General features: G+C 42.0%; 3 protein-coding genes across 7 annotated transcripts; 1 reads left to right on the forward strand and 2 right to left on the reverse strand.

The window, feature by feature from the left end:
• Nucleotides 1-14,956: 14,956 nt before the first annotated feature.
• Nucleotides 14,957-63,636, reverse strand: WDR37 (WD repeat domain 37). 3 transcript variants are annotated; one of them, XR_014228324.1, is made up of 15 exons: nucleotides 63,579-63,636; nucleotides 54,111-54,288; nucleotides 50,068-50,164; nucleotides 47,409-47,504; nucleotides 47,175-47,239; nucleotides 41,811-41,946; nucleotides 40,320-40,391; nucleotides 38,103-38,147; nucleotides 34,776-34,852; nucleotides 33,178-33,415; nucleotides 32,496-32,637; nucleotides 20,230-20,364; nucleotides 19,466-19,580; nucleotides 16,762-18,048; nucleotides 14,958-15,970 (listed from the first exon to the last, which is right to left on the reverse strand). XR_014228324.1 is itself a non-coding variant. In XM_082313425.1 (14 exons), the coding sequence occupies exons 2-14, from the start codon at nucleotides 54,246-54,248 to the stop codon at nucleotides 17,917-17,919; spliced, it is 1,488 nt and encodes a 495-aa protein (XP_082169551.1). In that variant the 5' UTR covers nucleotides 54,249-54,288; nucleotides 63,579-63,636; the 3' UTR covers nucleotides 14,957-17,916. The 3 variants fall into 3 exon arrangements, 2 of the variants coding, with proteins under 2 accessions (XP_082169551.1, XP_082169552.1); XM_082313425.1 differs by having other exon boundaries at nucleotides 14,957-18,048; XM_082313426.1 differs by lacking the exon at nucleotides 63,579-63,636 and adding an exon at nucleotides 62,833-62,880 and having other exon boundaries at nucleotides 14,957-18,048.
• Nucleotides 63,637-70,256: 6,620 nt separating this feature from the next.
• Nucleotides 70,257-76,193, forward strand: IDI1 (isopentenyl-diphosphate delta isomerase 1). Of its 3 annotated transcripts, XR_014229168.1 has the most exons (6): nucleotides 70,257-70,443; nucleotides 71,098-71,261; nucleotides 71,866-71,958; nucleotides 73,310-73,440; nucleotides 74,389-74,760; nucleotides 74,886-76,193. XR_014229168.1 is itself a non-coding variant. In XM_082321435.1 (5 exons), exons 1-5 carry the CDS (start codon nucleotides 70,292-70,294, stop codon nucleotides 74,704-74,706), a joined length of 858 nt encoding a protein of 285 aa, XP_082177561.1. In that variant the 5' UTR covers nucleotides 70,257-70,291; the 3' UTR covers nucleotides 74,707-76,193. The 3 variants fall into 3 exon arrangements, 2 of the variants coding, with proteins under 2 accessions (XP_082177561.1, XP_082177562.1); XM_082321435.1 differs by having other exon boundaries at nucleotides 74,389-76,193; XM_082321436.1 differs by having other exon boundaries at nucleotides 71,101-71,261; nucleotides 74,389-76,193.
• Nucleotides 76,194-78,023: 1,830 nt separating this feature from the next.
• On the reverse strand, nucleotides 78,024-89,662 carry GTPBP4 (GTP binding protein 4). Its single transcript, XM_082316609.1, has 17 exons — nucleotides 89,532-89,662; nucleotides 88,624-88,794; nucleotides 87,616-87,719; nucleotides 87,402-87,538; nucleotides 86,690-86,790; nucleotides 86,240-86,332; nucleotides 85,547-85,738; nucleotides 85,397-85,462; nucleotides 84,601-84,690; nucleotides 83,295-83,405; nucleotides 82,946-83,023; nucleotides 82,787-82,838; nucleotides 82,121-82,221; nucleotides 81,017-81,214; nucleotides 80,052-80,117; nucleotides 78,765-78,899; nucleotides 78,024-78,224 (listed from the first exon to the last, which is right to left on the reverse strand). Exons 1-17 carry the CDS (start codon nucleotides 89,577-89,579, stop codon nucleotides 78,072-78,074), a joined length of 1,896 nt encoding a protein of 631 aa, XP_082172735.1. The 5' UTR covers nucleotides 89,580-89,662; the 3' UTR covers nucleotides 78,024-78,071.
• Nucleotides 89,663-123,531: the final 33,869 nt, after the last annotated feature.

The following is a 123,531-nucleotide window of genomic DNA, read 5'->3' on the forward strand; positions in this document are numbered from 1 at the left end:
GCCCCAATTCAGAAAGTCAGCCCTGCTTAACATGTAGTTAAATTGATGCTTGAATGCTGGTCAATGAAATGGAATAGTTTATGGACTCCTAGTGGGAAAATCATGGAATTTAGATAAAACTAAGAAATAAAACTCTTGGGGAGCAATGAGGGCCAGCTACACCACAAGGGAAGGTGACCCCTGAGCCAGGGCTGAAGGTGAGGATGGCAGGCAGCAATCCCACTGATAAGGGCATCGTCCCACCAACCCTGAGCAAGGAGAGTCAAGCAGCTCTAGTGATGGAAACCAGGGACAGCCACGGCACAGAAATTGCTGGGCAAGTCCATGGTGATAAGACAGGTCCATGGTCAAATCAGGAAGACAAGTCTTTGGCTTGGGTGAAGTAAGGATCAAGGGTAAGGGACTCAGCTTAATGCAACTCCTGACCCAACAGGTGCATCACTTATGGATCAGCTTCTCATAGCTCTTTCTCACACAGCTCTTTCTCACAACCTAGCCATTTTCAGAGACACCCCATCTAATGTTACCTCGGCACCATACCCAAGCCGTCCCTGAGCAGCCAGTCCCCGGGGGTGCAGGAAGAAGCTGCCCACCTATTACACAGCCACCAGACTGGGCTCCAGTGGTCGTGATCACTGTATCTGTAAGCACAGCTGGGCAGGGTGGAAGAGCTACACTCACTCTTTTTTATAATAGACTAATATACAGAAATGAGCATTTAGAGATGGACATGCAATGGAGGACATGTACCATGTGCCTCTGGCCACCCTCCCCAAGCCCTGCCAGCACACTCTGATTCCTACCTCCCCGCACCCAGCTGCAAAGTTAGGTGGTTTCAAACAGCATCATCCTTACAAAACAAAAGGTCAAAATATTGCTCACCCTCAGCGCGATGTGTTACCCATCCTCTCTTCTCTGCCTGAAACCAGGAGGGGGAACGTCTCGGTCCTGCCCAGCACAGGCATTTCTAGCACAGACAAGCTGTGTCACCATTTAAACCCTCATCCACTCAGTGTCCAGGACAGACAGGAACGAAGGATTCATCCTGGAAGGCAACAGAGGTTCATAGACCCCCCAGGAACCAGCCATGGCCCCATCTATTGGACTTTAAAAGTGTGACTTTCTGAGGGCTGAAAAGCTATTTACAAGTGACTGCTTATGATCTACTAGCTTACATTTTTCTCTTTCTAGGAGCTTTGCATGATTTGCCAGTTAGAGGAGCACAAAATAGGCCTAATGACTGTTTTCCAAGTTTTCTAAGGCATTTCTAAGGTCTGTAATCTATAAAGAATATACGATAGCTTAGGTTAATGGCGTAGAGTGGCTGACGCTTGGCCTGGAACTAAGTTGTGATAAACAGAGACCCAGCTCACAGAGAAGAAAATAAGTACATGAAGGGTGGAAAAAGGGAAATAATTATAGGCAGATATTTTGCTTTTTTAACCACGTCCCTTATGCTAGGAAAACCATGATACCTTCCTATACTTCAGAACTGCCATTTTGCTGAATATATATGTTTTGCTATAATGGAAAAAGGTGTAAAAATACAAGAGGCTTTTGATTTAACTTTGTGATTTTGCAAATGTTTCATAAAGCCCTCCCAGTTACTCCTCACTCGCTGGGAACAACATGCCAACTTAAAACTTTGCATATATACCTACAGAGTGTATGTGGGAATTTATCTCCCATGACATTTGCTTTCCACAAGCCACACACTCGGTGTAAGCTGTGTGTAGGTACCTATTGCCATTGTGACTCCTCCTTTTTGGAGGGTGGGAGCTGAGATGAACTCTCTCTGTTAACACAGCACTGGCACAACCCCTCGCCAGCACGTGCTGTCAGCCCAGGTAAGGTCCCAGGTACCCAGTACCAGACCACAAGCATCCTGATGCTGGGGATGCTCTGGGGCACGCAGCAACCACCCAGCAGAAAGGCACAGACAGCAACGCAGGCTATTTCCCTGATTATTCCATTGATTATAATGATTGTTTAAAGCAGGGATCGAAGCGAGCTGCAGGCATGGCAGCGAGCGAGGCAGTGGGACTGCTGGTTATGCTCAGCTGCTGCTCCTCTTGCTGCTGGCTGAATGTTTAGGAGTTTATCCTGTTTAGGGAATTACAGAGCAAGAGCTTGGCAGAGTAGACAGCATGAGACAAAATTGGTCCATAAGTTTACAGGGCAAGGTTTAATGAACTCTTTGGAGTCCACGGAGGGTACCAGTGCCTTAGGTGCTAAACATGTTTGTTTATTGCTCCACCAGTTCTCTGTTAGTTAGAGTTTATACATGTTTTGGCCAACCAAAACAAGTTTTTTGAGGATTTTTTGTTGTTGTTGTAATTCAGGAGAAGGTTTTTTTATTGGGAGATTGATTGGGTACCAAAGGCAGTATTGGAAATATTACTGTATCTGTATTAAAGAAATCTTCTCATGAAGTGCATGATGCTTTCCACCTACACACTGCTTTTACAAGTGCAGTTTGGACTATCCACTAGATACTAGAATGTATCTAAGTGTCAGGTTATTTCCTTTCTGAAGGGAAAAATAAAAAAATTTTAGTTGGATTGAAAAAGACGTTTTGGTTGACTTCAAACTCCTTTCATTTGGGGATCTTGTCGCTGCTTAGCTAAAAGAATCAAGGACCGCTTACTTACTTCAAAGCAACTCGACTTTTCAGGGGTAGAAATTACTTGATAAATTTGCAGACTATGTCTGTCAGCCATAATCGCAACGTGTAGTTTTGGGTGGCAAAGTATTTCTCAAAGAAATATTACCTAAAAAGACAGCAAAGACAAAGACTTCCTGCCATCCTTGAAATAAATCCTAAATTAGTAACAACAAACGCCTTGGAGCTGCTTTCATGCATGGGCTTGTGCCAGTAAGCTCCCACCTGACAATTAAAAAAAAAAAACTGAAAAAAACCTAAAAGTCAGGTGCTGCTGTGTGTTTTGTATAACCGTCATGCCTAGGTAGAGACTACGTGCAGGCTTTTTCACCTGTTTGCACATTTATAATTCTAATGGTTCCTGTGGTGAAGTGCTCAATTCAAGCCCGTACCAGCCATAAAGTCATCAGAAGTGTTGGAGCTACCACCTCCTGAATGAGCTTTAGGGTTGTCCCAGCTCTCTCCAGCTGACCCCAAGTGTCCATCTGAGCAAGGCTTTCCTGGTGGAGGGATCTCACCTCACTCCATTATGAACACATACAGATACTATTTCTTTGATTGAGGCTCTTTCCACGTAAGTCAGGATGGTTTTAGCCAACTGCCTTTTGCCTAGAGCCCAAAAGACAGGGGTACAGAGCAGGGGGAGAGCCACTGCACATTTCTGTACAGTAAGGAGTCTTCTCTGTACTGGGAGCTTGTAGAAAACATGTCTCTTGAGGGAATTTTAATTTTTAACATGATCCGTTCTCCCTGGACAGAGGATTGCCCTTAGGAAAACCCTGTGCTAAACAGGACCCCTCTTAGCGAGCCCCACCCAGCCAGGTGGGGGGAGCCGGTGGGGGGGCCAGCACTGCCCCTGGCCATCGCCTGCAGGTTAAGGCTCCCTGCATCTTGGCATCTCAGCATCTCAGCCTAGCTGCAGGCACTACCTGTGCGCTTCCAGAGGGAACGAGGAGCTCTCCAGCAGGTATTACAGGCCATTTTGTCAGGTAGAATTGGCACTGCCGCCATCACCCAGCATCAGTGAGCAGTGACTGAGCTGGGAGTTCTGAGTCTGACCCTCCCCCAGATTGGCAGTGTGGCCCCACACAATGCAGTGCCTGCTCCAGACCAACGTTAGCTTGATGCAAGTAAGGACCAAGCCCCCTGTATCCACCTGCCAAAATAAAACCACATTCTAGTGACTCTGAGGAGAGAGTTGTGTTCCTGACCTATGAGAAACTAAATGGCGTGGGAGAGTTGGGTTAAACACTTTACCTGATTAGCTAAAACACTTTACTATGTTTAAATATTTACAATTTTAAGCTTAGATTTTTCTTTTCTACATGCTACAGGTTTTCCATTCTGCTCTCTGCCTGCAGTAAGCATCAGCTCACTTGCACCTGGGTTGATCTGGGCCAGGGAGTCACCTTAGCACCTCATTTCACCAGCCCCAGTCCCATCACCACCTCATTCCACCAGCAGCAGTGGAGGTGCAGCACAAGGCAAGCACCAGCCTGAAGCCCCCGTCCCATGGACACATAGAGCAGGGGACACCCTGGGCTTGATGGTTTTCCATGGGATTTTTGGGCAGAGCCATCTGCATGGTGTAAAACCACAGCCAGTTAATTGATAGATGTCAATATTTCCGCTAGGGGGCAGTTGTATATTGGCACTAGCTAGCTGCTTGACCTACTGTCAGCCAGACATCTAGGGGATATTTTATTCTCCAGGAAGATTCACATTTGTGCATTCAGTGTGCACAATGCCATCCAGACTAGCACATTAAGCTGGAAAACATCTCATGCACAAACCTACATAGTATAAATCTACATCTGAAGAGCAACAGAAGCTAGTGCATAATTAATTAAAATTATATAAAAATAAGAGATGCAATTATTAAAAAGCAAAAAGCTTCTGTGGCTTTAAAACAGCAAAACTCTGCTTATACTATTACCTTTTTCTAACTGTTGTGGAGGAAAGGTTAATGGAAGAGGACCAGGTGAGCCAGGGGAAGGGAAGCTCTTTTCTTTCCATCAGCACATCTAAAACCATTCTACATTTGTAGTTGTTTTAAGATATTTTGTTGATAGCATTTTTCAAAGCAAATTACCACCACTGCCCTGACAGACCAATTATATTCCCTCACAATGTCCTACAGGCACATGAATTATGAACCAAGAGAGTTTTGCCTAACTCCTCAGACAAACTGAACATACGTAATTTTATTTTTTCCCATATGCATATCTTGGCGTGCCCTCTGCTGGCATTGAATCCTAACGACACATCACCGTGTGCTCAAACCTCCCTCGCTGGGAAATACCTGGGGCCAGCAGCTCTGCTCACCCAGGGAGAGTTTTTGATAAATGCGCGTGATACGAAATTTGTGGAAAAAGAAGAAAAATAAGGCAGGTGCATTAGCAACAGAGCAGAACTTCAGTAGAGCTGTGAGATGAGGGCACGTCTTGTGTGGATGCTGAAATTGCTCTCCCCAGCCCTAAGGTGGAGGCTCCAGGAAGGGCCGATGGGGTGGCTGGAGGTGGTGGTCCCAAACGTGCCCACCCAATGGCTCGTCAACAAGTCTTTGACATGGGTAGGAGAGATGGCTTGGTGGCCACCAGGCACTGACAAACACCATGTTCTGGCACAGATCAATCGTATATCTGTTGTCCTGCCACAGCCAGAAGTTTCTTTCATTCTTCCCTGAAGTTTTTATGTAGCTTGGTGCTGATTTACCCTTTGAAAATTAGTTACATTGAAAAAATGGAAAGATAAATATCAAAAATTAAGAATTCAGCCTTGTGTATTATTTGTTAAATTATGCAGCTCTAGGGGCAGTGTCAGAGATTTTCTCATTTAACGTCTTTTAAGTGTATGTAGGTTCTTGAAGAATTGCTCATTTTTAAAACAATGAGATCTTTCCATTGAAAGGGCCAGGGAGCATATGGGCTGGAAACTGCAATCTTTTCCCTGCAGAGCCATTCCTAATGAAGAAGAAAAAACTTGTTTTCTTCCCAAATAAGAAAAAGGATCTGTCCTTGCCCTCAGATACCCTGTGTAAAGCTGATTTTGCTAATGGAGCTACATCAATATAAAATCAGTGTCACAGAGAAGACATGGGCTCTCTTATTGGGAAAAATGGTGTGGTCCTATAGGTGCGCTCTTGGCACGCAGCACATTTTCTCTGTAAAGCCCTTGGACAAGAGTTACTCTCAACACATCTGCAAAGGGCCGATCACTCAGCGAGCACATGACACTGTCCCGGAGCCTACAGCTTCCTGATGGCTGGAGCTCACCTGCAAGTCTGGCAATTCACTGGTATCTCATGGACCCAAGAAACAAAGGACAAGCCCCATCAATTCAAATTCACCCAGCCCAGGTAGTCAGATCCCCTGGGGCAAGGAGCTTCCTTCCACAGCTCTTGGGTGATAAAAAACCCATGCTCTCATTCGTCTTCTAACTGCCCCTCCACAGGTCCCCAGAGAAGGATCCCAACCAGGTCTTCACGCCCTATTGCCACCAGTCCCACCTCCCCAAACCAGGGCTGACCCACATTTGCACCAGCTGGTGGAGGTCAGCCCCCAGACCGATCCCTTTCTTTGCTGTGCCATGGGAAGCACGGATACCCACAGCCCTGCTCCCCAGAGATGTAGAGCCTGCATTGGAGGCTCCAGCTCACCAGCCACCATCCAAACACACAATAAGGGGTTGTCACTGCCCAAGAGCTTATGATGTAAAAGAAGAAAACTAAAAGCACGAGGGAATAGAGGCAAGAGGCAAGCACAGTCAGCAGCAGTACCTTTGCTATCCTTGGGCTCAGTGCTAGGCTATGCTGCCTTTAACCCCAGCTGGGGGAACAACCTACCCACTGTACTTGCAGAGAAACGCCTCCATGATACTCACCAAATATTTTGTCTAAATTACCTAGTTTATTGGCAGTTTCTTCAAGTCAAAAATTGCACATTTGATGGAAATACAGGACTGAAAATCTATGCCTTGATAGGGCTCCACCGAGCCCAGTTGAACTTGCACGATGGTTTGACTCGCAGGACCAAGGTCTGCATCTGCATTTTGACATTGTTTATTTCCAGCAAGAGCTCTGTAACTTGTTGGCAAGACTGCCAGCGTTTAGAGGTCATTTGTTCTGTTGCATCTGGAGAAGAGGAGATAACTTTAAATACTTGTAATCAGCTTATTAACAAAGTGGATCGGAAGCTAGATACCATTTCTCCTATGATTTTATACTTGTAAACTTCAGGAAAACAGGTTAGAGGAAAAATCAAAAGGATATTAACTAAAGATCAAGATCAAATTAAGCCGGATTAAAATAGCTCTACATGTTACCGAGTATAACACAAGGCTTTGTTGCAAGGTGGAGTGGACGTCCAGATAAATTAATCTTTGGCCTTCAGTATGGAAAAATAAATATAAAGGCTATTGACAGAGCAGCTTGGTTGCGGCACCACAGAAGCTGCTTAGGAAAAAGCCCAACATGGACTTGTTCACGTGTTTGGCTTTACCTTTCTCTGCCCCCTCAAGTCACTTTGAGACAGGAAGACACTGAAGGGGGAAAAAAGATCCCATTTTTGGCAAGGGGGAGAGGAGAGAGGAAGAGGACATCTCAGTGGTTGTGGCTTTCTAGTGGGAGAGACAAAATATGTTATATTTCAAAGACAGTTCTAGGTGGTTCAAGGTAAAAACTCAAACGAGCAGATGAGACTCTTGCAAACACTTGGTTGCTGCAGGCTTGTTGAGGCCAACAGCACTGCATGGAGGGATGGGGTTTGGAAGACCCAGAGCATGCTTGGATACTTAAGACCCCAACAAATAAGATATTATAGATATATAACATTAAACATAGCATTTCTAGAGCACTTGGGGCAATACACAGCAGTACTGTAAACACAGTTAACATCCTTTTGGGGCAGGCCTCATCCCCAGCGAGATTACTAGAATGGATGCTCAGCCTTTTGGCAAAGCCTCCTGTAATCAATAATAGGACACATGGTCTCTTTGGTAAGGAGAATATTATCCCAATCTTTCTTAAATTTCAGTTATAAAAAAACTTTTGGGAGTTTGGGAAAGTGGGTCTTTTTTTTAAGACTTAACCTGATTTCTCAACCTGTGAAAACACCAGTCAGGATCTGCCTGAACTGAGACTCACGCCCACAGCCTCAGCTGAGTCCTCCTCAAGTACTTGGGTGCTCCTGCCCCCGGGTATCACTGCACTGAATCACACCAGCTCCTGCAAAAGAAAACTGGAAAAAATATGATGTCACCCTCCCTGTCCCACAGCCTGTTCCTCTCCTCTCTCACAGATGCTGACTTTATTCCGTTTTTTCATCTTCTAACTCCTTCGCTCACCTTAGTGACTCGAGCCCATCGCCTTCACACCCTCTCCTGTGCTTTTTGTGCCAGAGCCGACATGCCCTTCCTTGGGGTCCTCGTCCCAGTCCCCTGCGCAGCCACCCGCTGCCACCAGCCCCGGCCCTGCTGCTCCTGCAGAGCTCCTGGGGGACACGGGACACGGTCCTCCTGAAGCACCGCAGGGCCACATCATCCGTCTCCTGCTCGGCAACCTCGTTTGCAAACACCAGCTGAGCTCGTATACTGATGGCTCACAAACCCGTCTCTCTCCAGACCTTTTCCTTCTGCCCACATTCTGGTTGCCCTAATCTCTCCCCACAGATAAACACTCAGCTGATGCTGAAGTGGAGCAGAGCTGCTTCTCTCCAAGCTCTGCCTTGTTCCTAGTCCTTACCTTTAGTTCAGAGCCCTCTCTGGGCTCTCCTGTTCAGGCCTAAAATTTCTGGGGTTTTTTGTTTGGCTTTTTTTGGTTTGGGTTTGTTTGGTTTGTTGGTTGGTTTTTTTACACCATCCATGAAGGCTGAACCTTTTCCTGTTCAGGCAAACTAAAATGCCCGGCCTGACCAGTCCTTGGCAATTACAGATGCCCGTTACATTTCCAGACAAGCCCTTTTGTAGGGTGCCTCGTGCTGCCAATACCCTTTGCAAATCCCTCATTATTTTCCTCCACCTTCTCCTGTCCCCGCAGGTCCCGCACAGGCTGGCGCAGTGCAAAGAGCTGGTGTGAAGAGGTGGAAGGGGAAAGAGGGAACTTGCTAAGTTTTGAGGAGCCTGAAAAACATGAAGGAGCAGCCTCTGACATCCACGTGCATCTGTGAGCACCCACTCACTGTCTAATGGCTTCAGCTGTGGAGCAGGAGCAGCCCTTATCCTGCCATGCTTGCGGGATGTTTCAGCCAGTACTCCCTTAGTGGCTTTATGCGTGGTTAAGGCTTCTATATATTATGATAACAATGATGATATTGGGCTAAATAACCCGAATTTTGTGTACATCGTTCTCCAGAATTACTGCTACCTACTTGCCTCTATTCCCAGCAGAGCAAAACTTAAGCGCTTTGGATGGTCTTGCCTGGTGATATTCATATTTTTCTCGTGAGTGCTGGCTTTATGTGGACCATGGCTAATCTCTGGAGAGATATGGCTCTAACTAGCTCTTGGTCTTAAATTTGCCTTTAATGCACTGTTCATAGTTGATCTGTTTATAGCTGCTTCTTTTAAGACCTTGCCAGTATGTTTTTCAAAAGAAAATACTTGTTTGACAAAATAAATCAAATCATTAAACATACTACTGCAAACACACACCTGCATGAACATAAGGGAGACACTGCAGTTGAGCAAGAAAAGCAGAAGAAAAAATTCAGGGTTTAAAAGGTAGATACAGGGGCCCCTTCCAGCCTAGTTATTCTCTAACTGCAAAACCAGACTCTGGTACAAGGGCTGCTGTGAAGCCCTAAGCACTGGGCACGCAGCACCAAGGTTTTCATGTGGGCAAATAATGTCCAAGTATTGAGAGCTGGACTCAATAATCCTTATGGGCCCCTTCCAACTCGAGATATTCTGTCATTCTATGATTGAATAGGAAAGAGACTGTGTAAATCCTTGAAGGCATTCCTAAAAATGCCTCTCCCCAAAAAGAGGGACTCCTGGACAACAGAAGCCCTGGGGAGGGATGGTGCGCCACCAGCTCTGCAGACAGCTTCCCAGAGCCCCATTTCTTCCACCAGCCCAGTGCAAAACCAGGATCTTTCCTTCTGATTTCTGCCACCTGTTTGGCCTGAGCAACTGTCGAAGGCAAAGCCCTTCACTTTATCTCTGTGTGGCTCCATCTCTTGCTGGCACAAGCGACCAAGTTTCACTTTATGCCATTTCAGATACAACAAATGACATTCAAGGTCAAAACCCTGTGCCTGCACCAAGGTAAATAAATGCTGTGCACTTGCTCACTTCAAGGAAATTGTATTTTCTGGTCAAAAACCATTTGGAGACAGAAGTCTGTACCTCCTCTCTATCACTGCCTGCTTTTACACTTGTTTTTAGACATAGAAGATCCCCCTTGGTAGCTCATCTGCAGATGGGCATCCAGTAGTGTCCTCAGGTAAAGCACAGGAGAGATCTAACTGTACCATCGCGGTTTCACAGAAATACAGCATCAGTTTGAATGGTCCGAGCCATATAAACACATACATTCAGGTTTGATTTCCTCAGTTTTGCTCATAACGGCAGAACTGTGGGGGATTTTATTTTATATATATATATATATATATATATAAAAATGTATCTTCAGCTAAACCTTCAGTTTCCTTTGCTGTGGAAAACTTATTCTATGACTTTGCAAGGGTAAAAAGGTTTTTGCAAGAGGAGCAATGAGCATCTGAAAGAAAGTGTTTATTCACTGATCAGTAAGTAGTTATATCTGGAACTGACGCAATGTAGCTTCAGTTTTCCGACAGTAACTCCAAGTAGCCTTATACAATTTGGGAGGGAAAATCATCTCTGTGGTTTTCTTGTATTTCAGTAAACCATGCATCTGTGTCCAAGAACTTTTCAGTACATTAGTTCAGCAACAACATAAAATATATACAAAATTAGGGTATAGTTTTCAAAAACAGGCACCTAAAATGAAGTTTCTAGATCCATATTTAGGCCCATGAATCTGATTTTCCAAGCTACTAACCACCCGCCAGTCTGCACAGAACGCTGACGGGAGCTCAGCACTTCTGAAGGTTGCACGACTCAACGACAGCATCCAACTTTTTGACAGCCTTCTGGCAGAGACAGTTTTCGCAAGCTTCATAAAACACAAAAGGCCAAAACAACATGTCCTGCAATTATCCACATTGAAAAACAGTCTTAATTAATAATGATATCATCACTACTCCCTCTACCCTTAAAGTGCTGCTGAAAAGTTTTGCTTTTCCTTGATTTCTCTCCCTTTTCCCTAATACTTTAATCCTGTACTTCAAGTTTTTATCATACTATCAACCTGATTTCAGTGGTGTTTGTTGTGTACTGTGTCAGATTTTACTCTTCCTTATCGTTAGGATGACTCACCTTACTACGTGCTCAGCAATTACAGCCTCAGAGGACACACGTTGTTCCACCAAAATACTCGGGTTCAGTTTTGCGTCTGTACCAGGCTGATCTCGGTGACATAGCAAAGATTTAGATAAGGTTTAAAAAACTAACAAGAAAATTAAAATCCGATTTCTGCTTTTGTCCAAATTAAGCACTTAGAGGAAAAAATATTCATTAAAAGTATTGAATACTAAACCCACATAAGTTTTGAACATTACCTTGATGAAGCTAGCCAGTTATTTGTTCTCCTTTCCATCAGGTAATGGTTTGGATGAAGGCACAAAACGCCACCTTTGTGTAAGACTGACACTGTCTGTATTCTTAGGTGTACATTTTGACCAGCTGGAGTCAGAAGTTTGATCACTGAAGCCAAAAAATAATCTTTTTACTTACTTGGATTCGTGAGGGTGTCAAATTTTGACATCTCAACAAAGTGAAAATTTGAAGGAAAGGCCAGTTTCACCTTTCCCAGACCTAAGACCCTACGGAAAATACAGCAGTATCTCCCTGATGTCATCTATACATTCAGATGCCTCTGTTTTGGCTTAGCTAAAAAGAGATTCCCTAGTCAATTCAGACTAAATTGAATTAAACAGAATTAAGGCAAGTGTTCAGAGCATTTTGCTCTGAAGTCATGCTCAAGCTTAAAATGCTGAACCTTTCTTTCTAGACTGGCTACATATTCTCGAAGGGATTGTGTAAAACAGCATCTCCTTCTTCCAAAGCAATTGTTCACTCAAGAGCTTTCCAGTCCAGGAGCGACTCCTGATAAGCCAGCTGCCCTGCTGTCATACCTGGAGTTTGTAGGATGGAGCTTGTTTGTACGTAACGTTTGTAATCCTCTACTAAGATTACAAATCCTAGGAGTGAATGCATCAGCTACGTGAGTGATCTCCACACCATTATAACATTTGAAATAGAGAATTGAATATATACAATAAAAATTGTGTCTATATGAGCAAGCAAGTTTTTCCCAAACCAAGAGAATTGAAACCAACAGCTTATTCTTTAAAAAAAGGCAAAGGAGATGTTGAACATCCAGCAGTTTCCATACCAGGCTCTGGATGTAAGCACATCCTGGTATCCGCGTTTCCCAGCAAGCTCAGTCCCTGCCCAGTTCCCATCTCTCCTTTCCCTTCTCCTCATTAAGCCAGGAGCATCCACGAGGCTCCAGCTTCCCAGCACAGTTTATCTCCAACTGACCAATAAGTTTCATCTTTTGGACATGCACCTCCTCCTAACCACTCCGCTCTCTTGTTCTGCCTGGCTCCCTAAGCTGTCCCATTTTTATTCCAGTTTTTTGTTCCCCTTCATTTTTCTTCCTTTGTGTTCCTCCTCTGCAGTCCCAACACTTTCATCACAAATTTGCCTCTCTAGGTTTCTCATACAATCTTATTTCTTCTAAATCAGGTCTCCAATGCTGGGTCACCATTCCTGCTTACAGCACAGACTCCTTACCCTTAGTTTGGACGCCTTCTCCATAACCCTTCTAGCATTTGAAATCTTTGCCTACTCCTTTCTGACGTCTCAAGTCGCCTACAGCATCATTGCAAATCTAGTTTCTCTCGTCAGTTAAGGTGCACAGACTTGATTCTGCCTTCAGTAACCCCAGACCATTAATGCACAAAGCCTTCAGGAAACTTTATTAAAAATTTGCATCTGACCAACTTAAAACAAAAAAATCATGAAGATGACAAAATGCACATTCCCATCAAAGCCTGCTCCAAACATCAAGCCTCCGCTCCCAGCACAGGACTGCTAGATGGCCTCATTTCACAGGGCTGTACACAAGGGCTTCTTTTCGTTGGCACTGAGCTCTGAAATAAACACATCATAACTAACTTGGTTCTACCCTGGGGAGAGGAGAAAGATGATGAACACAAGTGGGCGAGGGGAACCACACAAAATTAGCATTAAACTCCCAAGCAAATACCAAGTACGGCAAGTTTCGGTGGAAGCAGGTGGAACCCTGCAGTGAGCAGCAGTGGGAAACGGGGCCGCAGGTAGCGGCAGGCAAGGAGATTAACTGGCAGGGCTGGCATTCCCGTGCGCAGCAGGCGGCAGCCAGACTAACAAACAGTTTCCATTTTCAAAATAGTTCAAGCCAGGACTTTTTTTTCTACTTTTTAGCTCCCTTCTATTGTACATGCCATCACGGACACTCTGCACCGTTTCCATTTAGCGGAAAGTCTGAATGATTAAATTCTACACTGAGCACTGAACCACCCTTCAGAAACTCCCCAAAATTATCCAAGGAGCTTAAGCTGCTAATGCAAGCACTTGGGTTAAAAGCTGCAAACGCTCGCCAGCCTCACCTCGGCACTGCTGAGAAACGGCACGTCCTGGTACTAATGAATATTCTCACCCGGGGACGCTGACGAGCAGCATCCACAGCCCATCTGCAAAAACCACACTTCCCCAGTGCGATGCCTCTCCAGTCACTGGGACGTTTTGACCAGGATTTACAGTCTGAATTAAATGGGATTTCCTCAGTAAGCTCCTGCAAATTACTTATGTTCTGAAAACTATGACCTGTGGGAATTAGAAAAGGTAACAACACTACTTAAAAATAAAATATCACAAGGCTGAATAATTTTTCAGTGACATACTTTGGTCTCAATGGAGCATTAAATAAAACTTCTACACCAGTCTAAAGAGCACACCATGATGCATGACAGTGGTTCTCCTGCAGCTCTTCTTCAGGTTAGAACACAGACAACCTACTGAAACCACCTACTTGTGCACGCTATTTACTTACAGGTTTAAAAAAAAAAAATAATCATCTAGGTTTCAGCACATACTTATCTTCACATCCCCTCCCCCAAAAATATGAACAGAAACGGCCTTTGTAAAGGGTATGTAACTTAGGTCATTAGAAGATTTAAGGAGGTTACAAGCATCACAAGTTTAAATCAGTTGCAATAAGCACTGGCTTGATTTAAATCCCTCAGTTAAAATCAACTAAAAACCAGGGTTTGGCGTTCCATCTCAATCCAGTCCTCACGTCAGTTGTGCCACCTTATAACTTTGGTCTTTTATTTCTGGTCCACACCACTATCACTGATTAATAATAGTTTTCCACAGCACTAGCTCATGAAGATTCGAAATGTGGCGACAGGGGATCCTAAAGCACTGAAGGAAAACATGGCATGCCTAAAGCAACGTTCTGCACTCAGGTGCTGGCTAGGCAGCACTCTGATGATCTGACGGCATGGCTTACTATGACGGCAAGCTTTTGGGGATTTATTTCAACATTGCAAAGCTTTATGTTTTGAATAATATGGGTGCAACAAGCAAACAACCTTTACTTCAACCTACAGAAAAATTGATGGTGGAGTTCCCCCACCAGAGAAGTTCTGCAATACTTTCACTGTATTCTAAACACATAAAATCTGTTCTAGACTTCATTCAAAATATCAATTTATAGAGCACTGTGAAAAGTCACATGGAGACTTTTGCATAATCTGCCTAACAAAATGTAATTACAAAATTTGTCATGCAAAACTGGAGAAGACAGTACAAATGCAGGTCTGAGCACCTTTTCAGTCTGCATACTTCACTGGCAGCATGACTGATTGCACTGCAGAAGTCCTACTTTCAGGGACAGAGCTGGTCTTCTTCCAGAAGAACTGTGCCCATCACTGCCTTGGAAACAAACTTTTTGAGTAGAAAAGAGTGGAAAGTGGATAGGAAGATCCTTTGACTACTAACAAAGTGAAATACTAAGATTTGCAATACAGAAGAACAGCAACTTGAAAAAAAAAATTGTTGAATGTTTTAATGCATTTTGAATCATAATGAAGAAAAACAATTTACATCTAAAAACAAATTAGAAGAATAATAAAAAGTGGTTCCACATAACTTATAAATTCTTTTTCCAAAAAGGTGGTTTTCACAGATTTAGGCAACAAATAAGATGTTTCATTCCAGATCTTTCTGATTGTAAAGTATACACAAACTTTGTGAAAACTGATGTGCATTTCTTGAGAGAAAGACATAAAAGCTTGATTTTGCCCAGTGATGAGGCCTCTGTGAAATTCTGCACAATACTGGAACTGCAACTCTCCTCCATTTTATGAAATGCTGGACATTGTTCCGTGCTGAAAAACACTCTTTAGAACATTCAAAGCCTTGAAATGTTTTCCACGTATGTAGTCACTGTAGTATTATTCACGACCACTGCTCATGTGTGATTTGCTTCAAGGGGAATGGCAGCCTCGGCTTAACCTTCGGTACAGTATATAAAATTAAGCTAAGTGATAGTTAAGTGTTTAGCTGATTAAGTATTAGCCTGCTCATAAGAACGTGGCTCTAGCACCTTGTTTAGTTGACTTTTTTTCAAAGTGAAAGCGTTTAATCATCCCATTCCTGGTGCCAGAGGATGGTCCCTCTGGTGATATAAATAGTTTGCAGCAACGATGATTAAACTGCAGTCTAGTGGTCCTGTATTACATATGTATTAGTGAAGCTTAAACAATTTAGTTGAGCAGGACCAAAACCAGTGACGCTCTCCCCCACCTCAGGTAACAACAGGATAGTCATTGCTCAAGATACTACATGCAGGCCACGCTGGAGAAACTGCTTCTACTGTCTGGAGAGACATTTTTCTCTTTTTTTAAGCAGCATCAACCTGTGTCAAGTTCTCTCCATTGCCAACTAAAAGAAAAGGTGAGTCTTTTTTTCTTAAAGAATAAAATCTGCAACCCAACATCAAATAGCTTTACCCAAGAGTTAAAAACCCAGGAAAAAAAATAAGTGAAAAAAACTTTTAAACCATCTTTTAATCCTTGTTATCAAAAGACTTAAAACTCTGCAGCTGCTTTCTCCAACCTCGCTAGTTCTGGTATTTTAAAATTACTTCAGTACAATTCTGTATGTATCTTCTATCTAAAAAGAAAAAAAAAAAATTAAAAAACAACCAAACAAAACAAAAAAACACAACCAGAAAAAAAAACAAGGTATCAAGCTGCTACAATGACCTGTACTCTGAAGACACTACATACATTCTCCATTAAATACCTTAAGCTTCCTCAATGTTATGCTCCAAAACCACTTCTAGGACCCCCGTTTCCCTATAATTACTCAATGATGCGTTCACCATCCCATCCCATTGCACTCCAATGCCATTATATGCTAGTTAACAGGAGAACCAGTTAACACATCTGCCTTAATGTCATCATGAACAGTGCTGTAGAGTACATGAGCACAGCTATAGCTTCACAAAATCATGAGATAAAAAGTTCCTAATACTTATCTTATGCCAACCCACCATAAACTCCATGATTCCCACTGTAAGAGCGCACCCTTGGCTTACCCTCACCCTTCATCTTACACCGTGATATGTCAGACAGTTAGGGGCAGTATCTCCCTTTACCTAAAAAGAAGTGTCCGTCTGAAGCAGCCTTTTTGTTTGTTTGAAGATGTCAGCTGCTACCTGCATTTACTTCTATAATCAGCAGCTGTGGTATAACACCCCGCTGCCAGTGCAAAAAAGGCTAAGCACAGTGAGGAGCAAAACCAGAGTGAGATCATTTGGGAGAAGGGAGGGAGACCTACGTTAATTACCCCCTTTTGGAACAGAATAGGGACTGCAGCAGCCCTTGCCACGGCTGAGAACAGAAAGGTGACAGATGATGTTTACTTATCGTATTGCTCCATTAGCTTTAAGTGTTCATTACCTTAAGGATCACATTTAGTATGATTGTCTTTCCTCTCATGTCAGAGATAGTACTTCAGCCAGAGACCAAAAGTGCTTTTTTCTAGGCTACAGAGAGATTCAACGCATCTTGACCAACATTCATTTTTGAGGTAGTACTCATTTACTTTGTATTGCTGGCTCAAAATAAAAATATGGGAAGTGAACACAATTAAAAGTATGCTCACTGTAGGTATATTTAAAAAAAAAAAACAACAAAAACAAACAAACAAAAAAAACCCCTATTTCCTTTCTGGGCAGATCACCAAAAAGAAGCAATCCTTCTTACAAAGGTCAGCTCACATTCACTGGTAAAGTCAAACTTTCATAAATGGTTTATAACAATAGCTATAAACTAAAGTGCTTCAAAATTTGCTTGACTAGATTTCAGTGATTAGAATCATAATATTCTGGATTTTTGCTACTATGAAATTCCATGAGATTTTAGAATCACTTTATATAAGAAGGGCAGAATGAATATTTTTCTTTTTCAGAAGAAAAAGTACAAAAAGCATTCCAAATAAACCTGGCAGTCTATACTCACTACAAGTTGCTTTCCTTTTCATTCTCAATTTCTCCAATAACTGGAATAAAAATGGAGTTGAAGTTGCACTATACCGCAGCACTAAAAAAAAGTATTCCAAATCAGATGCAAACAGGAAAATGTTTACAATCATACGACTAGTGAAATTCACACTTCATTTCAAAGTTTTAGCCCTGCAGATTCTTTCAACACAAGGCAGATATGTAGAGTCATGGAAAACCGTAACAGACTGCTATACACTCTCTACATTAATTACATAAGTTTCACATTTATGTCACAAATGTAATGCCCTACTGTTTATCTATTAAATGCTAAATAACTTATGAACATTTATGTGCTCTATGCAACAGTGAACATATTGACCAGTGGATGCCAAAATATAAAAGTTCATACACAAGACAAACTAATTTTAAAAAAATCACATTTTCTGTACAATTCATGCAAACTGTGCACAATGTGGTAACACGAACAACTTTTTGCTAAAGTCTCCACTTAAGGAAGAGCTTTTACAGCGACAGCAGACCAGTGTTCAGAAAAGTCTGCGAAAGTGTAGAAGTCCATGGCAACATAAAATGCAAAAATTCTTCCAGCATTTCATTTTTCTTGTAACAAAGCAGGGATGTTGATGTTCCATCCAATAGCCTGACGATCAAATCCGCATGTGAAGAGGTTACATATTGGGTGGTCCTCGCTCCATGCTGAGCAGCATACCATTCTTCTGTGGCCCTGCAGCAGTTTGGGAGACAGCAGTATTACTTACAATATATTTTGAAAGCTTCTATGTTGACATGTTAGTGTGACTCAAAATGCAAACTTGCTACCGCTCACACTAGTTTTTACAAAAAGTACTTGAGAATCCTAAAGTCATTGTTACTTTCATCTGCAAGGTAAAAATCTTTATAACAATGAGACTCCTTAATACCAGCACTGGATCCATAATGACAGAAGCATATAAACAGGTGTATCAAGACTTTTGAGTTTTCCAAGGTACGTTTGCTATCTAGTTACATTTTATTTACAAAAGCAAATCAAATTTTGATTTTAGCATTTTTATTTATAAAAGCAATCTTAAAAGACGGAAGTACTTGCTGGCAAATGCTACGTTATAAACCTGCAAGATGAAGCGTCCACCACGTTCCTAATTCAGAAAGGATAATACCACAGCAGGAGGAATGTCATACTGAGGAAAAGCAATGCCTTTTCTATTGTTCCAAGTCCAACAGTAACAAAAATGCCCCAAGGAGGACTCTGACCAAGATTTAAGTTCAGAAAAAAAAAAAAAAATTTGCCATGATTTCAGTAGCATCAGCCTGAATGGAAATATTAAGAAAAAAAAAAAAAAAAAAAAGAAAAACCAACACTAAACAATAGACTAAAAAAACCCTAACTAGAAAAAGGCTAAGAAAGACTAAATAAGTCTTAAAACCCCTTCCTAAATTCTGTCAAGAGCTGCTGAATCCACCCAAAAAAAGCTAATTGAAGTGGCATAATGCAATTAATTTCACTTAGTCTAATTTGCTCCATTAGCAATGCTTGCCATGCCAAATAGCACCACAAATGCACAAAACTTGATGGCTGCAGCAAGGATGGTTTGGTCCTTGGTACCAAATATCAAGAATTTATGTGCATAAGCACAGAAGGAAAAAAAAATAAAATTTATCACCAAATCATACAAGGTGAGCTCACAAAACTGACGCCCACTTTTTTCCTTTTACGTTTCTTATATAGTAAATTAAACACTGTGTAATTGAAAAAAAACAAAACCAAAACCCAAACCAAAAAGCATTAAACCTCATAGTGAGTCACTTTTCTGACACAATTCACATCAAGACATTAGAACACATCTGAAATGCTCTTACACATTTTTTCCATTTCATAGAGAAGGCAGACATTAGTTTCACTTTAGTAAGGAGAAAAATTATGATAAAATTCAGTTGAAACATCATTTCCAATTCCAATAAAAAACTCAAAATATGTTACTTATTTGCATGTTGGTTATTTTCAATAACTAACAGCAGCATATTTCTATAGACAAGTGTCTTTCAGCATTTGTTCAGCTTTTAAGCTAGAGAGACCAAATCCTACTTTAAACTTTGTATGAAAGAAGAACAGACATACTTTAAGGCTATAAATATTCAGTTACCTGTCTATTACTGCGAGGGAGGCGTGCTAATCGCACTCCTGACATGTCAAATAATCTAACCTGTCGGTTGTCATGTGGAAGGGCGATGATTCTTTGGCCAACACATACATTAATCCTGCACAGCAGAGACAAAAGTAGGTTATGTACAAAACAGTGAGCCTGGCAAATAGAACTTGACAGTACAAGTTCAAGCTCATGAGAAGTGATAGAGCTGAATTTTTCCTGGTTAGAATTCACAAGTGAAAAAAGAAAAAGTATTAAACCATTAAGGTGTTTTCTATTGTACAAGATGGTTAAACAGCTTTAACATCTGCATCCCCTCTAAAAAAATCTCAGAAAAGCAATATGATGTATTTACTGAAAATTAATGTTGACTACACCTGGATAAAACCATATAAAACCACTTCAGACCTTTTTCAAAATCTCAACTTTAATTTTAGTGACTAAAATTAAATGTATATTCAGTGAATTAATAGAATAGACTATTTCAATTGGAAGGGACCTACAATGATCATCTAGTCCAACTGCCTGACCAATTCAGGGCTGATCAAGTTAAAGCATCTTGGACACTGACAGGCTCGGGGCATCAACCACCTCTCCAGGAAGCCTGTTCCAAGTGTTTGACCACCCTCTCGCTAAAGAAATGCTTCCTAATGTCCAGTCTAAACCTCCCCTGGCACAGCTTTGAACCATTTCCCCGTGTGAAAGAAGTTAAGAATTAAGAAAACATGAATTAAGAAAAATAGTAACTCAGATCTGCTTACCTGTTGACTGCAGAATCTGTACGGATCGTTGCAATAGGAGACCTCATGTTTTTCAAATCCCAAACTTTTACAGTACGGTCATCACTACCAGAAACAACATTGTCTCCCACAGTGAAAACTGCAGATGTCACAGTGCTAAACAATCAGGAGTAAAAAGAAAGGTGTCAAGCTGTAAAGTCCTTTATTAAAGTAGCATCTGATTAAAGTTCTATTTTCTGTTCCTGTGCTTCCTTTAAAATATGTAACTTTTTTTTTTTTTTAAACCAAAGTAACCTGAAATATTAAAACTCTAAGTGGGTTTTTTAGAATAAAAATATATTCTTATAAGAAGCTGTGTCACTTAAAGTATACAGGGCTTGACTGGCCTAAGTGCTAAGAGTGCTCTTACAGTGGAGAGTCACTCTGGAGGCATCTCTCATATTCCACTGATCCTAATACGAGCTAAACAGGTCCAGTCAATCCACTTTTGAAGTTCTGTATTAATGTCCAGTAGGCTTATCAGACAACCAAAACCGAACCAGTAGCATACAGTACAATTCTTCCTCTCAAGCATTTTGAAACTAGTAGCCAAGTTCTTTCACTTTCCATCTGGAGACTTCCGTACAACTCTCTCAGGCATTTGTCATTCACAGCACAGACACTGAGGAGATCCAAAACACCTCCCTGAGATATAGCTAAAGCTATTGTGTACACACACCTAAACATGCTGTAATACATTCACAGAGCTTCCAGAGCTATTGCTCCACTAGCAATAGCTACAGCAATCTAATAATTTCTAATTGTGATTTCTATTCCTATTTTACAAGGAGCTAAAGTCTGAGAGCCAGATAAAAAAAATGGCAAGTAGTAGAGTAAGAAGCATGATCAGACAGTTCTTCAAATTTTACCCATTATGTCTATAAATGCACAAGGGCAGCCAGAGAAAGACTCCCAAGACTATTTCTAGCAATCAGAAGTGCAACATACTACTTTCAGAAGAGATTCTATAAAGAATTTTATTTTAAAATTTTATTATCTTTGCATTTTATACTTTCAGAGAACAGTATACTGCTGAGCTCAAATGAATAGTTCTCATGATGATGAGCTGTTTTTTTTTTAAATCTTTTACCTATTATTTCATATTAACCAATTAAAGTTTTTGTACTACTATTTTCCTTTTAGTACTGTCTGAATTCCCAACTCAAAACCAGTTATTTTCTGCCCACACAACATACTAACAAAGCATTTTTGTCTCTCCCTAAAATCATTAGGGAAGGCTTCTCAACTCTGTTTCTACAGATTTGATTTAATGACCTATCTTGTAACTTGGGTCATGCACATCAATTTCTTAGAATTTAGTAATTTTAATTTAAGTTGTCAGTTGTTACCGTCACTTTGGTTGTTCTGCAGAAATTTGAATTCGTGTCCTACCCAAGCTGCTGATTGAGATTAGCACTAGCCAGGTCACAGTGGACCAGTTTATGCAAGCCTCTTAATTTAAATTGACACCAAATTAAGTTTTAATTAGGATGAAGGCCCACTTTATTCATGATACCAAGTTTCCTAATGCATTATTAGAGTGCAGCTAAGCTACCAGGGAGATGATTACAATAAGAACCAAAAGGTCTTTGCCTAATCTTCTGGACTTTATGAACCAAAAGTCAAAAAGTTAAAACATACATTAAGGCCACAACTGAGGAGTCTCTTTCATCAGGCACCTTCACATTTGGGAAGAAAACTCCTTCACGTAGTCAAGTTGCTAAGATCATACCAACCCTGTTCTGCAGTACCAAACTTGTCTTCCACCACCCTGACCTCCATTAAACTTACCAACATCTGCATTTTCAGACTTTCACTGAACTCTACACTGCTGTAGCACATTTGAAACAATGTCTGTAAGTTTAAAATTCACTATTAAATCTCCATACTTGGCATTGGGAGACTTGCTTGTACACAACAGTCTAAGGAATTCAAGTCATAGAAAAGCTCCAGGTGAGTGAATATACAGTGTTTTAGCATTCTGCTGCCAACACACAAATCTGCTCTGTTTTCCCATCATACATTTTATTCCAATTACAGTTGGAACGTGTTGTGAAACTGTCTTAAAATAACCCTCCAATTTTGGATGCCTTTTTCCACAACTTTAAACAGCTTTCCAGCTTCTTTGATCTCATATTGATTCTCCTTTATCACTTATCACTGTCAAACATAGTTAAGTTTCTTTGACCACATGAAGTTCTCTCATTCTTAGATTTATCATTTTTCAAATGAAAACATTCAAAACTATTGCCATGCAAACAGAATGCCAACTCTAGGTTAGTTCGACCCTTACTGCTCCTGTAAAAACAAGACGACTCTCAAAGGAAAACAAAATCCTTTTCTGTACTGTTTTCAGTTTAATTATTCATGCAGATATTACTGGGTACACTAAGAAAAAGTTTGTAAAATAAAAATGCAGTGAAGTTCTGCTGTAGCTCTCTCTGGCAACTGGGCAAGTGATAGAAAGGCAAAGGGAAGGCTGCTGGGCCGTTTTCAGTGACATCTTTAAAGGTGTTTAGTGGTCTTAGTCTCTCTCTACCCTCCCAACAGTTCATCACTGTAAGGCACTGCAGACTGGGATATGAACTATTTGCAAGCACAGATGACTGCGAAAACAGCCTTCTTCATAAGGAGCTCTGAATTCAAAGGCTAGAGGGAGAAGCACTTTTTACTGAACCCACTATTTATGACCAAGAATTTTGGTCACAGTTTCAAAGCAGTGTATAGATATGGACTGCGCAACAGCCCTAGATATTATGCTTTAAAAAAAATGAAACACTGATCTTCCAGGGGAACCTATAGATACACTTGATCCAATTTCCAAAGATATCCCATTTTCAAAATAAGATTGCAAATCTAGAAGTTTTAAGTAACTTAATACCAAGTCCAGAAAGGCCAAAAGCAGTATCATTCTCCCAAACTTGACAGCTCTGGGGAGGGTTATCAGCACTTGGCTGTTATCTGAGTAAAGACCAGGTGGTTTTTTTGGTTCTGTTTTTTTGAAGTGAAACATATTGAGTTAGTATTTAAAAAACCACATACATTTAAAGTCAAGAACATGTACAACACTACTGACTTAAGAAAACATGAGCAAGTGCTGTGCTCATGGGTTTTCTTATGCACTACAGATCATGCTTTGTATCCTCTGCTATTCCAAACTGGGGCATCTCTTAAAGTGAGATGGATGCATCTCATGTCATTTTTGTTTGTTTTTGGTTTTTTTTGTTATGGTTTGTTTTTTTTTTAAATTAAGACAAAATAGCAACAAGAAGAAAGGCCACTTCCTACTTACAAACTAAAACAGGATTTCATCCCAACTAAAGAGGGAAGATGAGAAGAAAGGGAAGCAAAATCTCTGTGGGAAGAAAGAAGTTGGCAGAGCAGCCAATATACAAATAAACTTTCAAAAGTATTGCCTCCCTAACCCCACCCATATCACAAAAATTAAAATACTTTTTCCTGTATTTTCATGTGGCTAGTTTTACTTTCTGTTTATACTAGTCTTCAGTTTGTTCTTACACAGCTGAAACTATGGTTAACATCCCCTTGGCTAAATTAATAAAAAGTGTCAACAAAAGACCATCAGACCCCATGTTAATGGAATGCTAGAAGACATTAGGTTTTTAATAACTCAAAAAGATGACAGGTATTGTAGGACATTAAAAAAAAAAACTGGCAAAGAGGAAGCAGTCTTATGACACTTCAAACCGTGGGTCCCATAGGGAGTTTGGTGTGCTACAACTATTCTCCAGAAAAGCTTCAGCCTCCGCCAAACCCCAGCAAAACTCATTTATCTTGTCATAGGGAGCAGCCGAGCGTGTACTTCCAGCTGACAGCGTGGCACTTCCTCACCACACACCGCTGCCCGGCCTCGAACATCCTGCTCCCTCCGTGGGTCTCAATCAACAGAAATGCTGTAGTGCTAGCACTCCTCATTAGGCCGAACAGCTGTCTCCCCAGTCACACTGAGACACAAAACTGTTTTGCATAACAATCTGCTGAAATTTCACACATAGGGGAAGGGAGGAAAAAAAAAAGAAAAGACGTTGAAAATGTTGGACCATGAAATGCTGATGCAGAACCCTTACTGGCAATGCACCAAACAAAAAGTTAACGCTGCTCTTTCCATTTTGATTTGCAACCTATACTGGGATTTACCGTTGAACACTGGGAGACAACATGTTTTCATGCCTGTGGAAAGACGTCTACTCATAAGCATTAATCTGTGAGGGAGATGAAGTTCTGGAGAAAATGGACAAAAACAGAGCTTTCAGATAAATTTATTCAATGTACACCCAATTGCAGTTAAACAGCAAAATTTGAGTGCTCAAATATGCCTCTGTCATTTTAAGTAGTAAAACAAAACCTAAAGGAAGCTCTGTTTGGGACAGCATTTCCTGCACAAGAGTATCCTTTTTTTCACGGGAACAAAGCGTATCCCCACACAGAGCAGTCTGCAGCCTGGGGGGAAGCCATGACTTGGGTTTAAAACCTCCAGATACGGACAACAGTTTGCCCATCTTAAAGGGTAATGGCATTGGCCACAAGAGTCCCAGGTAAGGAGCACACCAGTACCTCCACGCTCGATTGTGCATTCAGGTTTCAGAAGTGCTAAAGGCACTTGATTCCAGGAAGAGCTACACATACAATTCCCAAAGCTTGTTTGTGGATTTATCTCCAAGTATCAGCAGAGCTCTTTCCTCCAACTTGAGAAACGGTAAGAACAAACCATGAAGGAATTAACACAGAAGGGGGAGGGGGAGAATTCAGAGACGACTGTTAGCACTGCAAAGTCATTTTTTAGCGTTTAAATCAACAATGTCTATTCCAGAGATGTTTTGTAACATTTAGAGAAAATTGCCAGTATCTCCTTTTCTCACTATCTGTCTTAAAATAATAAAATTATACAGGACTGAAAACAATAACTAGCTTTTATGAGAATTACTCAATGGCAAGTTAGTAAATTAGTTAAGGTGCAGATATTTTAAAAATCAATTTCGTTACATTTATGATGGGATAAAAAAGGTCCATTTATCCCTGCAGTACTGCTGCATATGTTATGTAAGCTTTAGAACGACAACACACCATAAAACATTATGCTCCACTCAATAGGATACAAAGAAAAGGCCTTTGGCTATGCTCTTTTGTGGGTCATTTGAAAAAAAATCATAGCGCTTCTTAGTGCACGCATTCAAGAATGGAATTAAGATTCTCTCCATGTATTGTCGTAAAGCTTAAAGCACTCATAAGCAACTGGATACAGATTTATTGCCTACATCTTTTTTAAAGTGGTTGACAAAACTCTAATGGCTAACATGGAGTACAGTCAAACTCTGTGTGTTACATGCCCCATGCCCCAAGATAAAACACCTAAAGGATTGTTTTTCTTTTAGCTACAGGGCTTTTAATTTTAAGCATTTACTCTTATAGCTTAAGGAGTAGTTTATTCAATTTTTTTATAGTTTTTATTAATTAGGAAGCAATTTTTACCATGAGGAAGTTTGCCAATGACAACAGAAAAGGTTCAAGAACATAAAGGAAACAAAACTATCAAAGAATACTGTATTTCATATTGCTTCTTCAGCACTTCAACAACTCCGTGACAGTATTGGGTTGGGGAAAGGTTAGAACAGAAAACGGGGTATTCAAGCTGCGCAAGAGAGCAAAGACAAGTACCTTGGAAGAGCTGAAGGCGCGTGAAACATGCTGGCCCTGGTCTGCCCTGAAGCATTCACAAAGCAGCTAACAACATGGGAAGTTAGACAAATTCAAAGTGAATTTGATAGATAGATAATAGATAATAAGATAATAGATAATTAGATAATAGATAATTAGATAATAGATAATTAGATAATAAGGCTGCTAACAACTCTAAGAAAACTGTTGAAACCTTTATGTGTTCTGTTACATGTACGTAATAAATGCACACCAGAAGTTTTTTATATGTACGTGTTTAGAAGCACAAAATTTAAAAAAAACTAACCCCAGAGCCTAGTCCAGGCCATAATCTTCATTTAAAGAATATGCAACATGCAAATGTGGGATCAGAACAGTGTTTGAAAGGAAGTTTGGGGCCTTTTTCAATGAAATGCAAGAGAAAATAAAAAACCACAGCAGACAGAACAAGGTAGGAATACCAACAGTAATATCAGAATCATTTAGTTAATCAGTGAGGCTTGGGAAGAAAACCGAACGTTTCATCAGAAAAATTTTGCATTTCTTACAGAAGCTGGATTGAGAGATCCACACATGGTGAATGCCTAAGGCATTCTTTGACTAGAAACAACAGAAAAAATGGTAGACAAAGCATCACGATGGCATTAATACTGAAGCAAGAGCAGGGCTATCTTGAAAAGAACAGATGCTTTAAACTGGTCGAACTCCACTGACAGCATCCAACTTGTGCCATTTTGTTTGGCAGAAAAGACTCCCTTTCCTAGCACAGCTTTTAGTCAAAGGTGCAAAACTTACATTTTTAGAACTACTTCTAGATATGCTTTAGCTTCACCAAGAAAAGTGGCTGAATAAGAATACGTAACAGAGACATTGTAATATTGGGGATATGTAGAATAAAGCTACTTTCCAACAGGGATGTCTAATGACGTTGCCTGAAGAGAAGCCATTTCCTCCCTGCCATGACTTGGTCTTTCAAGAACAAGACAGACACATATCAGGGTACAAGAATTAAATCTTCCAGAATAAAGAATCCAGGAAAGACAACTGACCTTGGCAAACTTGAGTGTCCACGAAACTAAAGCAATTATTAGTCTCTTGATACAGAATGCCATTTTGACATTAATTCCCAATTCACTAAATGTCAAAATTCAGCCCAGCATGCTAATCTGCTGCTGCTTAAGTATTTTTACATTTTTTAATTCAGATTTTCGAGCAAGTGTGGGAGTTTGAAGAGGAAAAGTTAAAGAAGACTTATTTGCAATTCTCTAGTTTCAAAGTTCTCAGGATGAAGCACAACTCGCCATACTCAGCTGCATATTCAGAGACATACAGACAGCAAATGAACAGGAACTCTTCCTTCTGATCTCCTACAGCCACACAAGCAGAGTGAATATGCTGTAGCCTGAAAGTGCTGTAAGCCACTTTGTTCAGCTCTTTCTCAGAAATAACGTAAGGTCCACTTTCAGCAATTTTTTCTCGGAGTTTGCCCAGAAAGTAGCACAAAGATATAGATTTAACAGCTAACGCATATTCATGTTTTATGCACTGGCTCAATCTAGCTACAAAGATCGGTAAGTTTGAGAAGTCATAAACAAACATTGTATTTTTTTCTGGCTAGGTCAAAAGTACCTGCTCAATTTTATTTTTTTTAAACCAAAAAGGCGTCTAATCGCCATGACAGGTTGGTGCATAACTATATACTGAACAATCAAGAAGCATTAACAAAGGATATTCACTTAAGGATAGCAACCCAAAGCTGCTTCTGAAGACGTTTTACTCTTTGAAGGATGGTATTTGCAAGTCCAGACTTGGAAGTCCTGCACATTTTTATTCAAGCATTTCACGAGATATGTGCGCAACCACTGTGTACCTTTGATGGTCACTAAACAAAAGAAAACACTTTAATATTTACCAAGTAACTCCTCAGTTGCATATAAGCACCAACATACTACAAATATATAGCAAAAGTAATGTATGATTTAAAAGATGTATATGAATCCACTAGCTAATAAGTGTTCTGTTGCCAATAGGGTATTAACTTATTTCCAGTGTTACTAAACTGTCAGAACAAAGGTATAAAATCTGTAAAGTAATTGACTGGACCTGTACAGACTAAGATTTTTTTTTTAAGCTACAAATGGTAAAGATTTCCAACATGAACATTTTAGAAGGCGCCGCACACCAAGACAGACCTCAGCACATGCAGAGTTCTTGAAGAGACAGAAAAACTCTTCAAGCACATATGCAAGAGCATCTCAATGCCAGACTTGTTCAACTAGGTCATCATGCTGGAAAGAGAATGGCCTTCAGAGCCCCGAAAAGACACGGCTGTGCAGGGGTCGGCAAACAAAAGCAGAAGTGAAGCTGGAATGAAAATTGCCACATAGATGCCAGAAGCATTTTGCTCTTCAGAGCACGACCTTAACTCAACTTGAAGAGTTCTAATCAATAATCACTAAATTCAATAATTTCTCAATAGGAGAACAGCTGGTGCTATATATTATCAAACATATCTTTTAAAGCAGTATCTGCCGGGAAAAAGATGTTGGAATTTGAGTCCCCAATGTAATTTTTGGAGGCTTTAACTCAGGAAGTCAATTTAACTAACATGCAACAAATAAGTATCCAGATGATAATACAAATGTAACCTTTTTCCAGGGCTCTGTTAAACATCTCATAGAGGGATGTGACTGGGGATTAACAGCACTGGTAAAATAAATTCCTATTGGTGTGCACGCAAAATCAGACAATAACAAAGATTTATATTTAAGCAAAAATCAGTCTTATTTCCACACCATTTCACTGTTTTTCAATCAGTAGAGAGCAAGTAAGTGAGACGAACAGGGGGCATGGCAAACCTAAAAGAAAATTTGACAAGATATTTTTATCACTATGTGAGCAGGGCACAGGCAGATAAGTCATGTACTGAACTGAACAGTCATATATAAGAAAAAAGTAAACAACCAATGTTTACAGATTTGGAAACTTCCCTAGGGAAGATGCAACTTCGAAAACGACCTGAATGTAGTTTGAAGACTCAGCCGAATGCAGGCTTGAAGTGCAAAAGTACTACCAATGTACTAAACTTGGTCTGTGGATATATAAATGTCAAAATATACAAGAAAACACACTTCGAGCTAAAATAGGTAACTTGTAAAAAAGAACTGGTAATTTATAGAGAAGAAAATACAGGAAACTTTTATCATCACCTAAGTATCTATTAATATAGGAAACAAAGCTCTTCAAGACAAAATCCAGCAGCTAGAAACTGAAGCTAGACAAACTCAGACTAGGGAGGCACAAAAAATTTTAACAGGGAGGTTAACTAAACACTGGGATGAGCAACTTACAGAATTTACCAAGGGGTAAGTGGAAATCTTTATCATTGGAACAACCTAACATACAGTTGGCAATTCTACTAAAATTACCTCTAATTCAAAACGGGCATCAATGCAAGAAGCTCGAGACAGATATCCTGACCAGTACAGATTCCTTTTGGCCTTACTGGAGAAGAATTTATTTTCTTGGACTGGCACAGTAGTAGACTATAAGAAATATTCTGCTTTTAATAAAGCAAACAGTTATATGCTCAGAACACCAAAATAACAGGTGATTTCTTAGTCCACTTACGTAAAATACAAATAACGTCTCACAGCTGGTATATATACATCTATTTTGAGAGAGCATCACTTCATAGTCCAAGGCAATGCTCAGCAACTGCTCGCGGATGTTAATTAACTTTATAAAATCATACCCCGCATATAGCAGGATTCTTTAGTCTCTCAGCACATCAGCATCATTCTGTTACCTTTTTTACAAGATAATGTGCCGGTTTGACTAAATCTTAAATCTAGCTCACTAAGGCTGCTGAAAAGGAAGCTGAATTACCCTATCCACGGGTCTTTCACACGCAAACGGAGACAAAGCGTAACGCTGCGGGGAACGAGAAGCCCGCGCTCCCGAGCAGGTTTAAAGCCCCGATCCCCTCCCTCGCGTTTCCAAAACTAAAACCCGCCACCGGGGATCCCATGCGGGATGCAAAGCTCCAAGCGGCAGAAGCCGCCCGCCCCCCCCCGATTTCAGGGCCGAGCCCCGGGGAGCCCCCGCCCTCCGCTTCTGCGGGTGCCGGCGGGGCGGGGCGGGCCGCGCGCGGCCGGCGGAGCGCTGGCGCCACCTGCTGGCGCGGCTGTCCCGCCCGCGCCGCCGGTCCGGTCCGCGGCGGGGCCCCGGCCGGCAGCGCCCGCTCAGCGCCGCCCTCGCTCTGCCGCCTCCGGTTTGGATCGCTCCCGAGAGGGGTTTTACGCCGTTCGTGGGAGAAGGGAGTGCCAGGCAGCGTCACACAGGGCGCGAGGGAAGGAAACGTAAACTCCGAGCCAGGCGCTGGGAGGGTTCGGTGGCAGTTTGCATCCCTCGTGAGGAGGGGTATCCGGGTGGAGTAAGATTTTGGGGGCTATAACAGACCAAACACTGTAATGTTGCCCTCGTGACTGAGATGTCTGGCATCTGATTATAGTGGTTTAACACGTTAGGAGTTGATCTGGTGAAAGAGCACAGGGAAAAAAAAAAATCGCTGCCCTGTGAGCTCTAGACGGCCATTCACCAGGTAGTACTTACAAGAGGCTGTTAAAGGTTCAGGACTTTAAATCGTCAGCATTAATGACTGCAACATCCAATTCACAGAGCTGATCCCAAGAGCTTATTAAAATATCAAAAACTTGCCAAATTATTCAAATAGACATTCAGGAAAGCCAAAAAAATGTCTTGTGTGTTACATATTTTCCAGTCAACAGACAGAAGTTTCTTCTATGCTGCTTAGTGTGAGAAGGCTGTTCCAGTGTTGATTAGAGAGTAATTTAAAAATATTTTGCTGATAGGCAGTACAATAATGGACCGAAAATAAAATCCCTCAAAGTATGTCTCGACTGCAAAATACCGAACTCCCATCTCCGCTCTGACTGCATTCCTCAGTGAAATACTCGTCTTCCGTAACAGGATCACCTCTCCAACAAAACAGAGCTGAACAACCCCAGCCATGAAAGTCAGTTTTGAGACTCTTAAAAGTTAGAGTGTATTTGTTAAAAAACCCTATGTCAATTCTAAAAACTCATACATTCAAAGAACAAAATGGAAGCAGGCAATACAACAGACAAACACAAATACGAAGACAATTAAAAGCTGGAATAAGCGTGACCGAAGAGGTTGCTCAAGGTCCATTCCATTCATAAAAAATAAATTCCCTGATAGTTTATAGGTCTCAGCGATAGCGGCTACAATACCAGCTAATACCTTTTACAGTATGCACCATCACCCCAGATCAACATCAGCTGGTCTCAGCATACATATGGTAAAACACTAATATTAGGTTCCTTTCTCTGAAACAAATGTCCTGGGACAAAGCCATTAATTAGCTCAGAAAAAAATGGAGGCGCCAATGGACACAAAAACTTCCAACTTCTGCAAGTCATTCTAGAAAAAGAGATAGAAGAGTACAAAAACGATGGCATGAAACAATTCCAGGATGCAGACCACAAAATTAAGTTTACTCTTCTATCAGGAGATAACTACTTCTATGGGATGATTGTCATGCACTGAATAATTTATCAAGCTGACGAGTCCAGAGCAGGGGGGCTTAAAGAGGTTTTACTTTATATATAGGTTAGCCAACAGCTAGGAAAATGAGAAAGTGGATACTGACACCCAGTCATAATGCAAACTAGACATTTGAATTACCAAAAAATAGAAACATGAAGAAATATTTGTGGTTTTTGTTTTGAGCTAGGACTAACAATCATCTTTTATTCTGAAGAAAGGAAGTGAAATTTGTTTCTGAAACAGTCAAGTTCAAATGTTCCAAAATTTTAAAAAAAGATTCGTTTCCTTGGTTAAAGTATTTCAAAGTTACTCCTGCGTTTTCCATGTATCAAAGCTCTGATTAACAGAATGGTAAGTCAACACCATAATACAGATTCTCATGACTATATCTGCCCATATTGAACAGTAGCCAGTATAAAAACTTAGAGCCTAAATTGGCAACTAAAAATACTACACCAAACCCACTGTTCTGACAGAACATGGTAATCAGTGCCCTTAATTTAATTTCTTATTTTATGTACAAATTAGAAGCATTAGCTTAAAGAGTAAAAATTAATCCTGCCTTTTTTTTGTCCACTGGTTCCAAAGAAGTAACCTTTATTTCACACCGAGTATCATGACAAGCAGAGGTAACCTGCTTGATCAACTGCATTACAGCAACTGCCCTAAACTACAGGCATAACCAATGCCAAAAACAACCCTCGTATCTTAAATTACCTTTAACTGTAAGGAGTTTCATCTAGACTTACCATATAAGCAATATCACACCAAGAGCCCTGGCTGCTGTTTTGGAAATTAAGTACTGCTGTGTTACATTTGAAGGAGGATAGTTAGGAGTTTCTGTGAAAACCAGTCTCCTAAAACAGGGGAATGAACTTAGTACCTCAAAAAGAGCACAGGAACGGTTTTGTTCACATTAGCAAGTGAATACATTTATACGTTTGGAACTTGTAAAAACCTGTGAAGGAACTGTCACTTACTCTGTGTGGCCCTGAAAGACATTCACAGAATGGATAGAAGGATCTCTGAAATCCCACAGACGGAAGGTTGTATCGCGTGATGATGTCACCACAAGACGTTGGGTGGGATGCGTACAACAATGTGTTAGCTCTTGGTCATGCCCTACAATCACAGATGAGAACATGTAAGGTAATGAAAATAAGACTTTTCATTTCCACATACACTTGGAATGAAATGCTAATGATTTTTTCCTTTTTTTCCCAAATAGTAAGAGAATAATAATAATCATTCTGAACTCTAATGTTACTACTGCTGTAAAAGTTAAGAATTATATTTAAAAGCAAAAAAACCCACTATTCACTTCATATGATTAGTAAGTAGCGATAGGTTATTGCTACTTAATATATGCCATGAACACAGCAAAAGCATTTTGCAAGAACTAAAATTTGGCTACATTCAGTTTAAAAACAACTACTTCATAGGATATATCACAAGCTTAAAAGAACACAAATTCATGCTCAGAGGATTAACAAGGTTGGAATTTTAGAAACAATTACAATATTGAGCAGCAGCTCAAGCCTTGTACACACTCAAATTGTACCCCAGAGAAACAACTTCCTTTTCCCAATATTTCAATATTTATAAATAACCCCATACATAAAAATAAACCACTGATCTATCTTCTTGTGAGTGAACAAATACCTGTAAGAGAATGGACAAGTTCGGAAGTCTCTACATCATACAGATTTGCTGTCCTATCCCATGACGCCGTCACAGCTTGCTTTCCCCCAACGAGCCAGTCGGCCGCTATGACCACTCCTTGATGGCTTTTGAGTGAAGTTAATGGGGCTCTGACAGTGGGACAATCACTAGAACCATCTCCATCTCCATCAGGTTCATCTTTATCTGAGAACTCAACTTCATCTTCTCCAGACATTTGCTATACAATGCAAGAGAAAAAAAGATTTATAATAAATGGGAAGGAATGTCTCCAAGTTACATTTTACAGTGTAAATGCTTCCCCATCCCTTTAATGTGAATGTGGGCAACTTCAGTCTGTAGAGTCTAGCCTATTCAGGTATTCACTACCAAAAACTTAGTTGAAAGAATAATACCAGTGAGTTAAATGCAGTTTTAATAACTACTTCATTTTAAAATCTCTTCTGAACTGTTTAGCTTTTTGTCCCCTTTACTATGCGGTAAGTCTTTCATATTCCCCTCACCATATTACCCTCGAGTTTCACTGCAGCACATGTATCAAGGGACTTTTTTTCCTTTAAATTTTTAAAAGTAGGAAGCATCTAACAGGACACTGACCATTTAAATCTTTGGGAAGACAATAATTTACAGCTGTATTTTTATCCCTTAGAATCAAAATCATGACATCAATATTTGTCTGTCGGTCAATACACTGTCATCATGCAGTGCTGATGTAAACTGGATGCAAAATATATTCTTTTGCTAACCAGGAAGCATCAATCTCTGAACCCTATTTAATTTATGCAAGACAAATACGCTTTTCTTTCTTGATATTTCGATGTGAACAAGATAACATTTGTACTGCTCTTTCAAAATGGAAATGTCAAATCAAATAAACTGAATCAAACATTTTCCATTCAGAAGTCTATCTCATATTATACAACCACCTCTTGCCACTACTCAGTTTCCTAAGAAGCTCATGCTATAAACTATGTTTGTCTTCACAATTTAGTAAGGGAGCTTTTAAGTCAAATACAGCATTTGACAGCCTGTCTACAGTAAATACTGACTAAATAAAAGCCTAGGGATGACAATGTCAGATAGTGTGATAAGTGCTGGTAAGGGTCAGTTAGAGATCAAATTTAAAGATACAATTAAATAAATGCCAAAAATACAAGTCTTTACCATCAGTTTTCAATTCATAGCAACTACAGCCAATACAGATGCCTCAGTAAGTTAAGCTACAAGAATTTAACTAGCTTAAAAAGAATATTATTATTTATGATTTGAATTACTAAAAAAAAAATGTACTCAACAGTTCATTTACTTAAACGTTTTCTACCTTGAACAAAAGTCAATCAATGTACTTGCAGCTGCATATTCTATTCTGCACCATAGATCTTTGAAAACATGAAGTCTTTTTTGAAAGAAAGGCTGAAATGTATCTGTTAAACTAAAACCTTAAAATCCCACCTTTTGCAATCCTGAAATAATGTAATTTTTTAAATTATGTATAATTTTAACATTCAGTCTTATCATAAAACCTGTATCTGATGAAATTGCTGTGCAATTATTTCGGTTGCAGTAAGTTGATTGCTTACATTGCAGTCTGCAGTTGGCTGAGGTGTAGGCAACTGTACTATGTACCTCCAGATGTGAGCTGTCTGGTCTCCAGATGCTGCAGAGCGGGAAGGGAGGGAGGGGGGAGAGAGAGAGAGACAGACAGACGGACTAAATAAAGGCATTTCCATGGCCGATAAAAACAAGCTTTAACATTACATTGGGCAACGCTGTCCGAGTTGCATCTTTTTCTAACAGATACCATTAGGACCTTTTTGGTAAGCAGGTCTCAACATCAGCAGTTACTTTCCTGGCTTCAATATTGATAAGAACATAACTCATTATACAAAATATAAGTGGCTACCAAATTAATCATTCCTATAGTGAAAACATCTACTTAAATACCACACATCAGAACATGAACGTCACTGCTGTTCTAATATGTAACATTGGAAGAAGGCATTGAATACATCAACAGGTGCTATCCTTCATTTGCTATTTCTCAAAATACTAGGGTTCCTCTTCGTTCAGTGATTTCTTCCATTAAATGTTTTCAGTGTGGTTTTAATGAAAAACCTAAAAGAGCTAGTGTGAAGCTATTCTGCTTCTGCCTTAAGCAACTCAGGTTTACTAGCACCAGCTCAGCAGGTACCATTTAATTTTAGACTTAATTTGTTTTTGAAATAGACTTATCCATTATTAACTAAGGAGAAGCTCAAGATTATCCTTGTTATAGACACAACAAACATGCTCTAATACCTAGGGGTACAGTGTTGAGTGTTCTAGACTGAGAAGAAAAACAGCTTGTTATGAGTATGCATAGATTTGGCAAGTGCAATGTACATAAAAGCACTAGGAAAAATATCTCATCTCATAGACCAAGAAGGCTAGAAGAAAGGTCAACCTTGTATTATTTCTGGTGTCAGTATTCTGGATCAGGGAGGAAGATTTTTTTATTTTAATCAGTTGTAAATCAATCAAGTGACACTGAAGAACAGGTCACCTGAAAACTTTCAATGGAAATAATTTGCAGAACCACCTCTCAAAAATAATAGAACAAAAATCTAGCTATGGGCAGCTTTTGTTTCTTTGGTTTCTTTTGTTCTTTATAAGTCAGTTTATATAGCAACATTGTTTACAGTACTGAAACAATGACTACAGTTACCATATGAAAACAGAAAATTCCAAATAGCCAAACTTAAATCATTGTTAGCCTAGATAGAAGGCATTCTACTCCCTACCTTCCTCTAAAGTGGTCACTGTAGGTGGAGAAAGCAGCAGTGTTTTAATTTCTAACCTCAGTAATAATTATCCTCATTTTACAATGACTTACCTAATAGCAGCAAATTGAATCCAGATCTCTTTAATCCCAAAGCTAGTGCCCTAATTGCTGGACCATATGAACCAGAGTACTAACCACATTAGACAGTTTTCAAACCTGAAGCTGCACTGATGATATTCTCAGTCCTGAAAACACCTTTACACTAACAGCCATATTTCCGAGCTGTTTTTTCTGCACACTCAGTATCACAATATTCTTTTCCTTTACTTCTGGAAACATCATGTATTTCCAAAGGGTTAAGATAGAATAGACTAGACTATCTCAGTTGGAAGGGACCTACAATGATCATCTAGTCCAACTGCCTGACCAATTCAGGGCTGACCAAGTTAAAGCATGTTATTAAGGGCATTGCCCAAATGTCTCTTAAACACTGACAGGCTTGGGGCATCGGCCACCTCTCCAGGAAGCCTGTTCCAGTGTTTGACCACCCTCTTAGTAAAGAAATGCTTCCTAATGTCCAGTGTAAACCTCCCCTGGCACAGCTCTGAACCACTCCCACATGTCCTATCACTGGATCCCAGGGAGAAGAGATCAGCACCTCCCTCTCCACGTCCCCTCCTCAGGAAGCTGCAGAGAGCAACGAGGCCACCCCTCAGCCTCCTTTCCTCCAAACTAGACAAGCCCAAAGTCCTTAGCCACTCCTCATATGACATTCCTTCCAGCCCTTTCACGAGCCTTGTTGCCCTCCTCCGGACACATTCAAGGACCTTCACATCCTTCCTAAATGGTGGGGCCCAGAACTGCACACAGTGTTCAAGGTGGGGCCGCACCAACACTGAATACAGTGGGATCATCACCTCCTCTGACCGGCTGGTGATGCTGTTTGATGCACCCCAGGATGCGGTTTGCCCTCTTGGCTGCCAGGGCACCCTGCTGGCTCCTATTGAGCCTGCTGTCAACCGGCACCCCCAGATCCCTTTCTGCAGGGCTGCTCTCCAGCCACTCCTCTCCCAATTTATACTTGTGCCCAGCATTACTCCGTCCTAGGTGCAGAATCCGGCATTTGGACTTGTTAAATTTCATCCCATTAATCACTGCCCAATGCTCCAATCTATCTAGATCCCTCTGTAAGGCCTCCTGTCCCTCAAGAGAGCCAACAGCATCTCCCAGTTTGGTATCACCAGCAAACTTGCTAATGGTGCATTCAACACCTGCATCCAGATCGTTGATAAATGTGTTGAACAGGACTGGCCCTAGCATTGAACCCTGATGAACACCGCTGGTGATGGGTCGCCAGCCAGATGTAGCCCCATTCACCACAACCCTGTGAGCTCTGCCCTTCAGCCAGTTCCTCACCCAACACACCGTGAACCCCCTCAGCCCACAGCTGGACAACTTGTCCAGAAGGATGCTGTGAGGGACAGTATCAAAAGTCTTACTAATATCCAGAAAAACTACAACCACCACCTTCCCTTCATCCACCAGGTGGGGGACCTTATCGCAGGAGGATATCAAATTAGTTAAACAGGACCCTCCCTTTGTGAACCCATGCTGACTGTGCCTGATGATTGCATTATTCTTTAAATGCCTTTCAAGAGTACCCAGTATAATGTTCATAATTTTTCCAGGAACCGAGGTTAGACTAACAGGTCTGTAGTTCCCCGGGTCTCCCCTCACACCCTTGTAGATTGGAATGACATTGGCTCGCTTCCAGTCAGCAGGGACCTCCCCAGACTCCCAAGACCTTTGGTAGGCGATCGAGAAGGGTCCTGCCGCAACATCCACTAGCCTCTTGAGTACTCTGGGATGAATCCCATGAGGCCCCATGGACGTGTGAACATTCAGCTGATGTATGATTTTAAGTGTCTGGTTTGGAGCAGGTAAGCACAAATGACAATGATATGACAAACACAGATGGAAAGATCTATCTCACATTTGTTATGCCATAAAATATAAAAATAATTCAGTCAACAAGGATACTGACAAAGCAGTAGGGAGAGGGGCTACAACCAAAAAGATGCTAGCAAATGACACTTATTTTTCCATCATGACTAACATACTCAGCATATGAGAAAACTTTACATACCTGTAAGAGCCACTTGCTCAGTTGGATGAAACTTTATGGAATTTACTGTGCAAAACAAAGTAAAGTTTTAAGTTAGTATACTAAAATAATTATTTCACAATGTTTTGTCATTAAAAGCATTGAAAAAAATCAAGAAGTCTTCAGTTTTAAGTAATTTTTTGTATTATAGCAATCTCTTAGGTGAGACAAAGCACAAAGGTATTTTATTGGAGTACATAAACCTACGTAGCATCAAGGAAAGCAGCTATAGTTGATTACACAACAATACATATTTTCTAGCAAGTTACTTACTGAATTCAGTCCAAGTGTTTCATGTTATAGAGCATAAACAAACCACATTCAAATAATCATGTGAAAGCTGACAGGAGATCATGCTCTGGACTTCCATAATGAGAATTTAAGTATTCATAACTATTTCTAACTCACTATATATGACCATCAACTTTCTGATTATTGCTTAAGACTGCAAGAACAAATGCCTAAAAACCTAATGCAAATAAAACAAATTAGATTTCAGTCTGGCAACCATATGTAATCAAAACATGATTGTTTTAAAATAGTCCTGCAAGAATTCTATCAGCCTACAAAGCTCTTCTTCATTTTTAATTTCAGTGCATAAGATTCAATTACTTTTTATTACTAAGGACTTTGATTTGCAAAATCCATAAGCTTCTCTTCAACAGTTCTTCAAGAAAGAACTTAGAAATCATTTTCATCCATCATACAAGTAAAATAGATGCTTATGTTGTCAGGAGAGAGTGGTGTAATGAGTCTAAAAAGATACTCCTTAAATTGTTCACACTGAACAAACTCGACAGTGCACCAGCTGCTGACACCCAACACCTTTGCTCCATTTCAAATCAACTGTCAAACGTAAACAAGTAAAGAAAAGTTTTATTAAATTAAAACAACATTATTTTTCTATAATTTATATAAATTCATATCATTTTTATAAATTATGGGGTATATAAGTTTTACATAATTTTTAACTTAGTTTACATACAACTGTTTAAATACAGGTGAGAGCTTTTATTATTTTCATGGTTATCCAAATGGCAATTCAAAAAAAAAAAAAAAAAAAAAAACACAAACAACTACTGGCATGAAAAATGCAAGTGATTGGAGTCTATGAATGTGACTCTCTGGAGGCTAAAGGTAGCCTCTCCACACAGCAAGCAACCTGAGATATCTGAACAAATTAAAGCTTGTTACTTTAATTAACAAATTACCTGTTGTTTCTATGCATCTCTCTATTAGTATCTTTGTGCTGTAAGAATCAGAAGTCATATAGCAGGAAAAAAAAAAAAGCAGAACTTATGGTTGAAGCAGGTGACCACTCTCTGGAGAACTTAATTCTATTTGTATCTTTGCCACAAAGTTCATGTGATGGGCTACCTGAGTTACTTAACCAAACATACGAGATCAATAACTGCATTCCTCATTTTCTGGGTGCACGACTCTACACTCCAGGGTACGATCACTCACAGTGCTCAACTCTCAACAGCAAGGTACAGCTACGGAAAATCTCTCTACTTTGGTCTATAAAACCCTATAGTGTAACCCGTTATGAGATAGAAGGGGGCTAATCAGGTGCTTGTCAAATGTGACACCAAAAATTAAGATTAACATCAAAAACACTTACTACGCTGCACCTCTCCACCCAAGGAGGGGTTTAAAAACACTGTTTCTGAAATATTCATATTGGCATAGAGGAAGGCAAATGCTTACATTGAATTAACTGTCTTCAAAACAAGATTTTAATACTATGCAACAAATTATATATGGGATCATGTATTAAACAAAGCAGTGCAAATAGATGGTCACCCAGCACCTGCATCTTGTATCCCAAATATAACACACATCCTGCAAAACAGCTCATTTCTGATTATATATGCTTCTCTTGTTCTGCATATGCATGAGACCTCAATGAGTTCTGACATTTAACTTCTGAGTGTTGTAACTGTGCCTGTAAATTTCTTTATATGGACTTGTTTATTCATGTACCATTTACAGAACTGTAAATATGCTTCTCTAAGAAAGAATTATAGTATAAAACATTCTCTCTATGAGGATTAATCAACTTCACAATTGACTTGTTAATGGTGTTGGCAAACCTGCAAGTGAAACCACAATAAACATTTCTGTAGATGTCCAAAACACATTTCCCCCTCCCAAACACACTCTGTTTCCAGTTTTCACAACATGCCCTTATCTTACCTGATCCGACATGCCCTACATACTTGACAAGGCACTTCCCTGTTTCTATGCTCCACAGCAAAGCAGTGTGATCTACAAAGATTAAAAAGTAGCTGTAAATATTGTTACAAATGTATGTTTTTCATTTTTAACCAATTCAACAAACAAGTTATCTTCAAATGCAGAGCATACCATATGAAAGACTTCAAATGTAGAAGAAATCATCTCCTCTTGATTATTACCTTACGTATAAAATATAAAAGCTTCCTATCGTTATAATTTAATATGTGTCTCAAAAAAGTGAAGGTGCTGTCCCAATCGGATTAATTTGCAGTAAGTATTGAAAGGCCAATTCTACTTTTGATATTTTTTTCTAACTTCGTTATATACTTATGCATAATGCTCCAACCGTGTGTCATGAGATTCAGAAACAACACAGAAAGCATTCAGTGGTGAAAAAGTGAGGCAGTCACTACAAACAAGAGTTCTATGCACAAACTATTTATTTCCTGCATAGAAGTCCTGAATGCATATAGGTCACTGCAGAGCCCTACAAAAACTTACTTAAAATTGGTCCCAATGCCACTCCTTTACCCTGCCACACCTCAAAATAAAAATTAGTATAAGTATTTGTAAGTGGGGACAACTTTAATGCTGAATGGGAGAATGGCTGTTTCCAAGTTAAATCAGGACAAAGACAAGACGTCCCCCACAACGACAAAACGTCCCCCTCAGTAGACACACAAAAATGGTAACAGTTCAGTTCATGAAGCAGAGGTTTCTGGTCCATAATATTTACATCCAGTAAGTGTCTTCAGATTCTGTTCCAGTTTCAAAAGACTGTCACTTCAAACTGACCAATTCTGACTGGTTATGGTTTATTTCCCTAATCATTTTCCAAATCCACACAAGACGCTAGATTGATTTTTGGATCACGGTAGATTTAGTGACTTACTCATTAGTACCTGTTCCCTCTCTTAAGTAGAGAGGAAGGAATCTAGCAAGTTACATAAGATTTGAAAATTAAGATTTTTAGTTGCCCCTAGATCCTTAGGCAAAAGCCGGATGAACATAAGAATACAAGAATATGCAAACTATGACTAAGTCTATGGCTTCTATAAAACAAAGGCTAAACAATACCACAGTAGGAAGTCTGTGGGGATCTCTGTATACAACAGTGTAGTGTTCTGTGCAAGAGACCTCTCCAAGCAAGCAGCTCCCCAACCCACCCATTTACACCATCAGACAGGCTAGAGCTGACCCTAAGAGCAGGACCTGCATGGAAGTTATCTGGCACATGCTTTAGAAAGATCAACAAGGACTCCTGAACCTTCTAAAGGCTAAATGCATTTCAAGGAAAGTGCAATTTAAGAATTTTTCAGCTACTGAACTTCTTTAAATCAGCTCTTTCAGTGTGGAGCTAAGTATTCCAGTATGCTTTTGATCTACATTTGCTATAGCTTAGGGTCTAAACCAGAATTTTCTAAAGATTCAAGCAACACAAAACTTTACCAGCAGATGCAGTTCCCAACACCACTGGTTGAGTTTTCGCGACACTGACATCCCAAATACCATCCCTGTGGCCAACATATTCCTTTACCAGTTGACAGATTGCCCTTGATGTTGTAGTTTTAAAACTGGATACAATCTGAAATAGCAGAGAGACCAACGTTTTTTTTCCACATTGACCCAAGATTAAGGAATTATCTCACAAATACAAATAGATACTAACTTTTTCATAATAATTCTTCAGTGTTCTGACAGTTCACTATTGTAAAAAATTTGACATTTGATGGTAGGAAAGTGAGTTTGGATGCAAACATACCTCTTAATTTCTTTTTTCTTTTTTAATAACACCCCCCTTTTTACAGAACACAAGATAAACTATTCTGTACTACAATAATGCAATCTCATTGGAGCCATGAGTTATACAAATGCAGTATGCCCTTCCCATTCAGTTTGGGTAAAGGATTATAATTAATAAAAAAAAAAACCAAAAACCCACACCACACCTCAAAACTTCCCTTGCCTATTCCCACACAAGCACATCTGATAACTTAAAGACAGTCCATGTTATCCATGGTAATGTCTTTGAAAAAAATGCACTTATTACATAATTCTAGTAAAATACAGAAACATTCCCATTTAAAACTCACTGCTCTTTTTCTTCAAAACTGCACAAAGCTAATCAAATCAAACCAAACATTAACCTGAGAGCATATGCCAGTTTATTTGTGTAACAAAGCCTTTTTTTTAACGATATGTCAAACTCATCTAAACATTTGATAAGCACATTCCCTTAAAGTCAATGCTATTAGGGGAAGATAGAGAAGACTCATTAAATCCAAATTAGTATGTGCATAAGTAATACAAAATGAAAGGAAGAAAAAGCCTACCAAAAATGGTAAAACTACAAGGCATTATAGTACAGGAAGGCTGAAAACACTCAAATATCTAGAGAAAGGAACCGAACTGCAGAAATTCTGCATTTTCAGATGAAAGGGGAATGCAACATTTAAAAAAAAAAAAAAGTTTCTCTTGCTGGAACACTTCCAGAGACAACTGAAATCAAGAGTGGTGAAAGATGACTTCAAAAAGAAAAACCACTGTTAAAAACACCCTATTTTTACCCCACAAGTCTTGAAGCTTATAACTGTTCTTTAAGAAAGACTATCTGGAAAGCTTTGTTAAAACTAAAACAAAAAGAAGACTTCAATTTATCCATGTTTTCCTCTGCATGCAATTATGGGCAGGTATTTATCTGACCAGTTAAGTCAAAATCTTTAAATGCTTCAACACAAATCACGTTAAGACTTATCTACAGCTTAGTAAAAGTTAGAAAATTAATTAAGTCTACATTTCAGATACAATGAACTAATGTCAAAATCCCATTCATTTTTGGTATCAAAAAAGAAGGTCTTAAGTATGTCCTTAAAGCAAATTACTTCCACAAAGGTTTTTTAAAGTTAACGAATATCTGCAAGAGCGTTCCAAATTCTGAGCATGTCAACTTTCCAATGATGACACGATAATGCCCGATTTGAATTCCAAATGAACAGCTAATACGCATTTCGGTTTCACAGCAGAAGGAACAATCATTAAGAATGCATCGAAAAGAAAATGGGTTAATGGTAAAGATCATTAGTTCAACCATACTGCAGAGTTTCATAGGCCTTGAATACAATCCTACAGATGCAACTTTCACATTAAATATAGTTCTTAAACTAAGTAAGAGCCATGTATAAGAAGTGGAGCAGCAGAATTAAGTAAACAGTTAAGGACTAATACAGCACTCAACTCAAATTCCAAACTTGAAGTTTTTCAACTCACAACCCCACATTCGAACTATGCTTGCATTCTGCCTTTCTAACATTGAGTCAAATCCTCATGCAAAAGTTTTCTAGGAGAAACTATCTCCTACTCATCAACAAGCACACATTTTCCAAAACTGCTGGACAGTGGTTTCACTGATCATTTAACGGCACGGCTATAAAACTCCTTTTGGAGTATCAGCAGTCTTGAATGAACACACAGAAGACAAAAGTTCAAGAACACTATCTAACACTAAATATCCAGATATAGATATCTATTCAACGCACACTTTTTCTACACATTTTTTTTTCTTCTTTCTTTCTTTCTTTTTTGCTGTCCCTCGCTTCGCTTACCAGTAATCTCATAAACTAGATAGTGCCTGGATTACTTCTTGGTTCCTTAACCGTACATAAACAATTTGCCAAGAAAGGAAAGAAAATAGTTAGATAACATGCAGCTTGCTAAAAAGAGGCCTCTGCACTGCAGAAAGTTCTTAAAATAACTTCAGCAGATCTCAGGTTATCATATACAAATGCAAACAACTGGGCAATCATATCTTGAGTGTGTTTCAGCTTTGTCTGTCCTCTTTCTTAAATCCATACAGTTTCATGTACTTCCTTCTATACAGAGATTTGTTAATAAGGAAACAATTGTTTAACATGTAAACAATTGAAAACTGAATACAAATTGAAACAATTGCATGGCAAACAAATTGAAATACTCTGTAAAAATGCCTCTTAAGCAGATGGGACACATTAGAAATAAGAATGAAAACTTGGTCAACTCAGGACCAGTCCAGCAGCGTTACATTGTGACCGATGAACGGAATTTCCTCTGGAGTAACATTGAGCAGTGAGGTCAAAAACCACATCTTCCAAAAAGTTTTATTCCCTTCAACTGCTGAGTGAAGAAATACCTTCCTTTAAGAGTCCTTTTCCTGATCCAAAAGAATCAGAGATCCTGGACGTTAGTTTATGATGGAGCGAGTTATATCATTTCAGTTTATTTTAGGATTCTGCATAAACTGTTAATGTTTTCCTGATGTATTAACAACTGTCACAGCCAGAGATTGCTAATATCAGCAAGAACACCTTGTTAACATCAAAACATGAATTTCACCTAGCATTTCCTGCATCTACAAACAACTGCAGTTAAATTACAGGACCTTGTCCATTAACATATACAGAAAATTATTTTTAGAGTACCAAGCACTAAATCTATTCTGTCTCTTCAGGATTTGGGCACTGGTGGATAACTCATGCTGCTAAAAGCATCCTTTTCTGATATGAGTTCTGCCAACTTAATACTCAGACTCCTAACTCAGCTAAGGGACCAAAAGTATCCAGGTATGGGAATTTTCTATGAAGGACTTGAATTAAGCATGTTTACCTCAGCATTTTCCCCAAGAAAATGAACAAACTGCTTTAGTCTTAGCATGTTTTACCAATATTAAAGCAGTCAAAGGTCAGCTTTCTCATTAGAACACGCAAATAATGAAAGTTCTTTTCAGAACAAACCTAAACTCTTCATAGGTTGGCAATCAGAAAAATGTAATTGTGTGCAATTACACAAAACAATCAGTTTGTAAAACTTAAGTCTCTTCTAATTACCCACAGGGAAAAAAGAAAAAAAAATAAAAAATAAAAAACCAGACTTCTGACAAGTTTTAAATTAGGCATACAGTAACAGTATAAAGGATGGGCTGAAGAGAAAAGTTGCAATCCACCACCCCACTGTGTTTGGAACACAACCCATTTTTGGTTAACAGCATTGTTCATTCAGTGCTCCTAAATACAGACATACAGAATTTCAAAGCTGCTGAACTCTTAAAACTCTGAATTCAAATGTCATTTTCTCAGACAGTGTATTAGGGAACTCTAACTGCATCCAGTGAGGATACAGACAGAAAATCATCATTTGTTAGAAACTTATAGTCTTTCCTGACTTTTGGCTATAGTATCTTTGTGGGTCAAGAGACAAAATGTTGCAGCTTTGACTCTTCAGCATAGGAAGGAAGAAGCAGTGGAAATAAAGCCACTCCTATGAAGTACAGAAAGGTTTCAAAGAACACACTGGAGAGAGATGCTCTCAACTTTATCATTCCCCTCAGCTCTCCTCTCTATCCCCCAGTAAACTCAAAGTTGTGGAAAGAAATATATCAGCACATTCACACATCTGTTGGTTATTGATTGATATAACAGAAATGTACAATGTCTATAATAAAGTATTAAATTCTTCATGTTCCACTACTCATGACTGCTTTGCTGTGCATGCATATCAGAACACTGGGAAGCAAAGCAGTTACCCACAAGTCTCCACCCCATACTTCCCAGCTTCCCATGCTGAAGTTGTGAGGTCTGCCTGCCCTGCCTGGGAAAGAATATGAGCACTACATTGCAAGCAAGTAAAAGAAGACAAGCATTTAACACCAGCCTTAAAAAAAATCAAACCAAACCAAACCCCACAAAAACACCCACCAACAAAAACCCCAATGCTACACTAGAGAAAGTTCTAATTCATAACTATATAGTAGGTGTGCTAATACTATATTATCCCTATTAATATCATGTTGTCCCTATTTAAGTGGCCTCACTAAAGAATTCGTAAGTCATTAACTCTTAAGAAAAAGGAAGAGGCACCTCTATGCATCAGATGGGCAAGAATAAACAAGAAAGTTTGAGAAGCGATAAAATAAAAAGGAGACCAAATAAAACACAGTAACTTAGATCTATTTCACCATACTACTCTTACTCTCAAACTTTCAGACTATTTCCAAGACAGCTATAGTCATTCCATAACCACACATTAGCCTGCAATACAGGTCAGCACAGAGCTGCTTATATAGCTGGCTCCCGTACCAGATCCCACTGTGGTTTCCTCACATTTCATTTACCCGTACAAATGTATCATGAAATGAACCTGAGACAGAGCAAAAAGAGCAGCAAGTAAACTCTTTATGAAAATTGTAAAAGGGTAGAGAAAGCAGAAAACAAAAATACCAGACAGATGCAGATGTGCAAAATGAAAAACATCAGAAAGTGTAACTGCGCTAAGAGAACAGGCAAAAAAAGATCGCTAGCTACAAATTTGCAAGGCTTGCAACATAAGGGAAACAAACCGCTCCAGTGTCATAGCTAAAAAATAATTTAAAAAACCCACAAAAAACTATAATAGTACATATATAGATGCCTACTTAAATCCCCATTTCAACTGCAATACCCACATCTTTATTCAGAAATTCACTACCTACTAAGTTATCTATTTCCCTCATGAAATTGAAGGTTTTTTTATTCTCTTTACAAGAGTAATCCCACATACACACGTGCACACACTCTCTCCCCTCCAACATTCATTCTTTAAAAAAGGTGAGCAATTATTGTACAAATGTCATATAGTGTGGTTGAAGTAATGAGTAATTGATGAGCCCAAGATAAAGATACTGTTCCTCATGAGACAGGTTTACTTAAAGAACAGCACTACTCTGCTTAAAGAAACCACAATTTACAACTTAAAGACAGCCGTATTAGTACACATTGATGAGTAGAGGTTTAATTTGTCTCATACCTTGCTAGTAGATGCCTTGTAAGTTGTCTTTAATTTCTGAGAAAGCTGACTGGTACTATGACTGGCTGTTGAGACAAATAAATTGAAAGGAAGATATTTCAAATACAGCATTAGCTCATTTGTATAAGTAACTGGTATTAATTCCCTTCAATAAGATTCTAAGTTTTGGCCAGCAAAGTACACAAAAAATAAATTAAAAAAATACTAGTTGAAGATTCTTTGTGGTTCTCTTACCTTTTGTTTTCAGTTGTCCTTTGCTCAGTTCAGCTCCATCAATTGTCTGTCCTTCAGCTGCTAAACGCTCATTCAGCGTATCAATTTCTCTACGTACTAACAATAACAAAAATTCACATTAATACAAAAAATTGAGTAACATTAACAACATCATTAACATACTATTTAAGAATTGTTATGGTTAGTAAGTAATCTATTTTATGCTAAGGACAGGAAAAGAGATCAACTGTGATTCTATAAAAGCAGGTCTCACCAAGACATAAAACAAGACTCATGCTAAATTTGCCAGAGATCAACCTTGACCCAGATTCCAAGGAAAGTATTAGTGGCTTCTAATTACTGTTACTTTTACTAGTAAATGTGGCTAAGGATTAACAAAACAGCTTCTGTGAAATACATGGCACACCCACACTGAATTAAATCCAACAGAAGACAGAAAACTTGCAGTATCACAAATATTTTAGCCACAGAACTAGTATGTCATTTCTTGACAAAGACTTTATTAAACATGAAATAGCGTTCTCCCCTGAATGCCTGTCTACTGTTAGAGTTTCAGTAAGGTAGTGCAGCAAATGTATATTTTTATACTTTGAAATACATTAAAAAACATAGAATGACATATACATTTTACATTCAAGTGTTTTAGAAACACTAAATACAATCGAAATATTCTCATTGTACATCAGACAAAGCATGTATTTGTAACAAGAATAAGCTTTTCTAACAATTATTTATAACTCTTACCAGTGCCGTTTCAACACAAGACAGAGTGATGGCATAGCTAAAACAAATCAGGTACTTGTAAATGATTTCCAGTGGCTGAGCTGGTTTAAAGTTGCTCAACTTCACTTTATAAAGAACATTTTCAGTGGCTTGCTTACAGTTTTTTTCTCAAAATCTGGGCTGATATTCTTTGAGTGTTCTGCTCAGGTGAAATCTTATTGAGAGGCTTTAACCAAGAAGTTTTTCACTGTTCTTAAGTCTAGGTCTGTCTTTCCACAAATTCTTAGGACTTCTTTAAAAAAAGTCATTCACTTCCAGGCTTTGAAATGTGGGAGAATGTGACCCATCAGGAGTATGACCTTTGCCATTTCTGAGAAATTCACTGAAGTCTCAGTTCTAAGCACTAGAAAAGTCAGTTTACACTCCATACCACATCCAAGTGCTTGAAATGAGCAAAGCAAGATTCTCTCTCCTGTGTTCCCAGTCACATAAACCTAAACTTTTATAAAACACAGACAATATGAAAGAGAAGTAAATAAAGAGACAGGCTTGTAGGAACAGATGACTGAAACAAACCAGCCAAGCAGATAGAAGAATTGCCTGAAAGGATTAAGACTGAAGCCTTGAAGGGATAAGAAAAGGAAGAAACTAGAAATAAGTTCTAATAAGGGAAAGGGAGCGTATGAAAAGCCAGGGAGGAAAAAAAACGAGATTCTCTACGTACAGTAACCACAACACTAATGTAGGAATTAGACCAAGAACAAAAAATAACAGACTGAGCATCAGAAGAGAAAAACTTAGAAATTGTCAGAGGGGTGGAAAGAGATCACAAAGGCCAGGAATGAACTAGAACTGCAAGGTGAAGAAGAAAGATGCAGAAGAAACAGAAATGGAATGGAAGGAAAATAATCATACTCTGGAGGGTACAGACAAATTCACCACTTGCTTTCTGACAAACATTTTTGAAGTTTGGGGTAGGGGATCCCTACTTTTCTTGCTACCAGCCCAACTTCTCAGCAGGAGGCTGAGAACTCAGTTGTGCAAATTGTCACTGAAAAATGTGTAGTGTTGATGATAGCCTTTAACCAACACAATCTCAGGTTTTAAGAGAATAAAAAGCCAGCACATTTTCAAAAAGCACACAAGAACTTTTTTTTTTAACGAGTGTTTGGTTTAACTGTGGGAACAGATTAGGTGTGAAAAAAAATTCGATGTGGAGCCAAACCAGATGGATTCTACAATTCAGAAGCCAAGCCACGCAACACAGCTTCCAAAATCCAGCAAGGAAAATTGAGCAGAGGCTTTACTGCATGACCGCCTGTGTTACTTCGGATCCTCTTACATCACCTTCGACCACTTACGTTACCACATGACCGCACTGTCATTAAACAAATAACATTTTTTGTAGATACACCTGGAATTTTTATCCAAGTGCTCAACTTCAAAATTCATTAACAGTTGCAGGTGCTGGTTATGCAATGTACTAAGTAGCATGATCCAAAACCACCATATTTTACACTTTTTCAAGTAAGACACTTTTCGAACTCTATTTACTAATATTACATCATTAAAATTAAGCCTGTAAATATACAACAAAGCCACAAACTTCAATGGCTGAACAGAGTTACTGCCAGAATAACATGGCACGTATCAGAGCCTACAACGACAAGGAGACAGCCACGTCACTTTCTTTGCCTAAGAGTCAAGGAGGATGACGCACATCAGTTCTCACTACTTGTGCCAAAGAGCTAAGAAAATGATTTTTCTGAAAAGGTACAAACCCCATCTTTGGCTACCAGTTCAAAATAATTCCTAAACTCCTCACAGAAAAGCTACAGTAATTACACTACAGTATCCAAGGTAAGTGCCTTAATTAGCACTACTTTATCCTAAATCCAAACAATTCATAAGTTGCTGGAAAAAAATAGATACTCACATTCCAAATTTTCAATATACAGGTTTTCAAACTCCCGCTCTATTTGTCCAAAAAGTTCAAGCAGCGTATTCCGGACAGAAGATGGTAGTTTAGAATCCTAGAAGGCAAAATATTGTGGTGTATATTTTTCTTCACCTATATTTTCTGTAGTTACCCTTCAATCTTAAACTGATTTTAGCAGTTTTCTCTATCTCCCAGCAAGGAGAGAAATTAAAACTACTACTAGTGTAGAACACAAAACAAAAAGCAAAAAGCTCTGTTCATCATAAAATTATTCATTTTACATACTCTTTCTTATGTCTTACATACATACAGACAGAATTCAAATCATGTTTTTTTTGTCATTACTAGAGATAAATTATAAAACCAAGGTACATGTACAACTCATTAAAGAAAAAAGGTTGAAAAAAAAATTTATAGTATAATGTGAAGGTGCTTCCAGTTCAAGAAGAAAGAATACCTTTGGTTGACAAAGTAATTCAGAAGTTGACTATGCATTAGGCTAGGAAGTTGCCATCACAAAGCACCTTATTACTAAAGCTTGAGACAAACTAACCTTTTACACATATTTTTAACATCTACCTACTTTTGTCACTAACCACAACAAAGTGTGAAGGAAACTGCAATTTCTAATCTTTCCCTCCCCAGATATTATTCAAGCATCTCCTCTTCAAAGAAAACATTTTGAAGCAAATTCACAGAGGAGGGCTGATTTTTTTTTTTCTTCAGCATAATCAACATAGCAATTCCAAGGCACAAAAACAAGTATGTAATAAAACCACTAACATAGGATTTATATGATCTGAGCTCAATACACAGCTTGACCACAAGTTTCTGTTGGCAAGTTATTTAAATTTTATTCATCTGCCTATAAAACAGAGATCAGCACTATATTTTCCCTGAACAAATGCATACCACCTCCAAAACAAGTAAGTATTGATTTCTGTTGGGAGTCAAGGTTCTCACTATATCAATGATTCTGTTATCAAACACTGTTGAGCAGACAGTGAGTAAAGCAGAAGACAACTGACTGCAGTACACTGAGAACCTAGTACTAAAACATCTTAAAATTTTAAGCACAGCATCCTACTAAAAAATGGCAAATTAGAAAGGAGAAAATATGGTCATAGTCTAATAACTATAATCAATTAATCCACTACAAGTATGGATCAAAGGACGAACCGTCCTTGCTCACTACAAAAATAAATTCTACTAAACTTGTCCTATTCTTCAGTTGCTGGTGGACCACAATATGTAAGTTGGCTTACTGCACTTATTATTTATCTAGATAGCCAGCTATAAACTTTTTTTTTTAAAAGAAGTTTCCACTTAACTGAGCCTTACCCTAACAATGAAAAAGCTCAACTACTCCTTTGTAGCACATCTAACCAGTCATCTCGGAATTCAGTAAGACAACATCCTATTAATAGACAAGCCTGTAAATAATGCAGCTGTATTCAAAAACTGAGAAACATCTATGCAAGGAAACAAGCTACCAAATTTCAAAGTGAAATTAATATGGTATCATGTATACCATATTATTAATATATCAATGTTCATCTATCAAATATACAGGGAATGTGCCTATCAGCAACTTCTACTTTGTTTAAACAAAGTAAAAGTCTGTAATTTCAAAATCTTGAAATCACCAGCTATGAGCAAAAAAAGAAATTGAGTCAGCTTCTGCCACAGCATAAACCACTATTTCGGTTCTAGAAGTACAGAAGCAGCATTACTAGAATGGGAGTACAAATGTTAGCACAGGACGCCACCCAAATTCCAGCAAACTTAATTACTCAATGCAAGTTTAAGGATGATTATAGCTTGTTTTATTCTTAAGTGTTCCAGCAAGCCCAAACCAAAAGAAATTTGTTCCATTCCTATAAACTGACTGAATTAGGAAGAAGCATGTGCATACTAGCCATCAGAGGGCAGTATGCGCCTTCCACCAAGTCAGTAAACAACCAGAATTTAATCTCGCTCACATTTTGGTTCGCACAGTCAAGATGACTGTCTTCAGAAACAGTGAGAAAAGCCTACCATGATCCCGATTTTATATGTTATTTCTGAACATCAATTTTAAAGAGAAGAGCAAGAGAAACCACTAATAGCCATGACACAGAGCACATCTGCTTTGTGCATAATTCGGTTTTACACCAGTTTCACAGCTCCTTTAAGCTATGGCACTGTGCTGAAAGAAGTGGTACTATGCTCCTTATGTCCCCCTAGGACATTCCTTTCTGCATCTTCATCTGCATCTCCCTTGAGACAGTACTTTTGCTCATGCATTCACAGTCAACCAGAATGTGAAACAGATCTCAGTTAACACCAACTTGAAACAAAATTGATTAAACAAGAAAACTATACAAATGAAACACTATTAAGAGAAACACCGAAATTAGAAGAATTATTTCTGATTCAATTACCCAATAATTCCATACAGCAAGGTTATGGAAGAAACTAACTTATCCTACAACTTTTGAAACAGAAAAGGAGACATAGGAAAGGTTTTCAATCCACTTCTCAGAGCCTGAAAGCATAAGCAAATCTAAACGTGTCCTAAAGTAACCAGCATAGTAAAATGCATCCACTTCCTTTACTCTCTTTAAAGTTGGCATTATTTAAATTAGCTTATTAAAATACCATGTAATAATGTTATCTGTCTATCCGCAAAAGTACTTATCTAGATCTCCTGCGGTTTACAGCTCCACTGTGAAGGGGCATTAATACTCCCTACTCGTTAGAATCTGCCACTGGCTGTTTAAGGTTAAAGGTCAAAATAATTAAATAAAATGAAAGATAAAACATCTAAAACATTTGCATATTACAGCATAATACACTTACAGAATTTGATAAGAAATACTAAAACAGCTGAAAATTTTGGTTTACTACACAGAAGTGACAGCATTCCTTGACCTCTCAGCTGCCCTTCACTCCTTTCCTGAAGCAAGGCTGCCGGTAGTCCAAATGCGTGAATGGTTTGCTATCTAAGTACTTACATTCTTCAACTTCTAGACAACTAGAAGCAACAACTTGGGCTCTGTTAGTTCCCAGAAAGCTAACACTGCAATTTACTGAATAATAGATTCAATCAAGAAAAATTTTAAAAATATGTCACAACACCGAGAAAACACAAGGTTTTTGCTTCAGAGTATCTGTAGAGTCCAGAAAGTGAGGTTTCTCATAGCCAAAGACTGTTAGTATTTCAAACCACCTCTCTGATAAAAATCAAGTTTTGCATCATCCTTGCCAGGCCCACATTAACATTGTGTAGTCAATTTGACAATAGAGAGTTTTCAAATTGATATTTGCTTATCTTTGGCAGCACTACTTCAAACACTTCGTATAGGAGCCTTGCCTACAGTTAACCTCAATATTATTAGGTGAAATACTCCAAGTGGCTCCAGATTGCGTCCACTACACAGACTGACAAGATTAAGAAAATTACAAAAGTTTGTGGGGGTTGTTCTTTCCCTTACGTTTAATACAAGAAGATCACACCTTCATCTGAGCCAAATTAAAAAAAAAAAAATTACAAACAAAAATTTAAGTTAGCTCATGCCTCTGTCAAGCAGGAAAGATTTGTTTACTTTGTGGAAAGGAATGCACAACAGCGTTCCCACTAACACCTCCCCTATCAGAATCACAATAACAAATATTTTGGTTTATTCATATTCGTGGGTTACTACTATTCCAAATTCAAACGTACGAAATCAAGAATCAATCTTCAACTTCAAGCAGGAGGGGAGGTGCAGCAAAATAAATAGGTTGTTTCTTCGTATTTCTTTATGGTTTTATCATTCATGGAAGAATATACAAAAGCTGATAAAAAGCTCCACAGGTCTGAAAACAACCTGAAACACAGTCAACATCCACATCAATAGTCTCCAAAGACAGTCAGCACTTACAAGCAAGAAAGTCTGCTGTTCCTGCAACTTTACTGGACATACTTCATTACTTACGTTCATTTAATTTCTTCACATAGAAAACACTCCACATAAAAAAGTTACGGAAGTTATCCAAGCAGCAGTGTATTATCTTACCTGCCCTTCCAACATGTCTCTCTGCAGTCCTGCCCGTTCTTGCTCGGAACTGTTGGTTCTTCGGATTGAAAGACTGTGTGATTTACGTTTCTGCTTTGCTTGGCGAGCAGATGCACAACTTCCACTTTCTATTGGCATTACTTCAAAAAAACAGCTTCACAGAGGCTCCTATGATAAACTAAGGACAAGCATTACACATTACAAATTGCTTTGCCAAACTAACCAGAGTTTAAAATTTTTTTCTCAAAATAGAAATACTTAGTTCTACTAAATCTCGGAGTTGTTTGGGGTGTCATTAAAAAGAAGGGATCCCTATTACTTATAGCTATTCTTCAAAAAACATTAAGTTCAAAAACACATATGCATATACATAAATAAAGTGGAATCACTTCTGCATTACTTATTCATTAGCTAACAAACCTCCACAAAAGGAAAATTAATTCCACTACCTTGCTCATTTTGGAGAACGCTAGCAGAGACAGCCCCAAAATGCTTCCAGGAAACAACTATTATGCATACTATATTTCACTGAAATGCATGCAAAATTAAAACCCAGCTGGAAAATGAAAGCAAACAGACATGATAATTTAGGGACACTGTCAGGTTAAAAATGTATTATGCAACATTAAGTGTTAGTATTCAAAATTTAATACATGTGCTTGTTTACACATAAGCAGAAATGAATTTTAATGACAGAAAACTACTTTCCACCATTTTTGACAGCTCATGGTTTCACTTTCTTAAGATAGTAAAAGTACCCATGAACTTATGAGAAGAGTGGAAGTGCAACCAGGTGGTTCCTGTTGTTAATTTTTGTCAGCTTCTTAAAGCCAAATATGCATTTTAATATCCTTAAAAACACCTGACAGTATCACCAATTAATATTACCATGCATGATCTACTGCTTTCCCCTGTTTAAGAAAAATCAAATTATGTTTGATTTCTTGCATAGACGTGGAGAATATGTTCTGGAGAATATATTGTTTACTGTCAAAATCTTATTTTTTCCAAACATTTAATTACTGGATTTTTTTAAAATTAAACCTGATATTCAACAGAAATTATTTTTAGTTTCATGGGGTACCAGTTGTTAAACATATCAAATGTTTTAAGATTGATTACTCAAAATTTTTCGATCATGAACACTGAGAACAAAACAAAAATTCATTCTCCAGCATAAATGACTTCTGAAACAACAATTAGAACTTAAAATAGGTGCAATAGTCTGCAGAGAAATAGGAGAGCAGAGTTGGCAAAGCTAACAAGGCAACTGAGCTTCCTTTGAAATAAGCTGATCAGAGAAAATTTAAACCAAACCCAGGGCCACTTCCAATTTAAGATCCGCCAACACACTAGATCTCAAGCTAGGAATGAGCACCATCACTATTAACAAGACTAGGCATTAACCAGTTCGGTGGTTCTCACATGGTATTTTCAGTTTTTTAACATATCATAAAGCCAAGGAAAAGCATAGCTTACTAAAAACACAGTAGGCGCCATGAATAAAAACAGCTTTAAATTTGCTTTGGTTTTTATATCACAAAATGAAAATATATAAGGATATTTAAATTTATATCAAAATGAGACTAAATTTATTTAAGGTTTTGATGCCCATCCATCCTCAAAATCTCTCATTAAAAAAATTGGTATTTTAATTAGCTTTTGGAACACCCAAGTTCCAGTAACCTGACACCAATTCCATAGTGAGTCTAAAATAAAATTCAGGTTGCACCAGTATCTTGTACTGCGCTGAAATGATTTTGTTCATTTCCTCTGGACTCTGCACATTCCTCCCCTGCACCTAATCCCATCAGAGCTTTTTATGTGTGATTAATCAGTAGTAACTAATTAGCTATGTTCACAAATTAAAGAAGAAAGAAGAGAAAGAACTACTATTGGGTAGCTTCTTATTTAACTAGATTTCTTTTTTCACTGTGGCTAGGTTCCTCTGCCATAGAAAGACAGGACTGAAATTTAAAAAAGCCCATCCCATAAACAAGTTATTGCCAATTTTCTGGGCTTCACTAAGTATCTCTCTGTTCCTGGACAGATGGTCAACAATTAGGAACAGGTTTTCAGTGCTCATCACATTTCTGTTTCTTTTCAAAATATGATCAGATCCCAAATACATGTATATTCTCCTCTCTTCCACCCTCCTTCCTATCTCCCTTGGGAACCACTCTTTCAAAGGCTTTCAGTTTACTGCTTTCTGCCATGTTCGGATTACTTTTTAAGGCCCAAAGCACCAAACTCTGTGTGCACACACACAGATGTGTTAGAGTTTTATATCTATACATACACAGTTACATATAATCACACAAATCAGTTAACACCATTTCACTTAAGATCTATGGAAAAAAAATCTAATTTCTAATTCCTGCCAGCTATAGCTCCTGAGCTGTAGTTATACACAGAGATGTTAATATGGTTTATGCCTTACCAGGCTTTGTTTTAACTATGTTAACTTCTATTTGCCCTCTGCCCCTTCATTTTAGAGGACGTTACCAAGAAATACCCTGTTCTGGATTACTTCATAGAATCATAGAATGGTTTGGGTTGGAAGGGACCTTTACAGGCCATCTAGTCCATCCCCCCTCCAATGAGCAGGGACGTCCTCAACCAGATCAGGTTGCTCAGAGCCCTGGCCCAGCCTGGCCTTGAATGTTTCCAGGGATGGGGCATCTACCACCTCCCTGGGCAACCTGTTCCAGTGATTCATCACTGTTACTGTAAACAAATTCTTCCTTATAGCTAATGTAAATCTACCCTCTTTCAGTTTAAAACCATTACCCTTTGTCCTGTCACTACAGGCCCTGGCAGAAACCCTCTCTCTGTCTTTCTCATAAGCCCCCTTTAAGTATAAAAAGGCCACAATAATGTCTCCCAAGAGACTCCTCTTTCCCAGGCTAAACAACACCAACTCTCTCAGTCTTTCTTCACAGGAAAGGTGTTCCAGCCCTGTGATCATTTCCATGGCCCTCCTCTGGACCCGCTCCAACAGGTCTATGTCTTTCTTGTACCATTGACTCCGACTGGCTTTCTGGGCTGCAAGTGCACATTGCTGCCTCATGTCCGATTTTTCATCCCCCAGTATCCCCAAGTCCTTCTCTGCAGGGCTGCTCCCACTCCATTCATCCTCCAGTCTGTATTGATGTTGGGGGTTGCCCCAGCCCAAGGTGCAGAACCTTGCACTCGGCCTCGTTGGACTCACGAGGTTCGCATGGGCCCACACCTCAAACCTGTCAAGGTCCCTCTGGATGGCTTCCCTTCCCTCAAGCGAATCAACTGCACCACTCAGTATCAGCACGTACAGATTTGGCAGCTACACATTCTAGCATGTAGAATTTAAAGGGACACAGTCAAACGCATGAGATTGCATTTTTACATAGTGAAATTCTCACATTAACTACACAAAAGTTTCTACTTTCACAGCTCATAAGCAAACAGAAAAGATTAGGTAAGAAACACCTCCGTTATTGTATCTATTTGGTAGCAGCACTTCACCTGCAGCCAGTGTCACTGACAGTAACTGCACTCTCCTCATGCACCAGCATGACCACATCACTCATGCACTGTTCTGGCGAGAGCAAGCATGCACGCTCTTCCCCAGGCTCTGCAAGAGGGTGCACACAGCCATAGCAAAGCTGCAACCAAAGAGGCAACAAGCAGGCATGTGCATACAGAGGACAGGAAGGAGAAGCCGAAGGGGACTAGCTTCACTGCCTTTAATAATATTCTGAAGTCCACCAAATAGCCTTATAAACTTTCAGTAAGGGAGCGATAATTAAAGCGTTTTTAGAACCAGGATGTAAATTCAGTTTAAAAAAGTGACAGTGTCCCTTTAAATATTAACTTCACTCTGACAATTTCAGAACTATTTTGATGCTAATTGCAATAGTAAGAAGCTATAGGTTTTTCAAGAGTAGATTTCACAAAACAGATCCTTGGCAATATGATGCTAAAAAAATAAATAAATAAGGTGCTCATTTCTAGCAGTTACCTGATTCCCCTTATTACATAAGGTTTTCAAACAATGAAAATTACCTGTCCAGAATATCAGTGTCATGTTACATATCCTATGAAAACCATATTAAATATTGATTAGTGAAACAGTCAGTAGTATACAAACCAGTCAAAGTCTTTCACATTTTTGAAACTTTTGTAGTTAGAACACACCAGATGACAGGAAAGGGGGTAAGGGAAAACATCAACACAAGTCAAGGCTGAGCACCAAATCCCAGTCAAACGAAGCAAGAAAAAAAGGCTTCAAAATGACCCATTATATATTGTTAGTCAGATGTAGTTAATCACAACTTTTGTGTGTTACAAATGGATTCTGAAAAGACAAGTTCACTAAATTCACTTTCCTTTTCCTTAGTAATTCTACAAGTAGGATGAAAAATCATCAAGAGGTATAGGACTCTTGTTTCCTGAACCACATTAAGCTGCATTCAGAAAAGCTAAAAATTAGCTATCAAGAGCAAAAAAAGCTGAACAAAAGTACTTTCCGAGAAAAAAAGAAAAAAACAGAAAAGGGGGAAGAGTGTTGTATTACTAAACTATATTTAATAAGGGTGGCAGTTCACAAGTACTTTATTATTACAAAGCGAGCTTATAAGACATATTGAGCTTTCTGCTCAATCGTTTTGGAAAATGCTACGTTTGCATAGTGTTCTTCACACGATGATGTGTCCAAACCTCAAGAGAACGGTACCAAATGAATTTCTGACAAAGTCAATCAGCAGAAGCAGGGGAGAAAAACGTGTCCTAGAAAACATCTAGACCATAGGTGATTACTACTTTCTGAATGCAAAGATACTTCGGTATTTCAGTTATGCTGTTTAATTAAACTCACAGCATATTTTACAGGGTGTTAAATTAAAGTTCTGCCACCTACCTTTCTGTAACAGATGTTACCATGTATTCAGTCACAGGAAATATTCATCAGAGTAACAGTAACGAGCAGATGTGCAACCAATTACTGTTTTATTCAGCTGCAACAGAGAAATGGCACCAAAAGTGCACACACTGGTCTTACTAGACTTAAAAATTCACTGCAGCAATCAACTAATTCTACTTGCCTACTTCTTCTACTCTTGAACATGGAACAAGCAGACTGCTGAAAGGAAAGAATTCCTGGGGCATGCATGCTGCTGAAGCCAGGGAGAAAATCTGTTTTAAGAAGTGTCAGAGCACAGACAGAACGGCTACAGTATTGCATTTCCTTTTTTGTTCGTTCAAGACAACACACAAGTCTGGAAAGGGAAAGCATCAGGAAGTTTCAGCAACATGTCTTACCCAAGATCTCCCTGCTCCATTTTGTTTAGAGTTTAGCAATAGTGATACTCACTATATAAAGGACTGTTTAAAGAAAAAGCAACAACAACAAAAAACAGAAAACAAAACTGAAACAGTTCTACTGTATTTGTGTGTGCTCTTAAATCTCTTAGTCTCAGGTCTCTCATTTTCAAACATGGTTTAGGACAAAATTTCAGTGTATACTACATAAGAAACAAAGGCTTTTTACAATAGTAATTATTGTCCTGTGCAACATTAGAACCTTAAGATACAACGGTGACAATTAACATGTTGGTTTTTTTTTTTACAAAGTGGGGAGGGAAAGGGGAAAGAGAGGAGAATGATTACAGTCATTGAGTTCTTAATGTCATGTAACTTGGTTTGACAACATTACTCATGAGTTAAGGAAATTTAAGTATCAAAGTATGCCACTACATTCTTTACTAATGTAAAGAAATCAAATTTAATGGAATAAAACTTCCATTTTGAGGTCTTCAGTGAACAACTTGTTTCAAGGATGCTGTACATTCAAGTGCCATTAATTCAATGCAAGCTCCAAGAATACAGCACACCTGAGAAAGATCAGGCTAAACAGACTTCTTTGTAAGACTAGTTGTGTTTTCTAAAGATAAATATTTAAGAAACAAAACCATTCCAGATCATCACAGATGATGCTAGAGCCACTGATAAGTGTGCTCAAACCTTCTGAAATCCACTTGAGCATTACAACATTTTTTTTTCTAAATTTAGTGCAGCATACTTTCAAATAAAACTGGATGTTCCTAGAAATGTAAAAAGGGAAAGCATCCACCACTGAAAAGGCGACAACCTCCCTTCAACAGAAAGCATAGTAAAGAAGCTGCGTCAATGAATTTTAAGTATGTTATACAGCTGGAAATCAACGATAAAAGCTTTAACACATTAGTAACTATCTACTCTGAGCAAGCTTCTAACACCAACATCGAAGCGTAAGCCAGCCCAGTTTTGCTGCTAGCAAGCTTCGATCTTGCTAATTCAACTGTGTCAGCAAATGCTGCAGTCACACCAAAATGCAGTGCAGACCTAGCCTGACAGTCTACTAAAGCAAGAAATGATACTCTCAATCATAGAGACTTATTTTAACTAATATTAAACAACAACAATTGTCAAACTTGGATGATTTTTTTTAATTTAGAATATAGAAGAAACCTGCCTGGGTCCACTAATAATCATCAGACCAAGACCTGTTAAGTGAAATTGCTGATGTCCTGAAAGCATATAACTTTCCTTTGTGATCCGTGCCACCTATGCTCGTGAGTGTGCTCACCGTTTCAACTAGCTTGAATGGTACAAGGTACAACAGAATCTTACATTTAACACTAGGTAGTTACCTATGAGTATATATCGTACCTTGTTTTATTAATAGGTATTGATTAACTTACTTTATTGAAGAGTTCAACAGACAGTATCAGGTCCTGCTGAATTACTTACTGCTGGTTAAATCCTAAAATATGTTTGAAGGCTACTCTTTCCTTAGCTGTTTCACAGACATTTTCACTCCCATTCCCATATTAGCAAATCCCTAACAGCTTAGAAGTAGTCTACATGCATGCACACGTATGCAAATACAAGACCTGAGGGTGAGGAATCCTAAGGAAGTTCAAGAGTAAAGGCAGTTTAACCAGGTATTTGTTTAAGGAAGCACTGCACCACATTCAGAGGCCAGAAGCCTACTGTGCTAGTCTCTAAACAAACAATATTTAGGTACTTATTACTGGTGTACTAGATAAATTGCTATTATGCTTTTATGCAAGCAGACTGACCACTAATGTCATTGCTCTTCATTTGGGAATATAAATAAATTCTAATAAATTAGAATCTTTCACTGCGTAAGACATCAACAAAAGCAAGTAACTTTGACACTAACTATAATACATTTAGCAAGCTTTTCTGAAGCACCAATAAATATCCTTTGTACAGCACATTCTTGAAGCATTTCCTCATTTGGCCTACCACAGAGAACTACCAAATCTTCCAACAGTACACGTAACAGCACTGCAAGTACCCAGTCCTTCCATCTTGAAACACTAAGACATTCTCAAAATAGTCAGTGGGTATTACTCAAGGATGAGAAAACGACAAATCACTCTGGTTTGTAAGGACACCATCCCGATGCCTGTCCGGTCCTCAGCAGTCAGGCGCAGGGTACTAACAAACTGTCCTCGCAGAGGTTTGAAGCAGTGGCCTCTGGAACAAGGCCCTCACCCTGGCCTTCAACTCACAAGACAAGCTATTAGTCTTCGCTCCAAGACTTAAAAATTCCATGACATAAAACAATCCCAATCTCACCTCAAACATATGAAATGCAATACCAGTTAACTTCTCCTTACTTGACACATACTAATTCTGGCTTGCAATTTCTGGATTTTGTAAGCTTTTCTTTTAAGACACTACCACCACACTCACAATATTTCTCCCGTGACTGTACCAGCAGCCTCAAGCATTTCAGTCCATACAAGAGACTGCATCCTTTAAACAAGTCCTAAATTTAAAAGAAAGATGGTGGAAGGGCATGTCTACATTAGAGAGACGGTGTCATCTTAGAAAGAGTTACCTTTAGATTTAACGTGATAAACCTAGTTCAGGGACAAATGTACACATAAACAACTGGCATTAAAAACAAAAAGAAACAAACCACATTACCGTAGCCTCTGCCTTAAAGTCTAATGTTTGGGGCAGGCACCTTTTCTTAAAATAATTGCCCAAGTCCACAACACACAAAGCTACATTTAAAGTTATTACAACAAGACACACTAGGGCTGACACACACACAAGATCGTATCTAATTTAAACTGCTCATTAGGAAACATACTTGAGGATTCTTGAGGTTACCAGCTCACTTTCAAAAATATCACATAGAAAATGCCAACAGCAGCCTTCCTTAGAAAACAGTTTCAGAAATTTGCTTAAGGAGAAAGATACTGCTGTGATGTTGCAAAATGGGTGCCTGAACAATAGGCATTTGTATCATTTCAAGGTGTACTCAATGACACTGAATCACTTCAAAGAAGCTGTTCCACCAGTTCTTTACATAAATCTTCCAGGAATTACTGTTACAGAAAGCATACTTTAAAACGCTATAACGAAACAATCTTTGACAAGCTGGAAGATGCAACAAGAGGGATAAAAACATACACAGAAGTTTCTCTTTTCTCGCAAACACCAAGATGTCCTTGAACAGTGGTTGAAACTTGAAAAAGTTTTCCTTGCCTTTGTATGAGCACAATCTTTTTATTTAATTTCCTTCTACAACTGGAACCTAACATCTACTCAACCTCTGACCACATTAAGCATATTGATTCTTCCCTCAATTTTGGTTTCACCATTTTTAGCTCAGGAAAAGAGAGAAATACTGCAAATGGCTCTTTACAGACATAACTCCTACCCTTCTTGGATGGTTCCAAGTCATCCTCCCGCTGCCAAAGGCCAGATCTACCCCATCCCACCACAAACAGTGCTTCCCTTCCTCATGCAGTTGCACCCCACTTCAGGGAACGTGGGTGTTTCGTTTTGGCTCCATTTGCACATGTGTCAGAGGATCTGCACTCAATCTGTAAAGTAATGAGGTTCAGCACTTGGCTTGTCCTTAGGATATGCAGCAGCACATAAACAAAGTTAGCAAGCAGAGTCTCCTCAGCGGGCACCCTCGGTTTTACTGTCTGCAAACCTGGAACCATCCCTACAGCCTCGGGCTGGAAGTGTTAAAAAAAAAAAAAAAAAATCTTTAAAAAAACCCCAACACGTAGGAGAAGAGAAGAAGAAGGGCTTATTTTCGGGTTTTTCGGTTTTTAAGAAAGAATGTGCAAGTCATTTCACGCGGAAATAAACCGGAACCGGAGGGCGGGGAGGGGGTGCCGAGGCGGGAGCCCCGCGCTGCGCCCCGGGCCTGGCGAGGCGGCGGCACCGCGCAGGGAGCGCCCGCTGCCCGCGCCGCCGCGCTCCCCCGAGACCCCGGCCCCGGCCCTTCCTCCCCTGCCCTTCCCCCGCGGCTCCCCCCGCGCCGGGCCGCGCCCGCAGCCCCTCGGCGGAGCCGCCGCTGCCGCCGGCGGCGGGGGTCTCGCCGGGCGGGAAGATGGCGGAGGGTCTGTGCCCCGCTGTGGGGAGCGGGGCGCCGCGGCCCCCCGCACTCACCTGTCAGCCACAGCCGGGGCGGCGGGCGGGAAGGGGCAGGGCCGCAGGCGGCGGGGGGGGCGAGGAGGAGGAGGAAGAGGCGGAGGAGGAGGAGGAGGCGGAGGAGGAGGAGGAGGCGGAGGGCGGGAGGGGCAAGGGCGGCAGCGAGGAGCCCGGCGCCGCGCTCCGGCAGCGACGCGCCTCTCCGCTGAGGAGCCCTCGCGGCGACATCCGGCGGCGGGCGGAAGCGGCGCGGGGCCCCCGCTCGCCGCCATGGCGACGGGCCGGCAGCCGGCGGCCGCCCCTGGCCACCCGCCCGCCCGGTGGCTTCTGCCCGGAGGCTCGGCAACGCCGCCGGAGCGGGGCTCCAGCCGCCATCGGACGGCGCGTTGCGGGCGGACGCCGTAAGGGAGCTCGGTGCCTGCCGGCAGCCCCGCTTGTGCCGCGGTGCCGAGTGCGGAGCCGCCGCAGGCGCGGAGCCGGCAACAGGCCGCCAAGGGCGGGGGCAGACGGCTGCGCTCCGCCACCCCGCGCCTCCGTCCTTGGCTTTCAACCCCGCACCTCCTAGGCGTTACTTTAATGCTGGTATTTTAAAAGCTGCGTGGTGTTTCACCCTAACTATTGCCCGAGTGGACCACTGTGGACCGAGAAGGGAGATGAAATTTTACCAAAACACCATTGGAATTCCTTATTTTTTAATATAGAATGGCTGGAAAACACCGGATCTGGACTTTTTCTACTGCATCTGCAGACGATATGGCAGAAAGAGTGAATCAAAGCTAACCACTACATTCTGCGAGTAGGCTGTTTGCTTTCAAGCTTACAAGACATAATTGAAATGTGATTAATCCCTTTGCTGATTAACATTTGGAAGAAACCTTCACCTAAAATTCGTACTCGTTGTAGCAGATTGTGAAAGTCAAAAGAGGCCTTTGCCTAATTATTTTCTCTCTTCCTGCAGATTATCTAGCTGCCTCAGAAGAGGTCTGTGAAAAGGCCACAAGAATATGTGCCTCAGAGCGAGGGCTGAAAATATTACATTTTCTTTTCATGTCCTTCCCAGCTACAAGTATGCCTGCTGGTCTTTTTTTGTCTTCATTCTCCTTTCTACCTCCTTTTGTGCAGTCATGCCTTAATTGCAGCTGTATAACACAGTCAAAAATAGTGTGTTTTACCTATTTACCAGCATCTTTTTCATCACTGGAGGCCATTCTACAAGATAACCAGCCTAGCTGGTTGAGACCTTCCCATAATTTTAGCCTTTTCCCTTCCTCAAAGCCACCAAAAGGAGAAAGGAAGGGGGGAAAATGAATAGCTAAATGGCCTGAAGGAGAGGAAAAGGGGGCAGACAGAACAGGTGAAAGAAGATGGGCAAGAGGCAGAGCAGAGTTGCCGGGGAGGAAGCCTGAACTCAACCTGACCAAATGCCACTGTTTGCCGCTTTGAATTCTCTTTACTGTTGGTGCAGTTGCAGTCACCTCAGCCATCTTAGCCAAGTCACAACTCCAGTCCTCAGCTATTCAGTTCCTAACTAAACATTTGCGTAAGCCTCTTTATTCCTACTGAAATTACTTCATCCTAATATAATTCTACTGTACCATAACAGTTCTAGCTATAAGTGTCAAGGAAAAGCGAGAGCACGAGAATCCACATCTGAGATTTCCCTGGGAGAACACTTGGCCACTTTCTTATCCTCTGGAGCAGCTCCCTCTCTGGCAGCAGCAGGCAATACAGAGATCACCATTTTTTTCCTGAAGAAGAAATGCAAAATACTGCAATAAGGAAAGACAACTTTTTCCTTGATATGGGGTGACTCTGACCTGAAAATTAACAGGCCTTGTATGGATGCAGTTGCTTTTTCATGAGAAAAGAACGGCAAGTGGCCTGTTGTCACTCTAGCCCTGTTACTGGTTTGGTTCTGCCATGGCACTACAAGGGTAGCAGGCACAGTGTAACATATAGGAGCAAGTGCAGAACAAAAGACTGCACCTGCTTTTCACAAACTATTTGTTTTAAAACAAGGGACATAGATAGCAATACAGGAGCCTAGGGAAACGGGGCAGTACTAGTTAGCATCTTATCAACAGCTAAGAAGCTTTTTTAATAGGCGTTAAGAGTAAACAGAGTGGGAAAAGTTAGGTTATCCTGGACATCATCTTCTGCACCTGTGGCTGGACTTGAGGAGACAAGATACAAGGCTTAGGAAACCAGCAACAGAACAGAATAATAGCTGAATCTCTCAGATCAAGATTTTCCAAAAGTGTAAAAGTAGCAGGAGAAGGCAGAGCCTCCTGCTTAGAGCTCAAACCGAAAGAAACAAAAAAAGAAAAACAGATCTAGAGGAGAATAGGACTCAAGGATTATTTCTTCTTTCATATAGGAAACCTCCTAACATCTCCTTCCTAAAAGAGCGGTTTCACATATCATTAATCATCACCTTATGCTGTAGAAAAACATTTGGAAGCTGTCCGTCATAGCACTCTTTCCATCATGCTTGAGATAGCAAAACTAAATGCAAATACAACATCCTACTTATATATTTAGCATACATGTATTACATTTTTACTACAAAGCCATCTGTCTTCTCTTAAGTGAGCTGAAGCCAACCCACTTTCCTGAAATAGGCTTTTTAAGAAAGAAGGGTCAAGCGAACAACAGTAGGTTAGTTAGTACTGGGAGGTATTTACCTCCCGATTCAGATAAAACCCTGATTTTGAGCTGTTGTTTGCTCTGCACATAAGTGTACCACTTTTAGACAAATGTTTTTTGAAGAGCGATAGCTCCAGGGCAGGAGCAGACTTCGGAGAAGGATTCTTCAAGGAGACCAGGAACAAGGATAGCTCTATAGCTGAGAAGGGTGAACCGGAAGGCTTAAACATTAGAACAAGTGGACAGGAAGCTTAAAAAGGGCAGATTGCGTATCAAGGGTGGGAAAAAACCATAATTTTCCTTGGCACAGCTGAAAACTGAGGAGAGGCTCATCTGGAGAGTCTACATGTTCTAGGCTGGGGTCAAATACCAGGTTTGTTCGGCGTTTACTTCATCCCCTGGTTTACCGTCTTCTTGTTCGACTTGCTGGAGAATTAAGATATTTTCCTCCAGTTTGGTGGGGGTTGCATTTCCCTTTGTCTTAGTAGATAGCAAAATTCTGTCGGTGATTTGCAGCTGGTTGGATTTTCAGGTGAAATGAGAGACTTCGCAGTGGTGACAAGAAACTGTTTTTCCCTTATTAGTAGAGTGTTTGGAAACAGCAGACTTCAAGAGGTGCATAAATTAAATCAAGTCTCAAAGGAATGTATAAGTCATTTCAGACATGCTTCTGTTTACCTGGGGTGGAGTAAAAGTTGTGAGGTTTCAGTGAAATGCATACCATTACAAAAAAAGAGGGTATTTTATTATCAACACAAATAGCTTGTTTGAATGTACAGGGCATCTGGAGGGGAGTGAGAGAAAAGATGATACAGGTGACATAAAGCACCTGATCCTGAAAGTGTCTTTGGTGAAAGGCTTGGGAGGTCTCTCCCTTGTCTGTTTTGTGAGAAGGGTTTATTTTGGCGCTTTCATCCTTTTTGGCTGCCTTTTTACCTCTCATTATCCACCGGGACTTCTCAGATGTGGTGCTCACAAACATCGCTCTGGGTGAAGCACTTCGTTTGTATGCCCAAGACAGGAACGATACTGGTTTCTGGCAGTCACATTCTAAAGTGCCTGTATTAAAGTTCTCAATAGTTATTACTAGGAAAATAAGTCTCTTTTCTTTTCCCCATAATCTATAGGGACACTTTCCTGGTATCCCTCCACCATGTAGCCTGAACGTCACTGTCTACATCTGCTCCTTGGTGCACGTCATACCTCAGCTGTGCCCCACGTACAGACCCCATCTCTGGTTTCTAGGGTAGAAGCTTCTGTTCCAGCAGAGCTTCGCTCTCAGGCGGGTTGGTTGTTAACTCTGTTGTCTTGCTATGAGATGCTGGTTTGTATGTCTATCTCAGTAGAGTATTTTTCATAGATTTGTGTAGCTTGTATTTGGTTACATGAGGCGAATGATAAAAGAAAAATTTGATGGAATTTTTTCATTTGGAACAATTAAACTAGCAAGTGATCGATATGGTGAAGGATGTTCTCAGTCTTTCTACAAAGCTCAATCACTACTTACTGTGTTTCCATGCTAAACAGTGACTCAGGATAAAAAGTAATCTTTGTACATTTTAGTCCTTTCTGAAAGTGCATTATTATTAACATTCTTGTGTTAATGAATATTACATCTGTAATGTATTAATGAATAATAAAATATTAATGTTCTTACGTTGTGTTTTCTATAGTTAAAGGGATATGCAGCAGCTGGCTTTATTTTTGTTTTTTTTACTTTTGATGCTCTCTGCTGGTTTCAAGTAGCTTCCGCTCAAACCACCTCCTGCCCTTACTCTCCCTTCATCAGGCTCTGCACAGGGGAACCCCTGTAAGATACCCCCCTTGTAAGATATTAACTGTCAGTTTGAACATTTCATTCTGCTATCTCTCAGTGAAAGGCCATCTGTCCTGTTCACAGGAAAAATGAAAACGAGCCAGACTGACATGCTAGAACATGAGCTGAGAGACAATCCAAGAGAGTGATGCCTCCAAGACAACATCTGAAATGCCATTTCTAGGCCTTTTACAGAATCCAGCCATAAATCCAAATCTGCCTGGGGAGGAGTGGCTGCAGAGCTGCCTGGCAGAAAAGGACCTGGGGGTGTTGGTTGACAGCCATCTGAACATGAGCCAGCAGTGTGCCCAGGTGGCCAAGAGGGCCAATGGCATCCTGGCTTGTATCAGGAATAGCGTGGCCAGCAGGACCAGGGAGGTGATAGTGCCCCTGTGCTCGGCGCTGGTGAGGCCGCACCTCGAGTACTGTGTCCAGTTTTGGGCCCCTCACTACAAGAAGGACATCGAGGTGCTGGAGCGTGGCCAGAGAAGGGCAACGAAGCTGGGGAAGGGTCTGGAGCACAAGTCTTATGGGGAGCGGCTGAGGGAGCTGGGGTTGTTTAGTCTGGAGAAGAGGAGGCTGAGGGGAGACCTTATTGCTCTCTACAGCTACCTGAAAGGAGGCTGTAGCAAGGTGGGGGTTGGTCTCTTCTCCCTAGTAACAAGCAATAGGACGAGAGGAAAAGGCCTCAAGCTGCGCCAGGGGAAGTTTAGGTTGGATATTAGGAAAAACTTCTTCACCGAAAGGGCAGTCAGGCATTGGAACAGGCTGCCCAGGGAAGTGGTTGAGTCTCCATCCCTGGAGGTATTTAAAAGACGGGTAGATGTGGTGCTTAGGGACATGGTTTAGTGGTGGACTTGGCAGTGCTGGGTTAACGGTTGGACTCTATGATCTTAAGGGTCTTTTCCAACCTTAACGATTCTATGATTCTATGATACAGACAGGCAATAAACCGGCAAAAGAAGTCATCTTCAGAAGGTACTCTACTATGGAGGTGTGAAGTTTCTACAGAGGCTGGTATTGAAGTTCCTCTGCCTTCAGACAGCATATCTGTGCATATCTAGAACTACCCTATCAATCAAAGCAGTTCATCTTGACATCTTGCCTACGCTTGATTCCTATCCAGAAACTGGGTGTTTCTTTCTCTGTCCCTTAAGAACTTAATGAGTCAGGCAATTTCAGAGCTTGACTAACCCGTAACTGTCTTCTACAAACTGTAGCTGTCAGTGAAGGAGGGGAGACAACTGCCCAGTATTCCCCACCTCTGAGAGCGCCACTGGCTGCGATCTGTATGGCACACACTTAACCTCTTTAATTCAAGGAATGCTACTATGGAGCAAAGAAAAATACTCAGGATTAAACATGCTACAGAGACTGCCGAGATGCCCTGTGACTCTACAGCCTCGTGGTTATGGCATCTACCTGCAGGAATGCTCCCAGAACTGATCGGAAATTCAGTCCTGGAACCTTTTGCCACAGACACAGGCGCATTTGTACGAGACAGCACTTTGGTGCGGTCCTTTGGCTTTCATGGATGGATGAAAAGACAAGAAGTAGTGCTTAATGTTGGAAATCCTCAAGCCTCCAGACTACTAAGAGAAGACAAAGGCGCCTTTCATATTTGTAAATCACAGCAACAGCCCGTTGCACCGCAGTTCGCTCCCCAGATGAAGGCCTGGAGGCCGCCCTCCTGCCGTGCCCTGCCTGGCCAGCCTCGCCCCTGCATGCCGAACCTGCCCGTCCGCCTTCGCCGGGTTCCGCCGTGCGGCTGCGAGCCCCGGCGCACCCCCGCAGCCACCGGGCCTTGGTGTCGCCTCAGCGGCGGCTGGCGACGGAAGGCGGCCCGGAACGGCGCCTCGCCGCCGGAGCTCACGGAAGGGAGCCCACCCCTGCGGCCGGCTGTCGGCTGCCATTCAGCGAACAGCCCGCCCGCTCCACGGCGGCGGCGCCGCCCGCTCCGGGCCCCGCCGGCCGCCGCCCGCTCCGGGCCCCGCCGCCCGCCTGACGGAAATGGCTGCGCCCCGCTGGGCGGGGCCGCGGCCTGCCCCGGCTTCCCCGCTCCCATTGGCTAGCTCGCCGTTACCCCCTCTCCGTATTGGTCAGTGCCTCCACCTAGCTGTGTTGCGATTGGCTGCGCCTGACGCCTTTCCCCCCCGTATCACCGTTAGTCCCTCCCCCTGGGCAGCCTGCGCCGCAGTGGGGCGATCGGGCGATGCGGTGACGTTGGTGTTTGGGAGCGCTGCCATTGGCGGCAGCGGAGTGACGGGCGATGTGGCGCGTGCTGCGCCCTGCCGTTACCGTGGGCCGCCGCGGAGCCGCCGTCCCTCAGGGGCGTAGCTGCCGCCGCCGCCGCCTGTGGGGCTGCCGCCAGCCGCTCGCGTCCGCCGCCGGCCTGTGCGGGGGGACGGCCCGGGCCGAGAGGTGAGGGAGGGGAGCGGAGGGGCGGCGGCTGCCGAGGCTGGGGAGAGGGGGAGCGGGGGCAGCGGGGAAGGGGGCTGCGGAGGGAGAGGGCGGTGGGAGCTGACCGGCGCATCGCCACGGCGGGCGGGGGCCGCGCAGGCAGGGTTTGGGCGTTGTTTTGGAAGTGCCTTGGGCTGCGTGGCCTGGTCAGGGAGTCCTTGCTACTCGCTTCTTAAAGACGGGGGGGGGAGTACACACGCACATGGTGTCTGGCGCTATAAATGTAACCCAGCGTTAGTGTGCAGAGCGTGCAGAGGCTGTGGGGTGAGGTAAGATCTTCGTTCGTTCTGGGTGAAATTCGGAACTGGATTTTGTATACTGCCAGCTCATCAAAATGTTACACTTGGCAGGTCTGTCGTGCAGCAGCTGCTGCGTGGAGTTTCAGAGAAACAACAAAGAAATCTTTTAAGCACCTACACATCACGTTGCAACGTTTGGTATTGTGGGCAGGAAGTTTCAGATAAGCCAAAAGCATGTGAAACCCCAAAAATATAATTGGAGCACACTTTACACCATGTCAGAAGACCTAGCCATTTGGTTATTTCTCGCACTCTGCCCAGAACCTTATAGATGTTAGTATTACTGAATGACTTTTCTTTGCATTGTTTTTTTCAGTAGAACGTGTGCTGCCATCACGATGCCTGAAGTCAACACAGATCACCTGGATGAGCAGCAGGTGCAGCTGTTGGCAGAGATGTGCATCCTTATCGATGAAAATGATAATAGGATTGGAGCAGATACCAAAAAAAACTGTCACTTGAATGAAAACATTGATAAAGGTATGGCTTGCTTACCTTCTAACTGAACTATTAAGTTGATTGAATATTTTCAGAAATATAGTCATGATTAAATTAAAGCCTTGATCTCTTGAGGGTGTTGATCAAACCAGAGCAAGTACTTCCCCACACCCCTCTCCTCCCCCAGCATACAACAGCTAATTGTAAAAATCCTGCAGTATGGGGGCACACACAGTTGGAGGCAGTAGCAAAGGAGAGAAATGTGTGATTGCAGATATGAGCTGTATGTCTTGATAAATATTCTTGAATCACATTTTGATGATAAAATAGTATTATTTTCCTATTATAGATACCTGATTCTATGTAGCTTTTTCTAAAGAATGCCACTTGCTTCCATGCTGAGTTATTTTCAAGCAGAAGAGACTTTGATTTTTAAGTAGTTCACGTAGACTTGTACTTCAAATACTGCTAATAGGAAAGGGGTTTTTTTTAATTATTGTCATTCTAATTGATTGGGGGTTTTATTTGTGGCTGGTCAGATTCGTGAATCCCTCACAGTAGTTTGTGACCACCTTTTCCATACTCAGGGGAAGCATCTTCCTTCCTCCTCTGTTAAATAGCTCACTCTGTTTTTTTTTATTTTTAGGTTTACTGCACCGAGCTTTCAGTGTTTTCTTATTTAATACAGAAAATAAGCTGTTGCTGCAGCAGAGGTCAAATGCAAAAATTACATTTCCAGGTTAGTACTGAAACCCATTGTATTTATCAAAATGTTTTATTTAAAAAAAAATGCCAGTCTAATCTTGCAGTGTAACTCATTCTGAGGTTTTAGAATTTTACTACTTTGGAGAGGAGATACTTCTAACTACTTTTAAAAGTTCAAGATGTACTTATCTTGTGGATGAAGTAACATAATGGGAACACTAGCTTATTGTTATACCTACTCTTGGGAAGCGATTGTTCCCTGACATGTTTGATCTTGTTTATGCAAGTGCAGAGTGCGTGTTGTTTACCTCCTCTGCTGCAAGACATTTAATGGAGTTGAAGAAATTGGTCTGGTGGCTGTGGAGAGTGTCCTGATTCCGCTGGTAAAGACAAGTAGTTGATGTATAGCGGAGCCCTGCTGCTTGGGAAGCAGTTGCGTTGTGCTTCAGTGAGATATGTGGACCTTTATCTGTGTATGTTTTGACAAACGTTTTTTTAACTACAGAAGAGGTGAGACCGTGTGGCCAAAGTATATAGTGCACGATTCTTGAAGACTCCTGAACTATTACTATATCAAATGCAAATGGAGACGCAGAAAAATGAGAAGTGGAATGAAAGAAAAATAGCTTACACAAGACATGTTGGAGGAAGCATAAAGCTGTCTGTTTCAGGATTTCAGATGGAAAAGAAATTCAAGTGTTTCTAACCCTCTTCAACTCAAGGAAGAAAGACCTTTTTTTCCTTCCAAGAGAATCTTCACTTAGAGATTTTTTTTTCCTTGACTAACTAATCAAAATGCTTAAGTGTAGTTTGTAGGTAATCAGATGCTATTTTAGATGCTTTTGAGCTAGACTCTTACAGATAAAAGGTTGGCCAATCACAGTTACTCTACATAACTCATAAGAAATTTTTAATATACTTGAAGCAGAGCGTAGAGGATCTGTCCTTTAAACACAAACCTTAGCTGCTTATTTACTTCTACTAATTGTCAGCTGGTCATGAAGCTCTGGGAATATTTTCAATATTCTGTTGCATATAAACTCCCCAAAGTAATTTTAATTAGCGTTTGCAAGATAAACAATGTCTTTATAAACTGGCTGTCTAAGTAGATGCTGTCTTGGGTGTGAGAATGCCTGTGTTCATCTGTATCAAACACTAATCTGCAAAGTAGCACTTGGTAGAGGCAAATCCTGGTGCAAAATATGTAAAGAAAAATAAGAGGTGAAAACGTCCTCCTTCCTCTCTGACCCTTCTCTACAAAAGAGAAACAAAGCTGTGACGCATTGAATAACTGTCCTGCATCTCTGGGGTTTTTGGGGGGGGTGGGGAGGGTTTTTGCAATGCTTTATACATGTCAAAAACGCACTGATACAAACTTCTTGCAGATTGTTTTACCAACACTTGTTGCAGCCATCCTCTGAGCCATCCACTAGAACTGGAAGAAAATAATGCCATTGGTGTTCGGAGAGCAGCACAGAGACGACTGAAAGCAGAGTTAGGAATTCCCATGGAGCAGGTAAAGGAAGGAAGGAGAAACAGGAATTCTTGGCAACGTTTGCCAACTTACAGACTAACTGCATCTGGAGACAGGGTCAGCCTGAAACCTAAAAATGAACTTAACTTCAGAGATGTAGAGAACTTGGTGACTTTGAGACTTCTTCCTCTCTACTCCAGTCTCAAAAGTTGGTATCACTAAATGGTACTGCCACTGCTTAAACTAAATATGAGCCAAAGAGTAGATGGCACAGCAACGAAGGATTGCGTTCCTTCAGCTCTGACTGCGGGTGCCGAGGTGTTTTCCAGCTGGGCAGGCTGTCCTCTGTGCCCAGGAGAAGGGGATGTGCCGCCCTTCCTCCAGGCCGACGGCAGAGCGCTGTACGCGTCCTGTACGACTGGCGTTCCTGGAGGGCATCTCTGAGCTGCTGCCAGCATCCATGCGCGAGTCCCTCTGCAATCCCAAGATTCCTATGGGATGTAGGGTGTCCCGGGCACTCGGTGCTTCTTCCAGAGCAATCCCACAGCCTGTACTGTTCGTACTGTTCTTTCTGCTGGCAGTTTGGGAGTGTGCGGAGAGCAGGGTGAAGCTGGCTGCGTTATGCTCCTGGTCAAAATCTCTTTCCACGTTTTGTAACTAATGACGTTTGTGTCATGGGACACGGGAGAAGCGGTGCACTACTGGGAAACTCGAGGGTTAGGTTGGCCCCAGAGTTAATTCCCTGGTCTGCAGCTTGCACAGATCCCCGGTAGACGGGGGTTCTGCGTGGTCTGTCAGCACGCGGTTCTGCCCTCAGCTTTTTTTTTTTTCCATAGTAATTCTTTGTGAAGAGGTAGTACATTGCAACTGTACACTTGGGGGGAAAAATAATTTTTAAGGGAGAGGGTAATAGCCGATAATCCTTTTGTAAAGCCTAGCAGTGGAATTAATCTGGCCTGGCGCCGGTTCTGACCAGTGTTTTGGTTGTAGGTAACTCCAGAAGAAATCTCGTATCTGACACGAATTCACTACAAGGCCAAGTCTGATGGGATCTGGGGTGAACACGAGATAGACTACATCTTATTTGTACAGAAGGACGTAGCGCTGAATCCCGACCCTAACGAGATCCAAAGCTACTGCTACGTCACGCAGAAAGAACTGAAACAGCTCTTGGACAAAGCCTCCAAGAATGAAGTTAAGATTACTCCGTGGTTTAAACTAATTGCAGAGACCTTCCTTTTTAAGTGGTGGGATAACTTGTCTAACTTGAACAAATTTGTTGATCATGAGAAAATACACAGAATGTAAATAGCTGGGGTGAAAGATGCTGAAGGCTAGCAATGATGTGCTGCCTCGTTAACGGTACGGTAACGCGTGACTCGAGTGCAGAGAAGTGACCCACCTGCAGCATGTGCAACAAACAGCTTTATTCAGAGATGGTTATAGCCGATGTTTTTCCTTCTCTCTTCACCTCCTCTTCCCCCCAGCCCTGTTCCTCTTGGATCTCCTGTAAAATGGGTAGCGGTAACGTAGGAAACCCCTGGGCTCATCCTCCTCCGTGACCTCGTGTGATGTGAAAGACCCTCAGCCTGTCTGTGCGCCCAGGCTCACGCACTGAGCGATTACAGAAGAGTTTGAGTTCTGCATTGACGTTAAGACTAGTTGCCTGAGGAAAAAACAAAAATTAGTTCCAAGGAATCAGGATTATTTTAATTGCAGAAAGCAAATCTCTTCAGCTACTGTACTGTAACCAAACACATAAAAGCTTCAGTAACTGGACTGTCAGTGTGGACTGTTTCACTTGGAAGTGCCGCACGACGTGTCATAGCTCGAGATAACAGAAGCGGGGGGGTTGGTTGGGTTTTTCCCCACCAGCCTTTTTTGGTTGGTTGATGACCGAGTACTGGGCATCCCTTGGGAGGGAAAAAAAAAAGGTGAATTCTACCAGATGTAAATGGTACCTACCTAATGGGGGAAGTAGCCTGTCTCTGGAGAAGGGATATACGTTAAACGACTCTTCGCCATCTTCCAGAGAACAAAGGCATCTTGAGACAAGCGTTTTTCCCTGCACCATCTGCTGTAATGGCCACTCTTGGACAACTCAAACCCCTCAAACTCCAAAATTCAAGTTTGACCATTTATGGGCTTACACCAGGTCTTAATTTCAGTTAATCAGAAACTACCACAGTGTAAGAGCCAAACGTTTTTGATCTTGCAGTCAATTGCTAGTAACAAGAGTAAAAGGGAAGGCTTTTTTTAATAAGGTTAATAATCAAAGGTAACTCAGTTTGAATTAAAGGTTTTGGGGTTTGGTTGGTTGGGGTTTTTTCCCCCAAAAAAGCTTAATTGTGGTTTCTTCTGTTAGCAGACTACTCAATCTAGGTTTCTTAAGTTAACTTCTCCCAGAGGTGTCTTGATGAAATAGGAGGTTGTTCATGCCTTCTCCGTGCATGTAAAACACGGTTGTAACTAGTCTGTGCCTGGTTTCCAGGTGAAACTGAACTTTTCCGGTGGTTACCATGTTTGTCTCTCGTTGCAATTGTGAGGGCAGCACGGAAGCTCCTCTGTGCCAGCATCGCCAGTGGTTCAGCACCTGGGGGTGTTAGAGCCCGGTTTGTCGTGCGCTGAGCTGACCCGATGTAGTGTCGTGGAGCAAACCCTAGCGGGTGAGGACACAGCAACGCGATGTAACAGCTCTCCCGAATCCAGTGCCGTCAGCCACGTTACCCAAGTCATACACTAGAGTACTTTTCAAGTAATTAAAATAAAAGATTATCTTATCTATAAGGTTATGATTAAAATACCCAACTTAAAACCTTGGACTGTTGTTTTCTTTCCAGACTTTGAGCCACACGGAGAACAGTCTCTGTGTTAAGCATCACTGGAGCAGCACGACTCGGGGCGGCAGGGCAGAAATCTGTTGTAACAAAGCTCTACTGCCCTAGTTCGAATGGCCAGCGTGGCGCAAAAGCTGACAAAGCATATCCTGAGGGAGAAATGAGGGGCATAAGGAAGCTGGAAGCAAAGTTTTGCTGAGTAGTTCTTCAAAATCCCTTAAAAGTTTTGACGTTAATGTTTTTCTTGACATTGAACTCCTCTGCAGCATTACAATGTTTTTAATACCAGATTTATTACACAAAGTAGGTGAGGGAAACAATGTGGATTTACACGTAATGCTCCAATATGCTAAAGCTGACATCTGAACGCTCTTCTTACCCTGTTGTATTTAAAAATAGTTTAAAAAAACAATGATGTAAGGATTCTGCCCCCTTCCCTTTATGGAGTTTTGTTTGTTTGACATGCGTATTTCACTGGATTCCAGTTTAATCTTTAAAATTGTGCGTTTAAGTGTATTGTTCAGGCAACACATTTATAATGCGTAGTTTTACTAATCTCTAGATAATTCCTACCTTGTTCTTGACCAACTAGGGACAAAAACGAAATATTTCGCATTTGACAATATATTTTGCCTTGAACAGATACAGATTTTTTCTCTATCAGCCTCTGAAGAGAAAATGTCCTCCTAAGCAGAGGACGGCAGTAGCGACTCAGGACAAAACTTCAGTCTGATGCTCATTCCCTACATATCTGAAATATTAATCGGAAATACTAGAAATTGTAAGTTGTACCCTTGCCTGCCCATGCAGTTTTCGGTCACTGCAGAGGGAGGTCAGTACCCAAACTGCGATTATTCCCCCAGCCTCCGTCACTGCTCAGCTTAGCGAGCCGCCGCTCTTTCTGCCGCTCATTCAAAGCTGGTTCAGCGCATGCAGGGCTTGTCAGTCTCCCCCTGCTCCCCCACCCATTTCACAGAATCACAGAATCGTTAAGGTTGGAAAAGACCCCTAAGATCATCAAGCCCAACCATTAACCTGTCACTGCCAAGTCCACCACTAAACCGTGTCCTCAAGCACCACGTCTGCCCGCCTTTTAAATACCTCCAGGGATGGGGACTCAACCACTTCCCTGGGCAGCCTGTTCCAGTGCCTGACTGCCCTTTCGGTGAAGAAGTTTTTCCTAATATCCAACCTAAACTTCCCCTGGCGCAGCTTGAGGCCGTTTCCTCTCGTCCTATCGCTTGTTACTTGGGAGAAGAGACCAACCCCCACCTCGCTACAGCCTCCTTTCAGGCAGTTGTAGAGAGCAATAAGGTCTCCCCTCAGCCTCCTCTTCTCCAGGCTGAACAACCCCAATTTCAGCCCTCACCTGCAACATAACCTCATCGCTTGCTACGCATCAAGGAACTTGCACGCAGAAAACTGAACCTTACGGACGCAGCACCTGGTGAAGCTCTGCATTTGTCATTCTGAGGGTAGCTTCATTTACAACTACGTCACATTTCTAGATGGAACCTCATTTAAAATCCAGTTTTACATAGAACTTTAAATGCTTTACTGCTACCTGAAAGTCAGTAGTAAGAAAATGGAATGAAGTGGTATTTTTTATGCCTGTTTAGAAACGGTTTATGCCAGTGGCACCGACGAATCTCTCGTGGTATTACTTGGAACCGTAGCACCAAGGTATCAGAACCTTCCCTCTCTGAGCTTCAAGTATCTTAACCACTAACACAAACCATGTACTTTTTAAACGCTCTCTATGACTAAAAAGGAAAACAGGACTAGAAATTAGTTTCAATAAACTTAGTTTTAATTGGTTTTAATTCAGAAGACTGCTTATCTTCTCTGTGTTTTACCAGATTTTCTCTTTCCAGCCAGCAGATGTTTTGGCTTCAAATCAAATATGTGTCTGTCCGACTCTCCTTTCCTGCCCAGGCGATTCATTTTCTTTTGAGCTTTCTTCGCCATAGTCTTGACCTTCTTCACCATCTATTTAAAAACACACAAACAAACAAAGATGCAGAGTAACTTCCTCAGTAACTCGGGTAACTAGCTTTACCTTTTAAAAAGCTGCTAAGGTAGAGGAGTTTAAGAAGGACATAACTAAGACCCAGCACAGGCCGCCAGCCGTAGCTCTGGAACAGCATCGCTGCGGGCGACACTAATCCTCCTCAGCAAAACTCTTCCCTTCGCAGTACACTAACAATACGATCGCGCTATCCCTGGCATTCCTAACTCCCTAAAGGTGGAACTCCACCGTTTGTAGAACTCGTCCTTCACACTTGCATTTAGAGACAAAAATCTACCATGTACTTTCTTAGTCTGTATTATTACAACTCCTTTTTGAGAACGAACGAACTAGGCCCTTCTGCAGTACAGAGTGTTCAAGCGAAGAGAAGATGAAGCTGCACAGAGAAGGAAGGTGAACTCTTGACAAACATAACCTGCCTAGCGTGGAGTTTCCCAGAAGCTGGGTTAAGTACAATCACGCTGTTTTAACTGCTATAAAGGTAAATAACTTCAACAAACCTTTTCATCCCGGAGACCAGAAACATCCCGTGGTGTGCGAGAGGAGCTGCGACTGCGCGCCACAGATTTAGGGGTTTCAGACTCATCGCGTTTTCGTTTCCTCGTGGCACTACGAGACCTTCTCACATAATGTGCCTGAAATTCAAAACATCGCTTTAATTATTAAAACCACAAACAATCAGCTCAGACACGCTCCATTTCTAATTAGACGAATGTGAGAAAGCAGGAAGCGGCCGGCTGTGACGCGTTCTATTGGTCGTTCCATAGTAACATAAAGGCCTTGTCAACGGTTGGTCACTGCCTTTCTGTCCTACAGCAAATTCAAATTTTGGTGAATATTAGCATATCCTTTTCACAATTATTAACTCCAGTTTCCTGAGTTTTTTTCTGAGTAGATTCATAAGTAATGGATAAAAAGACACAGACAAATTAATGGAAAGCAACGCTGAAGCAATTTGCAACAGCAAAAAGCACTGACGAAACCTACCCTGATTAATGTCCTGTTTACAGACAAAGCCCTGAAGAATTTCAGACATGAAGACTTCTCCTCCTACAGCCTAAGTATGAAATTCCTCCTCACTGAGATCGCTCCCAGATCAAGAAGGCAGGTCAGCTCTGAGGAGCACAAATGCTTGCTTCAGATGTGAAGGGTTGACATTCTTGTGTCCTAACTCCCTGTTTAGTGGAAGAATTCGAGGTCCCAAGATCCAGACAGCCATTACACTGCTGGATTTGCTGTACAAAATGGATTTTTCTTTTTTTAATTTCTGATAAAATGAAATGTCTCCCAAAGGCAAATCTATGTTTGAAGTACTTCAGCTGCCTTACATCTAAAGATGCCAGTTGCCCTCAAAAACTTCAATTACAACTCACAGAATTAATGAACTGTAAAAAGATAAGCCCGATCTGTCATTATTACTATTTTTGACATAGTAGTGTCTCATCCAACAAAGTAGACTTGAAAATTAAGTAGTATGTCCAGCCAAACCCCATTCTGGAATGCTATACAAATTCCAAAAGAGTTCTAATGGGAAACAGGGCATACATACATGTGATTCTTGAGAAACTTTACTTTATTTTTTCAGCCTACCCAGCATGTTTTGATCACGTCACTCAAAAATTCCAGTATCGACTGCCTCGTCTGGGTTTCCTGTTTTCTCCTTAATAGATCCCACCTCTCTCTTGTGCCAACTGTAATACGCATTTCAAATGTGCTCAAAGAAATTTAGCATGTAATGAAACTGATCTCTTTTAGACAAACATTGTGTTTAATTAGCAAAAACTTACATCATCTTTATTAGTCATGTCGAGTCCAAGGTCAGTCATTTCTTTCTCTAGCACCTTCCGCTGGACCTGGAAAAAGACAGTTAAGAAAACACGTTTCTTTCAGAAAAGTATGGTTCTATCTTATTTTTTGTCTTAATATACCACCATAAGCCCATTATATTCACTACATATTTATTCCTTTGTCATATCCCACAAGCAGATGATGAAAGTCATAACTTCACATTTCATTTATTACAACTTAATTCTCTTCACCCATAAATCCTTCATCACAGGACTACAACGTCCCAGCATCCCCTAAAGATCTTTCAAATACTTTGCCTTTGTGGGGGGAAGGTAACAAAGACAGGTATTTCAGTCAGAAATGTTTCCTTCTCTCCCAAAAGGCACGCCCTTTGGGGAGGATAAGAAATATTGGGTGCAAAATCAGCAAAATTCATTTTCTCAAAATGTCTGGTTACCAGTTTGTTATTCTGCAGTCATCTTGGACTGGTCACAAGAGATTCTGCCATTAGAAAGTGTGATACCTAGCTTCCAAAAAGAAAAATATATAATCTTTTCCAACATAGGGAGGGCTCCATAACAAATTTTACATCATTTTGATTTTAAGTACATAATTCTCCTAATTCTTCGCATTTAAAATAATAATAATAAAAAAATACGATGCAACAAGCCAATTAAACGAGCTGAACTGTATTCTTCACAACCTTTGCTGCGATACATAGTGAATTTTACAAAAGACTCGCTTGTGTGACGTGAAACAAAAAGGGCTACTATCACTCATTCGGTTTGGCCTCCAGAACTAAGCAGTGACCAGAACTCCTAGGAGCGCAGAAGGAAGCAGGCAGCGAGGGAGAGGGCCAAACATGAGAGAAAGTGATCAGTTCCACTACCAGATATCGTTATACGTTTTCGTGAAGTTATTACACATCAGCAAGATTTTCCTACAGAATGTGTTCTATACTTGCCTTTTTAGCTGTTCTAGGCATCCTCGGACCTCGAGTATCTTTTTCCTTTGACTGCAGGATTTTCAGTTTCTTCTTTTCTCGGATCTGTTGTGCCAACTGTCGGATTTCCATCATTTCTTCATCTTCACTCTCTGGTTCGCTGTCGTATTCTCCAGCAGCTTCTCTCAGCTCTTCCTCTCTCTCCAATTCTTCCAGTTTCTTAGATTTTGAAAAGATGAAATGAAAATCAAGATGCTTCTCAAATCCTTGACTTACAATCCTCAGCACGACATTTTTGCATGGCCCAGGGCCATGACAGCATGCAGACCCCTCAAAGAAGGAGCGACGTTCACTTGGCAAGGACCCCTCCAGCCACACTTAATGCAGCTGGTGATACAGGTTACTGGGAGCCTGCGGGGCACGCTACCAGGCAGGCTTGCTTGATCACACCGCGTTACAGTTTGGCTGTATTTGTGTGACTGCCCCGAAGCTGCCCACTGCGTGAATGCGGAGGTACCATACTGTGAACTGCGCGAGCTGTGCCATTTCTGGAAACACACTCTGAAAAAAACCCCTCTCTTTCTACACTCAGCATGAGTCTGGAACACCAGTAATTTGGATGAACACAACTGCATAACTGGCAGGCTCCATAGTCTGCACTCGCTACTTCTCCTTAACAACCAGCAAGAAATAACAACAGTGCTTGTTATTAAATAAAAATGTTATAAATTGAGAATTCAGTCTATTTCCTTTAACATCATACTCCAGTAGACATAAATTTGACGGGTGATTTTCATATTATTAATAATACATAAAGTTTGATAGCTACATTCTTCCTGGCTCTAGTCGATGAAGAAATGTAACTTCTCCTGCAAACCCCGTATTTTAAGATGGAAAAGATAAAGTCACCGTCATTCTGACAGGGTAAAGCAATTTTCCATTCTTCTGAAATTCTATCCTTGATCATTCAAAACCCAGTATCTTTTCCCATGGCAAGTGCAGACAATGTAGAAGAACTTGTTCTCATGACATATTGTTTTTAATCTACAAATGCAGTAATTTACACTAAGTAAATAGAGGGATAAAGAGGCAAGAAAAGTGTTCAAAGAATAATGGAAAACTCACTTTCATTATATCCGGATCGATGTAGTCAAGTATGTTATGACCTTCCCATATCTCTGGTATCTTATCATATTTTTCAGATGAATTCATTAAGTCCCAGTATTCTTAAAAATATAATAAAAGTTAATAAACAGACAAAAATAATTTCAAAGAATGTTCAATGACAGAAAACAACAGTCAGATTGCAACTAAAAAAAAAAAAAGTCATATCCCTAAGTGGCAAGAATTTGATAGCATCTCTGGCATATTCACAAATACCTGATCCCCTTCCTACTGCCAAATATTGTGCAATACTTTCAAGATCCACTGCCAAGCCATAGTAAGCAACAGATATCCAGCTGAAACAGAATACATGCAGATACTTTCTTAACAAAGAGAGCATCAAGAATTAATGAGATAGCATAATATAAAATAGAGGGGAAAAAACGCTTGAATCATCAGAGCAATCATTATGTCTGTGACTCTAAAATGGGAAACAACTGAGTGACGTTATGAAACAAGGAACAGCCACTGAAGATCAGCAGTTCTGGAACAGAAGTAAAGGACAGTAGGCAATAAAATGGTGGCATTGGTACTTAGTTGAAAGGAGTCGGGTTTAGGTGTTCTCCCTTAAGACTGAAATAGCCAGACTTTACTGCTTAATAATACTGATTCTTATACAATACTTACTCTGAAGATCCAAAATATAATCATCTCCCATTTCAAGTTCAAGATCTCTCTCCTGAAAGACATACATGGCTTTATAGACCATCTAATTTTAAATCTATGGGCTAACAGAGCAAATTCAAAATCCATCTGCTGATCTCCTAATTAAGAGACGCCACTTACCAATTTTCTCCTGGGTGTGTCTACTTCCATGCGTTTCTTACGTGCTACTGCTCCCTCAGGTATAAAAGGCAGCCGCTCCTGAGATTAATGCAACAATCCACCCCAATAAAAAAGGGGAAAAAAAAAGTTTGAATCAATTTTTTTACAATGCTATAAATCACCACACCCGAGTAATGTATTTCTAAAGAATATAAAATCCCAAGCTGCCTCTCCCACCAGCAAAGGCAGTTATAGTAAAAAATAAGCAAATTTCACCATATTAATCTGTTCCCATGTTAAGATGAGAGAATTCTTATCCCACTTAAGAAGTACTGGGAAATGCACTAAAAAGTGTAAACATGTATCCTACCTTGTTATCTCTTTTGGTTGGCATGGCCAAGTGTAATCTGTTCAATACTTCATTCACTTTATTTCCTTTCATTTTAGTATCAACACGATGGGCCAACAGTCTGTCACAGGCCTGAAAGTGCACGTGGCAACATTAGGTAAGGTATGAAGCCTTCCTGATATAATAAATGACACAGTGGGCTTTCAGTCCCAAATATCTAGCTTCACATCTCATCTTTTGTCTAATCTCTTATCTCTCTAGCTCTCAAGAAAGCACTGAATTATTTTATATAAAAAAGTATCATGGGAAGATGCAGATGATAATTTTTTTTTTTTTTTTTTACAAGGAGCTGACAATAAGAGAAAGCAACAGGACTCAGAAAAAGATCACAAACTTTTTTTTAATTTATGATTTGTATAAGACATAATTTTCCATTTGCACCCAAGTCCACTGAGGCTCAACAGGCTATAAAGGATGACAAAGTTTACCTGGACTTTAGTAAAGCCTTTGACACCATTCCCCACAGCGTTCCCACAGCAGAAACTGGCTGTGTTGGTCGATGGCTGGCTGAGTGTGAGCCAGCAGTATGCACAGGTGGCCAAGAAGACCAATGGCATCCTGGCTTGTATCAGAAATAGTGTGGCCAGCAGGACCAGGGAGGTGATGGTGCCCCTGTACTTGGCACTGGGGAGGCCACACCTCAAGTGCTGTGTTCAGTTTTGGGCCCCTCACTACAAGAAGGACATCGAGGTGCTGGAGCATGGCCAGAGAAGGGCAACGAAGTTGGTGAAGGGTCTGGAGCACAAGTCTTATGAGGAGAGGCTGAGGGAGCTGGGGTTGTTTAGTCTGGAGAAGAGGAGGCTGAGGGGAGACCTTATTGCTCTCTACAGCTACCTGAAAGGAGGCTGTAGCGAGGTGGGGGTCGGTCTCTTCTCCCAAATAACAAGCGACAGAACGAGAGGAAACGGCCTCAAGCTGCACCAGGGGAAGTTTAGGTTGGATATTAGGAAAAACTTTTTCACCAAAAGGGCAGTCAGGCACTGGAACAGGCTGCCCAGGGAAGTGGCTGAGTCTCCATCCCTGGAGGTATTTAAAAGGCGGGTAGATGTGGTGCTTGAGGACATGGTTTGGTGGTGGACTTGGCAGTTTCCAGTTGGACATTGTTTACGGTTGGACTCGATGATCTTAAAGGTCTTTTCCAACCTTAACGATTCTGTGCTTAAAGTTTATCACTATAATGCACAGTTTAACTGAGATTAAACTCTTAACAAATGAGGCAAAATGTTAGCTGTTCATTTGGAATGAAATTGAGAGAGAAGAGACTTACCTCTGTTTTAACTTGGATCACACCTTCTTCTGTTAGAGTACTTGTCTCTATTACAGAAAATCCTTCTGCTTCAAAAGTTTCAAATATTTTCTAAAATAGAAACATTACCCTAAAGAATGACATTCTGCCCATTTCTTAATATACCGATACATTAAGAACAGAAATTTTAATCCAATATCAATACATGCAACTTGTTACTATTTTATTAGAATGCTTCTAAAAAGACGACAGAAACTTTACAACTACAGTTCTATTTAATGCTTCTTTTATAAGCAAATGACTACTTTCTAAAAGGCACTTATAAATGACGCATAAGGAAAAAAAAAAGAGAGAGAAACACAAATTCTCTGTGTCCTTGAAGCTGTAGATACAAAAGACTAGCCCTGCGTATACACGTCTTGCCCAGTGGGACCTTCTGCAACTGTTCAGCAGCACCTCTCTGTCTAGCGCTCGTTGTCTCTGAACTCTTACTGAAATGGAAATTATTGAACAAGGCTATTCTGTCTTACTTCCAACTACAGTAGTAAGTGAAAGTTCTGACAGGGTCAGAGATTTCTGAAGCCACTAAGGACTTGCTTTCGGTTTGGCATTTAAGATATTCAGGCAAGTATATACATTAGACAGTACTGAAAATATGGGTCAAGACCTGGAAAGCTACTTTCCATTACATTATTAAATAGATTAAGAAATGATCATGTAAAAGTTTTTGCCCAAGATAAATTCTATCCATCCATGACACTTGCGCATAATATTTTTGTAAATGTCAAAGAGAGAGAGGTGGGAGAAGTAGTCTAACCTGACTCTCTTCAGGAAGCTCTGCAATCCTCTTCACATCACATTTGTTTGCAACAATTATAAGTGGCTAACAAAAAGAAAAAAAGAATCACAATTCAAGTTATCATGTTATTAAACCCTGGGTTTTATTAATAATGCAAACCAAACCTACCTTGTTAGCAAACAATGGCTTAATATTTCTGAAGAGCTCTACTTGCTCCTCCAGGCTATGCCCACACTGCTCAGACACATCCATCACGTAAAGCACAGCAGCACGAAGATGTGCAAGCGCAGTTATAGCCTGCATTTCGATGGTGTTCCTATCCTCCAAAGGATGATCCAAAATACCAGGAGTATCTACTACCTAAAATTAACATAATTAAGTCAGGCCGCAGTACAGAATAACTGATATGCTATTTCAGGACATGTGCTTGATTTCTGGTCAATACTGTCTCTTTTAAGACAGCAATATTCTTTCCTTTCAGTCATAAGTAAGACTGTAAACTCAGCCAAATTGAGAATGTGAAAATGGAGTAGTGGGAGAAGAACGACGTTTCAGAATAACCAACGCCCCAAATACTGAACAAGTAGAGAAAGCCCTGCCCCAATCTGGCCCAGAATTTGACAGTGATAAAAAGTGAGCTGACTTTAGTCCGTAATTCCATTTCCATTTCCCTTCTTCCCTCAAATTGAAAACACACCCATACATGTACATTTTTAGAATAGATTTTGACTATTGCCCTCATTTGGCGCACCGTACCTTGCACCGCAGCTCTCAGAAATTGCAACTCACATTGCAAAACAGCAAACCAGATTATAACCAGTTAATTCTTTAAAGAAAACGCAAAATAATAACAGTTCTTACCTGCCAGCGCAGATACTTATAATCCATATGTCCCACAAAGAGAGATTTTGTGGTAAAGGCATAAGGCTGCACCTCTACATCTGCTCTTGTAACCTTAAAACAAGATTTATTCACACACATTTACTGAGAATTTCCTGAAGTTGCAAGCAGTTTATCATAATTATAATACACTTCCTTTGGTACAAAAAAAGCTAAAATGGCTTCTCTGCAAGAATTTATCAGAAAATATGTTAATGGGATACCTACTATTTTGGAAAAGATAATGATTTTTAGGAGTGAAATCTATCAGAATTTTCCATTTATCCCTCCAGGAATTTCATTCAACCTCTACTCACACACTTGAATTTGCTACCACTCACATCAGACAGCGCCACAATGATATCAAATTGTTTAAATGTTATTTTAATTAAATGGCATCTCAGTATTATTTTTGAAAAAACATTCACATACCTTATTTATAAAGCTAGATTTTCCAACATTCGGGTAGCCACACAACAGAAGAGTTCGTGTATTGGGATCGATGGTTGGCAAACGAGACAAATGTTGTCGTACTGAAATGTTAAAAAGATTCTTAAAATATTTGCAATAATTTAAGTTTTACTGAAATGGAATAAAAATTCATAAGCTGAATTGTTTGTATTTGAACTAATAACTTTTCTGATATTATAAATTGATTGATCATTTATGAAAACGTATAATAGTTTGTAAACTCCACAAGTATCTATGTACAACAAAAAAAGAAACTTAATAATATTTTAAAAATGAAGACCACTGTATTTTAGCTAGAATGACCCCATCAAATCAGGCAACATAACCTGAAGGAATAATAAGCCTAAAGTAAGGAGCAATGTTTAGAAAATGTTTAGCGCTATTTTTCAAACATATGTAAGTGAAAATAACGACAAATAAAAGCATGGCTGTGACTTTCAAGCAAAGAAAACCATTTTTACAACTGTTAGTAATATCATAAAATTTAAAGAATTTTCAAAGAGAAAACTATTTAGTTAAAAAATAAATTCCAAGCATTTGGAGATTTTGAAACTATTTCTGTTTCCTGTCTCTGTATTCTGTATTAATCACATTCTTCTAACTGTTATTAAGTGTAAGAATAAATTTTACATCCACTTCACATGCCTTATTTTAGCCTATTTGTAACACAAACCTTGCTCCAAATATTCCAAGCTTTGTTTCTGTCTTTTGATAATCGTGCACATTCGTCCCAGAGCAGCACGTTTCAGCTGTTTGCAGCGGTAAAGAGAATCACCATACTTCATCAGCCGCACATAGTCTTTAGCAACACTGTGGAGACAAGAAGTAAGAATTTAGGCAACAATCAACCAGGCAGGTACAAAATCAAAGAAATTAATGTTCCTTACTTGTCAATCAGATTCTTGGCAATATTAATCTGTCCCAAAGCCAGCTTGTAGTGGTCTTTGTCATACAGAACATTCATCAAATCTGCATAAAAAGGATGAATATCCTAAAACAAAAGCATAAAATAAAATTAAGCCTAGTATTTTCCTTCTTTAAGATGACTATTTCTTGGCAACTATGAAAGTTCATTTTTTTTCTCCAGTACAGCAACACAAATTACAACACAAGCCAAACTGTTTTCATTACTATCTTATCTAAGAAAAATAATCTGCTTGATCATTAAATGCATACATTTTTATCACTTTGAATTTCTTCTGTAAGTGCATCTCGCACTCATTCATACGGAGTTTCCATTTCATCTTTAGCTTTGTTTAATACTTTATATTACAACTTTGAAGGCTTTTTTTTTTAAACAAGGAAACTGCAAGAAGCCTGCAGAAGTAGTTTCTAACAGAAACCAGAGAGTGTTTCCAACACTATCCTTTATGGGGCTGAGAACAATGTTCATGTTATCCAAGTAACTTCTGAAGAACTGAAGATGGGAAGCAATGGGATATATTTGGTTATTTCTTACTTCCTGCAAATATTTTCTAGGGAAGACTAACCATAAGCACAATTTACATATACACACTCAAAGAAGAAATAAGCAGACACAACATACTTAAAAAACCCCACACTTCCTCTTCCACACTTCCACACCAACTTCTGGCAAACATTTGATCAGCTAAAACCTTGTAAAACCCATCCTTCAATGACCATCCATGGGCACAATTTAGACTTCCCTTCTTAGGAGACACATGCTATTTTTTGCAGAACAAGTTTGCCTAAAATTACTCCCAGCAAAATCTACCGGGAATCAGTCACAATCGTCTACAGAGTGAATCAGCAAGATGTTGCTCAGGCCAAAATAAACTCGAATAAAACCAATGTGCTGTTGATGTCATGAAAGCAAAGCTTTCCTGATGTCATGAAAGCAAAGTTCATTTATGATCAAACAACAAAACACTTACATCTAATTTGGGGAAATCTGTTAAGATCTGAGTGAGTCTATCATGGTAATTTTGTTGAGTATATTTGACTTTTCTCATGTAAAAATGTCGAATCCGATGGATTTGGTAATGTTTATGAATGACAGTTGGAGTCTTCCGCTGAGTCTTTGACAACGTCAAATCTATGAAGTCCTGCAATCAAGGAAACATTATTAATTACACAAGTTGTCAAGTTCTTATAGATTTTATTTTGGCGGAGGCGCACGCAGGCCAGGTACGCGCACCCACGCCATACACGCTTCGCAACGCGCCGAAATACGGGTCCCCATCTCCGGGCAATAAGGAGCAGCCTGCACCTTCCCTCCCCGCTTCCCATTTCAGTTAACCGGGGGTTGGCCTCCCCCCCACGCCTCCCACAGCAGCGCCTGGGGAGGGACCCGGCTCCGCCAAGGCTCGGGGGGGGCGGGCAGGCCAGCGATGAAGCGCAGCCGGCCCAAACCCGGCGAGGAGCTCCGCGCACCGTACTTTTAACTAAAGCTCCTTCGCTAGACTAGGAGAGACCTTCCTCTCGAACGGGCGCGGAGCGGCGAGGCTAGGCACGGCGGGGGCCGGGGAGCAGGAGGGGCGTTCGTGGGGGCCACCCCGACGCCCCCGCGGGCTGAGGGTCCCCGCCCAGGCCGCAGGGCCCCGCTCTGACAGGACCCCCACTCTCCATGGTACAGGCCGCCGGGCCCAGCACCGCCGGCCCAGGGCGAGTCCGCGGGTGCCGCGGGAGGAGGCGAGGGCCGAGGCCACGCCGGCAGCGCGGCGGGCCGGGGCGGGAAGGGTACCGGTCTCCTCACGCGTGGGACGAGCCGCCCCTGGGCGGGAGGGGGTCGCCCGGCGCTGAGGGGCGCCGAGGGACGGGGAGGGGGGAGCGAGGCCCGTACCTTGGCGGACGGCACCACCGTGATCTTCTTGAAGTTGTAGAGCGCCATGGCGGCGGCCCCGGCCCGGCCGCACGCCGCCGGAAGAGGGAGCGCCGCCCTCCCTCTCGCGAGAGCCCCGCGCTTCCGTCCCGCGGAGGCGGGGGGGCGCGGCCGGGCCCCGGGCGGCCGGGGCGGGGGGGCTGCGCGGCGGCCCGCCGCCCCCGTGCGCCTCTGGGGCTGGGGGCGCCCCGTCCCGCTCCCGCTCCGCTTGGGGCCCTGCCGGCCTGCCTGGGCTCGGGTGCGGCGGGGCCCCGGAGCGGCGGGGCTGCTGAGGCCCGGGCGGGCCGCGGGGGGCTGCGGAGGGCCCTGCCGTGGGGCGCAACACGCTGCGGTCAGTGGGGGTCTTGCCCCAGAGAGACCAAACCGTGAGCAGGGGCTGAAGCAGTGGCCTGTCGGTATGATTTAGAGCAGTCCTGTTTTGTGCCCTGCAGGGCCATGAAGGCAAAATACATCCTCGCCCTGTTCGGTTGTGTGATTAAAGGGTAATTTCCATTAGCAGAAGGAAGCGGAGAACAAGGATGGGGGGAGGGACCCCAGTAACCTGATGGGTGCCAAGGGTCCCCCGCCCCGGCTCCTCCCCGGGCCCTCACCGCGACCCGGGGGTGCCAGCCGCCAGCTGGGCCAGCAGCAGCCCGCTGGACGCCGCAGGCTGTAGGGGTTCCTCCTTGGGGGATGCCGGGAGGAGTGTCTTGGGATCGAACAAGACATATGGGATGTTTAGAGAAAAGACCAAAGTCGGGAAAAGGGATTAAGATGGATAAGGGAGGAAAAAGCATGGGAAAACAGAGAGAAAAGGGGCTAAAAGAGGCCAGTAGCGTGTCGACAGGCTGGTCAGTCTGCTTGTCTGACTGTGGCCTGCACACCCAGTCACCACAGTCTGTCCTGCCTTATTGAACTCCACTTCTAGCCATTCTCCTGGCTGAGGGGGATGTCTGTTCTGCGTCTCTGCGTATGGAGCCGAGTGCCTGCCACAGGAAAACCACAGAATCATCGAATGCTTTGGGATGGAAGGGACCTTTAAAGGTCATCTAGTCCATCCCCTCTGCAATTGGCAGGGACATCTACAACCAGATCAGGTTGCTCAGAGCCCCATCCAGCCTGGCCTTGAATGTTTCCAGGGATGGGGCACCTACCACCTCTCTGGGCAACCTGTTCCAGTGGTTCACCAAGGGCAAAGCTTCACAGGGGCCATGGGTCTGGGGTGCCAGGAACCGGAGGGACTGTGGTGTGTGCACACTGTATGTCAGTGTATGTATATATGCATACCTATCTCTGTGCAACTGGGAGACCGGAGGCTCCAGGGGCCAGCTGCTGGATAATCTGAGTGGCGAGGGTCTGCGTGGCTGGCCACGTGCACAAGTGTATCTGTACTGTGTGTGTGTGCCCACTGCAGGTACACGCTCGGTCTTCCTTCCAGCTGGGCCTGCGGCCATGGAGCTGCAGCAGCCTCACCTCTGTCAGGCTACTGGATTCCTACCCCAAACACACACAGTCTTACTTCCCTTTTTCTTTTTTTTTTAATAGTAACCTTCATTGGCTTGTCTCATACTAACTTGTAAATCCTTTCAGATAAAGGCAAAGCCTGAGTGAATTCTGGAGCAGTTTATGATCCTGACTATACCCTGTCCAGCAAACATGAGATCCAAACAGAGACCTAAGACATAAACTTGAAAGACAGCCGAATGCAGGCATGTACTGCAGTATGTATGTCTATCCCTGTTTTCTACTTGACGCTAAAATAAGTGGGCATGCACTGAAATACATCAGTTTTAAATAAATTACAAATTACCTGATATACTTTGGAAGGCAAGTTAGATTAAAAATAAAGAAGTCCCTTGGCTTCCACACTTTTTTTTCTCTCTTTTCACTCAAAGCATGACATTTTCCACTTGAGAGAATTTAGTCATGTATTAGTCTGTCATTACACATTTTTCTACAGTACTAGAAATGTAAATGCATAACTCCTTTCACATTTCCTTTATTGCGTTGCGCTCCCAATTTTGCTGAAATGCTCTGAACAGCTGTCCGATGCACTGGAAATTTGTAAGGTATTTGAAAAGTAAGAATTCATCTAATCAGCCAAGCCAGTAGCTAATCCTTTCCAGACATTAATTTCAGTAATGACTATATGAGCACTAGTCAGTCATAAACATGCTGTTAGAGCCATCCCTGTTTTCATAGTCGCCCGACGGTGCTGCAGCTGCCCTATTATGAAGGGGCATGCTGCCTCATAAACATTTTGATACGACCGCTTTGGGCTGCTTTCTTGAAGTGTCCTTAAGCAGCAAGATTTGACTTCACACTTTATTTATGTTGTGTTTTGCCTGCAAAAACATGGTTTTCTAGAGCAGAAGGAGCTCTTTAAGCATATCCCCACACCTCCCCAGTTTCTGGGAAGGTCCCTCCAGCAGCTGGCCCAGGGCACTCGGACTGCCCAGCAGCTGGGCCCAGCATCCCCAGGCCCCCCCAGCCTCTGGCACTTCTAGGTGTGTTGCTTGTCCTCAAACCCCTCTCACGGGCAGAGATGCCCTGTGCACCCCTCCCTGTAACTGACCCTCCACACGCAGGTTGTCCAGTAGCTGGACCCTGGGGCCCCTGGTCTCACACTGCATGTACCTTACTACTCTCTTGACCAGTTTTCAGGAGAACTAGTTCCTTCCAAGACAAAATCTGCGTACTGTTCTGGGTATTGTGTCCTCTGGAGACTTATTCTAGGAGCCAGGAGAGGTAAGACCATGTCAAGTTATGTTTCTTTTGGTCCACACAGTTCCTTATCCCAGCTGGCTTTCTGCACTCAGACATCCTCATTCATGGTTATGACAAACGCCAGGCATGTAACACTTATTCTCCATTTCATGTTTTAAAAACACCACTCCAGTAGACTATAACTCATATCACTTTGAAATTAAAAATGACACAAAATTATCCTTGTGCCTTGTACAAGGGCAACTAATGGCACCCAGCAAGGCTCAGACCATGTGCTGTGCCGATCGTCCCGAGAGGCACAAGAAGGGACATCGCCCAGGGAGCCACGCAAGCATTCCTCTCACAAATGCTTCTGCAGCATACATGTGGCATTTGTATTATGCTTAGATATGGCATTGGCGTAATAGCCATAGTTTCTCTACAGTGTTAGCTGAAAATTCCAAAACTAGCCCCAGATTTGGGGTATCCAGTCTGAATCTGATCTGCGCAAGGGTTGATGGAGTTGGACATACTTGGCAAAGTGGTGTATTTCCATTAGATAGACGAAATCGTTGCCACCTAGTCCCACAAAATGAAAAGACCCATTCATGTAGGATTCTTCCATCTGTAAGTACATTCATTCTGTAGAATCTCATCCAAATTCAGTAAAGTCTAAATCAAGATTGTCTGTCGTTTCAACAATCTGCTATTGTAAAGCTGTTTTCACTATCAGTCCTTTTGTATATATGTGCTAAAGTTTTAAAGTTAGTTTATCAAGCAAACACTGCACACAATGAGCCTTGCCCAAGTGAAAAGCTCGGCCTCCTGTTTCCTTAACTGAAAATGCCTTTGAGGGGGGGTTATTTGATAACCTGTTGGTCTGGCAGCAATATACGGCCCCTCTTACCTTTTGCTTTCAGCCGCTTAAGTCCAACTAACAAACAGGCTGGTCAGAAAATATTATTTCTGAAGGCAATTTTGCTCCAGTTTGGTTTCTTAGGTTCAAAAAGCTGCTCCATGTCAGTAGCCAAGTTGCAGAAAAATAGTCAGTCCCATTCTGGTCATCACAATGAAGAGACGTGGGCCTGAACAGGCCTGGCAGCTTCCCCAGCGTCTTGCTCTGTGGGTTGGAGGCAAAGGTCAGGGCCAAGGGACATTGGTAGATGGCAGTTAGGGAAACTACTGCTTCTTCTCCAGCAACTCCTCCCGACTTCATCAGAGAACATCAATCTCTCAACTGCCAGCCCAGTAGTATCGCATTGATTAAATACAGAAAACAAAGCTATAAACAGGCACTAGTGCGTACACATATCTGCAGTATCTGAAATATCCAGAGCATGATTTTATTTTGAAACAGTGCCATTTCATATCAGCACACAAAAGGCAGATAAGGGGAAGTTCCAAAATTGAATTATTACGCATCAGACTCTCTTACTAAATTATCATTACAAAGGGCATGCACGGTGATGGATCAAAGAGCTTTTGGAGAGCAACAATACTGCTATAGATGAGTAATGCCTTCTAATCTGTCTTGGTAACATGGCTGAGACACGCGTAGGAACACTCTCAGGAATGCAATATATGCACGTTAATCGTTGTAGTTACCATGTAATCCTGGGGAAACTTTCAAATTGTTAAAGGAAGTATGATAAAGACATACTACATTATGTCTTTCCTAACTGCTCTTCTTTACAGTTGTTTGAGGAAGGAGACAGCTCAACCAAAATGGAGAAGGGGGAGCGTGTCCTTTCGTTACGTGATTTGCTGTCGTAGCATTACGGAGAACAGCGATGGCAAGTGGAGGCCTCGCTCTGTGCCTGGCAGCTGCCCCTGCTGGAGTCTGGCGGGGGCCTTAGGGAAGGAGCCCCTCACCTCAGCATCAGGACAAGCAGGGACACCTTCGTCCTGCCAGGGTCAGGTCAGAGTCACACAGGCAGGGAAAGGCTTATGAAGAGCTGCCTTCTCCTGTGCCTGGTCCTCTGCGGGCATTCGACCAAGAACACAAGCTGGGAGAATCCTCTAAAAGACTTAAAGAGCCCCAAGAGGAGCTTCTGAAACCTCTTGTCTCACCCACCTTCCCCGAGGAGTCAACAGCCAAACTGAAGGAGCAGAGAGCCTCAGCAGACCACTTACTGACACTTACTACACCAGACATTCCTGATATTAAAAAAAAATCCTTGGGACCCATCTGAAGTCTGGTGATTATTATGGTCAGGAAAGAGTTGCTTTGCTCATTTTTCTGAATACGGATGCTCAGTCTTAGGGCTGGCAGAGTTTTGTCATGCTTTAAAGAATACGTAATGCCTCTGCAAAAATAGTGCCTCACGTCAGCCCTGTCAATGCTCTGGCCCCGACGGGGTGGCATCAGTGGGTTACGTTTTCAAAAGGGGCCGCATCCAGCCTTGCTTTGCTGGAAGAAGGTGCTCACCACGCACAGCGCAACGCAGTGTGCCCTGGGCAGCTCTCCAAGACACCTGAAGGGTATGGTAGGCTATTGCCTCTCTCTTAGGTCCAAAAGAGGTTTTTTATGCTCCGCTAGCTCACTTTCTAATATTGAATTATCACCCTAATTTTAAATTACTTTACATCCTCGGTTGCTGACCCGTCCGTGACTCACTGTAGCTCCATGGAAAATGGAGTGTTGGCAGAGACCGAACTGAGACTGCTTGTGATCAGAGGCTCTTGACAGAGAGGCCCAAGGTGTGGAATTCATTGGCACTAACAATTAAACTACACTCACAAAAGGCTAATCAATTCTGCAAGCCTTCCCTGAGTGGTGACGGGACGAATCAGCCTCGGAAAATTTTCCATGTCAGAGAGAGAGAGAGGAAAAGGAGAGGAAAGGAACAGGAATAAAAAAGAACAAACAGTAACAGCAGCGTTGGGAAGCCACACAGAGGAGGGTCATATTAATATTTTATTTAATTATGATTTTATTTGTCCTTGTTTAAGCCTTAAAAGCCTTAAAGATCCAGAAATGTAAATATCAGAAGGATTCAAGATTACTGAGTGGATACCCCTTAAAGTGCAAAAGCAGGATGTGCTTTCTACCCGTAACAGATATTAATGTTCTACTTTTTTCAAACTTCACATGTTTGGAAATGATTTCAAGTGTTCTCAGATTTTTGCACTTGAGAACATCTGCAGGTGTCATTTTTGCTGGCACATATAATTGCAGGCACATTTTATTGTACTTAGATGCCTATTTTGTTTTGTCTGGAAAGTGAGCAGTTTGACATCTAAATGCCCCTGCAATCAGCTATGACACAAACTCTATCTACAGATGTATTCTTGACATAAAATTGGAAATGAAGTTGATGTTCTTTCCAAAAGTAATGCCTTCATCCTCACACTGCTAGACTGAGGATAGTAGGTTTCAGGTTTTATAATAAACTAAATCTTTGTCAGCATATAGTTAAAAGGTATTAGCAATGGCATTTTAAAAATATCACCCTGATATTGCTAAACCCACTGAAATAGCCAAGTAGCTGCAAGTAGATAAAACAATATTTGATGAAGGTGGCAGTTTGGAAAGCTCTGCTACTGTCTGAAGAGTCAGCCAGGTGGTGCTTTTGAGTCACAGTGTGGTCACACTGCCGAAAGCAACACCATGCAATTCTCCTGCTAGGTTGAAAGAAGATTTATGGCATTCTGCAGGATCTTTTGGTTGTAGCGTAAGGCACAGTAGTAATAATTTTGCCAAGTACTGTATTTTGAGCTATTGATATTGTTACAATTTGCCCTAACCACTCACCCTGCATGGACCTAACTTCTGTAGGTGGCCCCAGGATCTCATGTGCTTGTAACCTCTGTGTGTCTGGGTAGCAATTGCTGGAACAGTCCGTTGCGTTCCCTGGTGCGGATCCCACCAAAGGATCATCAGAGCATCTGCCAGCACCACTGGGTTTTGGCCCTGCAAGTCACTTTACCATGTCAGGCCATCAGTGGTCTGAAGACCAAGTGGAGCTGCCGTAATCAAGAACAGGCGAAGGTTGGTTGCAGCCTGGTTTTTAACTAGCCAGCAATATTTCTGCAGTTCCCTATTCTTGCAGCCACAGAGGCAAGAGCAAAGACAGAACATTTCTCCTGAGACGAAACAGAGACTTCCTCAGATGACAAGAGCTTCCCCTCCTCTGAACACAAGGCCACCAAAGGAGTCTACGTTCCACAATTTGAATGTTGTATTTTCTTTACTTTCTGCCGACTGACCTCCCTCTCCCACAGCCCTTCAGCTGCCAGTGTCTCCACCCATCACAAACCCTTTCTTTCCACATCTTTCATTCCTGGCTATACAGATCCATATATCATTCACACCAGCATTGTCCTTTTCAATCACATAAATGCTGACTGGCATTCTTTCTGAAGAAAAACTAAAAACACCTGCTAATTATGTGGCTGTAGAATCAATCCTTGGTTTATGAATTAATTTCTTTTTCAATTTTTTTAACCTTTCATTGATTCTTGCTCAATGTGAAAGTCCTTGCAGTATTTTTTTCTTAGCCATTACATCAAAAAAAACCCCTGAGACGTAAATGTGAGTTGGTACTCAGCATTTCGGGCTTTCCTTTGCTGTCACTTTTCCTGTATTTGCATATGGCACACAAACACACTGTACTGTGAAAAGATGGCATTTGTATCACAGTGGGATGGAGGTAAGAAAAAAACCTTCCTTACCAGTTTCTGCCTGGGTTTGTATAAGGTCACCTTGCCACCATGCTGTTAGAGAGCCTTTCAGAAGTACCTGAACATCTTCACAGTTTCTTTAAATAATAGTGGGTGAAATCCAGGAGGGCCTTTGGTAGCAAGCTGTGATGGTGACTGATTTAATGTGTATGATTTGCTATACAATCTCCTGTTTGCTATGAATCATTGCTACTGATGTAGTGTCAGAAACACAGGAGTTGTGACCTAAAGGGACCTGCATATTATTCCGGGGGGAATGTATTACTACAGCATCATCTGTGAAGAATTACTAAAACTTCCCTTCATCATATTGTCCCCAGACATACATACATATATATACATACATACATGCATACATGCATGCATACCTGTTCGTAATACATACATATGTGGGTATATATATGTGTACACACTCTTGTAAATATATATATAATATATAAGTACATATATATATATATACACACACACATATATACTTATATAATGACAAAACAGCCCTTGTCTTTAGAATTTACTTCACACATTTTTGGGGAATTATCCTTTGACACGTGGTATACTGAACCATTACTGTTAATTGAAATTTGTGTGGTACAGGTTAGGAAGTTAACGCTGCAAAGAAATATCAGGAAAAAAACAAGGTTGTAAACCATTGCTTTATAATACTTAATAATACTTAGGAACACTTATATAGCACTTTTCATTTTCGCAACTTTAAAAAGACTAATTAATTAATCTTTGCAACATTCCTGCATAGTAGGTGCTATTCTCAAATAATACCTTAATTAGCACATTTCCAAACAGCCCAAAAGGAGATACAACAGAGGGCTCCAGAGACGAGGTCATTTTAGATGAAGCTGTCACGGTTGCACAGCAGTGCTGCTGTTTGCCTGTGATCTGACCCAGAGCACATGCTCCCCTAGACTACAAAGTGCAAACAGAAGAGTAATTAGTGTTCAGTTACTCCTATTTTCAATGTATTAACACTTATGATCGGGAAGTACTTCTACCCTGTGCATGTGACACAGAGAAATGATCCTGAAACATTCAGTCACTGGCATTTTGTTGGAAATTAAACAACTGATGTGCAAGTTGCTGATAGAGAAGAACTCTTCCACTTAGTCCGTAGGTGAGTGCCGTACCACTGATCCCAGACCCACTGCTCTGCAAGCAAGGTTACAAAGCCTGGGTTGCCATCTGCTCCCAGTTAATCTCCTGAGAGCTCTCACTCCCCACACCATTCCCAGTAGTTTTCCACATGCCGTGTCCTCCACACCCCAGGCACAGGGTCCTTCTCTCCCTCTCACCTCCCAGCTTCGGCTGTGCGAGAGGCAGAAGGTGCCGTGGCTCCTTCCAAGCTCCAAGGGACGTTGGTGCTGGGCAGCCAGCTGGCAGGCCAGGCTCAACAGGTAGGTGTTGAGCTCACGCTGCGTTAGCGGAGCCTCCCTCCTCCTTTCACCCACTGCTTTTGGTTGCTTGTAGGAAAATATCTTCTGTAGGAGCAGAGCCCTCTGGCAAGTTCACTTCAAGCTCACCAACAGACCTCCCTCACTGGAGGGTCTGGAAGAGACAAACAGGCAGCAGTATGGTGGCAAAGACCTACTATCTTTATGAAACTAGGCTAAAAAGTGTTTTTTAGGGATGCAGCTTCACTGCCTTTCTCTGCCTCAGCGTCCACTTTGTTCTCCTCAGCTGTAGAAGGACAATCCTACTGGCTGCTAACATTGCACGCTCAAGCCAGATATCACCCACCACGCCAGGGAATGCGCAGCAGATGGATACTATCGCAGAGTGACAGCATCTTCAAACACTCAAGGCGACAAGACAGAACTTGGGGCCTTATCTACACTGTACTTTGAGAGCAGTCTCAAGCCCTCGTGTGAAGCCCTCGTTCTCTGACCATTCACTCTATGTACTCTCAGGAACTGGGGCTACGATTAGGGCAAAACCAGACAGATACACAAAAGGTAAACGGTGTGCTGTAAGCTGCGCAGAGTGGCCTGCATTCACTTCCAGAAGGGCTCTGACAGCACCTACAAGCACAGCCTGATGGTGATTCAGGCTGACTCTGAGTCCTTCTGGCAATCTCAGGGTGAGCTCTCGTACCTCAGAGACATGGCTTCTGGTACTGCAAACGGAAAGCCGTAACCTCAAAGGGGAGCACATGGAGCAGCGTCCAGCAGCTTCCTCCCCAGAAAGCCCAGGTGTGGGATGCTCCTCCAAAGTACAGTGCTTTTTCAGAGCTCCCAAAGAGTCAGCCAGGCTGCAACAATCTAAGTTAACCTCTAGTGTGAGCAACGAGATGTGCCAGACAACTAAAAGTCAGTTGACAACTCCATTAACCATAACAGTTTGCAGGCAACCCAAAAGCTACTGGGATCATAATTAATAAGGTCAGCTCCCATGGGTGATGTGGTGACCATGGAAACTAAGGCTCACCTGAACAGCAGGCGCTGTGAGAAATTTAAAGGCAAGGTCATATATGTGTGAAACAAAAATGTAGGTCATAGTTATAGATTGGAACTTGGAAAAGAATGATTTAGAAAATAATTGTGAAGGCCTGATGAGTCACTAAGAGCACATGAGCTCCCAGCGTGTTGCAGCAGCCAAAAAGCAAAATGTCAGGTATAAACAATGTCATTTCCATTGAAAGCAACAGTACTGATTGGAGTACTGGTTCCTCACTTCTCATTTCCATTTCTTAAAAGAATGTTGGCAAGTGTAAAAGGGTTCAGAAAAAGCGTGTAATAATTATTTGAGATCTGGATAATTTCTTCCAATGAGAAATCAAAGGAACCCAATCTCAACAAAGAGAAGATCCTATAAATACCTGTACAAAGAGACATCTGGCAGTAGAAAACTCTAAGCTAATAGGGAAAAGACTAGAAGCTGAAAGTGACAAATTCAGACTGAAAGTAGAGTTCATTGAGGCTATGTAATTAGAGATTTCTAGTTGGGGAATTCTCTCCAAATGCAATGAGTAATGGGTAACTTTTCAGGAGATACAGTTTACCTCTGGAAGAAGCTGCAAGCCTGAGGAAGTACGTACTCGATGAAACTGTATGGTCCATGCTACACAGGACATCAGAGCAGATGGTTGCAATACCTCGCTGGGGCATTTCCATCTCATGCAGAGTGTCAGCTTGCCAGATTGTCTAAACGGCACATATACTAGTTCACATCCAGTCTTACTCTGAAAAGAAATAAGTTGTCTCCTGGCCAGGGAAACACACATAGACCAAAGAGCACAAAAATCCCATCCTTGGAGTATATGTCCAGCTCAAAATAGCTCCCATTGACCTTTCCTTACTATATGCCATCTAAAGCAAGCCTCATAGGGTCCCATGCCTCTCCCTAATCTCATATACACTATGCCATTATCTACATGCTTCACATTCAGAGTTACACTGCAAAAGGCCACATCTGGCTGGCTGGGAAGCAGCTCTGCCTGTGGTCAACATCTGCAAGGGCCATGCTTGCACCTTTGGCAAGAAGATTTGCCAGCAGCAATATGAAGAAATAGCAGACATATAAAGTACAGACAGCTTTTTAGAACTGAGCAGTTCTGGTTTGCATTAAAGATGTTGGAAGCTGTATACATGGAAAGGTCAGAAACCAGTCCTTGGCTGCAGCCAGGAATGGCCGGCTTTTGTGCCAAACTGCGTGTGGTACTTGGGAGACCGTGTTGGTACCTCACGTGGTAAGCAAACTTTTGCAGTTAGGGCTGCATGCCAGAGCTTGACATATGACAGACATCTTCCATTTCAGACTTCTCACTCACTACAGCAGCTGAAGAGAGAAAGAGAGAGAGAGGGAGAGAAAGAGACAGGACCAGGCAGGCCCCATCTCCCTCCTCCCCACCGCCCTTGGAAGCAGGTTTGGAGAGATCAGCTAAGAGCACATGTCCAGCTCATGGGGCAGAAGCCTAGCCTCAGCACCCTCTTGATGAGGATGTCCTTGTTCCTGTAGGATAAAGTGGGAGTGAGCTGTGCTTAATGAGAGTATCCTGACATGTAGTCTGCAGCTCCTGGCAGCCAGAGAATGAGAATCGGCTGCATCTGGTGCCCCAAGGGTACCTTCCAGAAGTACTTCTTGTCCTGAACTTGCCATCACACACAGAACGGGAACTGCTGCCTGTTCACAGGGGTGGCCTCCTGCCTTGTTTGCTTGCAAAGCAGTGGTAATGATTTAATGGCCTGCTGTTTGTTGGTCTTGCTCATTTTAACAACTTCTCTTTGTAGTAAACTGAACTCAATGGCTGTATTCTCCACCCTGGTCTTGCACCTCACAGCTACCACCAAATGAGGACAGACTTGCCATAATCCATAGGATGACTTCTGCCCTCTGGGATATAGGGCATGAGGTCCTCTATAGGAAGGGTTAACCTTCCACGAAGATGGTTGCTGGAAGATGGTACTGCTTGCTCCAGCCACAGACTTGGCAGATATTTGGCAGCATCCTGGAAGGGATGGATCTGACTTGTCTTAATGTTCAGGATGAGGGTCTGTTTTCCAAAGCACGTCATCATCCACCATGGAGTGTTGTGTGCCATCCTGTATGATAGGGATCACGCTAACTGAGCTGATCTTCACTGCAGTGATCAGCAGCAGTAAGAGCTGGTATGGCGTGCAGCAGGTGCAGAGGAGAGGCTGAGGACTTCCCTCAAGCCTTGATTTTTGTTGATCATGTTGGCCACGATCATGATCATGACAAGGCAGATGTCAAGGGCATAGGGCAGACTTCCTTGTGTTTCCCAAGTGCAATCTGCATAGACAGCTTTTTCACCACGGAGTACTCCCACCACAGAGACTATAGTTGCACTATTAAACTGAATGTGCCCAGCACCCTTCTCAGGCATGGACTGACCCATCTCCTTGTGATTAAAAGCTCCTTAATCCCCAGAACATGGGCAGTCACATGCAGGTCACCTCTTTGGAAAGTGTCTTGTCCCTTACCTGCTTCTGAACTACAGCTGGGAGTTTGTTGGTAGAGGACTGCTTCGCATGTCTGAAACCATGCTTTGGGCCATCCATTGTAAGCGATGTAGGTGCAGTCCCCGGGTACGTTCCCTGGCGCTGTTCAATGTACTAGTACAGATGTACCCAACATGTGTCGCCAGCAGGCCTCAGGAGCTCAACACTACAACCACAGCCAGGTCCACACATGGTCCAGCACATGGCCTTGGCACTGCAGGGTGCATGTCATGGGCCCTCTAACAATATGGGCACAGCCAAGGGCTTCCTCTGTCGGCCCAGGCTCTGTGTAGGTGCACAGGTGGAAACCAGGACACTGGTTTTAACCCCCAAAACCCTAATGGCTTTGGGTTTGGTTCCCTGGGAAATGTCCTTCTACATGTGAGTGGGAGTACTGTGCAAGGAAGGCACTGCTGATGGGCCGTGCTGTCCAAGGGGCTTGGACACGAGAGTTCACTGCCCTTTACCCACCTCCTCAGAGTTACCAGAGCCCAGACATGTAATTCTGGCTGCTTCAGTGTTTCTTCCTTTTCCCACCCAAGCTGGCAAGTGGGCAAGACAGGGGCTCCTTTTAGTGCGAGCCAGCACGGACAATGCACTTGGGAAAACCAGGCTCTCTTGTTAACCCCAGACAAGTCCATGTATGTGTCTGCACTCTTCCCTACCCTGCAGTAAAGCTGCTGGGCAGGAGGCGTTTCCATGTCTGCTAGTACCAAGCTCAGCTTGGTTGGGCCCTGGGGTGCTGCACAGTGCAAGTAATCATAGCTTAGAAAGGAGCTACCCGGTGCTGGTGGCTGTATCAAGGGTTAGATGCCTACCGGTGGCCTTTGTATGTCTGGAGACATAAATAAAATAAAGCCACCTAAGGATGAAATTGCAGGGCATAAAACCCCTTTGAGTTCGTGATGGATCAGACTGTGTTCCCAAGGTCTGAAGGGATCCGATATGTCACATCGGCGGCAGCAGTCCCCAAGGCAGCCAGTCGCACGGTGCTGTCTGAGGGATGATGGAGTCTGTTGTATAACAATACCATGGAAGACGGGCTTTGAAGAGGTGCTCTAGCAAATGGTATGCAATTTTATTTTCTTTTAAATAAAGGCATTTTAGAATTGCACAAGTGCAGAGGAAACATCTGACGTTAATTCTTTCTTTGTATCATCAAAATTGAAAAAAGAAATTAAGCTTCACCAGCAAATAACTGAAATACAGTAAAGATTATTATATGTCAAATTACAACTTGCAGTAATCCTTCATCTCCACATTATGAATTCATAAAAGCAATTGCAGCATGTTTTTAATTATTAACTACCACATAATGGAGTAGGCAATACAATATACTAGAGTTTTTCTTTTTTTTTCCATATGGGAGATCTGAATTTAAATTCTGGATATGCCTACAAGTTAAAGCAAATTCTCAAATTTCAGTGTCACCTTTCACTGCCCACATGACAAAAGCCCAATTAAAAGGAATTCCTCCAGGAACGATTACAGCAGTGCTGATGCTATCCATTTTCAAGTGCAGATCAACAGATCCATGTGAAGGGATCTTGCACAATGCTTGCATATTAATGTCAGCAACACCACATAGCTCAGCTAGAAAAAATAAAAGGAAAGCTGATGACATCATTCATCTTCCCTGTCAAGTGACCCACAGTGCCTAAATAAATGGATATTTCATAACTTATATTTGTAACTAGCAATCAGAAACAGCTGGAGTGACGAGTACAATATTTTCCAGTCAACAACACTGGAGTCTAGCGGCTTTTTATTTTAAATTCTGTATGGGTTGAATACGTGCCCCGCTCAATTACCTCTAAGTGAGATGGACGTTGGATGGATATGACTATCAGTTAAACCAAGGTGCTTTTTTATGACACTTGATCTGTCTAAAGGAATCTGGGAGTGAATGGAAACGATGCTCTTGTGATGCTCTCTGCTCCGAGGACCTCCTGCAGCACAGGGAGGACCTACACCATCTTTGCTGCCAGCTTGTCCCGCAGAGCTCGGGTGTAGTTCAGGAGCACGGTGCCACTGCCTGAGCGCATCCCGTGAGCAAGGCACAGCCCTCCACCCCCTAAAGCCAGTCCCTTGCCCCACGCAGCGAAAGGCTGGGTTAACCAACCGTGCATCAGATGACAGCGGTGCATCTGGTCATTTCTATATTGGAAAATAAAAGAAATATTTATTTTCCTACTGTTTGTTTCTAGGTAAAATCCAGTTTGAGTGTTTTAGATCAGTGGTGCTCAGTGTCTTTTGACATGTTACAACAGCAGAAAGGCAGAGATTGGCTCTGTCTCTATTGAAAAACAAGAGAATGGAGCAAGAGTAACCCAGCCTGCCCTCACCCCCCACCTTCCACTGCTGGGATCCACCATCTGGAGGACTAACACCTAACAATTACATCTCCTTTAAGCAAAGAAGAACGTTCTGTATTCAGTCCATATCCTTTTTGTGAGCCCAGATTGGGGAAGCTGGGCTGGGCACTTCAGCCTCAGCACTAAAAACCAGCAGCCAGCAGGACTGCCTCTGTGCTCAGTACGAGTCTGGTTCTTCTGTCGGGAAACTGCAGGGTGAAAATGCAACCTGGTGCAAGAACGAAGAAAGAAATGCAGTCGAAATGCAGTCAAAATGCGTAAGTAAAAGTTGATACTTAATGGCACTTTAGATCTCATGACGTTTTTACTGTGTTTTTACACTGAAAGACAAGTTTCTGGGTTATAGGTGTGCACAGATGGGATGAGATCAGCTGTATGGAGCACAGAGTTCTCTGTGAACATACAGCCTGTGCCAGGTTACCTTCAACAGAAACAAAATAGTGACAAAACAACCCGTGCTGATAACTAGATGAACCTTTAGAAATATCATAGTGGTGTCCTTACAGCAATCTCACAAATCCTAGAGGTTAACCACCACCATTAGCTTTGCTTTTTGCTCATTAGGAAATAGATTTTAGGAGGACATTGCTGCCCTACCCCTGTGGCCCTGACATAACCAGCATGGTTAAAAGCACTCTTCTCAAGATTTAGGTAAAACATAACCCAAGAGAAACTCATAGAGCACTACAAGTTAAGGTGAAATCCTGGTTCTACTGAATTCAAGGGCTAGGTCCTCTTCTAGAAGGAACTCTGTATATCCACATACATGATTAGGGACTCCTGAGTGCTCTGGTAATAATAAATAAAAAAATTTACTTATTTTGGCTGATTTCAGCAGAGGAAGGATTTTACCTGACCTTCTATATACATTAATGTATTCACAAATATATCAACATGTATTGTATATTGGCACTGAGATATCAATGCAATTTTCCTAGGAGTGTCCCTGAACAAAAAATATTTTCAGTAACAGAGCTAGTCCCTATCTGCAGACCCTACTTCCATGCAAAAAAGGCATTAACGTTCTATTTTAAAGTCTGACGCTAGAGATGGAGGAGGTATACGGAACAGCTACTCCATCGCCCTTGGGCACACAAGGGAAATTCTCATTGCATGTGTATTACACCTTTGTTGGGTGCAGCTGTAGGTGGTGCATACCAAAGGTCTCCCATGCATGCCCAATGTTCCTTCACAGTCCTACTGATCTCACTGTAAGAAAACCTTCCTGAACATCCCCCTGTTACTCTCCTCTGCTTTGTCCTACCTCCTACATACCTTATAGAGGAAACTTTGTCATTCATTTCTGCCAAGACACTCCTATGAGCACTGCACCAGCCAAGGGGCTAATAGACGGCTCACGGGGGTCTCTGGCCATGGGTCTGTCCCCTTCAGAGAACGGATGCCCAGGTAGCTCCAGGCGCTCCCCTTTTCTTCACTTTGTGGACACCAGGACTTGATTTAGGAAAGAAATGGAGTTTGCTGGCTGGGCTTAGCACAGCTGTGATTTATCTCTGCTATTTCTGAGGAAGGTGTCTTAGAACACTAAATTCTGTATTAAATTTCCAGAGAACTGACACATCTCAAGGGCACAAGTGTGAATCCCTCCAGTCATTTTCACGGTAGTTTATCAAGAAAGAGTTTTCCTTAATGAATTTTTGCTTGTGAACTTGTTATGCTCTGATCTAGCTAGTGAATTATTATCCCTCTTAATGGTAATTCTTGAGGGCTAAGTTTTTAGATATTAAAGATTATTCCCAGGACCACTTTTTTTTAAAAGGCTGCTATGGTATTACAGTGTACTACCATTTCTTTACTCCAGTTTTCTTGTATATACTGTATTTTACATGACTTCTCAAGCATTAAGATGTGTTGTACAGTTTTAAACCTTCCTAAAGATGCACTCTAATACATAGGCAAGCCATTGTTTTTTTTTTTACACAGGAAATTTATTTGTTACCTAAACAGCTGAAATCTTACCCCATGCTTTAGAAGCTAGCTAGATGGGAAAGAGAAGGCCCCCTATACTCAGACTGAGCTCCTCAGAAGACCTTCTTCCCATATGGTATTAGCATGCTGCAAAGAGCATCACAGTAGGACCTAAGCACATGTATGATCTAAGACCTGGGGGTATGGACTTCTCTCCCAACCGTGTGTGCTGAAATCCACCCAGTGCACTGTTAGTTCAAACCAGAAACACGTGCTATTCCTTTCAGCATGGGGAACGTCTTTTGTATACCCCTGACCATGCTTCCTCGCACTCTCAGAGACCAAGTGCAGAGACCGATACCGCCAGGTCTGAAGGACTCAGAGAAAAGAGGGCAGGATTGGGCCATAACGCATACAGGACATTCAGGTACAGTGTTAAACTTAGTAAAAGCAGCACGTCCAGAGTGGCTCCTTGTAGTTCTTTTTGTTTTTTAAAGAAAACTGCCAGACAAAGCAATAAAGAACATTTCTTGTGTTTTACAACTTAATGTGACGGCAGTGGCTCAGCTGTGGTGACGTTCGGCCGGTGGTAAGACGGGCTGGCTGGAATTCACTTCTCCAGGGTCGGAAGGTACCGGCGCTCCCCAGCTTCATCCAGCCTCCCCCCTTGGAGGGACTGGTAGGGTCTGCAGCACCCATCAGCAGAGCAGAGGTTAATAGAGGAATTTGCTTCCTTTAAAATAGAGTGCTGTCAAAATTCAAAATTTAATAGAAGACTAATGCTAGGAGAAGAGAAAAAGCATCAGTGAGTCAGTCCTCTGCTCACTTGGAGGAACCAGCTGCTGGGGAAGGCAAAGGGAGGCAAGGCTGGAGGAGTAGCCCCCAGGTCTGATTTTGCAAGAATAATCAGGAGTGCCAGGAATAGATCAGACACACTAGCCCGAGATGGGCAGAAATGTTTAATTCAGTTTTATTCCTTTTGAATTTTCTGAAGCCAAGAAGCCCTGAATCTTGCTCCTTTAAAAGGTGAGAGCAGCTGATATTCAGACCTAGTGTTGCAAGGGACAGTATTTATGTGGGATTTTCAGGGCTGCAGGTTTGTCTGGAAGTGTAGCTGGAGGGCTGGCATACAGAGGAAGCTGCTTCTTCAGGTCCAGAGAAGCTGGCAGTGCCCGGGAAAGGTAAATGTGATGCTAAACCTACCCGAGGTGGGTTGCTGCAGGGACCAGCATTTGCCCTGACAAATGTCCCAACACCACCGCACTGCTGCTCAATCAGTGTAAAAGCAAATCTCTGCAGCGCACTGACATCCCTGTGCATGAAACCAGAGGGGTGCAAATTTTTTATAATTTGCTCAGACAGAAATAATTACCTTTCATTGCACTTTTGCTCGGAAGGAGGGCAGGAGCCAGAGGCGGTGGGAGCCAGGCGGGCGCAGGCAGCGGTGCTGTGCCGCGGGTGGGCTGCAGCTGGCTCTGCGTGAGGTGGGCACTGCGCCCCGGCACCGCTGCCCCACCAGATCCCAGATCCCGGGGCTAGGCGGGGTAGCCTGTGCCTTAAAATGTCACCACTAGCAAACTGCCTCCACGCACCCCTTTTTGTCCTTTTTCTATGTTACATGCTGCTTCATTCAATGCCGCAGTTAGTGGAAACACCACACTACAGTGTCACTTCTCCTATCAGTGAAAAGCCCAGCCAGCCTGGCAGCCAGAAGCAATTTTTGTAGGAAATACAGAATTTTTGCTCTCCTGATAGAAAACATTCAAAGAAAGGAAGATATACAGGGTGCAGGGCTTATCAGCAAAGGCTGCTATGCTTCCCAGCACCAGCCACTACTGCTGAGCTCAGAGGGCAGCAGAATTATAAAGAACAGCCTTCAGAGAGGTGAGATCCTTATTAAAAAGAGAGTTTCTTCTCTTCAACCCAGAATGAATCAGCTGGGAGGTGCTTCTCACCAAGAGGAGAGACAACCAGGTTCTCCTGCCAGCACTAAGAGCTCTCCTGTCTCACAGAAGAAACTGGCTTCACCAGGACGAGAGCCCACTATGAAGGGAAAGGACTCCCCTAGGGAAGAGATTGGGCTGTGGGCTTTCACCTTCCCAGCTGGGAAGTGAGAAGGGCACTCCACGTTTCCCTGAAGTGGTGGAAACCAGAGATCGGCACAATCGGAGGTCCTTTTCTTTTAAATCAAAGACTGTTTTAACGTTAGAGGGAGCGAGAGGCTTGGCCGGCATTGCTGCAAGGAGGGTAAGATCTCTGCACAGACTGAGTAGTGGAGGTTGCTTTGATCTTGCCAGGTACCCAGACTTTTTGTGAACTGCCTTGTTGATCTTTTTTCGATGAAAGAGGGCGTTTCCCCTGACACTACTCTACAACTTCTCCTCTCTGCTTCTGTTTGCTCCACATCCTCCCGCTGTGACCCCTGCATGAAGGACGTGCTGACAGCTTGCCCAGCTGGATCAAACTAACAGGGAGTAGCTGCTACTGTTTTACTCAGAAAGATGCCAGGCTAACTTCACAGGCTAAATGATGCAATGCGTGCTTATGAGTATCACTGTCGGCAGCCTGTTCCTCACCCACTGTGGACAACCTGAGTTATACACCATGGATCCTGGTGCTATGCCTAAACATCTTCACTCTAAGTCCAGTCTAATGAAGTCAGTAGAGTATTTAGTGCTTCCAGTTTAGTACGGAATTCAATTTACTTTGCCTGGGCTCCTAATTTGTCTTGTGGGATGATACTAAGGGTAGATACTGAAGCTATACTTTACTAGATGAGCACCATGGCTAAGCTCAGCTGTGGTACAAGCATGTACAGCTCCAGTGGGAGGAGGAAGCTCAGGAGGGAGCTATTAAAGCTCACGAGGCTGGTCAGCAGGGAAGACTGAGAAAGTGAGGCCATGAGCCTTCCTCTGCCCGGCAGTACAAAGTGAGACTTGTGCCCATCAACGATCTGAGCACCTGGATTCCTCTGGTAGCTCTGAGTGTTGGAGCCTGCAAAATACTGCAGATGGGCAAGTCTGTCTTAGTTTACACTCTCATTTCTTTCACTCGTTGCCTAGACACAACTGTGACAGAGAAGGAAATGAACAATCCTTCCCTGAAGGATCATTCAGTATGAACCAAAAGTTAGGAGTGAGGAGTCATTACCCCATGGCAGAAAGGGACACCCCTCTCTAAAGCCAATCACCCTCCACTGACACTCTTAATTCGCTGCCTCGATTCCTCTCAGCTGTCCTTACTCTATGGCACTCAGGGTTATGGCTGGTATTTCATCATGCTGAAACGTCCCCACACTTTGAGGAGTTTTATATTTAAAACTTGTTCCTTCTGCCTCAGTTTGGCACCCAGCGATGATAAATTCAGAGATGTTTCTGGGAAGGCAGCCAGTGCTGTCTAAGCCCAAGAAAAATCAATATCTTCAACAAAGAAATAAATTAAATTCTGTCGCTATCTATCAATATTTGCCTCTGACTCCACGTAACAATTATATGAAAATGGACCGTTTGCTTTAAATATGGAGAAGAAGGGAAGTACACACAGATATGTTTTGGGAAAAAAGAGATCTTTTGCAGCACAGAGCTATTCCCAACATGCCATATGATATCCTCGTAATGGGCACTGCAGGAACAAACACAAAGTCAGTCCTAAAGAAATATAGTACTGTCACCTTCGAAGTCTTCACACCTATAGAAATAATCCTCTCAATTTTTCAGTGCTGCATTTTATAAAAATTTCATATTTGCTTTATAGCCTAGATAAAGAGAAAATACAGCACATGCCACTTAACAAGGACAGCGACACCAGTGGGGCATCTCTTAGTGAGCTGGCACAGCTGCATGCTAGTGAATAGTGTGGATTCGTGCTCCATGAGAACAGCCTCAGCCAGGTGTCCATGAGCAAGTGCTAAATGTAAATATACTACCTCTGGCTCAGGAAGTCCCTGAGCCACAGGTTGCTGGAGGCTGGAGGCAGAATATATTCAGTTCAGGGAGGTAAAACTACACATTGTCTTGTTCTCACATGCTTTTGTGGAGACGCACTGTAAGATAGTAAAAGAGGTGGAGTACGAGGCTAGACAGAGCTTTAGTCCCACCCAGATGCCCATGCTCATGTTCCTCATAGAGATACTGCACTTGAAGAGGTGTTCACTCCCGTACCAGCCCCTTAAGCCATGGGGAAGCTGTTTTACAGATCCACCCAACTTCTGAGGGCTTCCCACTGGCTATATATATATTACCTCTACTACTGTTCATATTTGCATGTTTAAATTACATTTCCCTATTAAACTATATATCTAAATTATTTCAAGCCTTCCTTTTTTTTATGCATTGTGGGGTATATGTTTCATCACTCGTCTGATTTCCAAACTGAGAAAAACATGTTGCTCCTCAGGAGAAGATTAGCAGATAGGTTATCCTGTGTCCCTGGCCCAGATCTGGGACCACATCTATCCATTTTTCTGTCTTTTCTCTGCTTTTTCTGGGCCTTTTTCTCATTCTTGGGGGAAGAGGGGAGGGTCTTTTTTTTTTTTTTTTTGTGCTTGTTGAAATGTTGAAATGTTGTTGTCTGATGTCCTCTGGCTTCCTGCTTCTCTCCCTTCTGGTGATGCTGTGCTCCTCAGCAGGGCCTGTCCATAGAGACAACGTAGGGCTGAGGGTCAAGGGTGCCTATGGATGGATGCTCGTTGAGGCTTAACAGAAAAGGGTTGGGTCTGAAGCACAAACATTATATGTGAGCTGTATATAAGGGCTGCTTCCACAGCACCTGTGTTGGAGCTACAACAGAACATGCAGATGTAATGGGGAGCACAGATCCATTTGTTCAACCATAAGCCTGGTAACTTATCCTACTGCTGCAACAAATACAAATGCTCCCCTGAGCTGTTATATGATTTCACCATAACAACCAGATATACCTTTGATACAGTTCAATTACTAAACATTTCAGCTGTCAGGAAAGAGAGGGACGGAGAGGGAACTGGTAGAGGTCTCATATCTCGCACCTGGAACGGGTTCTGGCTTGTGTGAATTTCTTCTTCTTCACAGGACATCTGACAAAACACAGCCTGAGGTAATCCTCATCCCCTTTCTGTATTCTGCAGCACCAACCAGCATTTTCAATAAGATGGCTTTCTGTAACACCAGTTAGCACTACATCCAAGCCTGCTCCTTGTTACGTTATACAGTCTGGGCAAGACTGCAGAGCCAGGTATCTCTCTCCTCTTCCTCTCAGTCCCCTGTTTATTGTATTATCATGGCTAATCGGGAAGTCTAGGTATAAAAATAAATAATTTCTCACTGTCCAAAAATAGATCAAGAAAACCACTGGGTGTGCGTAAGAGAGAGACAGCTTTAAAGCACTGACTAAAAGTGATGAGGCTCCAAATTCATGTGGTTGTAATTCTTGATGCAAGCAATGGTGACAGTAATTATAACCACAGTCCTTCAAATGCAGTCAGGTCTCCGGGCTAGCCTGCTGGCACGCTCAGTCACTGGGCCTGCTTTCGTGCAGAATATTTATTCAAATTTTACCATGAAAATTCACAGTGTCCTCTGGCATGCCCACGCTCCCCCTCCTGAGGTGAGCCTCCCCAGACGGGGGGATGCTGGCTCCTTGGTACTGCAGAGGGGACTTGTGCCATTAAAAGAATGAATCCTAGGTGGGCTCGCTTAGGGGACACAAACTGGCTCAAATCATAATCCAGCTGCTTTCCTTTATTATTTGGCTGCACATGTTGCCGCCTCCACCAGTAAGCTTTGTAGCTGTGTTATTCCAGTTTTTCTTCTGGAGCTGAATCCCAGCAGCGCACAGCAGTTATACCCCCTTAGCAAGCTGTACCCCTGCGGCCCCCCCACCCTCCTGCAATGCTACTGAAGGCCGCTGTTATCAACAGCCAACGATTAGCAAAAAGTTAATGATGCAACAGTCAAATGTGGTGGCCATGAGTATTTGTGTCAGATACAACAGGAGGCTGGGTGGTTTTGGCTGAAGGCTCCAAGCTCCAGTGCAGTGTAAATAAAACGCATGGCTACTCATCCAAATGAAGATGAGTGCTAATCCCTAATAACATCCATGCGTATTGAGCTTGATGTGATCAGCCACCAGGAGGAGCCAGTGTAATTTATTTCCCGGTTAATTAAGGGATGAGCTTTCAGGTCACATAATTAGTTTGAAGGGGGTGGAGCAGGGAGAGATGCTGTCTGTCTTCTACCTCCTTTTCCCTTGGAGCACCTCGCAGATGGGTTTTGTTTTAAGCACTCGCCGAGGATTTCATGTCAGAGACCTGCCATTCTCTGAGGGCAACGCTTCCCAGCTTCCTAAATGAGGGTGCCTCAGTTCGTGGGTACCGACTGTGGTCCGGGTGTTCAGAAGTATTCATCACACACAGTGATGACGATGCATAGCAAGTTCAGGAGCTAGCGTTGGATGATGAATCAAGGCCACCTAAATGAAGGTGTCTCAACCTTTTCCTTTTTGTACTCAAAGAAAAAATGCGTGCCTAAATCCAGGTCTTGGCTTAACCTCATTTCCTTCAGACACTCCCAAAGAAAATGATTTAAAATTGTAGTGTATGAGAACAGGATACTGTTATTTTAAATAATTTGAGCATTCTAAAGATGATTCTTGTCGTTTTGGGGGCTACCAGAAACCACCTGAGCAGCAGAATATGAACAGCAGGGTTTTACATATTTGCAGATTCAGTTAACACAATATTTGAGATTCAGCCATGCCTCTGCGCCTTCTTTAAACTCTTGGTTGAAGAGGGAAAAATGCATAACACTAATGAAGACAATTTACCTGCTTCATGTTACTCGTTGCCAGCTAGAGAGTAAGTTTTCTTGTCTGCAGGCACAGCTTTACAGTGGGGACGGCTCTGGTCCCCCAGCAGCGCTTCTGGTGTTTGCTCTGAGCCCTGTGCTGAGGCACTGCTCCTCTGTTAGCATACACAGGACTTCCACCAAAGATCTCATTTTTGGAGAAGAATCAGATTTTTACTGGTTTAGTTGTTTTCAGGTTTTGAGCTCCTGCAGGTAAACAACCACGAGTGAGAGCTCGGCACAGGCTGAATTGTACATTGGCTGGCTGGCAGGGCACCCGCGACTCTGGCCACGGGTGGCCTCTAGGCACTGAGGAGCGGCCAGAACTTCCCCATCCTCATCCAGAGCCTTCAGCGCTTTCTGAAAACACATGATTTAGGTATGTGCTTTAAGGAGTAAGAGGTTGCATTTATTTATAAATATTTTGCTCCAGGGAACTTCTTGGGTATTTTTTCTTTCTTAAAATGTGTTTTATGACACTGTGGAGTAGCTGGAATGATTGAAATGCTGAAGAACAAGGGAACGTATGACTCCATGGGATTATTTTTAGATGCTGAGTTACATTATTGTTTTAAAGACAAAGATGCCACTTGTGGTTTAAAGAGACCTAAACTTCACATGACTTAAGGCTGGAATATTGTATGGGAATGCTGCTGTTGGGAAGCTCTTCCATATATCTGCTATTGGCCACTGTCAGGAAGGACACCAAAAAAGCCATTGGTGTGTATTTATATACCTTTGTGTGTCAGGAATACCGTCTTATAAGGACCTTCCTTTTCCTTGTGCTGTTGGATTGCCCTCTTGACTGACTAGACAGGCCAGTCCTCCAAAGCCTATTTTTATTGTGCTCTAGTTCTCTTTAATGAGAGTTCTTCATCTGGAAATCACACAGGACCTATATTCAAAACTGAAGTGACCAGCCACAGATCCCAATGGAGCTGGCTCTTGAGAAGGCAGCCAGGAAGGAGGCGGAAATTAGGCCTGAAGTAGCCATGCCCTGGCCCACCATGGATGGTGGAGGGCTTGTGGAGCAGAGGAGTCTCTGACCACAAACCCATCTAAATCCAGCATTGACTGTTGTACCATTATCCTGGGTCTTGATTTGGGAGGAGGTGGAAAAAGAAGTTCTGTGATTAAATGCAAGCAGAAGACGGATTTTGCAGAAATTGCACATTTACATCCTTGGCCATGAAAAGCCAGTGCGGTGCCTCAGCTCCCTGCGAGGAAGCAGGGCAGGCAGGGGGCAGCGGGGGCAGCCCCAGCCCTGGGCATCAGGCACCTCCCTGGGAATGGGGCCAGGCTGAGGCCAGGCCAGGACATCAGCCCTCACACCTGCAGCACCTCGTTGTTGCTGTGGCAGGGACACCACAACGGACTCAGCATGATGGCATCCATCATCTTCTCATAGCTGCCAGGATTTTATTAATATAGTTGCTGCATCTCTTCTATTTCACAGTGGCAACTAACATGTATATATACAATTAGTTGTGTAAATGCAATACGATGCTTCCTGAATCACAGCTGAGGAGAGTTGAGGAGTTATCAATATCATATCCTTAAGAAATACTGCTCTGGGGATATGGAGGTAAACAGTTGGGGTCATTCTGCACAGTGCAAGGCTTATCCCTGAAGCATCACCTTGCAGAGCACCCGAGAGGCAGAGAAACCTGGTGCCTGGAGCTCACCACCATCCTGGCCTGGCCAGGGGTCCAGCGCTGCCTGCTGCATCTCTTCAAAGGGAAGAACAGGATTTCCTCAACTCTCAGCTGAGAGAAACTCCGGCTGCCCTGTCCTAATCATGTTGTCTTAATCATATTGCCCTCTTCGCCTTCTCCAGTGCAGCAGAAGTTTTAATGAGCTAAAGTGGAGTCAAGTGAATACTAAATGAAATGTTTAGCTTGCTCAGGTTTAAAATAGCTTAGTGCTTATTATTTGAAAGCTTTGTGCAGAACCAATCATTAAATGAAACATAGTGTGGTTTTGGTCTATTGTGCTGAGTAGAAAAAGTAGGTCTGTCCCTCTGCAAACAGTAACTCATGGGGTCACTTCCCAGTATTAAAGATAGCCTTCTGGTGCATCCAGCAGCATGAGAGAGAAACCATCCTGGCTTTACAGTGAAGAGGAGAAGGAGTTTATTACACTGCGTCATCTTTACAAGCAGTGCATACGGCCCTCATAGGAGTCTCCCCTGAGGAGCAGGAGGACATAGTCTGAAGTATAAAGAGATGCTGTTTGCTCCAATGCCACGAATACTCCTGTATGAGTGTGGCTGCATTGCACGTACTAGCAATTTAGGAAGTCCTTGTTGCAGGCCAGCTCTGACACATATTCCTTTGGGAATGCAGAGTGTTCCAGCACAGCTGGCAGCTGGATGCCAGTTTTGGATCTTCCTTGCAAACCATCTGGGCGTGGTGGTGGCCCTTGGCCCTAAGCAGCCTATTGTGTGCAGCTGCAGGGGAGTCGGTAGCTGGGGCTCACATGCTGTTCCAGCAGATGTTTCCATAAGCTGCTTCCTCCTATATAAATGCATTGATGTCTAAGTCCTTGGCTGGGCTTGGCCGTGCAAAGGCTCAGTAGGTTTCCAGCTATTGGCCTAGCTGGGCTTTATTAAGAGCCACCCTCTATTTCCTCTTAGACCATGGGCCCTTATTGGGATAATATTTTATTCGTGACCCAACAGGGTTTGGTGATGGAGTATGACCGAGTGGCCTGCCCAGAGCAGGGTCTTCCTGACCCCAGCACAGAGTGAGAACGTTCCCCACCTTCAGAGGGGACACGGTGTGGGACCGCTGCCTCTTTGCCCGAGACAGCTGGTCCGTCACTCCGACTCCCTCAGACTTCTCATATTTACAGTTGTTGTTGCCATTTATCTAGGTTTGCAGATGTTAACTGTCAAATAACAAAGGTGAACAAGACAGAGGGAAAAGAGTGGAGCAAACGGAAGGTTTTCAGGAGCTGGAACAGCAGCCTGGTCTGCTTGGTCTCAATATCCACTGCCTTTGAGAAAGTGATACACAGCTTTGAAAGCTGTGCTGCAGAAGTTCTGACATTCTTAAAAATAGAATAAAGATGATATAATAATTAAAATACAATCATTTTAAATTGTCCTTTTCAACAAATTAACATTCTTTTATGGCCGGAAGATAGTTATCTTAAGTAATTACCCTGTTATCCTAGTGACAGACTGATGGTGACCTTTATACTGCAAGTGAATTATGCAAATTGGTATTTTCATTAAACATTAAATAAATCCCTCGTGAGGAAAAAGTGTTACTTACTGTTCATTGGCTATTAAAGTCTAGTGATATGATTTACCACAACTCTGTTTTCCACCTCCAAGGGCTCTGGAGGAGAAGGGATTAAAGCTTGGTTTGGAATTTGAGGCTTAGACGTGTGTAGACAGGTCAAATGAAGTATTAAAAAAAAAAAAAAAAGCAAAACAAATCTCAGTTACTTTATTCCGTGTTCAAAGTGTATGTTCTCTCTGACAGAACATCGGTATGTCAGTAAAAAGTCTCCAGGCCCACACTTCCCAGCCCCTCAAGCACCTCAGAGCCAAGAGGCAGCCTTCCCATTAACTCCGCCTAGTTCTCACCACCGGTCCTTACTTCATACCGACTTACCAGCACCCCCCAATCTTTAAACCATGGCTAGTTCTTTTGCTTTCAGCAGTTCACGTGGCCCACGCACGCTCTCACAACCAGCCTTGTGCCACTCAGGCTGAATCAGGCTCAGAAGCAATAAAACGCTGGTAAGTAAACCCTGCAGGAAAATTAAATTCACCTGATGGACAGACGCAATGGGAACACTGGAGAGCACGCTTCCAGCACAGTGGGAGTGACAAAAGTTTACTGAGTTATGTCAAAAGGCATTAGGAATAAGGCCAATAATACAGGCTTTAGGAATAAGAATTACTCTGTTTATTTTTAATGATTTCTGTTAGGTACTAAGTGGCCCTTGGTAACAGCGCAAGCTATATAGAAAGTGAAGCAGACTTTGTCAGTGGTACAGCAGACAGGCTTGGTCCTTAAGCGTTGCCACTCCTACAGATTTCTACAGTTTAAACATCTTTTTGGAAACTTCTGGCATTGCATTAAAAGGGATCTCAGTAGGAATGCACTTTATTAAAGAAATCCCGACATCCATACTGAGAAAAGCAAGAGCACTCAGGCTTCTGGGAAGCACCATGAACTACACACACCAAGGGAGCTACAACTGCATCCTGAAAGAGCTGACTTATTCCTCCCGGCACCAGTCTTGGGGCGCATGGGGCCATACTGCAGTGCTTCACATGACAAAACAAATATTGGCTCCACATTATTTGGTGCTTTGTGCTGAAGGTAAACCAGTAAATAGATTTCTCTGAAATGTTTCTCTTAATACAGTCATGGATCTCATCCAAAATGAGAGAATCAGGGTGCCTGTGTGTATGTGCAATGTAGATTAACACTGGAGAGTGAATTTAATTTGCTTTTCAAAATATTAAAGTATCAACAGTCTGAACAGCAGATGCCGATGCAGCAGCTTTAGAAAGCATATTCAACTGTTAATCACTTTTCATTTTGAAACAGCAAAGTTTCCTGGCCCGTTTAAACTATAGTTAATATGTCCTTTAAATAAATAAACACACACGCATTATTTTAATTACTTAACACCTCTCTAGTGGGCTGTAGGAAAATTCCACTTTTTAAAACTTTGTGACAGTTACTACAACCCACCATTAAAAAAGTTTATTTTAAATATATCAGGCTGCTAGTACAGAGTTACTGTTGTGTGCAGCCCCTTTAGAAGACTGAGCTAAGCAGATGGGAGCTGCACCCTCATCCACTGAATTGAAGAGAGAACTACTGAAGCCTTGGTCACCAAAAGCGTGTTTATATTACAGTGGGATCCGTCTGCTTAATTTAGGGAAGTTCTTGTAGACACTACATCTTTGAAAAATTGTTAGCCATCTAAGTTAATCTAAATTATTACTCGTTTTCCTGTTAGAGCCAATGGAGAGTGATAATTGCCCAATGGTGATTAGGGAACTGTTAGGAGAAGAGGAAAATTTGGTGTTCTGGTGTTTGCCCCCAGGGCAGGTCCCCCCAGACCTCCCTCAGCCTGACGGAGTGGTCTAGACACAAGACTATTACAGAAAAGGTCACCATCACCTTGACACCCTGAAGTGCCCGTTTTGAAGACAAAAAGTAATGGAGAAGGCACCCTTTTCATTGGGTAATCTGTTCTAATCTTATTTGCATCTGTTGTTAAAATAGTATTCATTGCTAATAAGGCTTTAACTCTTAGCTTTTCTTCCACATTATTCTCTCTGCTAGATTAAACAGCTCTTAGTTTCCATTGTTTTGTTCCTCTGATAATGCTTATATGCTGTAATCTAGTCATCTCAAAAGTCAGGATAAACTAAACAGATCCCTGTAAATCTCAGTATACTGAAATAGCCTATAAAGCAGGAACAAATGATGCAACAGACACCCATGTTTGTCTCACAAAGGAAAAAGACAAAATGTAAAACTGAGCTTTTCCCACATTTTCAGGTTTATTCAGAATTAAGCAAAGTTGTTTATTATTATTATTATTATTATTATATTATTATTATTACTACTACTACTACTACTACTACTACTACTATAACTACTACTACTGCTACTACTACTATTATTATTGTTAAGCATATAGACTGGTAGTTTCTTGATTGATCCTATCAGCCAGAACTGCAATAGCTCATTCCAGAATAAACATATTCTAGAAAATATTATTCAGTCTGGAAATCCCCAAAAGTAGTCTTAAAATACAAATATGCTTTTTCCAAATAAATGTTAGTTCATGATGTTTTCATGAAATGAAGTTGTACTTTAAAGAAATAAGATTGCTTTTTCCTAAATAACCTCATTTAACTTCTGCTTTCAAGCAAATCTGTATTAATCCTTTGTTGTTATTATGTGTCCAAAATTCCTAACACAGACGGAAGATTCCCATCAGTGCTTGGCACTTTGTCACAATACAGAGTTGGTGTAAACTTAAACCCCCCAAACCAGAAAATGAAAAGAGAATATTTGTACCAGGGCTACCGCTGTTCCCACCAGACAGGCAGTATCTCTTTGTCCACCGAGGCGGCACGGAACAAGTGGAGGGGACCTGGGCAGTGGCCGCTGGGCTCTGTTAACAGCGGCTGAGTTGCAGGTAGTTCGTTCGCAGGGGAAACGGGCTGGCCTGTGGAACGGGCCGCTGTACCTGCGGTACTCCCTCCGTTTTCAGGTGTGTGGTACACATCTCCATCCTTCCATTTCACGTTGTGGGAGGCTCCTTTTGGAAGTTTTGCTCCAAGATCCGGGCAATGTATTGTTCAGATTCAAGAGAAATAATTAATTTTAAATTTAAGTAATTTTAACTTAAATTTCTACAGTTTAAACGTCTTTCTGGAACTTCTGACATTGCATTAAAAGAAATCTCAGTAGGAATATATTTTATTAAAGATATCCCTGAGAAAAACAAGGGTACTCAGGCTTCTGGGAAGCACCATGAATGACACACAAGGGAGCTACAGCAATGCCACTTGAGTAACAATTGATTTAAGTAATTTTAACTTAAATCTACAGGTGGGCCATGGTTTTACCTGGAAGCAATTAGGCAGAGCTAAGGTAAAAGCATTTGCCTTGTGTGGTCTTCATCCGCTCCATGAACGGAGGCACTGCAGGTGGACAGAGGGAAGGAGCTCCACGTGGTGAGATGAGGCTCGTGGTGGGCTCATGGCCAGGGCCTCCCTGTTGCCAGCCTGACACTGCCTTCCCACTCCTGTTTTCCACTCAGTCCTGTCCCCACCTCACGCTCCCCTTAAGTATGCTAATTCAACTGACATGGCTGGGTTTCCAAATACCACTTTTTTGTGAATCACTTTCCATTTTTTAAAGGATAGGATTTCACGGGGTGTTACACCCAACAAAGCCAGCAAGGTGAAGCAGGCCTGGAAGCATGTTCCTCGGCTGGGGCTGGTGATTTTATCAGTGGCCATACTAATATGACCTGGTAGCAAAGTGCCGAAGACCTGGCCACGTGCCCGGTAAAAGATTAGGATTGCAGAGAAACAAATAAATACAAAAATGAAACCAGGAAAAGGTCAGAAAGGCAGTATTCCTCACATGGCCTGGTGGTGGCCTGAATCCTTCAGATGCCAGCTCCTGGAAGAGGTGCTGGCTCATGGGAATCTCCTCTTTCTCCACAGTGGCTTTATCTGGGACAGCAGTTCAGTCATCAGCATTGGGTACTCCCTCTTTCTCACCAGCAGTGATAGCCTCCAGGGATCCAAATGTCCAGCCATGGAGCATCTGCTACACTCTGGAACAAGGCAGACATCCCAGCTCATGATGCCACCAACCCATTCTAGGACAGACGGACCATCTTACCGTCCCTACAGGGCATACTGCTGTGCTTGGCCTTCTTACAGATCCTTTTCAGCGTTTCAGGTCCCTTTGGTGTCTGTGCTAAAACACTAACATGGAAATGGGATACAGGCTGTGTCACTACGTGCACTGCCGCCGGGGGAACGGCTACAGAGTGGCTTTTCCCCATGAAACCAGTAGGCCCAGTACCTCCACCCAGCTCCAGTTTGGATGAAAGTAAAAAGAACGAGGCAAACCCAAACAATGTGTAAATGAGCTACCGTGAACACGACTCTGACCTGTGGCCCTGGTTAGGCAACTACATTTTTTGAACAAATGTAATCTGACAGCAGGGCTTTATCCCAGATCAACATTTGTGTAGTGGAGCGTTTGTGTATTTTTTTGACCTGGTGCTGGGATCCTGCAAGCTAAAAGTACCAACCACAGAGAACAATTACTTAAGGTGAACAAGCCACTGAGGATATCCTGAAACCTGCTCTGCTGCAGATGAAAAAGCAAAATCCGTTCTGCTCACCCAGGAGACATCCTGGGCTTGATTCAGTTGCTTAAACACAACTGTGTCGTGCCGTTGGAGACACCACCGGGCACCTGAGATATTCACATAGATACAACACAGAACCTATGATAGGTACATGTCCTGCTGAAGTGACATCCGAAGGGCAGGTCAGATACACTAGGTTATCCCAAAAGGCGCTGATTATATCCACCTGATTGATTGGTGCATTCTCAAACACATAGTTTGTCTAGTCACTGGCCAGCTGCATCACTCTCCATGAACTCTGTTGACTATGGGGCATGATTCAGTTGCCATCACATAAATATGTGGAGCCATTTGAGACCCTCTGGAACAGCTGCCTTGAGTTACTGATTCAGACGAGTCTAGGTCTTCTATGGACTCTAGTAATGTTGGTCGGAAGGGACTTCCAGAGGTCATCTGGTCCAGCCTGAACATCCCAAGCCACAATTCATGGTCACTGTCTCTTGTTATGTTATCTGATGCTAGTGAAGCTAAGAGAGGAAGAGCAACGATTCTCCTACAACGCCACTTCTCCCTGGAGCAATGGCGTAACAGCACAGCCTCTAGCAGACAGCCTGTGAAATGCTGTGTAACTCTCTCAGAACAGAGCACATGGACATTATATGTTGTCTGAGCCTTTTTTGATGTGGTAAAACCAAATTTAGCTTAGGCATAGCAAATACAGTTATCTAAGCTACATTTAAACACTGCACCTACAGCAACCATAAACTTCACAAACTGCTGTCCTCCCTTCAGTTTTCCCAGAAAGATTAAGGATTTATTCCATGATATTTTCTTCCCATACCTAGCACTACCCCCTGGAGACCAATGACATGAATCCCATACACTGCTGGAAATCCCCATGTCACCTATACTGTCATAATGGATAAGAGTTGGTGATGCAGAGGCCTAAGAACATAAAAATGGCCACACAGGTCAGGCCAAGATCCATCTGGTGCAATATTTCATCTCTGATATGTGGCCAAAAGTGGACGCCTAGGGAAAAATTTGCAGAATATATAAAAATAATAAATAGTGGTATTTTCTTAGAATACATACCCAGTCTGCCACCACTGGTGGCCCAATAACTTCCTGAGCCAGAGGAGATATTTTTGGATTTAATACTAGCACATTACTCTTTATGGACAGTTTACACGTAAATCCATGCACATCTAGATACCTCTGATCCAGGTTGGTTAGAGCTGAAAAGTGTGATCTTGCAAGTCCCTGCCCGACTACTCCCAAGTAATCTCTTCATCGTTCTAGAGGAACATTGAACGAGGGAGCATACACAGATGTTACGGTTCAAAGCTCTAGGAAAAATGCAAGCAGTGGCACATTCTTTGAACCCTACCTCACATCTACCATGTACATTCACAGATATTGAGGGCAGAATAAATCTGTAGGTCATCTAATCTGATTTCCACTCTAAAAAATAACTGTATCCAATTATTGCACCTATTATTTGGAGTGTGGAGTCAGCTTGCAGATTAAAACCCTTTAATGTAGGTTTTTATACCTGAGCTAAGTATCTAAATTTGTCCATAGTCGTTGCCAATGCAGCTAGTACACTCCAAGAGTCTGGGAGTGCTCTTCAGCTCACCCTGATGTAAAGACCTCCATCTCCTGAGCTGAGCAGCTCTCCCAGCCCCACTGGTGAAAGGGACGACATTGCCACTACCAGGAATGAGAGCTCACAAAGCTAGCCCACATTTGGGTGCCTTGACCTACAAGGTGAACCAGAGTCCTTTTATCGATAAAAATCAGCTCCCAGAATGACATCTGGGACTTCTGCCTGGAAGTTCATGTGGTTTTATGACTGGGTATCACGTCAGCCTGAAGTTTCAAACTCTACAGTTATTAACTTTTGAAAGACTGCTTTCCAAAAGGGTTAATGAGTCATATCAGTAGCTGATAGAAATGCCAATCAACAGGGATCAGCTGTAGAATAATTGGATGCAGAATGTGAGCATTAGGTATGCACAGAAGTTACAAAACCCAAGAGGACAGTGTATAATTGCAGTTCCTAGGGAGCTGAATCTCGAAGAAACCCTTGGTCAAATTACCCCACATTTTGATCCCTTTCCACTACTTTCATGGCAGGTAACAGTTTTCAATATAATTCAAATTAGCTTATATATTTTTAAGTATTTCGACTCTTAAATAGGCATTCAACTTTTTTGTAACACACAATCATTCAGTTGAAATTTATTTGATGACTACATTTGGAAAATGCATGTATTTTAGTGGCTGATAACATCTGCAGTCACCTAGCAATGTATTTGTGACAGTGACCTGGTCAATTGTTGAATGACATTTTTAACTGTTTAGCCACTGGGCTGACTAGGTTTTTCCCATTTCAGTCAGACACGGTATTAGATTGCATGTATGGGGAAAAAAGGAATTAGGCATACAAATGCACCGAGAGTGAATATTACAATATTAGAAAAGGCATTGTGACTTTGGAAAAGCATTCCTGTGATTCCAAGGAAATAATGCTGAGAAGTTTTTCCCACCTTCCTTTTTTCTCATTCACAGATGAAAATGATTATGGCCATGGATCTGCAATCACCTCACCACAGAA

This window comes from Platalea leucorodia (assembly GCF_965183815.1).
Source record: "Platalea leucorodia genome assembly, chromosome: 1".
Classification (NCBI taxonomy): Eukaryota; Metazoa; Chordata; class Aves; order Pelecaniformes; family Threskiornithidae; genus Platalea; species Platalea leucorodia.

What these genes read in the sequence shown, in the direction of transcription:
- WDR37 (XM_082313425.1), bottom strand. Translation starts at nt 54,248, where the DNA reads ATGCCAATAGAAAGTGGAAGTTGTGCATCTGCTCGCCAAGCAAAGCAG. An exon ending in AGGACAACTGAAAACAAAAG is followed by an intron (nt 47,240 to 47,408) that starts GTAAGAGAACCA and finishes TTGTCTCAACAG; the next exon opens with CCAGTCATAGTACCAGTCAG. An exon ending in ACAGATTCTGCAGTCAACAG is followed by an intron (nt 19,581 to 20,229) that starts GTAAGCAGATCT and finishes TCTGCTGTGCAG; the next exon opens with GATTAATGTATGTGTTGGCC.
- GTPBP4 (XM_082316609.1), bottom strand. Translation starts at nt 89,579, where the DNA reads ATGGCGCTCTACAACTTCAAGAAGATCACGGTGGTGCCGTCCGCCAAG. An exon ending in ACACACCCAGGAGAAAATTG is followed by an intron (nt 82,839 to 82,945) that starts GTAAGTGGCGTC and finishes TATGTCTTTCAG; the next exon opens with GAGAGAGATCTTGAACTTGA. An exon ending in CTGGTCTCCGGGATGAAAAG is followed by an intron (nt 78,225 to 78,764) that starts GTTTGTTGAAGT and finishes GTTTTTAAATAG; the next exon opens with ATGGTGAAGAAGGTCAAGAC.
- IDI1 (XM_082321435.1), top strand. Translation starts at nt 70,292, where the DNA reads ATGTGGCGCGTGCTGCGCCCTGCCGTTACCGTGGGCCGCCGCGGAGCC. An exon ending in GGGACGGCCCGGGCCGAGAG is followed by an intron (nt 70,444 to 71,097) that starts GTGAGGGAGGGG and finishes TGTTTTTTTCAG; the next exon opens with TAGAACGTGTGCTGCCATCA. An exon ending in TGCAAAAATTACATTTCCAG is followed by an intron (nt 71,959 to 73,309) that starts GTTAGTACTGAA and finishes AACTTCTTGCAG; the next exon opens with ATTGTTTTACCAACACTTGT.